Source organism: Podarcis tiliguerta (genome assembly GCF_965153285.1).
Source record: "Podarcis tiliguerta genome assembly, chromosome: 9".
Taxonomy (NCBI): domain Eukaryota; kingdom Metazoa; phylum Chordata; class Lepidosauria; order Squamata; family Lacertidae; genus Podarcis; species Podarcis tiliguerta.
This window is the reverse complement of record NC_139542.1, coordinates 56,281,606-56,424,953: the sequence shown is the minus strand read 5'-3', so window position 1 is coordinate 56,424,953 and position 143,348 is coordinate 56,281,606. Positions and strand designations below refer to the sequence as shown.

Genomic DNA, 143,348 nt, shown 5'->3' with positions numbered 1-143,348 from the left:
TGTGCCTGTGCAGGTAACAACAAAAGCACAGGGCAGGGCAGCCATCTCTCTCTCTCTTTGACTACATGCATCGAAGAAGCAACATCTGCTTAGCCAAAGTTGCTGTCTTCCGGCCAAGAGAGGACAGAGGGACTGTCTCCTTATGAGATAGTTTCCAGGTGTATGTTACTTTTCTAAGATAAGTCTGCTTCTGTGATCGAATTGTGAACAGAATGTGAGTAAACTCTTTTTATACTTTTATAGAAGACTGTGTCGTGTCTTATCTTTTATGAGGGAATAAGGGGGAAATACCAGAACAGTTATTATAGAGGCTTTAGCGAGCCTGAGCAAACGCATCCGCTGTGAGTTTAAAAAGGGGGATGTTACTCTGCTAAATTGTGAACTTGTTAACACAAGTTGGAAAGGCTATAATCAAACAATATATCCTCTCCTGCATCCCTGAACATTCCCAACACCATTATTATTATTGTTGTTGTTGTTGTTGTTGTTGTTGTTGTTTGTTGTTATACCCCACCCATCTGCCTGGGTTGCCCCAGCCACTCAGGGCAGCTTCCAACATATATAAAAACAGAATTAAACATTGAACATTAAAAAAGCTTCCCTACACAGGGCTGCCTTCAGAAGTCTTCTAAAGGTTGTATAGTTACTTATCTCCTGCGATTGGGAGTCGCATAGCTCCGTTACCCTTTCTCCAGTGAAGATAGGGACATCTGAAGTAAAAGCTGGACATTCTGGGATCAAATCAGAAACCGGGACAGCTTCTGTAAAACCAGGACTCTTCCTGGAAAATCGGGGCACTTGGAGAGTGCCTTAACTGCGTTTTAAGTTGGCCATGTACAGTGGTACCTCAGTTTACAGACGCTTCAGGTTACAGACTCCACTAACCCAGAAATAGTACCTCAGGTTAAGAACTTTGCTTCAGGATGAGAACAGAAATTGTGTGGCGGCAGCGGGAGGTCCCATTAGCTAAAGTGGTGCTTCAGGTTAAGAACAGTTTCAGGTTAAGAATGGACCTCCGGAACGAATTAAGTACTTAACCCGAGGTACCACTGTACAGGCCTTTTTTCCCCAGCCAGAGCTCACCAGAACTGAGTTCCGGCACCTCTCAGGTGGGTGCCATTGCCATTCTAAGAGAATGAGTGAGTTCGTGGTGAGTTCCGGCACCTCTTTTTGTAGAAAAAGAGCACTGGTCATGTGTTCTCAGCCTTAGTTGCACCCCACCATTGCCCAGTTGCTTCATTTTAATCCCCACCTGGATTTCTTAAAGAGCTTTCAGTGTAGAAATACCTGGGTGCTGTAGATACCTTACAATCCATGAGGGTATTTTTTTACTGCCCACGTCCTCCTGACTTTCCATTCAAAGCCTTATAGCCTTTTCCATTCAAAGAGAAGTTTAATCACTGCTAGGCAGGGGCTCATTGATTAAAAATGTCACAAGTGATGAGAATGTAAAAGATTGCTTCCACGCTTGATGAATTACACATGCAAGTTCGCATACGCTGCAAAATGAATAAAAAATGAAATGAATTAGAATCTTCTGATGAAATGAACAAGCCCATATTTGCATGCAAAATTTATTAGGTGGAGGAGATGTGCTTCCTTTTAGGAGAAACAGCATGTGCAAATCTTAGAATTTACTAAAACGACCTGCACTTATCGCTCATTAGAGCACACCGTCTGTACTGTTGATGTGTGCAAACAATTCCAACGTGTTTTGAGAAAATGAAACTGCTCTGGCAGCTTCAATGAGATATTAGTACATCTTTTAAATGCGTTGAGCTCACCTTTGCAGCATAGCTGGTAAAAAGGATTCTTTGGGGTAATTGAGTTATTAGCTCCTGCTCACAGCTCAAATATACATATGGGGTTCTGCAAGGATGCACACCAGGTCTCAAAAGTTTCAGGGAAGCAATAGGGTTCTTTCAGATTCTTATGGGGTGCGGAGGGCAATAGCTCAGTCAGCATTAGATCATACATTTTGCATGGAACACGTTCATACCATGAAATTCCAGAAAGCTGCTGTCCACCAGTGTAATGGTGTGGTCTGGCTTGGTTTGGCGGTGTTCTAAATTGGCTAGGGCACACTCTACACATGCTTTAGAAAAATACCCGCTCTCAACCAATCCCCCATGCTGCCATATGCAACGCTCCTGGGGCACCGTGGCTGCCACTTGGGTAGGACACCAAACTCTTACCCCTTTGTTCCAGCCTATTGGCAGGCAGTGCTAAGGATACTTGCCTTGCCCCGGGGCTGTGGCAACCCATGCTACACCACTGTGCTGTTGTGTACGTGTGTTTGAGGGTGTATAATATATGATGAACCCACATGGCTGCCTGAATTTTTGGCCTCTCCCTGGGAGTGTGGCTGTGGACTTTCTTTGGGGCATGGCCAGGGGTGGTGTTCAATGATGAGCTCCTGTCCTTCAAAATCTACTCCTACACCACTGCCAGGAAGAGCAGGTGGAAGAGAGGAAAATGCTAAGCCCTCCCTCATTCATGCTTCTCTCCCTGAAGCTGCTGCTTTTTCTTCTGATTAAGGTCCAATACTAGAAACGGCACACAGTAGGAAAAAGAAATGCAGCTGGAGAAAGTGTTCGGTGCTGCACAATAAGTTCCCCCACCCCTGATATTAAGAGTCCCGTGCTCTACCGACTGAGCTATGTTGTATAGGAAACCGGCACAGTTCACTTTCTGTCACTTGTGTTATGCCACGAAAATGTCTACCTTGCCCTAGAATAAAACTGCTTGATCTTGGGTTCAGTGAAACTTAAAAGCTATCTCACTGTTTTTAATGTGCAGTGGTATCTCGGGTTACATACGCTTCAGGTTACATACGCTTCAGGATACAGACTCCGCTAACCCAGAAATAGTACCTCGGGTTAAGAACTTTGCTTCAGGATGAGAACAGAAATCGTGCTCCGGCGGCGCGGCAGCAGTGGGAGGCCCCATTAGCTAAAGTGGTGCTTCAGGTTAAGAACAGTTTCAGGTTAAGTACAGACCTCCGGAATGAATTAAGTACTTAACCCGAGGTACCACTGTATTATAGCAGATTTCACCCATTCCGCAAACGGGCCAGCACAGCCGCCTGCTTTTTTGACAGCTTTCAAGTGGAATCTAATGGTGCCCTCTAGAGGAACAGAATTCGTATTGATTTCTTATTGACAATGAGAATAATGGCTATCACTTAATTTCTAATCTGAATTAGGAACATAAATCCTGTTTTGGCCGTTTGCTTTGCAACGAGTAATCCTCTTCTTCGTTCCCCGAAGCGCCTGTTCAAGAGCCAGAACGTTTTGTCTTCAGCGACATACCTGCTGTTTTGAAAACACCTTAGTTTCGAAAATTATCCTGCCCCTGTGATTGCTCTGCATGTTGAACAAATTGTGCTGGTGAGGACAATGTTTTTAATGTTCTTCACAAACTAAGGCATGAAGTAGAGTTGCCCGCTGGTTCTTGTTGCTTTTACTGCCAAATGTGCAAAATTACTTTTAACCTTTTTAAATAACAATGTCACTGTCTTTCAAACAGAACCATGGTGAGAAAATGCCCAAACCAAACACTCCCAAAGGAAAACATTGTAAAGCACTTCCCAGTACTTCAATAGGGCTTTGAAGTAAAAAAAGGTTGGGTGCTGTTTCCCCAGTGTTGTGCAGTGATTCATATACACCTATAATAGCAAGAGACAGCTGTCTCCTAACGCAAGCATAAAAACATCACATTGCCATCTTCAGTGGGACTGGAGGCAGAATGCCCCAGAATTAGATAAAGGATGTAGCTGACCAGGTGTGTCAATATTGGGGGGGGGGGGGAGTAAGCCATTTGAATGGCAATACCATTCAACTTTGGAAGCCCTCTCAAATATTTTATTTAGGGGGACCAGGTTACCCCCATCGTTCAGCCCGGACACTGAGATCCAGCGCCGAGGGCCTTCTGGCAGTTCCCTCATTGCGAGAAGTGAGGCTACAGGGAACCAGACAGAGGGCCTTCTCGGTAGTGGCACCCACCCTTCAGATGTGAAGGAAATAAGTAGCGATCTTATCTTTAAAAGACATCTGAAGGCAGCCCTGTTTAGGGAACTTTTTAATATTTAATGCTGTATTGCTTTTAACACTCGATTGGAAGCCGCCCAGAGTGGCTGAGGAAACTGTTGTTGGCGTCCATCTGTCTCAGGAGACAATGGAAGAGTATGCCTTTGGGGGGTGAAGTCAAACTGTTGGAAGGTTGCAGCGCCTGCTGTGGCTGTAGAGACCGATATGGGAGAGACATGTTTTTCTGCAGCTGGGGCAAGTGAAGGTGTCCAGTTGTGCTGGTGCATGTGTCCCAGCAATCATTCCTCCTCCGGTCACTGCTATGGATGCACAACCCGACTGTCACTGCAGTCATCTACAAGGGATTCTCACAGGGCAAGGTCAATGTTGTCAGCCTTCATGTCCCTTTGCATATATCTTTGTAGCAGAGTTGGTCTGCCAACGGGCCTGGTGCTTGAAGACAGTTCCCCATAACAGCATATCCTTGGGGACCCTGCCATCTTCCATTCTACTGGCATGACTGAGCCAGGGCATAGACGTCGCTGAGACAGGAGTGCAAACATGCTAGGACTGTGGGCTTGGGAGAGCACATCTTTGTTCGAAACTCCATCCTCCTATGTGGTACCCAAAATCTTCCCTGCAGATAGCTGCCAAAGAAACAAGAGGCAAACTATCCTAGGGAAAGTGGCCCTCTCTGTCCGACCATTTTGAAAATATAATAGGCATTTGTCTTTTTTTGTTTAATTCATGATATTTGTTCAGAATTCTCCGATGCTTTTGCTAACAATATCAATTTTCTTTTCCCCAAAACCACCCACAACTTAATTTTCCTTGGTTATCTTCCTTTTGTCTGTATTTACTTCCTGTGCTCATTGCCATATTTAATTCGCAATCTTCTCTTGTGTGTTTACTTTTCTTTAATAGTTTTATACAGTTTTAAGAATACAGGCCTATGAATAGATGGCAGAAAGCGATGCAGGGAAGGGGAGACAAATCTGCAACCATAATGCAATCTAAATAAATGCTGTATCCTGCAATAAGGAAGTATATTATTAATAAGCATGCAAAGGAGACCCAGCCCCTCAAGCAATTAGCATTTGTATTGCATCCAGGAGGTTTACCATTTTAAAAAAAAATAGATAATTGCTCTTCTGGTTTTAATTCTGCCACGTACTCCAATCCAGACATTGTTAAATACTTGGTATAAGCTGCCAATCAAAAAGTTGGTTCGTAGGCAGGCAGGTTCCTCTGTAGAAAGTTGCTCATATCAAGGGAGACCAGTGTGAAAATCAGTCACTCACACAGATCATCACTTGGAATAGAAGGATTTAGAAAACAGAATTTGGGACCCCGGTTTCGTTAGATGGATTCCAGTTCTCTTTTCCCTCACATAAAAAGGAGCTTTGTAGCTACAAATGAAGAAAATGCAGAGGGCAGGGGAAGTACCAATAATAAAAAAAAAGGTTGCCTTTATCCATCCATCCCTTCTCCAGTGCTTTCCTGAAAAATCTCTTCAGAACTTCATGAGCTTTAATATGATATGGAACATGATGGACACAGCAGCATATAAAACAAACCGCATAGAATCCCCGGCTAGCATTTCATCTATTGCAATCACCTATCCTTAAAATGGGACATGGGTGGCGCTATGGGTTAAACCACAGAGCCTAGGACTTGCCAATCAGAAGGTCGGCAGTTCGAATCCCCGCGACGGGGTGAGCTCCCGTTGCTCGGTCCCAGCTCCTGCCAACCTAGCAGTTCCAAAGCATGTCAAAGTGCAAGTAGATAAATAGGGACCGCTCCGGTGGGAAGGTAAACGGCGTTTCCGTGCACTGCTCTGGTTCGCCAGAAGCGGCTTAGTCATGCTGGCCACATGACCCGGAAGCTGTATGCCGGCTCCCTTGGCCAATAAAGCGAGATGAGCGCCGCAACCCCAGAGTCGGCCATGACTGGACCTAATGGTCAGGGGTCCCTTTACCTTATCCTTAAAATACTCCCCAACTTTCTACTTTCTATTCTGAGTGAAACCCTTCTCTTCTAAACACGTTATTTAACAGAGTTGGCCTTTGTGAGCGTTGACAAAGGGTGCATCCAAAAGACAATGCATGGTTTTTAATTCGACTGCAACCTGCCACAGAATGTTCCAGCATGCAATGCCCTTGTTCAGTGTTGCTGCCAATCAGCCATGCCTTCCTCTTCCGGAATACTCCATTCCACAAGCACCCCAACTGTCAATCAACATTCCGTGACCATGGAAACATGCTCATTCCTCATTGGAGTATTTGAGGGGAGAAGAGGTTCTCTTCATTCCGCTCACCCAAGATTTTTGGTACTTCTGCAAATTTAATATTCCCCTGAGCATGTTGATGCGTCCCTCATGTCCATAGGCAGTCCAATTTTGTCTACGTAAGAATAGGTGCTCAGGGAATGCACCCACTATTTATACATAGCATGATTTTGTCTCTAGGAGGGGGGGAAAGTGTGCTGTATCAACATTCATGTGTCATTCTTTGCAGGAGTGTGGCAAGGTAGTCTGAAGGTTAAAAAGAAAAAAATCTGCAAAAACCTGATTTTCTAATGAATCCAGAATCTTGGGTGCACAGTGAGTACAGAGTCCCTTTGAAAATCAATCTTTAAGAGACCAAAAGGGGGGGAAAGGTTTCCTAGCCAAACATTTGTGGAGTTAGAAATGTCTCCTTTTGCAGAAAGCCAGAGTCAGATGTGTAGCTCGATGGCAAGGAGAAGGGGCATATTAGGCGATCTTCTTTCATGTATTTGTATAGGCTGCTTTTCAGAAATCCTGTTTTGATTAAAGCAAATACAGATGAGTTGTCATAGAATATACTTTTAATAGAACAAATAAGGAGGTGAGAATCAACAGCATTTACCCACATAAAAATACTCTGCAAACGTTTCCCGTTCGCCGCAAGCATCGCCTATGCATAGAAATTTGATTTGTAATAGAATTGCTTAAATTAAGCCTTGATTTCAAGCAGACAGCATAAGAGGAAAGAGACTAGTCCGAGCTGCTCAAAAAAAAGTGGTGTCTGTTTAAATTTTAGCGATTTCACACTGTCTTGGGAGAAATCAAACGATATTGACTTTTTCTCTCTTGCATGTTGCACAGAGACTCACTATGCACAGGCATATATTAGCCTCTTCAGGGTTTATTCATGTATGATATGCAGACAGTGTGCCCTGAATAACTGAGACTGTTAGCAGCATGGCTACACTACAGCCTTTCAGCATTTTAACAGTCGTGTCCTCTCCCCGTGAAATCTTCCTATTGTAGTTCTTCTTTGAGGGACGTCAGACAGTTCCAGGCACTGTCTGCAAGATTATTTGGGGGAAGCAAAGACACAAAACTGATAGGGGTTCATAGCTGAGATATGATCTAGCGATGCTTTCACAAAAACAGGTTTGTGGATAATCAGAGTGCCAATTACTCCCCCCCCCCCCATAAGGACCCAACCATATGATATTGTTGCACACCAGCCCAGTCTCCACAGGGGTTCCTGGCATGCTTTGCCCTGGGTTTGTATTTCCTTTTACAAAATGAGGCACAGCGGAGACTGTAGTGTCTTTATGATCATAGAATTGTAGAGTCAAGGGTCAACGAGTCCGATGCTCTCCAATGCAGGAATCTCAGCTAAAGCATCCATGACAGATGGCCATCCAACCTCTACTTAAAAACCTCCAGAGAAGGAGAGTCCGCAACCTCCTGAGGGAGACTGTTCCACTGTCGATCAGGTCTTACTTTCTGATGTTTAGTCAGAATCTCTTTTCTTGAAGTCTGAAGCCATCTTCCATGTGATAGCCCTTTGGGCATCATTCTGCAGCACCCAATGGGCCTTTAAAAGAAAAAGAAAAAGCAGCTCGGAGGCTCTGTTCAAGTACATACAGTGGTACCTCGGGTTACATACGTTTCAGGTTACTGACGCTTCAGGTTACAGACTCCGCTAACCCAGAAATAGTACCTCAGGTTAAGAACTTAGCTTCAGGATGAGAACAGAAATTGCACGGTGGCAGCAGGAGGCCCCATTAGCTAAAGTGGTGCTTCAGGTTAAGAACGGTTTCAGGTTAAGAACAGGCCTCCGGAGCGAATTAAGTACTTAACCCGTATTGCCAGTCCAGACAGGATCTGCACCAATTTCCTTCTGAAAATTGTCCCTGCTGCAATTTCTCCCCAAATTTGCTGACCATCAACAGCACCCCCAGGGACAAGAGTCGGGGGGTGCTCCTCAACAGGAAATTGGTGCAAGGCCTCAACCTAGACAAGGAGCATGTTTCTGGATTGGGATCCTGCAGTTGCTTTTTCTTAAGAATAAATGGAGCCAGTTAAGACAGTTTTTTAATAAACATCAATCATGCAACATGCAGTTTGCCCCTAAGACATTAAAGAAAAGCCAGAAGATTGTTAAGAAAGGGAAACCACAATCTCCTTGTGGTGGCTTGCCTGTGGTTCCTGGGACATCTGCTCCTGAAATGTCATTAGCCCCATGATTTGGCAAGGCTGTCAAATTCTTCATACTTGGTGTGGGACAGGTTTCCCCTCATAAAACTTAGCTCTCTGGTCTAACCACTTGGTTCAGAAGTAGCCAACATGTTGCTCTCCAGGTCTGCAGGACCATAACTCCCATGAGCCCCATCTAGCATACCCAATGGGCAGGGAAGATGGGATTAGTAGTTCAGCAATGACTAAGTTGCGCCTGATGTAGTTCAGCCTCTGGCCTGACCGTTCATGCTTTGTTGTAAGATTACTGTAAACTGCTTTGAGAGGTAGCCTACATCTGAATAAAAAGGTAAAGGTACCCCTGCCCGTACGGGCCAGTCTTGCCAGACTCTAGGGTTGTGCGCTCATCTCACTCTATAGGCCGGGAGCCAGTGCTGTCCGCAGACACTTCCGGGTCACGCGGCCGGCGTGACAAGCTGCATCTGGCGAGCCAGCGCAGCACACGGAACGCCGTTTACCTTCCCGCTGGTAAGCCGTCCCTATTTATCTACTTGCACCCGGGGGTGCTTTCGAACTGCTAGTTTGGCAGGCGCTGGGACCAAACGACGGGAGCGCACCCCGCCGCGGGGATTTGAACCGCCGACCATGCAATCGGCAAGTCCTAGGCGCTGAGGTTTTACCCACAGCGCCACCCGCATCCGAAGATGTATTCAGATTACAACTGAATAGTAATATATAAATGTTTGCTTGCTTGCCTTCCAATAGCTGCTTGTCAATACGGGTGATCAGAATCAGCACAGGAAACATACCAAAATTTGTGACAGTAACTCTAAATTCCTGCAACAAGAAATACATCTTTAATTGGAATGGGGTCCTTAGTATGTTCCTAAGCTGCCACTTGATGTTCTCTGGGTTCCTATCTACTGGTGAATTTTTACTGTTTCCACATTTGGCATCATGCATTTTATATCAGAGAGTGTCTGTCAGGTTTTGTTTTGTTTCAATAGAAAAAGTACATTCTCTAAGGCTGTTAAAAACCTGTGCAAGAAAATATTATTCTGCACATCCCCGATAGCAAAATCGCCATTGCCTAGTCTTCGTACTAAGAATTCAGTGAGACGCAGTAAGAAATCAATAAAAACACAAATTGCTCCATCAATACGTGCATTCATTTATACTCTTCAAGGTTATCTTTGCAATGTTGGTGCAGAGACGCATTCTCTCTGTCATGCATATTAAACCAGGCAAAGAGTTATGGAAAGGGAACCCAATCTATCAGAACAAATCTAGTCTAGCATACACAATAGATAGGTGCGGTGGGTTTCGTTTCTCACCCCCTCCTCCCTACCCTTTTTAGCTGGATGTAGCTAATATTTTGAAATGTGCAAGGACCGTTTTATCAGTACAGTACTTCTAAGCCACTTTCATCTACATTTATAATCAATATGTCCCCAAGGTTGACGTGCTATTAGCAGGCAATGGGTCCATATTCATTTTAACCACTTACCATGCCAATTGCCACAGAATTTACTCTCCCGATGTGAATGAATTCCCCCCAGCAGCTCACTCTTGCGCAAGGGTTTTCCCTATGCACAAAATAAAAGGGGAATCAGGTGACCCTTATCTCTGAGCATTCACCTTGGCCGAAAGAGAGTGACTGGAAATCTACTCTCTCACCAAAGAAAACACCGCATTACGGGAGGAGAAAAGGCAGCCGCATCCATTGTTGGGAGGAGTGATGCAAAAATAACCTCTTCTCATCTCTAGCCGTCAAATTTTGAAGGGAGGAAAATGACAAGTATTCACACATTCATACTAATTTCAGCCTAGAGCCTGCTAGACATTGGAATTGGGGCTGGTTCGTGTACCCAGTAGCTTCCACACTACTGTCCCCAATATTATTCCAGGTCACCAGAGTCACAGCTGGTAGGAACCGATGCCCCCATTGTGGCCACTGAGATTTGCAGAAATATGGTGGCTTAGAAAAAGGAGCATCATGGCAGATACATGGGTGCTCCCAACTTGGAGGCTCATTAAATGGGAGGCACAGTTCATTAAACTGATACTTGTGTATGCAGTGGTCCAGTTAGATTTTGTTAAACCCTGGATTTAGGAAGATAGTAAGGTGCCTTATACCAAGTCAGACCCATGGGTCCACCTAATTATTATTATTGTTGTTGTTGTTGTTGTTGTTGTTGTTGTTGTTGTTGTTGTTATTTATTATTTATACCCCGCCCATCTGGCTGGGCGGCTTCCAACAGAATATTAAAATACAATAGCCTTTTAAACATTAAAAACTTCCCTAAACCGGGCTGCCTTCAGATGTCTTCTAAAAGTCTGGTAGTTGTTCTTCTCTTTGACATCTGGTGGGAGGGTGTTCCACAGGGCGGGTGCCACTACCGAAAAGGCCCTGTAACTTGGCTTCTTGCAGCGAGGGAACCATCAGAAGGCCCCTGGCACTAGACCTCAGTGTCCGGGCAGAACGATGGGGGTGGAGACACTCCTTCAGGTATACTGGGCCGAAGCCTAGTATTGTCAGTGCTGATAGGCCATAGTTTTCCAGGATTTCAGACAGGAAGCCTCTCCCAGCCCTAACTGGAAATGACTCTGAGACCTTTTGCATGCAAAGCACAGAGCTGTGGCCCTTCCTATAGCAGTGTCTCTCAGCCTTGGGTCGCCATCTGTTGTTGGACGATAGCTCCCATCATCGCTGACCACTGTCCCTGCCAGCTAGGGATAATGGGACTTGTCGTCCAACAACAGCTAGAGACCCAAGATTGAGAAACAGTACTATCAGACTCAATGGTCTTATGGGGGGGGCACTTCTTTAGATAGCATCGCTTTGCATAGCTCAAAATGTAATGTTAGGCTGCTGGTTAAAATTGCACTGCTCATCCCCCTGTGTGGGACCCTACCCTTTCCCCCCAAAGTCCTGCCCTGCTAGCATCTCTGGCTGTGTGCCCAACCACAAGCCAAGGAATAGCCCCATAGATTCCAGCCAGTGATAGCTTGATAGCTGCATAGGCAAACCAGATAACTGACATAAACAGCTAAAAATTTCCCAGTAGCCTGGTTTTCTGGGGTTAGATGTTCTCAGCATTTAGTTCATATGCAGGCAACTCCCCATTTACACAGGGGTTATGTTCTGAGGCACCGTGCGCATCAGTGAAATTGCGTATATTTGAAATGCCATTGAAAAAGCTTCTGCCCTGCCCCATTCCACCAATTTTTGTGATGTTTTTAGGTCACTTCCGGGTCAGCGTCGCGCGCATGACATCATAAGCACGCGCCATCGCCCTCCTCATGTTAGGCAGATCTTGGCGCTTCTGGTCTGAATGACACACTCAGAACTCTGCCTGGCCTGTGATCTTGTATCCAGTGGGGGTTAGAAACTAGTACCAGGGTGCCCAAACTTGTTTCAAAGAAGGCCAGATTTGATGAAGTGAACATGTGTGAGGGCCAACCAAAGTTGTTGAGCTTTTTCTAGGTTTAACTTGCTGAGCTTTTTTTTAGGATTCTACCCCAGGACTTATACTGCCACGGGGCCCGGATTAAATCAGATTAGGCCCCTGAAACAGACTTTGGACATGCCTGATCTAGTAGAAGAGGATACTGAATGACAAGTTTCTTTGTAAGTCAATGGCCTTAGCTGGCCACTTAAGCGCTCTCATCAGCAGCTCAACGGATGAGCTAGGCTGCAATAGCTACAAGAACAACAAGCCAAAGCGAGGCTGGAAGCTGGAGACGCAATGACATGTTTGCTCTGTGCTGGACTTTTTGGGCTCCCCTGGAAACCTAAAGAGGAAGGAAGATCTGTGAGAGGGTCAGTCTCATGAGCTCCTCCATCCAATGCTCATGTTGTATATATGTGTAAATAAAGCAATATATCCTAAAAGCACTACGGTCTCTGCTGACCTTCATTCCAAGGAAACCAAACCCGAGGTAAGCACTTGAAACCCATACAGCAGGCATGTCCAAACTCGGACCTCCAGATGTTTTCGGACTACAATTCCCATCATCCCTGACCACTGGTCCTGTTAGCTAGGGATGATGGGAGTTGTAGTCCCAAAACATCTGGAGGGCCAAGTTTGGCCATGCCTGCCATAGAGTCTCTCACCATGCAGAGATTGGGGTGGTATTTAACAGTATCTGCAGTTCTGTCGGGACGCGGGTGGCGCTGTGGGTTAAACCACAGAGCCTAGGACTTGCCGATCAGAAGGTCAGCGATTCGAATCCCCGCGACGGGGTGAGCTCCCATTGCTCGGTCCCTGCTCCTGCCAACCTAGCAGTTCAAAAGCGCGTCAAAGTGCAAGTAGATAAACCGTACCGCTCCGGTGGGAAGGTAAACGGCGTTTCCGTGCGCTGCTCTGGTTTGCCAGAAGTGGCTTAGTCCACTTAGTGACCACATGACCCAGAAGCTGTACGCTGGCTCCCTCGGCCAATAAAGCGAGATGAGAGCCGCAACCCCAGAGTCGGCCACGACTGGACCTAATGGTCAGGGGTCCCTTTACCTTTACAGTTCTGTCTGAGAAATAACTGGAGCCAATGATGCCATACGTTTCCAGAAGCCCAACCTTATGAATAATGAACTTGTGATCCATGCTGAAAACAGTATTATATTATAGCTAGAGTCACACAGATACTTGGGCCACAAGACATGTTTCAGTATCAGGCGGGGAGAGTGATTTTCTTGTTTGTTTCTGTGTACCGACTGCAGAATTTGGAGGTGTTTCATCCCATTCGAGGGTACCTTCATCATGTAACTGGTTTTGTTGTTTTGGGGCATTCAGTATGGAAATGGCCTTGTTGCAATTACTATAATGATCTAGCAACCTCTCCCTTGTATTTCGAGTTTTGAGCCAGCAGAGGAACCATAAAGCAATGTGATTAACTCTGATTGTAAAACGCCCTCCACATAACAAAGATATAAATTATTGGCTCTCTTAACAACTGCAAATCACTCTTATCTAGCAGCATTACAATGTATTTGCCTGCAGTTTGACTTTTGTGGGCTATTATCCGCCTGACCTTGTGTGTGCAACACCAGTGCTATGTTCCTTCTTCTAGCGCTCAAAAAACATGCGTTCTTCCATTGCTAGTCGGATCATGAATGCTTTTGCCTGCTAACTGCCTGCTCCTGAGAATCTTGATCAGTCAACAGGTGTTAAAATAAGTTACATGCTCGTAATGGAACAGAGGAAACTACTTTGAGTAACAAGGTTTTTGCTGAAACAGGCCCCATTGCTATAAGGTGGGCCAATATTTTTATACCCATATTACAGATAGAAAACTGAGGTTGTCAAAGGGCACCTACACCCACTTATCCACTTGCCTTCAGCAGGACTTACATTTGAATAGACTTGCATAGGGGTGCACTGCTACCCTATTGGCTGCTAGACTGCATTCCTGTATACACTCACTTGGGAGAAAGTCATATTTAAGGCAATGGGGCTTCCCTCTGAGCTAGCATGTAGAGCAGTGGTGGCCAAACTCAGCCCTCCAGATATTTCATAGAATCATAGAATCATAGAGTTGGAAGAGACCACAAGTGCCATCGAGTCCAACCCCCTGCCAAGCAGGAAACACCATCAGAGCACTCCTGACATATGGTTGTCAAGCCTCTGCTTAAAGACCTCCAAAGAAGGAGACTCCACCACACTCCTTGGCAGCAAATTCCACTGTCGAACAGCTCTTACTGTCAGGAAGTTCTTCCTAATGTTTAGGTGGAATCTTCTTTCTTGTAGTTTGGATCCATTGCTCTGTGTCCGCTTCTCTGGAGCAGCAGAAAACAACCTTTCTCCCTCCTCTATATGACATCCTTTTATATATTTGAACATGGCTATCATATCACCCCTTCACCTCCTCTTCTCCAGGCTAAACATGCCCAGCTCCCTTAGCCGTTCCTCATAAGGCATCGTTTCCAGGCCTTTGACCATTTTGGTTGCCCTCCTCTGGACACGTTCCAGTTTGTCAGTGTCCTTCTTGAACTGTGGTGCCCAGAACTGGACACAGTACTCCAGGTGAGGTCTGACCAGAGCAGAATACAGTGGCACTATTACTTCCCTTGATATTTTGGGACTACAATTCCCATCATCCCTGACCACTGGTTCTGTTAGCTAGGGGTGATGGGAGTTGTAATCTCAAAACATCTGGAGTTTGGCCACCACTGATGTAGAGGATTGCCCTGGCAGCTGACATTTTAAACCTTGTTAATGGTCATGACCACAGTAAGACTTGCTCCCAAGTAAAAATGAACAGGACCAAGGTGTTGGTTAACCTGTGACAGTGGCAAGTTTCAAAGAAAAGGTACTTTCTCAGTGTCTTAAAGGGCAATCCTTTGCCTGTCTACTTAGAAGTACCATATACAATTGAGTATAAGCCAACCCGAATATAAGCTGAGGCACCTAATTTTACCACAAAAAAAACTGGGAAAACTTATTGACTCAAGTATAAGCCGGTTCACCACACCACAAATGGCAGCGGCGGAGGAAGAACAAACAGTCCGAAAGGGCTGCTTTTGGGTTGCTCGTTCCTCCGACGACAACAACATCAGCGGCAAAGGAGGAAGGAGCAGCCCAAAAGGACCCTCACTCAAGTATAAGCCAAGGGGGGCTTTTTCAGCATAAAAAAGGTGCTGAAAAAGTCGGCTTATACTCGAGTCTATACGGTAAATGCCACTATGTTCTTTGGGACTTACTCCCGTGTAAGCATGCATAGGATTGCAGCCTTAGCCAATATGCTACACCAGGCCTCAATATAATACAAGAGAAAGTCAAAGCAACGTTGAGGCTGGCACGGGGTATAATATCAAGCATAAAGACCGTATTACAGTGGTAAGTAGTGAATCTTGAAACTCTTATTGGCTTTTTATGGCTATCACTTATGTGGTCTGCAGCTTAGAATTATTTTTCTGCTGCGCTTTAACAAAGTGATTTGTATGATGAAGGGCTTTTACATCAGTGGAGGAGGAGAAATGACTGAACTCTTAACTGGGATAGGGTTATATTCAGCTGGAAGCTTACCAGCTGCACTGAGAGTACAGTAGAAATTAAGACCATCTCAGAGCTAAGATTATGTAGTTTATGTTCATGCAAACTTACTCTTGCACACCAGCCCAATCTCCAGGTGGTACAAGATTCCAGACATGCTTACCCAGAGTTCGTGATTCCTTTTGGAAATGAGGCACAGCAGGGAGTGTGGCGTCTTTATGATATATGGTTTATTTACACATATAGACAGCCTGAGCCTACAATGGAGGGGTTCACAGCATTAAACACCCCCAAGAGAGTCTTGCTTCTCCCACAGCTGCAGTCCTGGATCTCAGCAAATATCAGGCATGGCTCTGACTCTCTCCCTTCCCAGCTTGCTACTTTTGCATCCAGCTTCTAGCCACATAACTCAATTCTGGTCTTTTGTCTTTCTAAGTAACAGACCATTGAGGAGGGAAGGCTTACCCATTGGCCCTCTGGCACACCGCCACTCCTTTTGTTCCCTTAACGACCCATATTTAGAGGCCATTACCAGGCTGACTTGGCTATTCCAGAAATTGAATCTGTGCTGGAACTAGGAATTAGAAGTAGTGCTCAGGAATACAGCCTACCTCCCCCCAAAAACTCATAACACTATTAACAGTGCAGTCTGAAGCACATCTGCTCAGAAATAAATCCCAGTGGCTTTAACAGCCAAGCAAGTCTGCCTAGGATTGCAGCCTCATTTAATGCCCTGTATTCTTCCTGGCGTGGGTGGCGCTGTGGGTTAAACCACAGAGCCTAGGACTTGCCAATCAGAAGGTTGGCAGTTCGAATCACCCGACGGGGTGAGCTCCCGTTGCTCGGTCCCTGCTCCTGCCAACCTAGCAGTTCGAAAGCACGTCAAAGTGCAAGTAGATAAATAGGTACCGCACCGGTGGGAAGGTAAACGGCGTTTCCGTGCGCTGCTCTGGTTCGCCAGAAGCAGCTTAGTCATGCTGGCCACATGACCCGGAAACTGTACACCGGCTCCCTCGGCCAATAAAGAGAGATGAGTGCCACAACCCCAGAATCAGCCACGACTGGACCTAATGGTCAGGGGTCCCTTTACCTTTACCTTTATTCTTCCTGGCACTCAGACCGTGTCCCTTAATTCCTTCATTCCCTGGGCTGCATTCTACAGGCAATTGTGCAAGGTACAGGGCTTTTGCAAGCATGAGAGAGGAAGCTTACACTAGGTATCCTCATCAGTATGAGTTAAACTTTAAAAGGAAGATTCAGGTAGGTAGCCGTGTTGGTCTGATCTGACGCAGTCAAAATATATCAAACAAATAAAAAGAATTGTCCAGTAGCACCTTAGAGACCAACTAAGTTTGTTCTTGGTATAAGCTTTCGTGTGCATGCACACTTCTTCTGAAGAACTTAGTTGATCTCTAAGGTGCTACTGGACAATTTTTTTATTTTTTGAAAAGGAAGAGTTCACCATTGGTTTTGAAAAACAACTAAACTAAGTTCTTGTTCCCAGGGGATGGTTGTGCTTCAATTTGCTCCAGCCAGAGAGCTGGCCAGTCTCCATGGGATGGATGTCTTCTCCTGCCTCCTCTAACAGCCGTCTGTGTTTGTTATTTTCCTTTGGCTTCTTTGGGAACCTACTACAGAGGACACAAAGCTGTGTGTCCATTGCTTTATTCACCTCGATGGAGGCGAGAGATCAGTACACTAATCTGATCATGAATATTAGAGGATGAACCTCACGGACGTCGCCGGCAGACTCTCATCAATTTTAGTGGCTGCAAATTGCATCCAGAGGGAATATTTACGGTATGTTATTTAATTATACTTATATCCTTATAATTATACTTATACGTGGAAGAGCAGGGAGCCAGTGTGGTGTAGTGGTTAAGAGCGGTGGACTCGTAATCTGGTGAACCGGGTTCGCTTCCCCGCTCCTCCACATGCAGCTGTTGGGTGACCTTGGGCCAGTCACACTTCTTTGAAGTCTCTCAGCCCCACACACCTCACAGAGTGTTTGTTGTGGGGGAGGAAGGGAAAGGAGAATGTTGGCCACTTTGGGACTCCTTCAGGTAGTGATAAAGCGGGATATCAAATCCAAACTCTTCTCTTCTTCTTCTTCCTGCCTTTTAGATAATTTTGATACATCCAAGGAAGTCTAGGAATTGAAGTCTGTTGAGGGAGCCACGTTCCCTAGTCTCCCACCCATGCTACAGTTCCAGGATGTCTTGTGGAGAGAGAATAGCTGCTAAACCATGCTTAGTCCAATGCTGTCACAAACATGGTGCCCATGTTTGCGCATGAGCCCATAGAAACATTCCCTGTCACTTATTGGGTCCATACCAGAAAGAAGCAACCTAATATAATAGGTTGTGGTGTGTGCTTGGTTACAGACAGTGTAGGCCGGCTCCTTTGATTGCCCCACCAACCTTAGTTTGCTCTCCGATTAACCCCCCCACCTGCTGCTTTCTTACTTATAAGCAGTCAGGGGGTGGTTCTGCCTGTCATTGTTTCTGGCTTAATCTACTGTTGGCCTGCCTGGCTTCTGACCTACCAGCAGCAGCCACCATTTGTGTAGCACCCAAAACAATTTCTCCCCTTTGCACACATGCCCAGTGGCCCAAAAAGGTTGGCAACCCTGCACTGGATCCACAGGAAAGGAAACGTGGGTGACAAACAGATGCAGCTTCGACTCTTAACAGGCATAGCTAAAATGTGGCTCCATGAGAGCAACGGGTGGTATGCCAACGAATTTTCACTCAGAGTAGATAAAATTGAAATGAATGGAGCTAGGTTAGTCATGTTCATTCATTTCTGTGGATCTTTTCTGAGCAGGACTACCCTGTGTTAGCCTTTCTTCTAACGCATACCATGCCAAACTTCATCCTAGCCGGCATTTTAAAAAACCCAACATTTCAGAGGCAATGAATGACCCAGTAGATCCATTTTCAAGGACGTTTCCCGACTATCAATTTTCCCCCCACCTTGGTATCGCATCAGAAATGCCAAAGAAATAGAATTGCTGATGATCAAGCCAGACAGCAGCAATCAATCTCCATACACTGGTTTGCATAGCATTTTCAGATATTTTCAAACTGAGCCGTCTGGTTTAAATCCTTGGCAAAGTCGCAATAAGAAGAGTACTTAGTGTTTGTATAGCACATTTCAAATGCTGCAAGTGCTTTACTCACATTATCTAAGTAATCCTGACAGCAGTCCTGTAAGGTAGGCTACTGTTGTTGCTATCTCTGTTAGGTAACTGGGGGATAGGGAAGGACAGGAGACGTCTACAGCGTTGTCAGTTGTGCAGGATGGTCATTTCACAACATGCATGCATGTAAACGGCATTTCCATGTGCTGCTCTGGTTCGCCAGAAGCGGCTTAGTCATGCTGGCCACATGACCCGGAAGCTGTACGCCGGCTCCCTCGGCCAGTAAATCAAGATGAGCGCCGCAACCCTAGAGTCGGCCACGACTGGACCTAATGGTCAGGGGTCCCTTTACCTTTAATCATCATGTATATATTGAGGAGGAGGCTTCCCAAGGGGGTTCTCTGGCTAGATTCCCCCCCCCCCCTCATCCAGCCAGTCCCTGACATACATAAAAACCACATCTTCTAGACAACATGCTGACCTGCATTCCAAGTTCTTGGATCCTTCAACCGATCACCAATTAAACAAGCACTTCATCATCATAACCGTGCTTCACTGTTAAAACCAAAGTTATAATGAGAACCATGAACCTTAGATTATGAAGAGGTAACCATTCCCACCATAAACTGCAATGGTACATCTTCAGCATTTGGACAGCAGCTGGAAGTCAAAGGTAAAAACCAAGAGCAAAGTGCTAAAACCAAACAGATGCAATAATGTCCCAGTGTCTCGTGAAAATATTGTCGGAATAAACTCGTTCGGAATGAAGCAGCCATTTCCCCAAAACTGGGAAGGGCCAGCTTAACTTTCCTCCACTCCTGTTGCAAGGATAAGTCGCAACTTAACAGCTGCCCTGTGGTGATCTCCCTTAATCTCCAAGAGAAGCCGTGAGAGCCAAGACGTTGAATAAATATATAGATGATCTATGATTCGCTCTCCATTCAGTAAAGCCAGTCAAGTTAATTAGGAGTAGGGGAAGGATTGATTAATGGCCGTCACATAACATCAAGTTGGCCTTTCCTGCATAAATGCTGCATTGCATTTAAGCAGCGGGTCCACTTTTGACGTTTAAAATGGGGAAAGCGCAGTGCTGTAGTAGCTGTGGTGGAGAACAGGCCAACCTTCTGTGATCTGGTAGCTGCCATGTTTGCCCAGCAGTGTATAAATACTGCAAGTGACCTCCAGCCTTAGCTGTGCTCAGAGCAGACCCACTGTCCATTAATTTCAGCAGGTCTACTCAGCATATTTTGCAGCCTTTAGTCAATGGTGAGTATGACTTAATTTAGTGAGTATGACTTAGTTGGGAATCACCCATAATCACTTCTGAATCCCATTTTGGGGCACTCGGCCAGGTCTGGGGCATAGCAAGCACCTGCAGCAGACAACCACAAAGTCTGGAGATGCAGAGGGTGAAAATGGTGGCGTCCTGCAGTGACAAGTGAGTTAATAGCAAGCCGTGGCAGATTATTGGCTCCTGGCTGTCACCTGATCATAGCTGTCAACTTTCAGATTTGAAAGTAAGGGATCAGCAGCCTCACCTGTCCCGGGGACAGTCTACAGGATATCTAACAATCTGGGATAGCAGCGGGAAGCAGCAGGAAACGGTGCTGGAATAAAGGAATTTCCTGCAAAAAAAGGGGTGGTTGACAGCTATGCACCTGATTCTGAAATCCAGGAGGATTCTGTTGCATGGGATGCTTCCATCCTACTATTATTATGATTTTGTAATGTATGAAGCCCAAATGTGGATCACTATGTGTGATGAGCACATTGGTTTGTACATCTGGTGCAATGGCCAACTGCAACTTCTCTCCATAGTGTGAAAGATACTATGTGCTGGTATTGAAATAAATGCAGGTTTTCTGTGCAGGAAAGACATGTCAGGTGTGAGGCACCCTGAGCTGGGAGGGCACTTGGCGCCAAATGCAACTGCACTCTGCAGACTGTATCCTATTAAAAATATTGCATTTAGTGGGGTGCGGTAAATATTTATTTGTAACTTTCAGAGAACATTAAGCTGGGAGTAAACATTTTGTTGATGGCTACACTCTGCTTTTATTGGTAATTTTCACATAAATCAACTTATATATATGGAAAATGTATTCATAATCTGAGTTTTCTCTATAGTGATAAAATGTTTCTGCTTCTGGGGTAGAAAATAGCTTATTATGCAAACAACATTGCCTGTCTTACATTATGCATGGAATTCACCTGGCGAACATCAGAAAGCTTCAACCCAAATGTGTGTGTGTGAAGAAAAATAGTGAGTTGCTTTTACTGAACCACTTGGCAGTTATAATTAGTAGAAAATGAGTTGATAGCTCTATTTTGAAATGTATTTCATATTTGCCTTAGTAAAGTCACAGGAAAAACAAAAATGAAAACAGATATCACAATGCATGGCTATGGATTTTGAAAAGATAGCCTACAGAATGTCATTCCCAAATAAAACAAAGTAAAATGCAGGTGACACAGTTTTAATTGCTTTTAGTAATTTTTACTTACAGAGTGGCTCATGGCTATGATTGTGTTCACTCATTATTGCATTATCTTCTCTGTTGCTCACTTGATTTAATTAAGGGATTTGTGCTTGTATTCTGGATTATCGGTAAAAAGAATAGCGTTGTTAAGGAAGGTGACCAGTTCTAAATAAACCAGACATATGGTACTGGTACAGATATGAAACAGTGGTCCTCAAAGGGTCAGTGCCCACAACTGAGTAAACTTCAACACATCTCAGTGTGGATGTAATCAGGCCTGGCAAAAGACGATGAATAACTCATGAAGTGATGTTCAGCTGATGTGTCTCAGTGGCCATAAATGAGATATTTTATTCAGAGTTTCTTTGACAAGTTATCCAACACCCCCTTTCTGTCTTGGCTATGCAAATGGCCAACAAACAGAACGAAAACTGCAGTCCCTGGGAACACAAACAATGTCAACACACAGCTGTCCTGCAAGCTCTGCCTCACACTTGCTCAAAGTCTCAAGATGCAAAATGCCATTGCATCCTCCAGAACAACATGCACACCATTGCGCGATGCAAAGGCACTTTTTATATTTTTGCAAGGAACTTGCTGCTGAGACATCGCTCCCTGTCCTTTGATCTTCTTGCAGGGAATCTTGCGGAAGAAGGAGCTCCAATTGCACTTTCCCCTCCACTGCATCCTGCAGTCTGCCTTGCACCTTAAGGAATCCTAAGGAGGAAATAGGGAATCAGAAAGGTTTGGAGGTCCATAGACAGCCCTTCAGCAGGGACATAGGAAAGGAGGGCGGGAGGGTGGACCGCCCTGGGTGCCCTCACTGAGTGGGGTGACATTCGGCACGCTGCCCACCTGTGACTCCCAAGCCTACCCCAAGCCGTTGGGGCAGCAGCTGCGCCGCTTTGCTGGCGGCATTCCTCCCTTCCCCCTTCGTTTTGACAGCCTGGGGGAGGCTTGGGAGTTGCGGGTGGGCAGGGCATCAAATGTCCACCATGGGCGCTTGCTCCACCCCGTGGGTAGCTCGCTCCACTCCCAGCTGCAGGGTGCACGCGCCACTCCAGGCACCCAAGCGCCTATCCCGTGCCTGGGAGGGCAGTGTGATGGTCTGGGATTCGGACTTGGATGCTGAACCTGAGGGCTCCCAGCCTACACAGGATTCCCCGCCTCCAGAACCAGCTGAGCCGGGGCTGGGGCCTGAGCCTAAAGGGTCCTCACCTGTGCTGGATCCTCAAGTGCAGGCATCAGCTGAGCCTGCTCTGGCTCCTGAGGTGATGGAGGACCCATTGCCTGCAGGTGCTCCACTCTCAGTAAACGGAAACACCGTTTACCTTTCCACTGGAGCGGTACCTATTTACCTGCTTGCACTTTGACGTGCTTTCAAACTGCTAGGTTGGCAGGAGCAGGAACCGAGCAATGGGAGCTCACCCCGTCACGGGGATTCGAACCGCCAACCTTCTGATCGGGAAGTCCTAGGCTCTGTGGTTTAACCCACAGCGCCACCCACGTCCCTTACATGATGATTAGGGCTCTGGAATTTATAAAAATGCCCCAAACCCACTTTTGCTCCCATACCAGCTAATATCTATGCAAGGTAGTGATGATGATGATGATGTGATGATGATGATGAATGCTTTTTTCTGGGGGTACTCAAGGGTGCTGGCACCTTTTTTTCTAGAAGAAAAACACTTATAATTATTATTAATTTAATTAATATATTGCGCTATACCCGCAGGTCTCGGTATACACAGTGGTACCTCGGGTTACATATGCTTCAGGTTACATACACTTCAGGTTACAGACTCCGCTAACCCAGAAATAGTGCTTCAGGTTAAGAACTTTGCTTCAGGATGAGAACAGAAATCGTGCTCTGGCGGCGCGGCAGCAGCAGGAGGCTCCATTAGCTAAAGTGGTGCTTCAGGTTAAGAACAGTTTCAAGTTAAGTACAGACCTCCGGAACGAATTAAGTACTTAACCTGAGGTACCACTGTATCTGCTTACAATGTTCAAAATTATCCTGTTTGGTAGTGTGTTTAGCAGCTCCAAGAAAAAAATCACTCTGATATTCCAGTCTATTCTATTTTAAAAACAAGCGTAGAATAACCTGTGGCCCTCCAGATGTTTCTAGACTCCAGCACCTATTGTCACAGACCACTGGCCAGGCCTGCTGAGGCAGAGGAGGGGCATGAGAGCCCCAACATCTGGAGGGTCACAGCTTTCCTATCCTCTTTTGAAAAATCTTTAAATATATGCCAAGATTAAGTGTGCCCGACTTCCAGGCCTACCATATCATTGCTAGTTACTGGGAGCATACAGTGCAAAGATATGTAATATACTGTGGATGAAATAATGTGAATCAAATGATTTAAACTCCATACATCATGCAAATTGTTCGTTTCTGCATATATTACAGCACAAAGCCTGAATCTATTATCATATATAATACTGACCTGCATGAACGATAACAGGATGTAACCATATTCTATTGGGAGCGTTTGTTTCCTTATCCACCCTGTCTACTTCCAGACTGCATTTCTTTAATTTTGCTGTACAAATTCCTGTGATTCCAACCCCGCCCCCGCCCCTGTTAAAATGCTGAAGCTAGCATTAAAAGATGTTGTCATAAATAAGCTCAAAACGGTGAGATTCAGAGTGATCCATCATGTGTCAGAAAGGGATGCATTGCATGTAGTCCCTTCTGAGCTGCCGCCACAGCCACATTTTTGTGGAGAGAGCTGGGTGGCTTAGCTAGTGGGCGTTGTAGTACTTTGCACACATGCCAGTTGAAGGGGCAGAGGCAAAAAAATATGGGACGTTTGCATTTTTTGGAAGTCCAGCAGTCCAAATAATCAGTGGGGAAAGCCTGTAGCTTGATGGTAGAGCATCTGTTTTGCATGCAAAAGGTGCTGTAACTATGAGCTGATTCATTGGTTAATTAATCAATTTAAAATCATTTGATGAATTAGAAAAGTCTTTCCAATGTATCATTTCATGATTCTTTTAAATAACATAAGTACTCACAAAAGCCAGAGGTTAAGCGCCATCCACTGGGGTAGGAATTATTATTATTAAGAAGAAGAAGAAGAGTTTGGATTTGATATCCTGCCTTTTACTCCCCTTCAGGAGTCTCAAAGCAGCTAACATTCTCCTTTCCCTTCCTCTCCCACAACAAACACTCTGTGAGGTGAGTGGGGCTTAGAGACTTCAAAGAAGTGTGACTAGCCCAAGGTCACCCAGCAGCTGCATGTGGAGGAGCGGAGACGCGAACCCGGTTCCCCAGATTACGAGACTACCGCTCTTAACCACTACACCACACTGGCTCTCCTTCTTCTTCTTCTTCTTCTTCTTCTTCTTCTTCTTCTTCTTCTTCTTGAAAAGGCATTTTCCCACCACCTTTTCTAAGATACAGTAGAGAATTCCATTCCCTAAGTTAGTGTCTACTGAGTTATATGTTGGCAGCAAAAGAGCATGCTTTTTCCTTCAAAATTACTTCTTATTCACGTACAATATCATGCAGATTTATTCAATTACTCACCTAAAACCAGTCTAATTCATCGGTGAAGGATATACAGTGTTATGTAGGCTAATGTGGAAATATATCCCATTGAACCAAGTAAGCATGAGAAGGCCCAAGAGGCATAGTTTCTTTCCTTGGGTGACGCAAAATATTTGGAACACAAAGTCCAAAACAACCTGTTGTCACTATTTGGTGCATTGTCTCGTAGCAATTCATAGGTCTGTAAGCTCAGAGAAATCGAAGGCCGATTTTCACATGGTTAAATTTCCAGCATGACTGAATTAATTACTTTAAGTCTATTTTGCAGTTAAACATATAATCAGTAAACAACATCAGGCAAAATCCACAAAGAAGAAGAAGAAGAAGAAGAAGAAGAAGAAGAAGAAGAAGAAGAAGAAGACCCCACCCATTTGGCTGGGTTTCCCCAGCCACTCTGGGTGGCTTACAACATATATAAAAACATAATAAAACATCAAACATTAATTAAGATTTGTATGTAAGCCCCATTGAAGCTTCCTATTCATGATGGATTGTGCCCATTAGCCCCTGTGGTTCTGGGGCCTTTCCAAGGCCAAAGCCTGGGTCTTGAATAATAAATTAAAATGTAAATCACTTAACATTTTAAATTTCAGGAACATCAAAACCTCACTTTGCATGCCTTTTCCTTTGCAGAATTTGTCACCAATTCCTTGAGGTCACGTGCTGATGCCCTGGGCATGTTCAGTTGATAATAGTTACCAAGTCAACGAATCTCTTTTGCAACTTAGTAGAGCACATGTAAGTTTGTGCTTTGAGAAACTAGTTCACCACTTGCCACTGAAAGTGTGAGAAGGATCCTTAGAGCAACAGAAACATTTAGGCACATTATCCAGGAGTTTTTGCTGTCGGTACAAAGAGACTGAGGCAAGGAAGAAGGGCTACCCCTATGCTATCCATATAATCAGTTATCAGTAATCAATATATTCATATATGCTCACACATAATCAGGGCTTACAGTATTTTATAATCCATTTTGAATCAAACGGAAGCTGTGCCTTAGCTAACTGCATACTGCTTGAAACAGCAAAATTAGGAGCCGACCTTTCCCCTACAAACATCTGTGTACCCTGGACAGGGGGAGACGTGAATCAGAGATTCTGGTACAAAATCCCCTCAGATACAGGCTAAATTAATCCACAGAACAGGAAGAGCAAAACCACAAAATCTCCAAACTCCCTGTCCTGTCCTAACTAGGGGAGAGGTTAGACAGAGCATCACTGCAAGCAACGGAAAGCAGAACTAGAACTCTGTGCTTGACCAGGAGCTGGAAGCACAGCAAGAAGCTTGCTAATTGGCTAATTTTGCTGGCGATATCGTGACTGCCTCATGGTTGTCTCATGATCTATGATTTGCTGTGATCTGCTCAGGTATAAAGACCTCTGGATTTCTGTCAATTGGGGTCCCAGTTCCTTTCGGAAGAGATTCCAAACTGGGTCCTTATTCCCTGGCAATAAACTTCACCTGCTAATTCTCCATTTGCTGAGTCTGCCTGATCCTTATTGACGCCAAGAGGGTACCTGCTTACGTTCATTGCTTCAAGACCTGACCTTTGTGGCAGCATAGACTTTGGAAGTCTTTGAGATGTTGCTATAAATTCACAGCACAGTTCTTCTGCATCAATATATTTATTTCCATTGTGCATCAATGATTTTTTCCAAATTCCTGCAGGTACATCTTCAGTAGATTTTTGTTGTTGATGATGCTATAGATATCATAAGGATGCAAATAGGGAATTAGATTGTTGTAGCTGCTGAAATCTTTCTTCAGCAGATTGGATGGCCTTGTCTAAGCAGAGCAGAAACTTGCATTGATTTTCTGCTATGGATCTTGAAGTGCCTCTTCTTAGGCCTCGTACACAAGCTGCCATTTCTTTCTTTCCCCCCTAACTTATCCTGTCTCAAAGGTTTGTGGTATTTCTAGCTCCTTTGCAATCTCAGTAACATCTATCAAAACTTGTCGAAAACCCTCATCACACCTGCAGTTCACAAGGTAATTCCTGGTCACTTGCAATTGGCTTCTAGCTGAATTTAAATCAGAGTCCTTATTTTGTAGTAGCTTGCTTGTAAGACTGACTTCCAAACGGATGTTGTACAAACTGCCAAGGGATGTCACAAGCTTGAACTTACTAATAGCTTCAATCTGGGAAATATTTCCATATAAACCTTTTAGGCTTGCATCATCGAAGATTTCCATTAAAGCACCATATATACTACCAAGATGATACCTCAGTGATTCCAAAGAATAGCTGACTAGAATTTGGCTGAGTTTGCATGCCCTAAATTTTTCTGCTTTATAGCACCTGCTAGAAGCTGTATAAGCTCATTGTGGGTATCTTTTCCTAAGTAGTGAACCATTGCTTCTTGATCTTTAACTCTGTACAAATGTTCATTTATGATAGGATTAATGCCAACGATTGCATGCCAAGAAGTCTGACCAAAGCGATAAAGCATTCCAAGATTTGTCACCAATGTTGTTCTTCTTGCCTAATTTTCTGTTGGTTAAGATCATCTATTGACCCCCCTCCTTTAGATAAGCACAATTCAAGTTATCCCCGGGTCTGATAGTTTTCTCAATGGTCATTATTCCTTTCATGTGAAGACAGAATTGCTCCAATGTTCTTCCAGTCTTTTGAACCTATTTCTTTTTGAGTTGATGCACCTTTTCTTTTTTGCTGAACAACTTTCAGCAGAAAAACAAAAAACAAACCAAAAACACCTCCACAACTTTTGAGGATGAATCTAGCAACCATTGGCGGCACACTTATTCACCATTTGCTAGTCTCCTCTTGTAGCACCTAGGAGACTGCTTTTTGAGTCTTTGGGGAAATAATGCGATACAGCCTGTTGTGGTCCATGTTGTATTGCAAATTATCGCTGCAATGGTTAGGCCAATTAGCAGGGTCACTGTAATTCAAGTCAGGCACAATTCTTTTGCAGACTTTGCAGCACTCTCACTTTTCTTGATACCTTCTTTTTCCTCTGGGTTGTTTTCCAGAATTATCTCCAATATGTGAAACTTCCATCTTAGAGTTTATCTCAGTTGTCGTAGCAGCAGCAGCAGCAGCAGCACCACATTTAACTCCCTCGGTACTAGTTTCAACAAGAGTATGGCCATAGTCTTGTTCTTCAATTGCTTTCTGTGTACAAAGGCATTTCAGGAAGAACCCCTCTTGCATAGCTTGCTCTTCAGCTTTTTCTGCCTTACGTTTGCAGTACTGAGCTCCAGATGGTTGTTGTTTCATCAGCCGTTGCTCACTAGAAAAATGAAGACGTTTTCTAAATAAGATTAAGATGCGACTGTAAGATTTAAAATTAAGTGCATTTTTCCATATGTACATAAAGAAACCATTCTAATGCATGAATTACTTCAAAAACGATAAAATTATTCAAAATATAAAGTAGAAGTAAAAGCTAATCTGTATAAAACTGTGCCCTTCTGAGGTCTGTGCCATAGATGGCTGCCTAGTAGCCTAATGATAGTTCCACTCCTCCAATCCCTTTGTGGACCTTGGAGGTCTATATAGGGTCAAAACCATAACTGCTTCATCACAGCCCAGACACAAATGGGTTCTTCTTCTTCTTCTTTGGCAATCACTCATAGCCAAGTAAGATAGTCTTCCATAAACACACTTTTAACAGTGAGTACATAAGTGACTGTGGAGGCCAATTCTGGATCCACACAGTGCAGACATAGGTTTCCGGACGGGAGTTGATCATAGTGAGGGTTTCTCCCTTTCATCCTGAGTTCAAGCGTCTTCAAAGCCCATGACACCTTTGGTAAAGGCTGTTCTCCAATTGGAGCACTCACAGGCCAGTGTTTCCCAGTTGTCTACATTTTTTTAGATTTGCCTTGAGGGAGTCTTTAAACCTCTTTTGTTGACTGCCAGCATTACGATTTCCATTTTTAAGCTCGGAATAGAGTAGTTGCTTTGGAAGACGACCATCAGACATCCGCACAACATGACCAGTCCAACAGAGTTGATGTTGAAGAATCATTGCTTCGACACTGGTGATCTTTGCTTCTTCCAGTACACTGGCATTAATTCACCTGTCTTCCCAAGTGATGTGTAAAAATTTCCGGAGATTCTATTGATGGAATCTTTCAAGGAGTTGGAGATTTATGTATATTGTCCATCTTGCCCAACATTTGTCAACTCTTACATGGCAAATGCTCTCCAAATGCAGAGGTGGTTTGGGGGCAGTGTGACCGGTTCCCTCGCACTGGGCACCGAGTGAAGAGGGCGCACAGTAAGCACTTGCCTGGCTACAGGAAGAAGGCATGAGGGCTCTGGCAGGGTCCTTGTGCTGGTCTTGAGGGTTACCACGCGGCGAGGTCTGAGTCCAGTCCGAGGTTGAGGGTGTGGTATGGAGGCTGTCTGTCAAAGCTGAAGCGGGGTCCAAGGCAGGGTGTCGGGTGAGGTCAGGAACTCTGGCAGAAGAGCAGGACAGGGTGCAGGCAGGAACAGGCTACCAACAATGTTGCTCCCGCAACCTGGGGCTGGCTGGCTTTTATCTGCTCCAAGGCATAGGGCGGCCCCAGTCCACAGGTGACTCGCCTCTCCTGGCCTGGAGGCAAGCACTCCTCCTGTGGGAACTTAGTTCCCTCTGCCTCTCTGCCCTGAGCCTCTGCAGCTCAGGAGAGGCTGGAGGGTTACCGGACCTAGAGGCCACCTCACCTTCTCCTGACGGGGCTGAGAGTGGAGCACCTGCAGGCAATGGGTCCTCCATCACCTCAGGAGCCAGAGCAGACTCAGCTGGTGCCTGCACCTGAGGATCCAGCACAGGTGAGGACCCTTCAGGCTCAAGCCCCAGCCCCGGCTCAGCTGGTTCTGGAGGCAGGGAATCCTGTACAGGCTGGGATTCCTCAGGTTCAGCTTCCGAGTCCAAATCCCAGGCCATCACAGTCCTAGAGTCTTCCAACCTCCTTTCCCAAGAAATGTTGGTGCTTTCCCAGCTTTGGGAAGGTCGTAGGGCTCAGGGACCCTGCCAGAGCCCTCCCATCTCCTTCCCAAGGCCCAAATTTTGGGCTAGCTCAGGGCCCCATAATACCAATGTCCTCCCCTGGTCTCAGGCACCTGCTACCAGATCCTCTTTAGCTGGAGATGCCAGACATTGAACCTGGGCTCTTATGCAGGCAAAGTTTGTGCTCTACTACTGAGCCACAGTCATCTGCTATAATAATAATAATAATAATAATAATAATAATAATAATAATAATAATTTTTATTTATACCCCGCCCTCCCCTGCCAAGGCCGGGCTCAAGGCGGCTAACAAGCAATAATAAAAACAAGTTGAATGGATACAACTTAAAAACAAAATTAAAATACAACATTAAAATATTGAAACATTAAAATATTAAAATGTAGCCTCATCGCAGGAGGAGAAAGGAAAAGAAAAAAGAAAGAGAGAGAGGGAATCAAATTGGCTCCAAGCCAAAGGCCAGGCGGAACAACTCTGTCTTACAGGCCCTGTGGAAAGAAGTCAGATCCCGCAGGGCCCTGGTCTCATGAGGCAGAGCGTTCCACCAGGCCGGAGCCAGAGTTGAAAAGGCCCTGGCTCTGGTTGAAGATAATCTAACTTCCTTAGGGCCCGGGACCACTAGGGTGTTGCTATTTATGGACCTTGAGGCTCTCCGTGGGGCATACCGGGATTTATATGTGTTTGGGTGCAGTGTTTACGGAGGCAAGAACTCTATCTGCCTTTTTCGTGATGTTTTGACTGGCCGGCAGCTTTATTAAGGAACATTAGAAGCTGTCTTATTCTGAGTCAGACCATGGGACCAATACTGCCTACAACGACTGGTAGGGGCTCTCTAGGGTTTCGGGAGTAAAATATTTCCCAGCCCTACCTGGAGTTGCCGGGGATTAAACCCAGATGCTCTGCCACTGAACTACAGCCCTTTCCCGAAAGGACCCAATGGAAGCCTCCTCACCCCAAGTTTTCAGAAAGGGCAGGAGCTCCAGAGTCTTTGCCACCCATGAATCCCTTGCCTTCCCTCTGTTCTACCCAAAACACCACACAGTGGTACATTAGAACAGTGTCAAATTTATTTAATTTTTGCCCTTACTGTCCAAGTATGCAGCGTCTGCCCTGGAGCCTGGCATGAACCGTCCTCAGCCACCACTTTGTTTCATTTAGCCGAGTCAGGTTCTCCAGATTCCAAGCTGCATTTTATTTGCTGTCTTTCAATACAATGAGCTTTCCCATATGTTCACAATTGGATCCCTTAAAATATTCATCTCCCCCCCCCCGCCCCCACATCTGGTGTCAGAGCCATTACTTCTTCCCTGCATACCCTTTTGACTATTTTTAAATAATTCATTCATCCATTCGTCGGTTCTCAGGGGAGCACGCTCCTCTTTTCCTCAGACAACATGATCTTTACAAACACACAGTCTCGCCTTCTCCTTCCATTATTCTCCTCTGCTTTTGTTTACTCCGTCCAAGTATTCAATTTGCTACAGTTTCAGGAAGAAGAAGAAGAAGAAACAACAACGAAAAAACACACTCATGCATTTAAGGCCAGATTGAGTTACATTAATTTACCAGTATGTGATGGCTTCTTGTCAACTGAGAACCCCGCTGGAATTAAAAATATCCCCCCAATAAAGGTTACATTAATCAAAGCCACAGAGGTATATGTGGCAAAGAACTAATAGAACTACCCCCAAATGCTGGCCTTAACACCTTGAGCAGGAGCCAGGATTCTGGCTCTAACCAAGATGACAAGGGAGCACCAGAGATATGCAAGATCAGTCAGAGCACCAGAGGCGGAGGTGCTGGATTAAAATGCCAGACCCTAACATCATGACAGTCTGAACACGAGCCTATCCATTCTTTCTGCCATGAATGCCAGAATTGGGGTCTGCAGAGTCAGAAACAAAAGAGAATGTGTCTCAAGGTTGTGCTTAAAGGTAAAGGTAAAGGGACCCCTGACCATTAGGTCCAGTCGTGACCGACTCTGGGGTTGCGGCACTCATCTTGCTTTATTGGCCAAGGGAGCCGGCATACAGCTTCTGGGTCATGTGGCCAGCATGAGTAAGCCACTTCTGGCGAACCAGAGCAGCGCACAGAAACGCCGTTTACCTTCCCGCCAGAGCAGTAACTGTTTATCCACTTGCACCTTGATGTGCTTTTGAACTGCTAGGTTCGCAGGAGCAGGGACTGAGCAATGGGAGCTCATCCCGTCGTGGGGATTCGAACCGTCGACCTTCTGATCGGCAAGTCCTAGGCTCTGTGGTTTAACCCACAGCGCCACCCGTGTCCCTTTTAGGTTGTGCTTATTCAGAAGTTAAACTGAAAAACAACCTGCAGAGATGTCTGTTAGGTAGTTCTCCCATATACATTAACTGATTTCCAATGTCAGCAGCCTCTTAGGGCCAGCTCTACAATTAGGCAGTGTGAAGCGGCTGCCTCAGGCAACAGATTTGGAGTACAGTCGTACCTTGGTTTCCGAACAGCTTAGTTCTTGAACGTTTTGGCTCACAAACGCCGCAAACCTGGAAGTGACTGTTCTGGTTTGCAAGCTGTTTTTGGAAGCTGAACTCCAACAGGGCTTCTTATTGGCTGCAGGAGCTTCCTGCAGCCAGTCAGAAGCAGCGCTTTGGTTTCCAAACATTTTGGAAGTCAAACGGACTTCCGGAATGGATTCCGTTTGACTTCCAAGGTACGACCGTATAACAAAAGGATATCAAATGGTTAATTGCTTAATTTGTCAATTAATTAATCAATGTCAATCCACTGGATGACATTCTGGAAGAACATTGCCTCAGGAGAGTGAGGAAAATTCTCAGGGATGGTTCACACCCTGGCCGGCACTTTCTTGATCTCCTGCCCTCGGGCAGAAGATATAGAAGCATGATTAGTCGCACCAACAGGGTAAAGAACAGCTTCTATCCGTGGGCTGTTAGGCTGCTGAATGAAAAGATAACAACAGGGCAACTGACTTTCGGGTTTGGTGGGTGTGCGTCAGTAAACGAGGGGAATTAAGACTAAGAGAGCTGAGTGGGGGGTGCTTGTGTAATCTCACCGTATATAAGTTGTACAAGTGACAATAAAGTATTTCAATTTCAATCAATTAATTTGACGCTGCTGCTGCTGATGATGATGTTGTATTTTTACTCCAAAGGAGAGGCACTTGTGGAATTTTCTTCCTCAGTTACCAGAATAACTTGACTAACCTTGGTTTTTCGTTTGTTTACACCTTGACTTAGATATGGGGAGGAAAACTCCTGAGAAACCCCTTCTCCACACCGTCAATGTAGCCTAGAGGTAATCAACAAACGAGGGAAGTGTTACTGGGCTGCTGGTCAGAGGAGTGCTTTTTTAAGTCATTCCACTCTTCAGAAGAGGTCAGGAGGCTGTGAGAGGGTGATTTGGCCCTGGCAGAATATAAAGTTTATCTTCCTTTCCAGACCCCTCACTTGGAGCTCTCCAAGGTTCTGCAGCTGCCCTTCCTGGTTGCCTTGTCATGTCCTGTGGGCTTCTGGTCCAGGAGAGGAGAGATAGGCCCTTTTTTCTTCTTGCTTGGAGGGATGCACTGAGAGTGCAGGAGGTTAACCCTTGTTGGAAGATGGCAAGAACGGAACTGATCCACTCCTGTTCCTCCCGCCATTCCTCTGCATCCAACCAGTCTATGACAATTCTCTACATCAATGCTGGAGATTGAACCCGCATGCAGAGCAGGTGCTCTACCACTAAGCTATGGCCATTTCTCCTTGAAGCTACAGTTTCCGGACTGTCTTCCAGGGCAGCCCCACCAAGAGCAGATTGCAGCAATCAAGCCAGAAACAACTTGGACATATATAACAATGGCAAGACCCCAATTCTTGCATAGGATGCGATTAGTGTGACTAACGCTTAACTCCATTCCCCATCTCTTTTCTCCCAGAATGTGCTGGCAAACAACGCAACTGGGCAGAAGGTAGCAATCCCAAATGGAAACCTGTATAAAATATTGAAAGGGGGATAATGCTTAGTTCAGGTGCATAACCCTCTGGGCTTCACAGTTACCTGATTGATCCAATCTCCAGTGTTGCCTCATAGCTTAGAATCGCCAATGAGGTTAAAAACAGAAACAAACACTGAATAATCTGTAACCACAGGGGATTTAGCGGGGGGGGGGAGGAATAGAATTGCTGCATCAATCTCATTTCCTTGTTAGGCTCATTATCATAATTGAAGGCCTATGGTTTGGAATGCTGCTCTTTGATACCATTTTATTTCTATCAAGAGCTGCTGAAATAGTGGATTCTGCAGTTCATTTTCTTTTTGATCCTCCCGACTATTTTTGTTTTGTGATTAATAAACAGGAGCAACTGGGCTAGGCTTCAATTAGCTAGCGAAAGTTAAATGCTTCAGGAAGGGAAAGCCGGCTAGTCTGCTCAAAATCCATCTAGATTACAAACTAGGATGGGGGGGCTGGAAGCAGCTGCCGATTGCAGCGTCCATCACACTTGCTAAATGCAGCCCGTAACAGTGACGTGTTGGGGGTGGGGGGCAAATCATATTTGCCCTCTGTACTCCATCAGCAGTTGAGGATGGCATAAAAGGAGAGAGGTTTACCCACTGCTACGAAGGTAGAGATAAATGCCTTTTGTTCTTTGAGTACTTGCTTTGTTCTTTGAATACTGCACCTCCAGACACTGACACATTTCATGATTGATAGCCCATGTCTAGACTGGGTCTTTTTCGATCTACTACAAACATGTACTACTTCATAATATTTCCTAGAAAGATGAAAGCATATAAAGCAACGTGGCTGACTTTCCAGGTCCCTTTTTAAAAATAAAAATCTATTATTCTGTTGTTTTATTTCATTTAATAACAGGAAACAGTTAAAATTCCACTCGTTTTTAAAAACCTTGAATCCATAGGATGTAAGGGTAGGTGTGAGGTCATTTGTTTCTCCTATTTATTTATTTAAGATTTTATTGGTTTTTTACAGTTTTGTATTCAATCAAATAACACAATATAACATTTGTCGTATAAAAGAAAAAGACACACCCCCCCGTGACTTCCCTCAACTTCCCCTTCTGGTTCTTTAAATATTTACTACTTCTGCTTAATTATTATCTTATTTTTATAATCTTACACTTTAATACTCTTATTTTCTTATCAGTTTTATACCAAATTTTCCTTCATGATTACATCTTACAGTCCATTTCATTCCATGTTGTCCTTACTTAACCTTTGATCTTATTTTCTTGTGTTTAATCAAACCCTGCTAGTGAGTCCATATCTTTGCAACATTTCTGTAAATACAACATAAAAGGTTCCCAGTCTTTTTTAAATTCTTCATTATCATTGTCTCTGATTCTTTCCATAAGTTTTGCCATTTCTGCATATTCTATAAGCTTTACTTGCTATTCTTCCTCCTTTGGTATCTTGCCGTCCTTCCATTTTGGGGCTAGTAAAATCCAAGCCGCCGTTGGAGCATACATAAACAACTTCTTCCGCTCTTTTGGTAGTTCCTGTCCTATTATACCCAACAGAAAAGCTTCTGGTTTTTTAACAAAGGTTATTTTAAACACCTTCTTCAGTTCATTATATATCATTTCCCAATAACTTTTAATTACTTTACAATTCCACCGCATGCGGTAAAACGTACCTTCTTTCTCTTTACCCTTCCAGCACTTATTAGCACTTGTTCTATACATTTTTGCCAGTTTGACAGGAGTTAAATACCATCTGTACATCATTTTCATATAATTCTCGTTCAGAGTTGTACATGCGGTGAATTTTAAATCAACTTTCCATAATTTCCCCCAGTCTATTTATGGCTGATTCTTACATCATAAGATGTAAATCCTGCTCCCAATTCTTCTTAAATCGTTTAGCTCTCCTGGCTTCCCAATCAAAGGAAGTTCCAGGAGAAGTTTATTACACAGTTTCCCTGTGAATAGAGTATTAGGGTAGGGTGCTTTTGTAAGCTGAGCATTGGGGGGGGGGGGGACAGAAAAAGACTCAGTCAGTCATTGCTAAGTCACTTCCAGATTACCTTTTTATTAATGATTCATACTTATTTGTTTGCACAAAGTTTTCAGGCATGTTAGAACACTCAACTGATTTGTTGGCAGGGATGTTGATTCACGGAAGTTGTTATCCCACGCTTTCCAGAGCGTTCCACATCACTTTCCCTATTGCAAGAAGTTATTATTTAAAGGGATAGCAGGGTTGTGGTGCAACTTTTTAATTGTGCAGCTTGAATTTTCTAGTGTGTGATTGACTTCCACCTTTAAAACCGTGACAGTCTAGGTGTTCACTTGCTTTGCAAAAAGCCACATCAGTTCCCCTCAAAGTAAACAGCATGTCTTTGGTACACCAAGGCATATTCTTGCAATCCATTGCTGAGCTTCTAAGTCCCTTCCCACCCTGCCCCCTTCTTTCTCTAGTCCTACTGCCAAACTATTTCACTCCAGCGTCTATCCAAGCAAGTGTAGTGTGCCTAGAAAATGGTAGCTACTGGCCACCAAAACCCCTGAATGGTCATATAAGCAAGTATCATCCAGCTGTCAAGGTTCACTGAAGCATCTTTAGCTTTAGGCTAAAAGAAAAACAAACAAAAAAAAAAGCCTAGATGGAAAGATTGTCATCTCACTTGTCAGCTGTAACAATATACAGTGGTGCCTCGCAAGACGAAATTAATTCGTTCTGCGAGTTTTTTCGTTATGCGAGTTTTTTCGTCTTGCGAAGCACCACTGCATTTAAACACTGACAGAGGCAGGGAGGGGCGGGGAGAAGCAGGACAGCTGCCGCAGCCGGTACCTCAGACTCACCCGCGCATTGTGGCCACCGTGCGATGTGGCTGCTGGAGGGCGGCAGGGCTCAGGAGCGCGACTCCAGGGAGAGAGAGGCGCTGGCGGCAACGGCTCTTTGAGGGGAGCGCGCGAGGGGGGTGGGCAGCAGCGCGAGGCACTAACCGTCAGCGGGAAGGTGGGAGGGAGCCGGAGGAGCCGTCAGCGGGAAGGTGGGAGGGAGCCGGAGGAGCGAGGAAGCGAGCGTGCGTGCATGCAGTGACCGTCGCCATGACACGAGAGGCAGGGCCGTTTCGTCTAGCGAAGCAAGCCCTTAGGGAAATCCGTCTTGCGAAGCACCTCAGAAAACGAAAAACTCTTTCGTCTTGCGAGTTTTTCGTCTTCCAAGGCATTCGTCTTGCGGGGTACCAGTGTAGTACTTAAGGCATGCACATTCTTCAGTGTTTTCCACACCAACAGGTTTGCTGGTCATTTGGACACTGGTTCCCCATGAGTGCCCGCCGGGATTTTTCTGCCCATGTGGCACCATCCCTGCAAGCAGCTCCTTCGCTGGCAAGGCCCCGGTTTACACTGCTGTAGAGACTGAACTTGCTGGGAAACTGTGGTTGAAATGTAAGTGCCTTTACTTTACTGTTGAGTATTGTCACTGAGCCCTTATTGCCTGGCTATGCAGTTTTGAATGGCCAGGAATTCATTACACCTCCCCCCCCCCAGTGCCCACCCCCCAAAAACACATATTTTGTTTCTCTCTGTGTGTAACAAGGATAGTTGAATAAATGGGGTTAGGGTTGCAGCCTTAAGCACCTCCTTTGCTTTCCCTAGATGTCAGTGGAACTAAAATTAGCTGGGTCCTACCTAAATGAGCCAACCTAGCAGTTTGAAAGCACGTCAAAGTGCAAGTAGATAAATAGGTACCACTCCGGTGGGAAGGTAAACGGCGTTTCCGTGCGCTGCTCTGGTTCGCCAGAAGTGGCTTAGTCATGCTGGCCACATGACCCGGAAGCTGTACCTTGGCCAATAAAGCGAGATGAGTGCCGTAATTCTAGAGTCGGCCACGACTGGATCTAATGGTCAGGGGTCCCTTTACCTTTACCTAAATGAGCAGAATCAATTCTTCCATAAGACCTAGAGGAATCGGAATTAGATGAACCCAAGAGAAGGGGCACAGCTCAGGATAGAATCAATTGTTCCATTCGATCCAATCATAGAATTGGATGGGACCAACCTCCTACAATGCAAGAATCTCAGCATGCGGCTCCCCCATCCAATTTGAAACCACACCAGTCCCTGCTTAGTTTTGCAAATGTGCTAGCATTGCTGCACCACTAGAATTAGCTGAACTAAGAGAAGGACCACAGCTCATTGTTAGAGCATCCCCGTTGAATGCAGAATGCCCCAGTCATCTCCAGGTGGGGCTGGAAGAGATCCCTCCCCTCTGAAAGCTTAGAGTCTCCACCATACAATAGTGAGACAGACAGACCAACAGTCTGACTCCGTGTGAGGCCACTTTCTACATTCCTATTGAGATTCCACCACAGAAGTAGGTTAGCAAACTCCATGGGGCAACACCTGGAACAACACAAGGAGTTGGGCAGCCTGTGGTTTGACTTTCAAAAGCCAAGGGGCTAATTGTGAACCTGATAAATGAAAGCAGTGAAATAAAGGTGGGGGGGATGTTGGAGTGTGTAAGTGTAGAGCATAGGAGCCAACTACTAGGGGCCGATGGGTCTCTTTGGGCCCCCTAATAAAATATTTGGGGGGGCCATCACCTCCCCCAGTTGATGGCCATTGCCATTCAAATGGTGTGTGTGCACTGTGACATGTGATCGATTATGCAAGCCCCTGGCCCCCCAATATTTTATTCAAGTTCTAACCCCCCGTGCAGAGACAGGAAATGATAATGCAGACCATGCACATGAGACTGCATGGCTGAAAATTGGGAGAGCCAGCGTTTGGGTCCGGCTCCTTTTCGTCCCTGGGCCGTCTCTCCCCAGGCTGTAGCTGCTATGTTGTTGTTGTTTAGTTGTGTCCGACTCTTCGTGACCCCACGGACCAGAGCACACCAGGCACTCCTGTCTTCCACTGCCTCCCGCAGTTTGGTCAAACTCATGTTGGTAGCTTCGAGAACACTGTCCAACCATCTCGTCCTCTGTCATCCCCTTCTCCTTGTGCCCTCCATCTTTCCCAACATCAGGGTCTTTTCCAGGGAGTCTTCTCTTCTTATGAGGTGGCCAAAGTATTGGAGCCTCAGCTTCAGGATCTGGCCCTCCAGTGAGCACTCAGGGCTGATATCCTTCAGGATGGAGAGGTTTGATCTTCTTGCAGTCCATGGGACTCTCAAGAGTCTCCTCCAGCACCATAATTCAAAAGCATCAATTCTTCGGTGATCAGCCTTCTTTATGGTCCAGCTCTCACTTCCATACATCACTACTGGGAAAACCATAGCTTTAACTATACGGACCTTTGTTGGCAAGGTGATGTCTCTGCTTTTTAAGATGCTTTTTAAGATGCTGTCTAGGTTTGTCATTGTCACTGCCTTGCCGTGGCGAAGGGGCTTGAATAACTCAGAGAAGCTATGAGCTATGCCATGCAGGGCACCCAAGATGGACAGGTCATAGTGAAGACTTTTGACCAAACGTGATCCACCTGGAGCAGGAACCTGCAAGCCCCTCCAGTATCCCTGCCAAGAAAACTCCCTGGACAAAGACAACAGGCATATAAAGAGATCTCAGTTATTCTTCAGCAAACAAATCCGGAGAGCCGATGCTGCTTCTTCTTCTTCTCGGGTCTTGGGAGTTCGGCCTGATCCGGGCGGGGGGTCCAGGCAGCCACGTGTCCCGCCCAGTCGAAAGAGTTTCGGAAGAAAGAAAAGACCAAATCCAAAGCCGCCTCGCCTGGCCAGGCCAAGGAAGACGAGCGCGCTTTCTCCTCTCCCTCCTCCTGCTCCTTTTGTGCAAATCACGTCGAGCGACGTGATTAATCTCTCGGATTCCTGGAAATCTGACATGCTTGAGTTACAGCCCCGCCGCCTCTCCGATTTCGCCAGGAAACGGCTCGGGCATAATGAGAAACAAAATGTCCTCTGCGCCGCGCTCTCGGCGGCCCTGGCGGTTCCCTTGGACCCCCCGAATACTTTTATCTCTCGGCGGCCTCCATCCCATCGCTAACATGGGGGCCGAGGGGCGCGAAATCGAGGCGGGGGGGGGGAGGCTGGAAAGAAGAGGGAGACGCGAGAGGCTCCGGGGTGAATGGCAAGTAGGTCGTCGGGAAGATGCCTGCGTGATCCCGGTCCCGTGAGGGGGAAACGAGACCCGTGTACACCCTCCACACCACCGAAACACGCGTTCATAAGGGGCGGCAGCTCGAGGAGTCAAACTTCCTTTCCCGCTAGAACGCGGTGAAGTTGCGCGCGTTCTTCAGGATTCCTCTGCGCCCTTCAACTCAGCCCGCCCCTCCCCCCCCCCGCGCGACATCTCTGAGGAAACGTGCCTGCCTGGAGCGCGGGAAAGTTCCCGCGCTGCGCCAGCCCAGGCGCGCTTTGACGCGGGAGTCCCGCGGAGTTGCCTCAGGAGGCGCCGGCGGCGGCGCCCTGACTCCAGGGGGAACGGAGCGGGTTCGTCGTGGCCCGCCCGACGAGCGCCCCCGCGGGCTTCTTGGGCTAAGCAGTCGCCGCCGCCTGAGGCGCAGCCAGCAGCGCCGCGCGCCGCGCTCCCTGAGGCGCTCCCGCCTCCCCACCCCGGGCCGTTCCCATTAGCGGGCGGGGCGGGGTGGGGGCTCCCTCGCTTGCTCCTCGCCGCCCTTCTCCCTCCAGGCATTGGCGAGGCCGCCTGTCAATCAGCCGCCAACTCCCCCCGCCCGCCCGCCCGCGTCTCCCCCAGCGCCGCACGACGGGGCTCCGGAGCGCGAAGGCGGCGGCGGCGGCAGCAGACGGGGCTCTGGAGAGCGCGAGCGAGCGGGCGCTGCCGATGGAGGAGGCGATGCAGGCGGTGGCGGAGGAGGGCCCCAGCGTGGCCAAGATCTACAAGCAGCAGCGCAGCCCTTACAGCGCCCTCAAGACCTTCCCCAGCAGCCGGAGACCGGCGCTGAGCAAGCGCTACGAGAGACCCACCATGGTGGAGATCCCTCAGGTCAGGGCGGGCGTCGGGCAGCAGCAGCAGCAGCACTTCCAGCCGCTGCCCGCCGTCGGCTCGTCGTCGTCGTCGTCCCTCAGCGAGCACCCGCTGCCTTACCAGGCGCACGGCTCCTACCCCGGCGCCAGAGCCTCGCAGGGCCACCCGCCCCGGACGCCGGCTCCGCAGCTGGGACACCAGGCAGCGGCTCCTGCCGCCGCCGCTTCGTCGTCGTCCTCGTCGGCCAGGTACGGCCACGGCCACCAGGGGGCAGCAAGCAGCAGCAGCAGCGGCAGCAGCAGCAGCAACGAGGGAAGCGGCAGCCTGGAGCTCAGCGCAGGTACCAACTTTGGCCGAGGGGGCTGGCCAGGGTCGTTGGCGTGTGGTGCCTCATCTGGCACGCCTTCGCGGGGAGAGAAGTTCAGCTTCCTCTCTCTAACACACACACACACACGCCCAAGCTTATTCTGAAGGGCGCTGTGCAGTGGCGTAGCGTGGGTTGTCAACACCCCGGGCAAGGCAAGTAATTTGCGCCCCCTAACCCGTGGATTTGCGCCCCCTAACCCTAACCCCAAGATGTTGCGCCCGGTGCGGCCGGCCCCCCCTGCACCCCCCCATGCTACGCCACTGGCGCTGTGCAAAGTAGCAAGGGTGCCTCTGGGCATGTGCAGAGCACACGATAACCCGGGAGGAGCGCGTTTGCAGTGCTCAGAGTGATGGGTAGCCATCATTTTAACGACCAGGGGTGCCAACTTGAAGGAAATAATCAATCACATGATGCGCATAATCAATCACACGATGTGGTGCAGGCACACCATTTGAATATCAATGCCCATCAACTCGGAAGGGGGTCTGGCCACCTCAGATATTTTATTGAAGGGTGTTGAAGGCACTTTGGCCCCTAGGCATTGACTCCTGCGCTTGCAACAGTATAGGCTGGTCCAAGGGTCCCTGTACAGTACTGCAGATCAAAGAGGGAATTGAGAACGAGAGGAATAATTCATTGTTCAGGTGAGATGGGAACTGGAAGTCCCCTAGCTAATGCTCTTGACAACTGCCCTACACCAGTCCTTATGAGGAACTGGTGCCATTGGTTCACACACCAAGGAGGTCACCTCTGCGTTTAGGCGTCATGTCGCTGCTGAGTTGCATGTTGATGGACATCCCTTGCAAACGGCCTTGCAGCTGACAAAGCTTTAGGCAAGCTGACTATGATCCATCTTGGCTATTGGGCTTTGAGTTGCTTGTCCTGCTATTAAAAGCTGTAGGGTTCTTTGGATATAGCTGCATCCCCACAGCTGGAGAGGGGAGAAGTGTTTATAATTTGACAGAAGGTGCGCAAAAGAGAGATCAGTGAAGCTGAAGGTTCAAAACTGTGGTTGGAGGTAAGTCTGAGTATCCCACATAGGTGGGTTCTTAAAATATTAGAGGGAAGGTCTTCCTCTCCCTCCCCAACTTCATCTCAAACCCACAACCCTTCAGAAGCTTTTCACATTTGCTCACCCTCTGAACTGGTTTAAAATTTCCAGTGCCGGAAGGCAAACATTGATAATATATAGCAGAATGGAAAAAGAGTCTCTGCCCATGCACAAAGCACCTTAAGCCTGCTAATGAATGACCACAGCCTGCATCCTACCCACCCTCTCCAAGAATTTGTTTTACGAGCCAGAGAGTCTAGACTCTCTTCCTTTAGAAATGAATAAATTGGGAAAAGCTAGGGAGTCGCCTCTGGGGGGTGCAAGTTACCTGTCGGCCAGCCTTCTGTTGCGAGGGAGTGTGCAAAACACCCTACAGATTGTGGGGTGCTTTAGATCCTAATTGTGGGGAACATTTCCTGGTGTTGGGATCCGCATCTGGATTCAGTCTGCTGTCTTCAGTATCACCATTTTTCCTCTCGTCGCACAGCTGCTAGGCCAGAGGGAAGAAGGGCCTGGAGGGGGACTGTAGCAGCAGGACTTAATCTAGAGGTGAAAAAACTCAGGCCAAAGGGTCAAAATGCAGTCCTCCCTGCCTCTCTGTCTATGCCACAGGACCCTCTCCATGCCACACCTTCTCTTCCAAAGCCATGCCCGTCACAGACCCTGCTTTGCCCTCTTCTCTGGCCGAAATGCCTCCTGAACTCTGACAGTGCCTTTTGCTCACCTGTGTGGTGAAGGATAGAAAGGGGTGTGTTTTGAAACTAGCCCACTTGTTGCTCCACCTGCTTTACCCCCTGGGCATGTGGCCTTAGGAAGGTTGCTGCCCAGGATGGCCATCAGCAGGCATTTTTCAGAGAGAGTTAAAACACTCAAGGTGAGCAGCAGATTTGTTGTTGTTGTTTAGTCGTTTGGTCGTGTCCGACTCTTCGTGACCCCCTGGACCAGAGCACGCCAGGCACTCCTGTCTTCCACTGCCTCCCGCAGTTTGGTCAAACTGATGCTGGTAGCTTCGAGAACACTGTCCAACCATCTCGTCCTCTGTCATCCCCTTCTCCTTGTGCCCTCCATCTTTCCCAACATCCAGGGAGTCTTCTCTTCTCATGAGGTGGCCAAAGTATTGGAGCCTCAGCTTCAGGATCTCTCCTTCCTCAGGGCTGATTTCCTTAAGAATGGATAGATTTGATCTGCAGCAGATTAGTTTCTCACAAAAAAAAAATTGAGAATGCTGTGTGCACATTTTGTCTCCTACCTAAAATATTACAAATGCTGGAAACTTTTTCTCTTTTTTTAATGGAAGCTGAGACCTGGGGGATTATGGTTTACCAGTGGAAGGTAGGGACTGTGGGTGCCTATATTCTCCAATAGGGAGTGTGCCCCCTCAGTTCCTTACCCCTGGTCTCCTCTGACCAGTCCTTGCTGCCATCCGCAATACTCCCTTCCACGATACTAATTGCTGAGCAGGATTCTGGACCATTTTCACTGAGCTTTCTCGACCGTGTGCCCAAACCCAACTATTTGTCAGATAAGTGTACCAAATCTTTGCAAAACAAGTGGTTGTAAGAATTTGTGGCTTGGGGGCACTCCACGTTAGAAGTGGACTAGGTGGCTGCTACAGGCTGCCATCTGCACTATACACATAAAGCAGCACCAGAACACTTTAAACAGTCATGTCTCCTGGGAACTGTAGTTTGTTACAGGTGCTGAGAGTTCTTAGGAGACCCCCTCTTGCCCTCACATAGCTACCATTCTCAGAGTTCCCTGGGAAGAGGGATTGATACTTAAACCACTGTGACAGTTGTAGGGGGGACTCCTAACAACTCCTAACAGCACCCTTGTCAAACTACAGTTCCCAGGATTCTTTGGAGGAAGCCATGGCTGTTTAAAGTGGTATAATACTGCCTTAAACATATAGTATGCAAGATGGGCCTCCGATTCCCTCCAAAAACCAGCCTGGAAAGGAGGCAGGAGAGGAAGAAGGAAGCCAGAAGTCCTCAGCTGATGCCTGCTCATCTCTGCTACTTCCCATGGTTAGCAAAGCAGTCTGGGCAGTAGCAAGAAAAGTCTCTCTGTTGGCTGTGTGACTTCCTCCTTCCATGTCCCCCTGTGTGCCCCCCCCAAAAAAAAACCATTTGCACCTGCCTTCTAGGAGTCTTGGACCTTCTCCACATCCCCAAGAGGACCCACCCACATTTTCAGAAGCTCTGCCATAGAGAGCCAACCAGCGATTCCCAAGTGTCATCTAATCCAACCCCTTGCATTTCAAAAATCTCAACATGGCCTAAGTGTACAGTACAGGCTCATACGATAGGCTTCTTATATTACTTTTTGTCTCCATCATACACATATGACTTCTGCCCTCAAAGGGGACTTTTTCTTCATTTTGTAATAACTGTTGTAGATACTCTTTTAAAAAAAACCTAGGACACCCTCTAAACAAAGTTTTTCATGCCCTGCCGAAACCTTTCTGCAGAAAATGGGTTAGCGTTTGGTAGAATTTTCTTATTGCTGCTGCTTTGTGATCAAGATTATTGCTTTTTTGTGACCTGATCTTTTGGATGAGAGCGGCACACTGCTTCTCCAATGAGGTGAGAAAAAACACAGGACGCAAATGACCATTGGAGTGACAGCTCAACTCTTCTGTGACTTGCTTTCTGTAAAATGTACAGACTCTAGATACAGCCCATTAGCAGAAAACAAACTGTTAAAAAAAATCCCCCCAATAGATGTGTGCATGTAGATTTTGATTTTTTAAAATATATACATATATATAAATAAATTTATTGAGCCTAGGCGTGGGGGTGTTTAACTGAGATGTAGATCAAAATATTTTCTCTCTCTCAAGGTATAACCTACTAAGATGTTAAATGCATTTCTCCCTCTCTCTATCCCTCTCTCTGTTCTCCTTTTCCTACTGATGGCTTGGTGTTAGAGCTCACGTAGTTCTTGATATGCAGCCTAAATTTGGCACCAGGAAATGGGAAATTGCATCTTTAAGCAGACTACAATCAAAAATGAATTACAATAAATCCTATATAATTGCATAGGTCATTCTCTTTAATGAGATTTTATTAACCTGACTGTCAAGCTTTTGAGTCAGGCAGATATTTTATCTTCTTCAACTGATAAAAGTGTCAGCTATAAACCACCGTATAAATATTCATAAATCTACACATCTGTGGCAGCCTATCAGCATCATTCTTTTGGACATTAAAAGCATTCTAATTACTTTCTGTCTAGCAGAGCTGAAAGGCTGACTGTTATAGTATGTGCTTGGCAGGCATGATTGCTTTTGTTTGCCATCACAAATAACAGCATCCCCGTTTTATATACTGAGGGTCCAAGAAAATAGTCAGGGTTTGACTGAGGAGGCTGAATACTGGGAGGCAACCATCTGGTTTTGATAGCAATGGGCATCTCAACTCATCTGTTCATTTTGACACAGCCTTTGCTTATTTATTTATATAGGAGAATGCAGTGGAGTGGGGGTGGGGGTGGATGAAAGCCTGGTTTGGTCGCTTTGATGGCTGCTTGCCTTTTTTTCCAGCAAATGCAATGGTTTTTCATTTTGTTTTTTTAAAGGGCTGCTTCCTTCAAATTCATTGCATCTATCAGATGCCCCTCCCTTAGTGTGCAAGCTGTATCTGCTGTGAGCGGCCTCCTTTGCTTGCCCCTGGGGAGTTTGTGTGAAGGAACTAACCATTTTGGTGGGGCTAATAATATGGAGGAGTTTTTCACTGCCTGACTGGAAGGGAGGTTGACAATAAGCAGTCCTGTGATTTGCCTGCCCATGTGCATGCACAAAATGGCCTGTGATGTGAGACTGCTCTGTGAGGGGGACCATCTCTCTTCTACACAGGTGTACCCCAAACCCTTCCCATCCAAACTTCCAAGGAAGGAGAGGCCACCACCACTCATGAGAGTCTGTTCCACTGCCAAACAGCTCTTACCGTCAGAAATGATGTGCTTCATGTGAATGCAGCATGTGTGTGTCGTGAAGGACACCCTAGATCGCTCAGGGTGTTCTACACATGGTAGGACCAAGACATGCAATTCAAAGAGCTGTGTCACATCACATCATCACATTCCAGAGATCTGTGTGTAACCCATTCTGTTGCTTACAGTCCTATCAATTTCTTCTCTTGTTCTCGCAGGGAGTATCTACACCCAGTGGCGTAGCGTGGGTTGTCAGCACCCGGGGCAAGGCAAGTAATTTGCACCCCCTAACCCATGGATTTTAGCAGGGGGCAGAGAGCTGCAAGTGCAAGCGCGCCCCCCCACATGTTGCGCCCGGTGCGGCCGCCCCCCCTGCACCCCCCACACTACGCCACTGTCTACAGCACAGATACAAACTGGTGTAATAGTCGTTCTTTCCCAACAGAATCACAGTTCAAGGGTGATTGGCAAGTGTTCTTTGCACTTTCATCATGCTACAGTTCCCAATCATTTTTGTAAAGAGCTGCAAACATTTTCAACCGTTCTGAAGTTCATATAGCTCATTGCTTTCTTCAGTTCCTGCAGATCCCATGAAGATCTCTTTGATCTGCAGAATGGAAGAAGTAAATGATTAAAAATGTGATTATTCTTTCTGCCCTGCCAATAAAGCTTTCTGAATATCCGCATTCGCTGTCACATCTTCTGTGTAGATCCCCCTCATGTACATTAAATAAACAGGTCTTCTCAACTTGTAAATTATTTCTGTTCTGCTTTTCATGTCCTCGAGGGAGTTCAGATTGACTGGGTCGAAAGGAGGGATCAGAATATTGTTTCATTATCAAAACACCAGTGCTGTCTTTGCAGAATTGGAATGCCCTTCAGAAGGCATTTAACTGTCTGGTAAATATGATTGGATACAGAATGTCATTGCATTATTAGTCTAAGAGAAGGGAAGGTACGCTTAGGTAAGAGATATGCAGAGCTGCTGTGGAAAGTAGCAGCAAAACAGCAGCACACCAGCTGAATATTGAAGCTGCTGTTACGATTTTTCACTTTTGTACAACTGCTGTTAAAAATTTTCAGTGTGTGTGTGTGTCTGAAGGGACACAGATGTTTCAGCATTGCAGGATTGTTTTTCAAGGAAGAATGACTTGTATACAAAACGAGGCTTGTTAACAATGCAAACATTTTAGTCACTTCAGGCAGAGAGTTACCTAACTATATAAAAACATTGCTGGCACCAGAAAATCAACCCACAGGGAGAGTTGTTACGCAAACCCGAAGAATAGGGAGAGCTTGATTTTGGAGCAGGGATACCTTGTGATTTTTTTCAGGTGAAGGATTAGCATGCGTTTCAGAAGTTGCTCTCCCCTACCTTCCTTGCACGCATGGTGAGAGGCAGAGATTGCCCCTTCTGTCATTCCCACTTTTGTCCTATCTTCAGCACCTCCAGAACAGCCCATGTCACTGTGATGTTTGCACAGGGTCAGCCTGAACAAGATCCAATGCACGTAAGGCCAAATCACAAGGTAGTTTCAAAAATATTTTTGAAGGGAGGAGGGAAGAGAACTGATGGCACGATTTGGACCTGTGCATGTTAGTTTTTAGGGTGTGTGCACCCGCAGAGTTGTTGCACAAAATATGGTTTGACGTTACAGGCCTGTCTTACCGAATGACACTAAGCCACCCCATCACCCACTGACTTTTATTCCCAGCTTGTTCATCTTGCATTATAGCTGGGTTGTGTGTTTTACTTTATATGCTGTTTGCTGTACTATTTGTTTCCTGTCTTTCCAGTAGCTAATGGCCAAAAGCTCGTATGAGATGCTGAGTCAATTTCAAAAGTGGCCCCTATAGGCGTAGATCAGCCCTCCTGATAACTGCCTTGCTGCTGCTTACCTAGAAGTGGGCAGGGCAGGGAGGGCAGTGGCAAAGGTACTTGTTTCATATGCCAAAGGTCGCAGCTTCAATCCCTGGAATCTCCCAACGAGAGACTGCCACATGGAATTCTAGAGGGGCATTGCTAGAAGTGTACACCTCATGAGCTATATAAACCCAATGCAGCCTCTTGAAAGACAATCCCTGTGACTGTAGTCATCTCATGTTTCCTTTTGTGGGGTGCCAGGTTGGATTGGGACCAGGAGATTGGGGTTCTAGTTCGAATCCCCCTGCCTGTTTGCAATATGGTGCCAATGGGAACTTTCCTCTCATTGCAAATTGCAAGCATGCAAGGTAATTCCAGTTGAGACACTGGGTTAAAGCCTTTCTCTCTCCGTGGTCCTGATCTGGCTTGATCTCTCCTACCCGGCCTCTTTCTGGCTATTTGTTAAACCACAAAAATGGCAAACCACATGACAAATATCGCCTCTGCCTCAACCCTAAGTTAGTACCGTTACCATACCAGAATGTTCATTGGGCACATTGTTTTATCACACCATCTGTCTTTTATGACAGCTTCTGCAGTTGCCTAGTTAACAGGGCTGTAGTGTCATCTGAGGTCAGATCCACAACTTTGCCACCAACTAACGCCATGTAAAATAAGCATGTATGTTGAAAAAGCTAAGAGTAGCTGCACTTCTCCCTATTGCTAGTTAGCCAGGTGTCAAGTCTGAGATGTTGGGACACGGGTGGCATTGTGGGTTAAACCACAGCACGTCAAAGTGCAAGTAGATAAATAGGTACGGCTCTGGTGGAAAGGTAAAGGGCGTTTCCATGCACTGCTCTGGTTCGCCAGAAGCGGCTTAGTCATGCTGGCCACATGACCTGGAAGCTCCCTCAACCAATAAAGTGAGATGAGTGCCACAACCCCAGAGTCGGTCACGACTGGACCTAATGGTCAGGGGTCCCTTTACCTTTAAAGTCTGAGATCAGCTCTGCATGTTAATAGAATAAAAAGATCAGACCACAGCCCCATCTAGTCCAGCATCTTGTTCTCACAGTGGCAACCAGATGCCTATAGAAAGCCCGCAAACAGGACCTGAGCACAACCACACTCTTGCCCCTTGTTATTCCTAGCAGCTGGTGCACAGAGGCATACTGCTTCCAGTACTTCAGAACACTTAGGTCAAATAAGAGGGAGGGAGAATGATTTCGCCTTTCCTCCTTACCCCCTCTGCTGAACTCATACATACTGTACCTTCATGCTTTGTCATTGGGGCTGAGATACTTCATCAGCTGGGGTCTCCTCTTGCTCAGTGCAAGACTGCCTTTTGTTCTTCTGAAGCAACATATGGAGGGGAATACATACACATTCTTTTCTGTAAGCTCTGTGAGTTGTCTCCATATCTTGAGCACTGTACTACATGAGAAACTCACAAGTTCACCATTTGCACATGACCCCTGAGGCTCAAAAGGAGAAAGTGTGAATCACCGGCTTGCTTTGCCTTCACATGCAAAGCCACCTTGAGCTTATCTGTTTTATGACATCAGTAAGAGACGTGGGTGGCGCTGTGGGTTAAACCACAGAGCCTAGGACTTGCTGATCAGAAGGTCAGCGTTTCGGATCCCCACAACGGGGTGAGCTCCCATTGCCCGGTCCCTGCTCCTGCCAACCTAGCAGTTCGAAAGCATGTCAAGGTGCAAGTAAATAAATAGGTACCGCTCCGGCGGGAAGGTAAACGGTGTTTCCGTGCGCTGCTCTGGTTCACCAGAAACGGCTTAGTCATGCTAGCCACATGACCCGGAAGCTGTACACCGGCTCCCTCGGCCAGTAAAGCGAGATGAGCACCACAACCCCAGAGTCGGTCACGACTGGACCTAATGGTCAGGAGTCCCTTTACCTTTAAGAGGCTATTTTCATGAGGTGTTGAGTTGAGCTGTAGGACTTCAGACCACGATCAAGGCAAGGTTTGCCTCTTTGAAAGTCCCCCAGGGTTCAAAAACTAAATGCTACTTTCCTGCACATGGAATGCTAGTGAGTTGGGTGAAAGGGTTTTAGCCTTGCTGGATGAATTAACTTCCTATGTGCAAGTAGTTTTTCTTTGATTTGTTGAAGTTTGCAGTTCAAGAAGGAATGTGCCTTTTTTCTGCACGTTTTGAGCAGGGTTGCAAAATGCCTCTTCGGTAAGTGAAAGGCTAACTCTCACACCTTCTGCCCTGTAGGTTTCTCCTACATGAACATTCAGTCTTCAGTTTACAGCTTTAGTTTTGGCAAGATAATCCTTTTGAATCAGAACAGTGCACCCAAGCACGTAAATAAACACCATGCCTCTTTATGTTCTTTTTGTGAACTTTTACACCCACACAGTTGTTAATAGCACTGGATTTGGAACTGTTATCCAGCATCCAGTTGAGGCTAAGATCTGAGGGATTTTGGTATGTAAAATGTTGCTAAATCTACCCAAGACTGTTTTAAGTTCCGCCTTGTTTCCTTCATTGTACCAGCTGGTGCCATTCCTACAGTAGGACAAAAAGGTTCTACACCACAAGCTGTAATTTTGTTTGGGCACCTGCAGTTTTCAGAGAAGATGCACTGGTACATGATTTAAGAGTCTTGCTATAAAGAATATCACCCCAGGACCTGTGAGGATATGACACTTAGGGAAATGTTCTGGGTTCCTTTGGTCAATTTTCTTCAAATAAAATCTCTTACTAGCCCTCTTACAAAAGAAAACATGCAGGTATTCCACTCGGTTGCTTCATAAGAAATAAACATGCATTGTCTGGCTAATCAAGCTGCATATAAATATATGTGTGTGTGCGTGCTCATGCTTGCTCTTTTACCGTGATGTATGCCCATTAGGTCCATCTACCACTGCAAAATGTATAGCTAGAGATGCACATGGGTTTTAAGATTTGCAACAATTGGAGCTGGGGCAGCCAACATGCTTACTTCCAGATGTTGCTGGATCTCACCTCCCATCATCCCCAGTCATTTACCATGATGAGTGGAGCTGGTGAGAGTTGGGTTCTTCCAGATGCCCTGTTTATTGCACATCCACCCTGGTGACTATGCAGAAAGGTTTGACAGCGTTGCTTATTTCATGAGCATTTATTCTGATTCGTTTGTCTGGAGGTTAGATGGTCTTGGGTCAAAACAAGTGCTAGCAACACTGTTCAGTGTGTTTTACCATCATTTCCTTATCAAAGAAAGCCGGATCTTACGGGGAAACATGTTGTTTTGCAGAACCTCCAGTCAACTATAATGGCGCAGCTTGAATTTGCCAAAATGTGACTGAATCCCAGCTGAAAATAGGAAGAAACGGGAAACACCCTTGTAGCCCAACAGTGTCTAGAGAGTGCCATGTTGGGTTTAAGTTATTGGTTGGAACATACCCAGCATAGTCTGATACTATAAGTGGTATCGTTTTTTTCAATATGTAAAAAATAAAAGAGACTCAGGACAGCTACAGCTTCCTTACTCATTTGGTGTTATATCTCCCCGGAAATCTGTCTGTGGACAAACGCCGGCTCTGCACTTCATAGTTGCCTTTGACTGGACTTAACCTTCCAGGGGTCATTTACCTTTTACCATATCTATAAATTTACCTTTTCCTGATTTTAAAATGTGATAAGTCATTTACATTTAAATTTGCGGCATCAAAAGTGGATCATGCCTACAATCTAGGGGAAATCATAATATTTAACGCAGCATATATAATGTAATTTGAAGTCTCCATTCATATGTTTCTTCTTCTTCTGTGGATGGAGGAGGTGCAGGGGAGATACAAAAGGCAGAGAACTTCTGAGAACTTGGGATCATCCTGATTAAAATGCGCACAGTAAATACAGCTTCAGGTCTAGAATCTGATTATAGGATTAAAACGGATGAAAAACTGCTGTGTATTTGAATTACAAAGTTCCAATCAATATCTTCCTTTGATATTTTTCAAAAGAGAAATGGAGTGAGTGAATAATGAGGGAAGGCAACCTTATATTGAGGCTGATACTGATATTTACATTTTCATTATTCTTTTATCATCCGATCATGATGTTAGCAGGAGTCTCTCGTTAGTTTTTTGTTTCCTGTTTTCTCATTCTCTAGAGCTGTGTGACTCCTGTGGAAGCTTCCTTCCACCAAATGTTTCCAGGGTGGGTTTAGAGTTGTCTGTTGTCAGGTGGGCTTTGGTTTAGGGTTGGCCTTGAGGGAAAGCAGGGTTCTTCTGCCTTTCACAATGGTGTGGCAGGCAGAAATTCAACAGGCTGAGCTTGGAAAGTTTCATTTGTTCACATTCTGTCTGTCATACATTTTATTATGCGTGAAACCACTTATTTTATTTTTGGGTCCTCCACACCACCTGCAAAAGAAGGACACACATTTGCATATGACACAGAGCAAATGTGAATGTTATGCAAATCTGTGTCCTCTTTGGTGAGTGGGTTAGAGAGTCTAAGCTACATACAATGTACTGGACTCTTAAAATCTGTTGGCACCCCTGGACATATTCCAGAGTCTAAAATGACAGCATGCTGGGTGGTGGCCTTAGAGATTTAGAATCCATCAGGGCAAGAATAAGGAATGGTTTCTGCAGTTCCTGGGCGCTCTCCATGGTCCTGCAGTGTCTTACGTCTGGATGGGTACCTGGGCCAAAGTAGACATTACATTCACATGGGGTGGGGTTGGTTATGAAGGAAAGGCAGCTTGGAGGAATGACTGGTTGTAAGGGGGACAAACTAGCCATTAGCCATATAGTTTTCATCAGATGTCTGTAGACTAGACTGCTGCGGATGTGTGACATCTACAGAGTTCTGCATCCAAGTGCAAGACTGACAACACTTACATCCATTTGTTCAGTAAAATGGAATTGAAAATGGCATTTTTGCGGTTTGATATCCTCCACCTTTGGTCCCCTGGTCCCTCTGAACAAGTGCTGGTGTGAGCCAAAATTGACCATCACCACACTGGTTGTCAGCAAGGGGATCAGGGCATGCATGAAATGTGTTGAATGTTCATGCAGGGCTGCCACTTGGGTAGCAAAGGGGACAATTCTCTCTCTCATATGCTTCTGTCTACTGCATCTGTGTCCTGTCCTTTTTCTTTATACAGGGTATGCATAACCTTCTTTTGCTTGTGATCGTTGCGGCAAACAAGTTAATGAGGTTGAGTCATAGAAGCTTGCCCAAGGCCACCTGTTGAGCTTCATGGCCAAAGCAGGGATTTGAACCCAAGTCTTCCCAGCCCAAAGCCATCATGTTGTGCAACACATCACTCTGGCTCTCTGGAATGCTCTTTAGATACTTTCCCCCAGCCAAGTGAGAACTGTTTATCCAAAAGAACTATGTGATCAGCCCTACTTGTGTGGCTGACTTATTTAAGAGTCTTCTCTGCCGCACAGGACCTTGTCTTGGAGAAGCAGCTTCCACATGGGCTGAGATAATGTCTTTAAAGTTCCATTATTCCTCTCCAACATGCTGATGATGCAATACACCAGTCATCTGGATGTTCTGCACACACATGTCCCTTCCCTACTGAAAGTTAAGATTGTCCTCCTGCACCAAAGCATTGCAGATGGCATGTGTCCCCGCTCTCCCACCCCATAAGAGACCTGCTTGGCTTTTTTCCTACCTTTAGAAAGCAGGCTTCAGACCTCTCCTCATCAAGTATTTGGGGAGTGAGGGATGCCAAGAACACATCCATGCATATAAAAGGCAGGTATAACTGAAAGGGGCCACAAATATCTAAAATGCATCAAATTAAGGGCCAGTTTCCTGGTTAGAGAAAAATGTGTTTGTTTAGCACCTGAAAGTAGATAGTGATGGCGCCAAGCATAGCTCCCTGGGGAGAGCACTCCATAAGTGGGGAGGCACCACTAAAAAGGCCTGTTCTCAGTTGCCATCATCTGCACCTCCTTCAGAAAGGGCACAAATAGGAGGGCCTTGGGTGCCAAACACAGGGCCTGGGTTGGTTCATGTGCAGAGAGGCAGTAATGATCATGATGTTGATAATGATGATGATGATGCAGGACTGTGGTGAATTTAATGTGTTTGTGTGATGTTGCCTTGCTGTTTTCATCCATAATGTATTCTGGATTTTTACTGTAATCTACTTCCTCATTCTATCTAGCTAGCCAACTAGACTGTCTCCACTTTGGGTTTCTGTGATTTGTCTCCTCTTCTGTTTCAGAGAGCCGTATGATTCTGGATGCCTTTGCCCAGCAGTGCAGCCGGGTTCTTAGTCTTTTAAACTGTGGTGGGAAACTTCTGGACAACAGCCGCACTCAGTCTTTGGTTTCCTGTGTTAAGCAGGAGAGCCTCAGCTTTAGTGAAAGACCAGAGCAGTGCCAGATTGGGAAAATGGTCCATAGCCAAGCGTCAGACAACTTGGACCTAGAGCTGCAGTACATGCACAAGAAGCAGCAAACCTCTGCTTTTCTGAGAGTCTTTACTGATTCCCTTCAAAACTATTTGCTTTCTGGAAGCTTTCCATCTCAGAATGCTTCCTCATTGAGTGATTTTGGCCATTTGGCCGACGTGGATCCACTTTCAACCTCTCCAGTGCACACGTTGGGTGGATGGACATCCCCAGCAACCTCCGAGTCTCATGGCCACCCATCCTCTTCCACGCTTCCAGAGGAGGAAGAGGAAGAAGAGGAAGGCTACTGTCCTCGTTGCCAAGAGCTGGAGCAGGAGGTAATTTCATTGCAACAAGAAAACGAGGAACTCCGACGGAAGCTGGAGAGCATTCCAGGTAATCCTAACCGAACCATTTCAGACATCTAGTGCTGTAGATATATAAGGTGCAAGGCCCAATGGCTACCATCTATAAATCCTGTTAACATCAGTTTGTGCTGTTTGGTTTAAGGGTCAAGGCCACCATGGATGTTTGATGTACCAGAATGCAGAGGCATAGTTCCAAATAAACACGTTTCGTGTCAGGATATTGTTACCAACATAAAGTGTTCCATCCTTAAAACATCATCCTTCATGATTAAATAAATGGGTTAGCATACTATCAGTACTATTGTTCAACAGAAAGGTTAGCTAGGAATATCTATTTTTTCCAAGTCCAGAGGGCTGTTCCTTCCTTCTCAAATTGGATGGCAGGGCCTCTTTGAGTGTAGCACCCACCCTTTGGAAACCTTTACTTAGCTAGTTTCCTTTAGCCTCCTACAAATTCCAGTGAGACAGGCGTAAGCATACTCCAGCACATTTCTTTGGTGTAACCTGTGTCCTCAGATGACTTAACATAGACCAAGGGTGGTGGTGTCAGACTCCCAACCCCCATCATCCCTGGTTGCATTGGCCATCCCAGTATAGACGATGCTCAGATAACTCTCATCCTTTAGAATCAGCATCTCAAGACCCCTATTTACTGAGAAAAGGCGTCAGTGGCCAGGTAGCATTTTGTAGCCTGCTGCCCTCTCTCACTCTCCCACCATTGTTCTAGAAGACCCTTGCCTGAAGCCCTGGAGAGCCACTGCCAACCAGTCTATTGAGCTAGACTGAGCAATGGACTGACCCTGCTAAATTGGACATGCAGTGATGTAACTCTATCCACCCCGCTTGCCATTCACATTTCCCCCCTGCTTCTCCGTACTCCTGCCTCAAACTTCGTCTTACATCGTTAGAGTTCCTACTGGTTTATTCATTGTCCGTTCCCTTTCTTGCTCGCCGTGTTTGGGTACTCCTGCTGACAGCTGGCATGAATAGCCTGCCCTGAACTGCTCACTCAGTGCTATTTGGCATGGGCTTTCCTCACCCACCTGTACTTAGTGACATGCCCATCTACTAAATTGCATGTAGCTTGAAGGGTCTCGCTAGGTGTAACTGCTCTGCCCACATCCACCTCAAATGATGGAAATTAAGAGTCATGCTTCATGCTGGCGATCTAAGGGCTGCTGTGAGAAGTGGGGGAGGTGGCCTTATGATTGACACGTGGGTGAGCCCATCAAAATCATGCACAGTATGGCTGACTGCAAGCCAACTTCCCCATGCTTGATCCACATTTTCTGCCACCACATCTCTGACTCTCTCTTTTTAAGGATCTCTGTATTCTCTTCTCCCTTCTCGCCCTTCCTGTATTTTACATTTCTGTCCAATATTTACCCCACCTTTCTTCCAAAGGAGGCATTTCTTTAGTCTTGCAACAATCCCGGGAGGGGTTGGTGAGGGCTGTCCTGCTGAGGGCTTCTTCGCACATCACAAAGGAGCAAACCTCATGAAGGAAGAGTAAACAAAACTGTTCTGGGGATTTTCTGAAATGGTGTTTGACTCGCTGATATGTTTGCCTTTTTAATAATAAGCAGCTGATGTACACTCACTTCTGCTGTTTTTCCTACAGTGCCCTGCCAGACTGTTTTAGATTACTTGAAGGCTGTTCTTCAGCATCACAATCAGCTTATGATTCCTCAGCCAGCAGAGCAGCCAGCAGAGGTACTGTACAGGGGTGATAAGAAGTGCCTGGAGCCCGGCTACTTCAGTGGGCAAGTGTGCACCGGGAAATAATTCAATGCTGAATGAATATGCCTTTCACTTAAAAAAAAAAAAAAAAAAAGTGTAACAGGAAAACTCTCGTTTATCTTCTGCAGTGCATTACTACATTTACAAGACACTGAGAATCATTCACTCTCAGCCTAGGTACATTGATAATACACACCCTGTTGCAAGATTTGCCATTTACATGTCCTTCCCCCACCAGGCCTATAATAATAATAATAATAATAATAATAATAATAATAATAATAATAATAATAATATGTATACCCTGCCCATCTGGCTGGGTTTCTCAACAGAATTAAAAGCACAATAAAACATCAAACATTATAAACTTTAACACGAATGATAACATCTCTTTGTGGACATTATTGTGTAATAGGCCCCAACTGATGTTAAAGGTTATACATACAGTGGACAAGCGTTAGAAACTTGAGACTTACTCCCTGTTACAGTGGAACCTCGGTTTTCAAACGCAATCCGTTCCGGAAGTCCGTTTGACTTCTGAAACCGAGGATCAAAGGCCTGGCTGCACAGTCAATGGGGGGGAAATGAAAAACGCGCCTTGGAAGCCGTTCACTCCTGGGTTTTCGGCATTCGGCTTCCAAAAGTTTCGGCAGCTGAGATGTTTGGAAACCGAAGTTTGACTGTACCTGTAAAACTTACATGCCCAGTCCATGTGTGAACTACAAGTTTGATGTGACCATTTCAGCTGTCATCTGGACTTCTCTCCACATAGGATTAGCTGATGATGTGCTTCTGCCATTGGCTGAATTCATCATTTGAGATGGTCCTACAGAAATGAGCCCTTTTCACTGCAGCTATGGGAGACATCTAGCATGTCAGCATTAGCTAAACATCTTCCATTGCTGTGTTGTGGTGAACAGTTGCAGCCTTTGGTCCATGCCCTCTCTACAGGCTAATTTAACAGTGATTCCCTCTTTGTAGGGAATTGTAATTAGGTGAGGTGTTTCTTGGGGATCTGCAACAGCAAACACTCAACATTAACCAAACTTCAGTTCACATGATTTTTTAGAGGAAGCTGTGACAGTTGCCAAAATATATAAGCACTGTAAATTGACAGTGTAGGTGAGGCCTCTCTGAAGCGGGACGCAAGGCACATAACTGAACATTGCCTTTTTTCACATATTTCCACATAACATTGTGTTAGAAGGTTTTTTCATTCTGTTTTGTAAGTCTCTGTCTGGCTCTATGGATAGATAGCATCATACGCTGGTACAGAGGTTAAAACGTGCTTTGTTCAGTTGGTTAACTACATCACATGAATTTCTGCCAAAACACAGCATACTTTTCACAAAGGGTTATTGTGTCCAGAAACACACCACTTACAGAAATCAGTGCCATTAAGTCTAGAGTGCTGTGCAGCAAGTTGTAATTAGATCACTGTGCGCACACTCAACAATAATTGAGGGGTGGGAATGTTAAAAGAGGGAGATATTTGAGTAGCGCCATTTGTAATTAGGTCAACTTTAATATCCTCTCCGAGAAAAAAATGCGGCGAGATCTGAACACCCCTCCCCCAAAAGCCATATGGACATAGGGTTTTACATTACATGTTGAGGCTTAAATGTCCACAGGCGAAGTGACCTAAATCTTGTGCTGACCAGGAGGGCAATTTGCTGCATACTCATGACATGAAAAAGTTAAGCAAACATCAATGTTTCACACACTTTCCCCTTCCCAAATCGTGAAATATAAAGTGACAATTCTAGACATCTTGCTTACCTAGGAGCAAGTCCCCTTCAACTTTGTGGATATTGCTACCAATCAAGCATCCTTAGGATCAGACTACATGTTTGCCACAGGAGATGGTATTGGTTTCCTCTTTACAAATATATAGGTTGAGCAGGTTTGTATGGGAGTGTAGGAAGAAATGCGCAGGTGATAAGAGATCCACAGTAACATAATCTTAGTGCCTCCAACTCCAATGCCCAAAGCCCAACTATTCATCACTTGCTTTGTACAGGAAACAAAACACCTGACAAGACTTGAAATGGCACCCAATGCAGCTCCCTTGAGATGAGTGGAACTTTGTTCCAGGTGCTTGGAATATCCTGCTCTCCCTTCAGTGTCCCTCACCTACAGTTAGACCCACACCAGAGCTTCAAGAGATAACTATTTCTCCACAGCCGCATGGTCCACTTGCAGTTAAGCGTTACCCTGAATCATTAGTGTGTGTCAGGATTTACAGTACCTTGTTGTGTTTGAGAAAGGGAGGCCAAGGTCCAGGGTAGTTCTTGGGGGCCCAGCACCCCCTGGTTTTGTATATTCACTTCCTACATGGAACCTTGACTTGTCTGCTGAGGAACTAGTTAGCATCCAGCATGGAACCTGAACCTGCTGCTGAGGATTCTGGGCTGCGTTCTGAGTCACACAGCCTGTTTGAGCCAGGCCTGGTGGACCTCACAGCTGCTTCTCTTCAACTGTTCACTAAGAGTGTGTCCAATAACATATTCATAGCACATCCTTGTAACTGTGGGTTGCAGGAAAAGATTTGGCGGTTGAGTGCAAGCCATTGTACCGATCGTCTCATAGAGGAACCCCACCTGAAACTTCCACAGAAAGCCAGATGTTTCTATCAGGGTGAATGCCTGCTTATGGGCTTCCTTAGCTGGGCATTCTAAGCAAAACGGAAACCAAGAGATTTTGTGGGGGAAATTGTCCACCCCACAAAGCTGTCATCTGCCTTTACGTAGAATTCATTAATAGTCATGCTCCTCTGGGAACTGAGGGTTTGCAACTTTTGTTTATTTGCTTTAGAGTTTCCCCTGCAACTTAACTGCTGTCAGGTTCTAAGGGTGTTAAACAAAAGGTAATACGTTAATTATGTAAATGGAATTATTATAAAAAGTAGCGTCTGAAGTAGCTATCCATCAGCTGCCACTGAAAGGCCTGTTTGATCACACTCTTCAAAAGACATTTTTGCACATTCTAATAGATGAAGAAAGAAAATTATATTTAAATAGCTTTCCCAATCACTGGATCTTGACACTTTTTAACCTACCTGCGAAAGTACATTATAAATAGCTTCTTTCCTCTCAAGGTGTTCATTATACCTCACTGGTTCTTGTTATAGAAAATGCAAATGATTTCTTATTTTTTTTAATGCTCATTCTCAGTATGAGCAAGTCCTTGTTCCCGTCAGCCTATGTTTTCACTGTCAGCATTTCACAGCTGCCTAATTTCTGTTTTATTTTATTTGGCAACTGACTTCATCTTCTCTGCCTGTTAGCCTGCTGAAAAACCAGGAAACTGTTCTGCTCTCTCTCTCTCTCTTATTTTTTTAGGGGAGCAAACAGTTGCTTAACAACTATCCCGTCTACATCACTAGCAAACAGTGGGACGAGGCAGTGAACTCCTCAAAGAAAGATGGGCGGAGGCTCCTTCGATACCTCATCCGATTTGTCTTCACCACCGATGAGCTTAAGTACTCGTGCGGCCTTGGGAAAAGGAAAAGGTCAGTGCAGTCAGGAGACACTGGTCCTGAAAGACGCCCTCTGGATCCAGTAAAAGTAACATGTCTCAGAGGTACTACATCTTCTCACTCGGTGTCCACCATATGCAATCTCCATTTCACCGCATTGGCTTTGGGCTTTTAGGCAAGAAGGCTTAGCTTCCTGTTCTCAAATGCTTTGGACAACAACTGCATCAGCCCCAGCCAGGATACCTGTTTTGGTTGGAATGATTGGAGTTGTAGTCCAAAACCCCTGGGGAGCACGAGGTTGGAGATGTCTGGTCTAGAAGGAACAGGGAGCTTCCTGTAAACATGGGGTTCATGGGGCTTAGGTTCCGCCATCAATCGATGGGAGATGGGTTGACTGATCACTTACCTGTCTAGTCAGTTTATCCAGCAGTTTTCAGACTGTGCTCTGGGGAACTCGAGGGTTCTTCACTAAAACTATTAGCACAGGTTGGTAAGTGTCTCTAGAAGACTGCCTCCTCCTACTCCTCCGCTCCTCCTCACCACCACCCATTTTCCCCTGCAGTGCACGGATGTGAGGATGTTTTCAAGGAAGCGCTCTCAGTTGTTGCTAGGTGACAATGAGGTCCCAACTGGCCTCATGTGAACAGAGCATGTGCCCTAGACAAGAATATGCCCCAGAATTTACTGTAGCCTGCTAAAGGGTTCCTCAGTAGACAATGCAAAGTGTTCGTAAATATAGAAAGTTTGAGCAGCATTGAGAAGCATTCTTCCCCCTCTCCCGCCGCCAAAACCTCAAAAGAGGTCCTCTTTTGGAGATAATTAGCATTTCCTTCACTAATTTACTATGTAATAAGCCCAAGCAGCTGCTCATTAGATGACAAGGCCATCTTTAATATTTTCTTTTTCTTTCTCCAACATAGTAGGAAGCCAAAATTAAAACAGCCTCCATAGCAAAAAGGGTGTTCTTACCCAAGCCCCTCTCATCAAAATGCAATCCAGTTGCTTATAATTGACCCAGCCTATTCAAATAAACTAAAACTTTAATCAGACTTTAAATTAAACTTGATTATAAAATAGATTCAGGTTGATTAATCTACACATCTAAATCTAATTACTTGGATTCACTGTTTGAAAAAAAATCAGGTGGCTTTTCTTGTCCCGATTAATCCTTGATTGAATGAAATGTGGTTCTTCGTTGAAATCAATACACTGTCTTCACAATAAGAGATAGAATTGTTTCCGAAGTCCATTTTTAATGAGATATGGAAACCATCTGTAATGGAATGGAACAGATGATATCCTGGTCTTATGGCCACAGTCTAGCCGTGGCTGCATACAACTCATTGTACACAACAGCTTGCACAGTCCAGTTGCAAAAGATGCAACCAGCAAAACCAGGGAGAGATGGATGACTGGCATAGATGACGCCCTTGCAGAGGTTTCTCTGCAGCAATTGCTCATGTGTCAATGTGCTTCCACCCATAGATCTCTCTTGACAGGTCAGGACGTACTGTATTTACTCGAGTCTAATGCGCACCTCAATATTCAGAACCTTGAAACAACAACAAAAAGTATTTGCTGGCGGATGTAATGCGCTTCCTCTGCAAGGATCTTGCATGTGTTCTTGCTAGCTTTTAAACTGCTCCATTGAGGCCTGCAGCTGCTCACCGCTCAATGGAGACATGGGACACAACCTGCACCTCACTGCCGGCTAGCACGAGCTCGCAGTGAGGTACGTATTTACTTGAGGCTAATGCGCCATTGAATCTAATGCACACCCAATTTTTCGCAGCTTAATTGGGCAAAAAAGAGAAAGATGCGCATTAGACTCGAGTAAATATGGTAATGGGTTTTATTACCTTCAAAGAGCAACGGTGAGATTATTTCAGTGTTGTTTTCGTGTCACGCTATAGCCATGAGAAGCAGCAGATCATTTCGGAAGAGAGAAAATTCTTTCTCTTCCACCTCCCCTTTATGACATCTAAATGTAGATGCACCGGAATGGAACTTTTCAAATGCCAAACACACTGGCTCCAGTCGAGCGCTAAGGACTAGTGGCTTTGGCAGGCCTACTATTAGCACGAGGCATTTGACTGGCATTTGCAGGACCCAGGTATCCCTTGCAGGGCTGACACCTTGTGCGCCCTCCCTCAGGTGACTGCTGTCACCTCGGTTGGTTGCCTGACAGACGCACTTGCTGCAGCTGTCAAGCTCCTGCTTGCTTGAGAGCTGGCTTGCCCTGAAGCAGCACTGTTAACAGCTCAGGAAGATTAGCACCTGCTGAGCTGCATGAGTTATTGCAGCAGAATCGTCCCTCAGAGGCTTGAGGAGCAGCAGATGTGAGTGCGGTGGCAGCTTGGGCTCCGAATGGGATGCACTTTGAAAGATGCATCCATCTGCTTCAGTGGGGCCCGGTTTGTGATGCAGATGTGGATCTGTATCTAGGTGCACAACTGGCTGCACACAGGCACGGGAGTGTGCTTCTGCATGCTGGTAACCATCCCTTGCTGGATCGAGACCGTCCTTAAATGTCAGCACTGGGGTGCTCAATTGCACACTAAAAAAAAAAATGCAGGTGGCAAGCCTTTTTGCACGTAAATTGCATATATACCTCACCAGTCAAAGCATGCAAGTATTAAGTGGGAGAATTAGGCAAAACGTAACTTAGAGTTTTGAACACATCTCTGTTGGTTTGGTGGCTACCCAGCATTTGACACTGCTGAAGGGAGCTTCCACACAGTCCCCGATAGTAGACTTGGTATGGCTTCTGCATACAATTTCCCCCCCTTTTTCCGCAGCGTCTGCACAACATTGTCTCATCAAAATGCCACCCCATATTCCCCACCCCACCCTCTGTCCCATTTAATCTGGATTTACTCTTTCTGCGAGTTTTATTTTTACATCTCAGATTTTCCCTGGAAACAATAATCCACATTAAATGGGAAGGTGATGTATTAAATGGGCAGCGTTTTGCTGAGGGCATTGCATGGACACTGGGCAAATCTCGCTCAGCACAAACCCCACAGGAGGGTGCTGTGTGGAAGCACCCAACATTTGAAGTGGATGTCTACTGGCATTATACCTATTGCTCTGAATGGCTCACTGAGGCTTTTTGTTATGTTGGAGGAGGTTTAATTTTAATGGGGCCCAAGCTGTTAGCCATAGATTATATTTCTAGAACACGAAGTAATCCTACAGGGAAGGGAGAGGGAGAAAGCTACCTTTTCCTAAGACCTGCCAGTTTGTGCAGGCAGAGTAGAAGGCTGCGTCTCTGTGTGGCTTTCCCCCCTTTTACAGCTCTTGTTAATTTCATTCTTTATAACTCAATTCCTGGACAACATATTATTTAAAGAAAACATCTTGAAGCATTTCACAGTAAGAGTCGCTCAAAATTCTGAAAACTTCATTAAACTGCAGTTGCGTATGTACAATGGCTATGAGTAACAGCTGGAAAAAAAAAATCCAAAGGAGCATAAAATTAAAATGGCAAAGAAAGCACTCTGTCTTGGGAGTCCTGCATAACTCCATCCCACATGCCCTATCAGCAGCAAAACAAGGATCGCAGAATTGTGGAGTTGGAAAGGGACCGCAAGGGCCCAACCCTCTGCAATGCAGGAATCTTCTGCCCAACATTGTTCAGAATAGCTTGACTTGGTGAATAAGTTGTGCAAAATAAGAAAAGTTGTGCCAGTGTGTTCTCCCTGTGTTAATTTTACAGAATCGAAATGTCCACTTTTCTGTGCAGTATTTTAATTTATTTAGTATGAAATCAGCACTGTCCTGGTCAGTAGATGGTTTGTTTCCAATGCAGATGTTTTCTACCCCTTTTTCCTGTGTTCCTGCTGCTGTTCCTTAACATCCCACGCATCCCATCACTCCCTTTCCCTCCCAAACACCTCAACTGCTAACCCAGAAATGCTTTTGGAAACCCGCACTTTGCAGCCGTCCAGTACAAACTGTGTTAATTCTCACGGTGTGTTGAAGCCCCTGATGGGAGCTGGAGAAAGGACCACATGTTGTGGGAGTTAAAGCTATGGGGTTGGCTCTCTTAGCATTGCCTCCAGGAATATATACTCGGCGTATGAATGCGATGCATCCGCATGCCACTGCCCAGCTTGCGAGAGGGCTAATGGTGCCGGTGGGCCGCTCTTGCTAACTCCACGTTTTCCTGCAGAATTCATTAGGATGCACTGCACGTCCAACCCTGATTGGTGGATGCCTTCTGAGGAACAGATAAACAAGGTGTTCAGTGATGCCGTGGGACATGCACGGCAAGGTCGTGCGGTGGGGACGTTCCTCCATAACGGCAACTCGTACTACGAAGGGATTGAGCAACATAGTTCGCAAGACGACCTCTTCAACAGGGGCATCCACGATGGATCTGGAGACTGATGGCAAAGGGGAGGAAACACACACACGTGTATTGGGGCAGTGAAAGAGACTGTGTGTTTGATGTGCTGTTTGACGTGACTTAAGAACCCAAAGCATGTTCAGAGTCTTGTTTCATCCAAGGCCTTCCTGTGAAACCCCATAGTGTCTAAGCCCAGACTTCTCAAACACAATATAAGGACGCAAACCTACTTCTGAGTGGGTGGGGAGCAGAATTCTCCTCCACACAAAATAATAATAATAATAATAATAATAATAATAATAATAATAATAATAACCCCGCCACACACACCTTGAAAGTTGGCACGTCAGGAAACAGGCCAGGCTAGGAAGCGTCTGCCTTACATGTTAGTTTTTTTATGTGAAGGATTTCCTCTCCTGTATTTTCCGTATTCGAGTCTCCACCTGCCATCTTAACGCACAAAACTCAGATGCGGTTTTATCTTCCCACCTCACGTGTGGCAATGAAAACCAGCCTCACAGCTCTATATATCTTCACAGTGGTCAAATGAAGTCGCACCCCCCACTGACACACAACTTTACACTTCTGAGTTCATGTGCAATTTTAGGGATTAGGAACGTGTAGTGACATTTCATTAAATCTGGAAGGCATCTAAATCAGGGAGAGTTTTGACAGGTTGCATTTTATTTTGGAAGTTTTCCTATCTTTTGGGGGGGCAGGGGCGGGAACGTCACCTAAAGATGCTGGAACTAGTCTATAGTGCTAATAGATTAATAAATGTTCCAAGAGATAACTTGTTACTTTTCAAGCTTTCTCTGTTGCTTTAAATGTTTTCTGTATAGCCTTGCTTTTGCTTGTGCCACACAGTTTTGTGTACAATCACTAATTCAGGAATACAGTCCTGCTCTCTGTCAGGTGTGCAGTGGCCCTTACATCCCTAGGTGGCATAACGTTAACATTTCATATTTTAAGCTGAAGAAGTGTCACAGACTCAGTCCCACAGGCCAAGACCAAACAAAAGTCTCTCTCTGAGTGTCCTGCACTCTGGGAGCCCCCTGCTTATTCCCCTCAGCCATTTGCTTGTCAGTGGAAGGGCCCGAGGTGCGAAAAAGCAGCTGCTCCCCCCCAAAAAAAAGAGTTAAGACCCGCATGGTGGTGACTTGAAACAGTTCAGAGCTGCTCTGTGTGAAATAAAAGAGCATAGTCTAAAAATACGTAAGATCTTGCAATATCAAGTTTGGGAGCTGCTGCTTGGGAGTCTTAAAAGAATAATCTGTAAATGTATAACACTTCTAGAAATAGCTTTTTTGGTTATTATTTTGGGGTTTTGTTGTTTCAAGTTCTTCCTCGGAAGTGTATTTGCCTCACAAGGCGCTCAGCAGGAGAAGAAACACACTCTTCGCAGGCAAGGTTGACACCACCACCCTCGATTTGTGTCAAATATCTCTCCCTCTTCTTGCAGCCGCCCTTGCCACATGACACCCAAGACCATTCCAGAGGGTCTCCGAACCCTCATAGCATCATAGTGTTGGAAGGGACCCTGAGAATTTTCTAGTCCAATCTCCTGCAATGCAGGTATCTCGACTAAAGCATCCATGGCTGATGGCCATCCAACCTCTGCTTTAAAACCTTCAAGGAAGAAGATTCCAGAACCTCCCGAGGGAGTCCGTTCCACTGCCATAAAGTTGTTCTTGATGTTGAATCAGAATCTCCTTTCTTGTAAATCGAAGCCATTGGTTTGGGTCCTGGTAGGCTTGGGCAGGCTTCTTCCTGGCAGGGTTGGTTGGCCAATCAGCGCCAGAGGGCCTGTTCCCAATGGCAGGGAATAAATTGAAGCCTGACTTGGAGGTCATTCCTTCTGCCTGCCTTTGCTGGATTGCTGCAGGGTTACGGGGTCTTGGCATGCGAATGCTAAGCGCTTTTAAACCTCATGGGTGTCAAGTACAGTGGTACCTCGGGTTAAGTACTTAATTCGTTCCAGGGGCCCATTCTTAACCTGAAACTTAACCTGAAGCACCACTTTAGCTAATGGGGCTTAACCTGAAGCACCACTTTAGCTAATGGGGCTTAACCTGAAGCACCACTTTAGCTAATGGGGCCTCCTGCTGCCGCCGCGCCGCCGGAGCACAATTTGTGTTCTCATCCTAAAACAAAGTTCTTAACCTGAAGTACTATTTCTAGGTTAGTGGAGTCTGTAACCTGAAGCGTATGTAACCTGAGGTATCACTGTACACACACGGCTCTCTTCCACTGGAACCTGTAAGACTTTAAAAACTGAGCTTAGCCTTAGCTGGCTCACATCCTTCCTTTATATATTTTATTTGGCTACGATGCCATCTCTGCCTATTAACATACAATCAACATTTCAGTGCCGTCCGTTTCTGAGACAAATCTGTTGTAAATCAGCAGGACACCAGGTGGCCTGATGAGAAGAGAAACACTCCCATCCTTCAAAAGTTACAGCATTTCTGCCCCGTTTGTATAGTGTTGTACGTAACACATCCGCTGCCACAATGCTAACATAGTGCAGGCCTTGGTGTATGTTTCCTGTGGTGACACTTGCTGATCTTTTTGGTGGAAAAAAAGAAGTCAGATGGAATGCATGAGTCCACGTTTGTCTACAGTATAATCTCATGATAGTGTATTTTTGTAATAAGCAGTGTGAAATCCAATATTTGTGTATGAATCCAAGTAAAAGTGTTTTGTTCGAATTATGCACACCAGAGTCACATAACAGACCTCACTGAAGCAATACCATTTGGGGTTTGCTAAGGCAACGGGTAAGCCTGGCTATTTTAATGGGAAGGGTAATCTGCAGTTTTCTACTTGGGCCCCACTCGTACATTGTGAAGTGCCACACAGAAGTTGCTTCCCTGTAGCCTAACTGGGGGTGGGAGAGGAATTGGTTTGAGCTGCTTTTTGCTGCCAGATTTGAGATCCCCAAACTTCCTGACAGCTGGGAATGCAACCTATCGGTAAGATTATGCACTGCTCTGAATTTTGTGTTGCAGCTTTGGTCCCAAAAGTACAAAAATATGCATCTTCAGCAACGACGAAAAGAGAGGATACAAAATGCATATTTTAGGAGGAAATACATTTAAAGAGTTGTGGTGCAATGAAAAAAAATTGCACATTTGATGGAAAGAGTGCATGCGATTTACATGCAGGTATTTTTTTGTGCCGTCTTTGCAATATCCATAAAAATGAGAGGGAGCAGACCTTGGCCTAGTGTTAGTCTAACCGACACAAAACTGACATAAGGTTGATCATCCATCCATCCCTAGCCTCATAGTAACATCTATAAAGAGGAACCATTTGGGTCAAGTCAAGTCTATATGATCCATGTGAATACTCTCAACTCTATATGATCCATGTGAATATTCTCAACAGGCATTACTTTTGTGGGCAAGGCTAGAGCAGCTGCTACATTCTACACAGTAAGATCTAAAGCATCCTTTAAGTGTTACTTTAGCAGTGTGTGCTCCTCCCACAAGGCTCCAGTAATGTCAGCAGAACTAGGCCACGTAAATGGGGTCAAAGATGCAGCTCCTTTCCATCCCTTCTTGGGAACTGGGGCCATGGTGTGATGTTGGCAGGTTGTCACTGAATGAGCCCATGCTATTCCAGCCTCCACACCATTGAGGCAGTGCAGGAAAGCACCATTCGCTTGGACAGTAACCATGCACTCCCGCTTCCAGTATTGCAGAAAATTGTAGCGATAAAACCTACTGCCTGCTTCCCAAAGCCTCACTGCAGCAATGCTAGCCACTCCGTTCAAAATCTTTTGAAGGTAGAATGCCTACGATATTTAAATTGGCAGCAGGCCAGTGTTTAATCCAGCTGAAGGATTCACTGTTGTGAAAGTTTGAAAATTCAGGGCAAGTGATAGACCTCAGTAGGAGAGCAGTTTCAAAAGTTTTACTGTCAAAATTGGCCATGAAATCTACTTCTCTCTCATTTAAGGTGCTCCACCCTTTAAACAGTTTGTCTGAACATTGACACTCCTTTAGCTGTCTTGGCTCTGCTCTTTTAACATTAGTGTAAACATGCACACACTCAGACACTAGAAAATACTCTTTTGGAGCTCATCTTGTACAAAACGACTCTTGCCTCCTTATTCTAACCACAGAATATATTCTCATTCACTGTTAAGGCCTTGCACTGAGAACGCAATCCCGATGCCTCAGAGCCCGCAAATAGTACAGTGGTACCTCGGGTTGATACAGGGGACACAGGTGGCGCTGTGGGTTAAAGCCTCAGTGCCTAGGGCTTGCCGATCGAAAGGTCGGCAGTTCGAATCCCCGCAGCGGGGTGCGCTCCCGCTGTTCGGTCCCAGCGCCTGCCAACCTAGCAGTTCGAAAGCACCCCTGGGTGCAAGTAGATAAATAGGGACCACTTACTAGCGGGAAGGTAAACGGCGTTTCCGTGTGCGGCTCTGGCTCGCCAGAGCAGCGATGTCACACTGGCTACGTGACCCGGAAGTGTCTTCGGACAGCGCTGGCCCTTGGCCTCTTTTGAGTGAGATGGGCGCACAACCCTAGAGTCTGTCAAGACTGGCCCGTACGGGCAGGGGTACCTTTACCTTTACCTTACCTCGGGTTACGTACTTAATTCGTTCCGGAGGTCCGTTCTTAACCTGAAACTGTTCTTAACCTGAAGCACCACTTTAGCTAATGGGGCCTCCCGCTGCCGCCAGAGCACATTTCTGTTCTCATCCTGAAGCAAAGTTCTTAACCCGAGGGAATATTTCTGGGTTAGCAGAATCTGTAACCTGAAGTGTATGTAACCTGAAGCATATGTAACCCGAGGTACCACTGTAATAGGATAACTATGGAGCCGATCATTTGCTGTCACCAGTGACGTAGCATGAGTTGCCAGTGCCCAGGGCACCACTTCCCAATAGGCTGGAAAGAAGGGCAAAAGCTTGGCAACCTACTCTAGTGGCAGCCCCGTGAGCATTAAGCACGGCGGGACGGGGGATTGCTTGGGAGCAGGTATCTTTCTAAAGCCTTTGCAGAGGATGCCCTAGCAACTGGCCCTCTCCTCAGTCATATGTGCATTTGCAATATGGAGGAAACCATGGAAGTCCCCCACCTACAACCTGAAATGATACCATCCAAGATCAGTTTTACCACTTACATACTACTTGACAAAGTCAGAACAACTTACAGTGTTGAGCTGCTGTCCCACGCCCCCCCCCCCATTCTGCAGCAATATTACCTCAGTTAAACCACATTTAGCCTTCTGTTTTACGGCACCACATCTGGTTTGGGCTTCCTCACTAGAATAGGGATAGCCGGCATATTGTGGACTACAACTCCCATCAGCCTCAGCCAGTAGCTAAGGATGAGGTGAGTTGTAGTCCTCAACAGAGCAAGATGGCTGCCTCTGCTCTAGGACCTCTACGATTATCAACACACACACACACACACACACACATATATATATATATATATATTTTCTTCCCAGTACAATTGACTGATTGCCATACCCTTTCATGGCAGCCTCTACTGTACATACAAGTGACATCAATTCCTGGGTTTGAATTCCATAGCAATTCCAATGGCCTCTGGGGAAATATGTCATTTGCCTTATTCTTTCTGAATCTTCCTCCCATTTCTGTAGCAGCTTTTGAAGCTTGTGTATCGCTTCTGCACGGACCCCAGTGCCGACATGCCTTTGCTCTGTTTTCTATGACAAAATATTTGTGGCCATACTGTGACCAAGAACTCATTACTCCTAATATTCCTCTCGTTCTCGTGTCGTCAATTCTATTAACAATTTGTCCTGTGTCAAGTAAATGAGACCTAGGGATAGACAAATTCCTGATGCTGTACAAAGTGAATAGTGTAATATAGGCTAGTATGTTTTGGTGAGGATTTCTATAGGATGTGTGAATTGTTTTCTATGTGACATCAGGCTACACCTTTCTTTTAAGGAAGTAAGTGCATAAAAGTTTAGACAACTTTTTAAAAACAGTGAATATTTTTTGATTATAAAGAGACATTTGTTACTAGAGTTTACTATTTCAAGTGTTAACTCTTATTTAAATATTGGGTTTTTATTACTACATGCCTCCATTTGTTCTGTTGCATAAGAGTGCACAATAATAATAATAAAAATAAAAACAGCCTCTGCCTTGTGTTTGGTGTGCATAATGTTTATCAAGCATTCCACAAATGGGGAGACACCGCGGAAATGGCCCGTTCTCTTGCTGCCACCTTCCGGACCTCACTTGGAGGAGCCACACAAAGGAAAGCCTTAGATGATGATCACAGGGTTTGGGTCGGTTCACATGGGGAGAGGCAGCCCTTGAGGTATTGCAGTCCTGAACCATTTAGGCTTTATAGGCCAAAGGCAGCACTCTGAATTGGGCCTGGAAACTACTGTATTTTTTGCTCTATAAGACTCACTTTTTCCTTCCTAAAAAGTAAGGGGAAATGTGTGTGCATCTTATGGAGCGAATGCAGACTGCGCAGCTATCCCAGAAGCCAGAACAGCAAGAGGGATTGCTGCTTTCACTGCACAGCGATCCCTCTTGCTGTTCTGGCTTCTGAGATTCAGATTTATTTTTTTCTTGTTTCCTCCTCAAAAAACTAAGTGCGTCTTGTGGTCTGGTGCGTCTTATAGAGTGAAAAATACGGTAATTCGCAGCCAGTGAAGTTGGGGCAGGATTGGTGCAATATGCTCAAACCATCTTGCCCCAACCTGGTCTTCGAATTGAGGTTTTCGAACCGTCTTCATCAGAGGCAGCCCAACGTTGTCCAATTCACCCGAAAGCGGTGGCAAACACCTGCAATTGGTCCCCTGCAAGGTTTGGCGGTGCAAAAATCTAATCTAGAAGTTACCAGAACATAGATAACAGAAGTTAGGCTATCCCTGTCCAGATAGGGGCGTAGCTGGGCCACCAGCCGAAGTTGATGGAAGGCACTCTGGGCCATTGAGGCCAACTGAGCCTCAAGCGACAGCAAAGGGTCCAGGAGGACCCCCAAGCTATGAACCTGCTCCTTCAGAGGAAGTGCAACCCCATCAAGAGCAGGCGATCTCCCACCCATCTGGTCTAGGGAACCACCCACTAACAGTGCCTTATCTGGACTGAGCTTCAGTTTGTTGATTCTCATTCTATCAATTACCGAGGCAAGACTGCTGGGAGTAAACACAATATCACAGTCTAAAAGTGTTTTTTGAAGGTACAGACCCCAAAATCTCCTTATGGGGGTGTCTGAATATGGCCTAAGTACCACATACTAATTTTGCTATTCAGTTCAATATATAATTTAAGGGGATTTCCTCAGTAAGCAAGTTTTTGCAGAAAGAGGGAGGTATCTGAGCTCAGGTGGGCTCAGGCTATTCACTGAAGCCCAAACAGAGGCTGCCACAACACGAGCATATCAGTTGTCGGAAATGCTATTTCATTACTCAAGCATGAGTTATGCATGTGCATTGGACTCTGACTAAACCCATGGTAAAGTGGGGTGCTTCAGAGATATATAGGGCTTAACAAAGGCCAAGTGGGATCCCTCCAAGGTCACACAAGTCAAAATGGGGAACCCTGAGTTGTTCATAGCACAGAGGCAATCCAGACATAGGAAGAAAATGGTGCAGAAAAGACTCAGCTGGAAGCAAAAGCAAGCTTAACATAATGCCATTTGAAAGATACCAGGGAGGGACAGGTCAAGAGAGTGATCCGAGGGGACTTATTTGATCCAGAAAGTTAACCCCTTAGTTATTCCCAGGTCTGCATAAAATGTGTACATGCTAATTTTTATCTGTATAGGTGCAAATCTAGGTTTCCCCCAAATTCAGCTCAGAAGTACAATGCTGTCCAAACTCACTGTCACAAGTACGGCACAACTACACTCAATGCAACCCCTTGGAAAGTGAACGGGAGTGCTGTAAATGCACATCAGACTTCATCAGCGGTCGATTTTACAACATTAAAAATATATCTGCAGATTCACCATTTTATTCCATGTCTTCAGTACACCAAATGAAGCTTGTTTGGCTAAAAAACATAAATACATATCCTGAAATTTGGTCTGGCTGCCATGATTGGTACACAGATGGGAGAAAAAGAAAAATCAAGGTGTGTCTTCATAAAATACTTTTGCATAGAAACCACATCAAATGCATTCATGAAAGCAAACCAAAAATGTGTGAAGTGGACTAGAGTCCATGAAATGGTAAGCCATTATAATAATGTGTTTTAAAGTGCCACAGGACTCTCTGTTGTTGTTTTCAAACCAAAAGCACAAAAACTTGCCAATCTAGTTAACTATACTAACTACAATACCGCACGAAAACCGGCGTTAACGGTTTTCACAGACGGTTCGGAAATATCTTGTTAAAATATTATACCCAGGAAAGATAAATTACGCTGTGACGTGCAGTATCAAAAATTTCAGGTATCATCCATCCAAAATCTCCAGAACTGCTCACAAGGTGTCATTCAAAAACTCATGGCATTGAGCCAGTATTTATGCTGTTTAGCTGCGTTTGATCATGGCCTTCAGGATTCCAATTCTCAGGTTCCGCCATTACTCCACTTGACATTCTGCTGCCTAACCCAAGGCTCTTCAGGCTTCTATAACAGAGATGTGGAATGTGTGGTTCTCCAGATGTTGTTGGATTACAGCCCCCTTCATCCCTTACTATTGGCCACGCCGGCAGGGGATGGTGCGTGTTGGCATTCCGCGACATCTTAGAGGACCACAGGTTAGCCTTGCTTGCTCTACAACATCAGAACCATCCATGGCATCAATAAAAAGGTAGGCAAAACGGACCACACCTTAACAGCTCAAAGAGCTAAGACCACAAAGCACAAGACAAACATACGAGTACCAAATACAGCCCTAGTTCTGCATACAGTCTATTAAAAAATATTCTGTAGATCTTGGGCCAGTGCTCATTGTGCATCATAAAGAACGACAACTCAAGAGAATCCCGATTAAACATTCTTTCAATTATTATGCCGGCACACAATTAATTCCATGAAAAGTGGATTGCCAGTATCAAGACTGCTCAGCATTTGCAAAAAAAAATATATGTGCAAACTTCTATTTCACAGTGATTTGGACATGAGACGCATGACCATCAGAAGATTGCTGTTCACAAATATCAGAGGGTTCCCCCCCCCCCTTATTGTTTGTTTCATTCAGATGTCAGTACAGTGGTGCCCCGCAAGACAAATGTCTCGCAAGACGGAAAACCCGCTAGAAGAAAGGGTTTTCCGTTTTCAGAGGTGCTTCGCAGGACGACTTTCTCTATGGGCTTGCTTCGCAAGACGAAAATGTCTTGCGATTCTTGAGGGTTTTTTTCGCTCCCCACCCCCTTTTTCTAAGGCGCTAAGCTGCTAATAGCCTTTTAGCAGCTAATCCGCTAATCCCTTAAGCCTTTAATAGCCGCTAAACCGCTAATAGCGCTAATCCGCTAATAGGGTTGCTTCGCAAGACGAAAAAACCGCTAGACAAAGAGACTCACGGAACGGATTAATTTCATCTTGCGAGGCTCCACTGTACTACATCAACAATCTCTTCCACGGTGAGGCATGTGCAGATACCTAAATGCAGTTGTGTGCAACTTTTTACTGCAAGCAAGGATTTGTGGAGTGGAATCTTTACCCAACAGATTAGAATAGGGATAGAATGAGCAGGGACACTTCTACCCAAGCAGACTCTCTTCTTCCCAAGGCAGGTTGAGATGTTGAGACAAGAGAGGAGCATTTATCCCATAATCCCAATGAGAGTCAAGGGTGGCCCTCATTTCAACAGCTATTCAGCCCACTCTTGGCCTATGCAAGGAGGACACTCTAGCTCAGGGGTTTCCCAAACTTGGGTCTCCAGCTGGTTTTGGACTACAACTCCCATCAACCCTATCTAGCACAACCAGTGGTCAGGGATAATGGGAACCGTAGTCCAAAAACAGTTGCAGACCCAAATTTGGGAAACCCTGCTCTAACTGCTTCCCAATCCTATCCCCTCCCAGGCACGTTTTACACCCTTGCTCAGGCATATCACTAAGAACGACCCGCCCCACACTTGGAGAACTGCTGAAGAACCAACCTTTACAGATCAGAACATGCTGTGCTGTGCTGGAGCCAACGCAGTTCAAAATATCTAGAGGGCACCAGGTTCACAAGCTCAGGAGAAGACCACTCGCCAGCAGGAGATCAAAGGCCACTACTGATGAGATCAAAGTGCACTACAAATGAGAATTCGCTGCCTATTAAAGTTTATACAGATATTTACACCTTACCTTTAAACAGAGCACTAAGTTACATTTTCAACAAACGCATTTGTAACTGTATTATTAATCTAGTATGAAGTCTAAAGCCAGCCTTGCAAGTAAGTCTGCAAAGGGTAGAAGCCCAGACAATTCATCCTGGTCTGCCTCCATTTACTTGGAACCCAAAACAAACCACTTCTTTTAAGTTTCCCTGCCCATTTGCCTGGAGGAGATTCCTACTTGCCATGTGTAACCAACTGAGTGACCATTTGCAAACCCACTGGAAGCACACTTTGCAAGGAGACAAAGCTCCCCTTGAAATTAATGTCCCTATACTTCTCTTGATCCATAAGATGCTCTCAGCAGACAGAACCATGCAATAGATGTGCATACGTAACGGAATGTTACATCTCTGTTTTAATGTGCATACCTCTTTAACCTTTGCTTCTTCTACCAGAGGTGTGTGCAGAGAAGCTCCCTGTATGCTGGAAGATGCCTGTTTGAAGTGCAAATGATTGAAAAATTGCCCATAATATAGTTTGGGGGTGAGGAGGACCCTCAGCTGCAATTAAGCATTTACTAAGAAATTGCCCTTGAGAAATCAAGATTTTAAAAAACCAAAGAGCGCCTTTACTTCTAAATTTATGTAATAAAGTTATCATTACGTACTAATTACAATATGTACATTTCTGAAACCTAAAATCCAAAACAGTACCATAAAAATGCATGCTGTTGTTAATTTTCATGTTGTCAAGAGGCCTGCTAGTTCAAAGTTACATTTACTTTTGTTACTGGCCTTTATTGGCATAAGTTACGTTTACTTTAAAATGCGACATTTTAAATTTAGAAATGAAGCCAATGCTGATCCATTTTAGTCTCCAGCACAGTTGTTTTTAAAATTATTATTATCCATATATCTTGCTTTGCACAGCAGGTTTATGTGTCGTTGTTCCACGGCACTATCAAGGCCACTGAATCTGGGGATTCAAACTTCGGGCCAAAGTCATTCCAATAAGCAACTCCTTATTTTTTAAAAGTACCTCCCTTACAACGCAACTTTACCACTGAAGTTTCGCTGGCTGGCACATGTGTGCACATCACATTTGCAGACATCAAATGGTGACACATTTCTATAAAAGTCATCACAGATCCAGGACTAAAGACGGATAAAATTGCATGACATTACCTAGCAACAACGTCAGCTTACACACCGAGTGCGGAGTGATGCATATATGTCTGTGTGAACCAGCCCCAAACCTGCATGATTCATGTTCAGTTTTAGCCTCTGCTAACGATAAAGGTTACAGTCCTCTTATACCACTTACCTGCAGAGTACATTTCCTCTGACTTTTACAAAATTCGTCCAAGTTAAATAGTGCCAGGATTGTCATCCAGCCTCAAGAGCTTACAATCTGGATTCCTGCTTCTTCCTGGCTCCCACTGCAAACAATATTCAAAGCCCCAGTACTGAACTTTCTACGTTTAAGTGAGCTGTCACTGTTTTATTCCCCATAGACGAGAAGTTTCATGTTATAAACCATAGCCTGCCATTCAGAGCGACATAAGCAGTGCAAGTTATAAATAAATATTCTGGCTGGAATCCAAATGGTTGCTTCCAATTCTGCTTCGTGCTGTTCTAGAGGGATTTTGGACTGTCTCTTCTTCTTCTTCAAAAAGCAGAGGCATTAAATTATTGTGGAGCTGTTTTTTATATATATACATAAACTACCCTCTGTTTTGAAAACAGTTTGCTGTTTAAGAAACACAAGTCTAAAGTCATCCTAGGTGTATGGAATTGGTTGCACAGTTGTTTGGATTATGGAGCCTCTTTATAAATAGCCTCAATGCATTTTAGAGCATGCTAAATGTTCCATTTCAGATGGATAATAAAACAATACCACCCTAAGATTCTGAATAGAAGGTGATGCCACCCTACAATTGCCCCCCCCCCAACCATTCCAAGTGAAACCTGCAACTTTCATCCAGGGGATTAGACTGAACTATTAGGGAGAGGCAACACAGCAGTTGGCTACAAAACAATGCCATTTCCCCCCGATTTCACGGGTAGAATATTTGCAGGCTTTGCTGGGAGCAACTATTGGACCACAACGCTAATGTAAGGAAGGAGCCATATGACAAGTTTCTATTTACTCACACACTCTCTGCACGTTTGCTCTAGAACGACGAATTGGATCACTCAAGTGGGTCTGATCAAATTGTCAAGAACCATCAAAACACTACAAGGAGGAAGGTTACCAGCTCATGATACTGGGAGAAAGGACAGAATTCTCATTACGTTCATAACATGAAAAGCCAGAGAAGGCTACAGAATTGGAACACAGCCATTTGACTCAAGGAGGGGCGAAGCCTTTAAAATTGGGCATAGAACTCTAATATACGCTTAAGAATAGCAGCTGCATCAGAGCTAGTGTGCAAATGAGATACAGAACCTTGGTCTAGGGCAGCAAATATATAGTGTGCATTTTCAGAAACTGACATTTCAATAACTTATTTAAATTAAAAGTTTCTAGTCCCAAATATTCCTCCCCGCTACGCTTTCACGCGGCAACCAGCTGTCCTGGAAAACCAGTTCAAAGGAAGCCGTTCACTCCAGGAGGAAAACCAGCACCGAGAGAATCGGAAAGCTTAAATGTGACGACATCTTTTGAGATCCCGGCAGTTTCGGATGCTGCTCCGTTTCCTCAGCTCGGCCGATCCGGAAGACTTTAAAAGCTGCTTCCGTGAAGACTACAATATTTCCAGATCCACGTGGCGCACCTCAGGATTCAATTTCTGAAACGAAAACCATAATGCTTTTAAACAAGCACGTGGGAAGAATGTCCACACTGCACCATGGATCAAATCTTGGATTGGAGTTGAGGCAAGGACCCGAGTTCAGAGCTCTGCTCAGAGGCTCTCTTGGCAGCCTGGAGTGATTCACCTCCCCAGGCTGAGGAGAGGATAAAAAGGGAGAATCCCGTGTACACGGTCCCGAGCTCCCTGGAAGAAGCGTGTGATCAGTACTGAACACATGCAAAATAAATCATTCGGATTTAACATTTTATTATTCCATCCTGTCTCTGAGGAGCTCAGGGTGCTTTCCATGGTCTTCTTGGACACTCACATTACCATGAAAAACTTTACAGAAATATTGCAAAATTAATGAATGTTAGAAGGATACTGGAATGATGTTATATGGTTTTAGCAGAAAGGTGATAAAGAATTAAGCAAAAACTGATTGTTAATGGGCTAAATTGGAAAATTTAAAAGTTAGATTAGGTGAAGACAAATCATAGAACAAAAAATTGAGAAAGAGGGAAGGGATTTGCTGAATTAGTTAATTTGAACTAGAATACAAAAAAGGGAGGTGTGAGGAAGTCGAGGAAATAAGTAAATGAAAGATTATGATAAGGAATCGGGATGTGTTTTTTTCTTCTTTTTATTAGGCTATTTTGATGTATTGTTCTTTTTTCTTTTTCCTTTCTTACTTTTGATGTATTGTTTGTAAAAACTTTTCATTGTGTCTGTTTTTCTTTACACTTTTTTTTTCTGTAACCAAAAAACTTTTAATAAATATCTTTTTAAAAAATAATAATGAAAAACTGCCTGCGAAGTGAAGAGATAACGACTGACCAGAGGCCATATAACACGTTCCACAACTGAGCAGGGACCTGAATCCAGGTCTTCTCCTTCCAAATTCAACACTCAACTCACTGCTCCACTTTTGTCCTCGTGGACTTGCTGATTACGTTTCTGGGCAAGTAGAATCATAGAAGAGTTGGAAGGGAATCTAAACTAAAGCCCTCATGAACGTGAACAACCAATTCTTGATGTAGGCATCCTCAGCTACTTCTTCTGAAGCGTTCCCTTCCATCGCAGTGGGGCTTCTTCAGGAGGCTGTTCCCAAAATGAGGTGGCCAGAGAAGCCAAGACAAGAGCCTTGAGGCCAGTCATGGGGAACCTCCAGCCTGTGGGCTTCTCTCATTCTGTACCTTAGGGCTCTTCCCAGGCCACACACCATCTCTGTACAGTGGTGCCTCGCAAGATGAAATTAATTCGTTCTGCGAGTCTCTTCGTCTAGCGGTTTTTTCGTCTTGCGAAGCAACCCTATTAGCGGCTTAGCGCTATTAGCGGTTTAGCGGTTATTAAAGGCTTAGCGGATTAGCTGCTAAAAGGCTATTAGCGGTTTAGCGGCTTAGAAAAAGGGGGTGGGGAGTGAAAAAAAATCTCAAGACTCGCAAGACATTTTCGTCTTGCAAAGCAAGCCCATAGGGAAATTCGTCCTGCGAAGCGCATCAAAAAACGGAAAACCCTTTCGTCTAGTGGGTTTTCCGTCTTGCGAGGCATTCGTCTTGCGGGGCACCACTGTACTCTCTGCCTGGCTGGAAGGTGTCCCTGAACTTTGATCAAGCATCTTTCTTTGCCTGGCTTTTGGAGGTAGGGCAACTACTGTATTTATCGCTCCATAAGACGCACTTTTTTCCTCTTAAAATCTAAGGGGAAATGTCTGTGCGTCTTATGGAGCAAATGTGTGGTCCTTTGGACTGGGGGGCGGGGGAGAACCCGGGCTTCCCCCGCCAGCCCCGACAAGCTCCTGAGCAGCTCTGGGGTAGCCCGTGAAGCCTCCGCAGGGCAGCGGGGAGCCTTCATCCCACTGCCCTGGGGAGGCTTCGCGCGGCTATCCCTGGCTTTTGCGGGATGTGGGGGAAGGGACAGAGCAAGGCTCTCTCACTTCCCCCACCTCCCGCAAGAGCCCCAAAGAGCCACGCTCCCTTTAAAGAGCTGCGCGGAGTGTGTGTGTGTGGCTCTTGGGGGCTTTTCCCCGAGGAGGGCTGCCCTTTTCCCTCCACGGGGAAAAGCCCGCAAGCGCCGCACACACGCTCCACGCGGCTCATGAAAGGGAGCGCTGAGCAGAGCCTGGGATGCATACAGGCTCTGCTCAGCGCTCCCTTTAAGTAATTCCCCCCCTTTGAATTCCCCCCCCCTAAAAAAAAGTAGGTGCGCCTTATGGTCAGGTGCACCTTATGGAGCGAAAAATACGGTAGCTTGCTTTTGCATCTGGCCCACCACCGATGTGCGGCCCCCAGAATGTTGTCCATAAGGGAATGTTAGCCCCTGGACAGAAACAGGGTTCCCATCCCTGCTCTGGGTCTTTGTTTACAACGTATTAACCACCCGTGAACCTGAAATGGGTGTATTAGCCTAACAGAGCCTCCATTACAGAAGGAGAGCATTTCCCACCAAGGCTGGTTTGGCAAAGAAGTACTTCTCCTTCTCCCTTCTCACCAGCCAAACTCTTACCTTCAGCTCCTTCTCAAGCCGGTCGACTTCTGCCCCTAGCGTGTCAATTATATTTTCGCCATGTTTCAGCATGAAATTCTCTAATTCTTCAGGAGTCGTCACCTGCTGGATTTCCTGCCGTGAAGTTAAGCAAGCGAGCTTTAAAAAGTGGCAAGGGGGAAAGAACAAATATGCTTTCCGATCTTGTAAACGCAAAGACTTTTTCATGTAACGGGTCATGCCATGCCTCAAAAAATGGGAGCATGAACCTATTTTCACTAACTGCTTAAACTCAGTGTTGGCGCAGAACTGGACTGTCAGCAGGCAGTGATATCTATTAACTGGCTATATTCATGTTATGTGTATTCCAAGTTTGTGAGCGGGTGCAGAAAATCCACAGAGCTAAGGACCCTTGAGAATCTCAGGCTTTTATTTTTTTTTTAAAAAAAGCAGGTTTCTAATGCTTACAGGTGCAAGGTTAAGCTTCAAAGTCTACAGGCCGCCTGGTGAAATCTCCAAAGCCAGAATTTTATTTGAACTTTTGGTAGGGAGATGATAAAGCATGGGCAGCTTGAAGTCCTTCTCCAGAAATGCAGAAACATGCTTACAACCACTAAGAAGAGGAACACAAACTTGCTTAAACTGCACTACTCACTCAGGCTGCAGAATCCTCTCTGCAGAATATGAATTAGCTTAGCATAGCTTTCTGTTTAACTAGATGTTACAAGTAGACCCCATTATTATACACCGTTTACAATATCCTTCATTTTTAAGAACACACTTCTTAGAAGTTAACAAGGCTTCCTTTTAAAAACACACACACACACAAAAGGATAAGTTTTATGGTGATGAAAACCATACCATGTTAAAAACTGAATTATCAGAGCATAACTAAATACAAAGGACACGATCCAGGCAAAAGTTAGCCTTTTACATTCCATTTGTTTTAACTTTCCTAGAGCTGAATGTCTGTGAACATTCTAAGGCATCACATCAGCTCAGCCAAAAAATAATACCCTTCTTATTAACGTAGGATTAAACAATTCCTCATTTATGTTGTTGTGAGCTGTGAAGTAAAGCTACATTGTAAATAATTCCCTGTTGTATTTACAGTGGAACCTCAGTTGTCAAACGTCTCTGTTGACAAACGTTTCGGCTTTCGAACGCCAAAAACCCAGAAGTAACTGCTTCAGTTTTTGAACGATTTTAGGAAGCTGAACATGCCACGCGGCTTCCGTTTTGAGTTTCCCTATTTGTACTGAGGCTTCCGCTTTCAGTTTTTGAATGTTTTGGAAGTCGAACGGTCTTGTGGAACAGATTACATTCAAAAACCGAGGTTCCACTGTACTTGTCAAAAGAGTTCTGCGCCAGGTTTCCACATGAAAGCCCATAAGGCAGATTTGTATACAGCCTATAAACTTTATAGAGGAATTGTGTATAAATACAAAGTACATATACCACTGATTTCGGGTTTTTTAAGTGCACTTAAGAAAAACTACTGAAAACAACCACGCGTATTTATGCATACCTGTAGCAGCTGTTCAATGTCTTGTTTCTCCAGGTAAGACCGAGTAACAACCCGTCCATCAAAGTCGACTTCTGCTTTGAATCTCACTTTACTCATTCCCATATCTGTGGCTTTAACATCATGAATGGCTCTGAGATAAATATTTTGTAGGATGTGGTGGGACAAAGCAAAAACAATTAGGCGTTTCGAGCTGCCCAAGCAAACGGCCACATGACCCAAAACTGGCTTTCTTCCCATAAAAATAAATAAATTCCAAAGTTAACTTGAAAGAAGAACTCATCATTCCACCCATTACATGCTCTGTCTTTATTGTTGATGGGCTTTGCCATCAAAGAGGTCCTTCCCCACCCAACTCTCTTACCTTACAGCAGGATCACTTTCCAGTAACTCTGTAAGTTTCTGTAGATGGTCAGGTTGGATGGATCTTCCCAGCAGAGCTTCAGTGTTGGTGTAAATAAGGAAGGCAGATACAGCTCCCAGCAGTGTCCCCACACCAAGGGACCCCAGGCTGTCGTAGTATGGGTTACCTGAAAGGATACACACAGACACAAATTCATTTCTCAAAAAGGAATGCTGTTTTGTGCCTTCTCCATTTCTCTTGGTGGAGATGATCACTTAGGATGAAGCTAGCCACGCTATGCTGCGCTCACACTTTTCGCTACGTAACCTGATGTCGTGGATTGGTTGCATAGCTGTCAACCATCCCTTATTTGGCGGGAAAGTCCCTTATCCCAGCGCTGTGTCCCGCTGCTGTCCCTTATTGATGATGTCCCTTAAATTTCCCGGGTTTCAAAGGAAGCAGCTTCTCTCCCTCCCTCCCTGTCGGCCAGGGAGGAGGGAGGCTCCAGCTGTGTTGCTTGGCTGCGTTGCTCACCCAATAAGGAGCCTGAGAATGACTGGGAGGTGGAGCTTGCATGCCTTGTGCCGATCACATCGGCCGCATTGCCTGGGGACTCGCCTTTGCTCAGCGCTTCCCAGCGGAGAGGAAACGGTGGTTTTCCTTGTTGCATCCCCTTTGCCGGGTTGCTGCGCTGTGGGAACCACCACTTGAGGCTTCGTTTGGCTGCTGTCTGGGCTTTCTGCCTTTGGCTTGGAGGAGCTCAGAAGTTGAACATACCTGTGCTTGGAAAATCCCTTATTTTTGAGGCTGCTGGCTCCTTATTTTCAAATCTATAAGTTGACAGCTATGATTGGTTGGGTGCAGAGGAATGATGGGAAGAACTAGCTGGGGAAACACCAAGGCAAGAAGGCTTAGAGCATAGCTGTCAACTTTTCCCTTTTCTTGTGAGGAATCCTATTCGAAATAAGGGAATTTCCCTTTAAAAAAGGGAAACGTTGACAGCTATGGCTCAGAGCCCGGGGACTGGTGGCGGGAGAACGATGAGTGGGCAGAGGGAAAAGACTGGGGAGGGAAGAGGTACTGGAAGCTGAAGAGGCAACAGGGCTTAGTGAGCTGGGAGAGTATGTGGCAGAGAGGAGCCTAGAACCAGAGGCAGAAGCTGAAGCAGAGGAGGAGGGAGGCCAAGAGGCAGAGGGGAGTCTGACTGGTGAAGACTCACAGGTGTCTGCAACAAGCTCCCCTCCCCGCTTATCTCCCAGGACCAGAAGATTCATGAAACGGGTGGAGGAGAGGTTGGCTTCATACAGGCACAGTCTCCAATTGCTTGGAGGAAACCCTGGAGAGGAGGGAACTTAGATGGCTGTGTGGAGGTGGGGACTTTCACTCTCAGCAACTGATCCTACTAGCCCAGTAGGGGCTAGACCTACTGGGGATGAGCTTCCACGGTCATTAGACCTGACACCCCAACAAGTCTGTGCAGACTGCATTCTTGCTAAAAAAAAGTTAACTCCAACTTGTACAGTGTGATTTACTGCTGGCTTGCTCCCAACACCACGTAATGGATGGGACAAGAGCGACGAATGTAAGTTACAGTATTATGTAATTCACACATATAGAAGTCATCACTAACCAGAAGAGTGAGGAGGGAGTTAAGGTAGGTAGAAGCAGAAATGGCCAATTAAGGTCTCCATTTAATTAAAATTGCTCTAACCCGCTCTTTGGAGCATCTCCACCCCCATCGTTCTGCCTGGACACTGAGGTCCAGCACCGAGGGCCTTCTGGCAGTTCCCTCACTGCAAGAAGCCAAGTTACAGGGAACCAGGCAGAGGGCCTTTTTGGTAGTGGCACCCGCCCTGTGGAACACCCTCCCACCAGATGTCAAAGAGAACAACAACTACCAAACATTTAGAAGACATCTGAAGGCAGCCCTGTTTAGGGAAGCATTTAATGTTTGATGTATTACTGTATTTTAATATTTGGTTGGAAGCCGCCCAGAGTGGCTGGGGAAGCCCAGCCAGATGGGCGGGGTATAAATAAATTATTATTATTATTATGGAGAAAAAGTTGTATTAATCATGATCAATAATCATGCTTAAAAAAACACACACAGCCAAGATAGCCCCTGCCCACAGACTTACAGTCTAAAAGTCATGACAAAAAAGGAAAAATGCATGAGAATGGAAGAGCAAAACTAGCATGCTGTTAGAAGATTGCACAAGACCAGTGGGGTTCTAGACTAGCCTTGACCCCCAACGTACAATTTTTCTATGTGCAAGGGTTTTACAGAAGCAGGATTCAAATCTCCAACCTGCAGCACTCCAGTCCAAGAAAGTTTTGTCTACTTATCCTCAGTTTGTTTTAAGCACTTGACTATTACTGGGGGGTTTTTTTGCCAATTGCCTTAGAAGAAGATTAGCTTCTTCTAACTTGCCCACATGGGACGCGGGTGGCGCTGTGGGTTAAAGCCTCAGTGCCTAGGGCTTGCCGATCGAAAGGTCGGCGGTTCGAATCCCCGCGGCAGGGTGCGCTCCCGTTGTTCGGTCCCAGCGCCCGCCAACCTAGCAGTTCGAAAGCACTCTCGGGTGCAAGTAGATAAATAGGGACCGCTTACTAGCGGGAAGGTAAACGGCGTTTCTGTGTGCGGCTCTGGCTCGCCAGAGCAGCGATGTCACGCTGGCCACGTGACCCGGAAGTGTCTCCGGACAGCGCTGGCCCTTGGCCTCTTTGAGTGAGATGGGTGCACAACCCTAGAGTCTGTCAAGACTGGCCCGTACGGGCAGGGGTACCTTTACCTTTACCTTTAACTTGCCCTACTTGCAAGTAAGAAGAAAATTCTGCCAGGACTCACTCATAGAAAGGCTTACCTGTAAGAGAAGTCAGACCCATACAAGTAGCAGCTAACGTCACACCCAGAACTGCTGCGGTATCTTCTAACAACACAACATTTGTGCTGGGATCACGAGCCTGCATGACTGAAGATTGAACATGGGTGCAACAGTGAGGTACTGATGTAGCCACACAAGAGTTAAACAAATGAAAACTTGCCAAAGCTTTTAATAAAGTGTTTGCTGCAAAGTAGAGTTAAATGTTGATAATGTTTTAAAATATGATTCTACGTACATCTCAGAGTTCAGTAGTTATTATTTCCTTGGTAGCAACAAATTTCAGGAAGCACTAATGAACGAAAAGGCTTTTCTTCCCATTTATGAACAATACAGGAGACATTAAGCTGTACAAATTCAAAATAAGTAAAAACGAAACCATAACAGCTTCTTGCTATGTTTTACAAAATGAGTAAATTCATCTCATGTTACGTACCATATTGGTAGAAGGATACATCTCTGGCCCGAGCGCTCCTTCGAATTTCATTTATAGCTACAAGAAGAGTAGCTGGAATAAAAGCAGTGAAATAATTGTTTCAGTAAGAGAAAGAACACAAGGGAAACATTTCAACTCCTGATGAAAAGACAATGATATCGGGTAAAACAGCAAAGGAAATACAATATAAGAAATAAAAGAAGCAAGGGAAACATGAGTAAAAATCATACAGCATACAGTGCACTGCAATTGCTACAACAGGCAAATAATAATAATAAAGTGGTCCACTATCAGCAAACTTTCAAATGAGGGGGGAGTTGGGGAACCACTGCTCTAGACTAAGTGAGTTAAGATATCCAGTTCAGATTGGCTTAACTGCCTGCAACTAAGGTTCTATATCCAATTCTTGCTTGTGACTTGAAGGCCGACTTGAGATGAGCCTAAGAATTTTGGAGCCGAGCCTAAGAAACCACCCTCTGAATTGCAGATTTCCATGCCAATATCAGAGACTTGCTTTTTTCATCTGGTCTCTTTCAAAAGATGTTTGCTGTGCAATCCGAGAAGCCCATCGACAAAAATCCCCTCTCATAGCACCAGCTGTGCATTTCTTTGCATCAAGTTCTTTAACTTAAGTGATTTGATCAGCACACCTAGATGCCAAATCACAAGTTTTATTTATAGATTTAAAAAACGCCCTCCGTGTCAGAAGTTAGGTGGGTGAGGCAAGCAGGAGTTTCATCCCGTAGGACACACACACACACACACACACAGCACTTTAGATTTGCATGCTAAAGAGTTAAACTATAATAGCTTGAAATGTTATATGCTTAATTTTGTATGCTCACTTAGGAGCAAGTTCAAGCCTTTAAAAAAACTATTAATGCATCAGCAAAGTAATGGCAAAGTAATAATTCACTGGAATACATACCTCCTTCAGACACCAGTGATCCTGCTAAAATACAATAAGCCTAGAAGTAATAGGGGAGAATGTAGTTATACAGTAGAATGCCTTGGGGGGAAACAGTAGTTTGGTTTTTTTTTTCAGAAATAAAAAACAACTTCCTATATTGTGAGACAAGACTGAAGCAGAAGAGCCAAAATATTAAAATTGTAGTAATCTCAAGAAGCACTCTAGTCTCCTGACTCATAGGCTAAGGGCCAGGACTGTGTTTTGCCAAACTGGTCAGACTATGACAATGGTGATACTCTGTAGCAGTAGTGACTTCCTGGTTTTGAAGCACACGTAACTCAGGCATACCATAATATGCAACACTACTGACATCTTGCATCCAAAATCAAAATTTTATTGCATAAAAAAAAAGAGGAGACCTAGCAGTAAGGCATGGTCTCTGTCTTTACAGCCTGAAAACATGCCCTACTTCTTACCTCAAGATCAAGATGGATTGCTTTTTCTGCAGCCCAAATGCTGCCAGGTTACCCCTTCCCCTGCCTTCCCCCCCAAAATAAAAGAAGTTATCAAACACAGCAAGGCGAGCTCCACAAATACTACCCGCTGTCTGTGTCCAACGCTGCTGTTCTGCTAGCACAGCGGGCTAACGATATTAAACTTCACTAAAGCACTGTAAACTTTCAAAAGACAATGACAACTCACCCAAAGAAGAGATTCTATGGGCTGAGGATTCATCAGACCTATGATGCCGTGATACCATGAAAGCCCTGCGCCCATCATGAAAATGCCAACGCCACTGATGAGGGATGCAATGTAGCGCATGTTGGTGAAGCCATATCTGGATGGAGATTTGGGAGCGGGAGGAGAGAGAGAGAGAGAGTGTGCAATATTTGCATACAAAACTCCTTTGTATGGAGTCAGACCATTGGTCCACCTAAGTCTGGACTGTATCTATACTGAAAAGCAGCCAGCTCTCTAGGGCATGGCTAGGCAAACAAAGGCCCAGGGGCCGGATCCAGCCCAGTCGCCTTTTAATTCCGGCCGGCGGACGGTCCGGGAATCAGTGTGTTTTTACATGAGTATAATGTGCCCTTTTATTTAAAATGCACCATTCCTCCTCTGCCCAGTCCCGGACACCAACGCACCCAAAACCACTATCTCTGTGATGCCATTCTCAGTAATCTTGGCTGCATCACAGTCGCTGTGGAGGCTAAAGAGTGTGTCTGTGCAAGAAAGGGGGAGAGCGAGTTTGTGTGTACATGCACAGGAGAGGAAGGTGTGTGCCTGTGTGCGCATTTCTGCAGTGGCGTAGCGTGGGGGGTGCAGGGGGGGCCGGCCGCACCGGGCGCAACATCGGGGGGGGGGGGCGCGCTCGCACTCGCAGCTCTCTGCCCCTACCTGGCTCACTCACTCTCTCTCACTGCAGTGCTGGCTGTGCGAATCCGATCCGAGCCGCCGGGTCGCCGCCCACTGTGGAGGGGAGGGTACCAGGCGTGCGGTGCGATGCGGTGCGGAGAGAGAGCGAGGGACTATCTGGGGGAGGGACAGTGCAGCAGAGGGGGGCGCAAATTACTTGCCTTGCCCCGGGTGCTGACAACCCACGCTACGCCACTGCATTTCTGTGTTAAAACGTGTATGTAAATAGATATGCGATGGACTCCAGCGAAGGACTTGCCCACTGCTGGGTCTGGCTTGCCCTGCGGTATGGGACCCCCTGATTACCTGCTGTCATATATCAGCCTTGAAAGCAACGTGGCTGTCTGTCCCTGTCATACAAGAAAAAGCAGAAACCTGATGTCTCCCCATGTTTTGGAGCCTGCTGGGTAGCTAAAAATCGTATCGGCTCTCATGTATTTTGAGGGTGTTTAAAAAAACAAAAACAAAGCCCTAATTAAGTGGGGTGTGGGGGATTCCCTGGTCCTGAATGGGGTAACTGTGCCCCTGAAGAACCAGGTGCGCAGCCTGGGAGTCATTTTGGACTCACAGCTGTCCATGGAGGTGCAGGTTAATTCTGTGTCCAGGGCGGCTGTCTACCAGTTCCACCTGGTATGCAGGCTAAGACCCTACATGCCCGCCGACTGTCTTGCCAGAGTGATGCATGCTCTAGTTATCTCCCGCTTGGACTACTGCAATGCGCTCTAAGTGGGGCTACCTTTGAAGGTGACCCAGAAACTGCAATTAATCCAGAATTAGAATTAATCCAGAATTAATCCACGAGCTAAACTGGTGACTGGGAGTGGCCGCTGGGACCACATAACACCGGTCCTGAGAGATTTGCATTGGCTCCCAGTACGTTTCCTAGCACAATTCAAAGTGTTGGTGCTGACCTTTAAGGCCCTAAACGGCCTCGGTCCTGTATACCTGAAGGAGCGTCTCCACCCCCATCATTCAGCCACTGAGGTCCAGCACCGAGGGCCTTCTAGCGGTTCCCTCATTGCAAGAAGTGAGGTGACACGGAACCAGACAGAGGGCCTTCTCGGTAGTGGCGCCCACCCTGTGGAACGCCCTCCCTTCAGATGTGAAGGAAATAAGCAGCTATCCTATCTTTAAAAGACATCCGAAGGCAGCCCTGTTTAGGGAAGTTTTTAATATTTAATGCTGTATTGTTTTTAATACTTGATTGGGAGCCGCCCAGAGTGGCTGAGGAAACTCAGCCAGATGGGCGGGGTATAAATAATAAATTATTTATTATTATTATTATTATTATTATTATTATTATTATACAAAAGCTAACACAACCTAAATGGAAAACCTCAAAGACTGCAGTCCATCATTGAAACACAATACATTAGAACTTGTCATTTGCCACAAATCGCTTTCCAGTATTGGCAGGTGCCAAAGAAAGGAGTACATGGACAAAACTGACCTTACATGTTAAAAGCCCAAACTACCAGCTGTTTTCATCAGAACTGGAACCTGAACGTACACAGCGATACGTCGCAACGTTAAGTTGGAAACATTGAAAAGGTGTCCGATTTGGGCTTCGAAAGACATTCTAAACTACTTTAGAAGTTAGGGATTTTTAAAAATAAAAAGGCAAAAAGATAACATACGGATGACTGGGATCTGGCGTCCTCACCGACTGACTGATTCCCAATGCTAGTAAAGCCTGGATATGAAAAGAAAGCAGAATTGGACAATTTCAAAATCATCAAAAGTTTTTGAAAAAGATTAAACAGAGAATGCCACTCTATACACCGAAATGGCAAATATGACCGTGAGGATCAGGCAGTAAGATGACAAGAAATTCAGTCAAGAGTGGAAAAAGTTTATAGACTATCTTAAAGACCACTGTATATAATTACAAACATTAGCAGGATTGTTGTGACACTTATAATGTAATATGAATTAAGGTCAAAAAGGAGATTATTGTTAATAATAATGAAAAATTGGAAACCGGGGGGGGGGGGGGGTGTGAATCCAAGGGATCTGAGTAATCCCAGAAATGTAGAAATTGAAAAGGATGTGAATGTATAAGAATATTGTCTTAAAAACACAAAAAAATAAAATATTTTTAAAAGAGAGAGAGAGAATGCCACTCTAGTAACTCAGATTTACTGCAGAAAAATAATACCAATTTTAATGTTTGGGGAAGAAATCAGGAAATTTTAGTTGAAACAGAACCTGGCAAAAACCCACCAGGAAAATGCTCGTAGGAAGTATTTCAGATCTTCATTGTGAACCACTGTGGTTTCAAGGCATCGAGGAACAACATTGGTGGCACACTACTTTGTCACTACGTAAAGAAGACATCCATCTCATTCAGAAGAGCAGGCACAGGTGGCCTGCACCACATGCTTGCCAGAGGCCCCACACAGCCCACCAGATGCTTCAACAAACCTCATTTCTACCTGCGCTCAAGGCAGAACGTCTCAGCAAAAGCAAAAAACTCAGCATGCATGTGCAACGCCATAGAAATGTCTCTCCAGTACACATGCTCTTTAAAACAGCAATCCATCACACCAGCAATTGGGACGTGAAGGGGCTTTGCCCAAGAGTATTTTGCTCCCTGCAGCTTGGCAGATAGTGCCAGCACCAGTCACTGCTGGAAAGCTGGGCGGCTCACTAGAATACGTCTGATGATGCCAAATGAACCGGCCTTATAATTTTACAGCCTAAGGAGGCTATTCTTTTTTAATAGAAAGCACAATGTTTCAAACAAAAAATGTTAAGCCACCCTGGCGGGTGTGCAAATGTCTCCGTTCCAGTAAATAGCAGATTAGCTGCGAAAGAAAGTGTGCTTGAAATCCTGAAGGAAACCGTTCGTAGATTCGCAAAAAGGCTTCAACCTCGGCCAGGCTGCTGCCAACCCAAACACCTCACTACTTCAAGGGCCAAACCCATATAGAGAATTAAACCAAAACGTTGTGAAGACAAACTCAAATTCTCAATTGTTTGAAAGAATGACATTGCAGCCTTAAAGCTTTAGGTGTTGGGGTTGTTTTTCATTATTTAAAACTGTAGGGATGTTCTTATCTAAATTTGCAAGCCAACCCGCCTTGACTAACATATATGAAAAGGCAAGGCAGTGATTTGTGTTTTCCCTGCTATCTTCAGTTACCCTTTCCTATTCGTTCTATCCCTATTTCGGGCATAAGGGAGTGACAGGAGGAGTCGTGTTCTTGGCCCCGCCCCCAGTGTCTCATCTTTTTCTTTCAGCAACCAAAATATATTAAAAAATTGTTCAGTAGCACCTTAGAGACCAACTAAGTTTGTTCTTGGTATAAGCTTTCGTGTGCAGCAGCCACACGTTGAATGCAGTTGTGGGAGAAGAATGAAATGGTTTTAGAATACCGTATTTTTCGCTCTATAAGACGCACCAGACCACAAGACGCACCTAGTTTTTGGAGGAGGAAAACAAGAAAAAAAATATTCTGAATCTCAGAAGCCAGAACAGCAAGAGGGATCGCTGCGTGGTGAAAGCAGCAATCCCTCTTGCTGTTCTGGCTTCTGGGATAGCTGCGCAGCCTGCATTCGCTCCATAAGACGCACACACATTTCCCCTTACTTTTTAAGAGGGAAAAAGTGAGTCTTGTAGAGCAAAAAATACGGTAGTTGTTTTACTATGATTCACTGTAAACACTCTGTTTTGCCATACACCTTGGAAGATATTTCTGTTTTGAAAAGTGGCCTGGACAGAAAATTATATTAAATACTTGACAAAGCAAGCGTAGTCGCTGCATATAGACCACCGTTCATAGCAAGGAATACAAAATACTGCGAAACAGAGACAAAAATGCAATGGACAGGCTCCAGCAACCCGCGGCCCGTTTGCACTTCCTGGCAAGTCTCCCGGCCACTTTATAAATACACATTTCCGCTTCACACTTCGCGGCACTTATAGTGGGAAGCGCAGCTGATGATCAAAAGGGTCAACATATAAGTCCGACACAGAAACGGCCAACGAAATAGAGAATACTCACTTGATTGCAAGTGTCTGCTAAAGAATGGATGGCTTCGGAGAACATGCTTGCAGAACCCGTGTAAACCCAAGCAAGGAGCTTAAAAAAGAAATTCAAGCCATTTCTGGGGATAGAGAAAGGGGGGGGGGGAATCCTTATTGATAATGTGTTGACAGTTTTCTAAGCACCATATCAAGATTAAAATGCTATAATCGCTGCCTTTATCTTATGAGAAAGAAGGGAATGAATAAACAGTCCAAATTAGAAGAAGAAGAAGAAGAGTTTGGATTTGATATCCTGCCTTTCACTCCCTTTAAGGAGTCTCAAAGCGGCTAACATTCTCCTTTCCCTTCCTCCCCCACAACAAACACTCTGTGGGGTGAGTGGGGCTGAGAGACTTCAAAGAAGTGTGACTGGCCCAAGGTCACCCAGCAGCTGCATGTGGAGGAGCGGAGACACAAACCCGGTTCCCCAGATTAGGAGTCTACCGCTCTTAACCACTACACCACACTGGCTCCTGGTGTTAGTTAGTTACCAGGCTATTGGTGTTAGTTTGAGGTTGGGGGAGCCGATACAGGGAACAGTACATCAGAACTGGATGTACGGGACTGGGAGCATGTTGCAAGCTCCCTCTCCCTTTCATGTGTTGCTTTCGTCATGGTATAGCACTATGTCTGCATCAACATTAACCACAAATGGTATTTACAAGATTTCCCCATCATAGAATCATAGAGTTGGAAGAGACCACAAGGGCCATCGAGTCCAACCCCCTGCCAAGCAGGAAACATCATCAAGCTTAGAATAGCTAGTTATGGGTCTGAGGTGGTGTGGGGGGAGAGAGGGGGGGAACTTGTTGGCAGACACCAATGCTAAACCCTGGAAAGATCCAATCTGTGTTGGAGAGGGAAGGATGAAGGGCACATCTACAGCACACATCCCTGATGTCCAAGCGGAAAGTTACAGCCAGAATGGATCAAGGTAACTTTGCAGTCATGAAGTAGAAATTGACTGGAGACCACAAATTTTAAAATGTACGTCTAAGCTGGGCATACTACTAGCAAATATGCTAACTGATCTCTCCTTATAAAAGTGAAATTCTGCTTTCCAGGATATGACTGCACAACCCACAACTGAAACAAAGAAACCACCACCACCAATTAACCTTAATCTGCATGCCGGAACCTAGAAACATGTATGCCTAAAAATTAAATAAAAACTTACATGCAAATAGCAACCATGACAACTTTTCCTGGTCCACTCAGAAACATAGTTGATGTGCTGGAACGTGGCTAAATTAAACACAAGTACACCGTTTAAAATTCATTGACTGCATTATGGAAAACCATATATGTAGAATGCTAAGTTCTACCTCTGTATAATAGCTAGTCCTACAAGATATAAACCAGGTTAAATAAATTTTAAGCAAGTTTATGTGTGAGTTGCAATTAATTATGGCTATTCAATTAAGTCTCAATGTATCTCCAACTGAATTTATTTTATATCCCACCCATGCTTTATTTACAGATTCACTTTATTTTTAGATGAGTCACAGGATCATAGAGCTGGAAGGGACCCAAGGGTCATCTAGTCCAACCCGCTGCAATACAGAAATCTCTAGCCCAACGTGGGGCTCGAACCCACAACCTGAGATTAAGAGTCTCATGCTCATGAAGGAACATAGCATTTTAGAAGTGACATTCCTTCCTACAAAGAAAGAGAAAGGAGGAATGCTCTTTCTAAGGAGGTGCCTGTCACCTCAGTTTTTGGGGAGTACTTGTGTTTTGTAAAATAAACCTGGTGCCTAATCACAGCTCAAGGCCACATTGCAGTGAGGCAAAAGCACTCGAGGAGGGGGTGGAGCAAGATTTGCTGATCAGAAGGTTGGCGGTTCGAATCCCTGCGACGGGGTGAGCTCCCGTTGCTCGGTCCCTGCTCCTGCCAACCTAGCAGTTTGAAAGCACATCAAAATGCAAGTAGATAAACAGGTACCGCTCCAGCGGGAAGGTAAACAGCGTTTCCGTGCGCTGCTCTGGTTCGCCAGAAGCGGTTTAGTCATGAAGGCCCCATGACCCGGAAGCTGTACACCGGCTCCCTCGGCCAATAAAGCGAGATGAGCGCCGCAACCCCAGAGTCGGTCACGACTGGACCTAATGGTCAGGGGTCCCTTTACCTTTACCTTCACCCTCATCCTAAACCAACTTATCCCTGCTCGGCAGGCTATTGTGTGTTTTTCTGTACTCTTGCAAAATCACAAGATGCACAAAACTGCAGCTTCTGCCTATAAAGGAACAGCAAAGATGGAAAACATTATTCACCCACCTTAGTTTCTCCTAGGAAATCTTTGTATTCCTTTAACAACCTCTGGTTTCTAAACAAATCTGAAAAGATACATAATTATGAAGCGGGCAGTGTGAGCGGAGAGAGCAGCAGAATATAGACCCTTTTTTTTCTGGCACAATACACAAAACTATGCAGCGTCCCAAGGCATCTGCATCAGGGCAAGCCACACTCCTCAGCCCACTTCTTCCTCTGCAACCTGTATGGCCTGGATAATTTCTGCAGAGTTTTGCACTATGTTCTATAAACCCTGGCTTGTTGTTATGTACAAAATAGGCACCATGGCTTAAAAGAAACCCTGGTAAATTTCAAGCCACGCCAGCTTCAAATTATGGGTTTTGAAGCTGGCTCGCTAAGCCAACCAGTTTGTTGCTGGTATGGCATGGCAAGTCCATCCCAATAGTCATCTTCCCAGCAACAATGCAGCTCATGAATCTGAGGCTCATGCTGGCTCCTTCCTGCTTTTGACCATTCACACCCTGGACCATCTTTTTGGAGCCTTGTATGCCAGCAACAGGGACGCAGGTGGCGCTGTGGGTTAAACCACAGAGCCTAGGGTTTGCTGATCAGAAGGTCGGCAGTTCGAATCCCCGCAACAGGGTGAGCTCCCGTTGCTCGGTCCCTGCTCCTGCCAACCTAGCAGTTCAAAAGCACATAAAGAGCAAGTAGATAAATAGGTACCACTGTGGTGGGAAGGTAAACGGCGTTTCTGTGCGCTGCTCTGGTTTGCCAGAAGCGGCTTAGTCATGCTGGCCACATGACCCGGAAGCTGTACGCTGGCTCCCTCGGCCAGTAAAGCGAGATGAGCACCACAACCCCAGAGTCGGTCACGACTGGACCTAATGGTCAGGGGTCCCTTTACCTTTACCAGCAACAGGTTGTCTACCACTCCACGCTTGCACACACAAGGCAATCTGCATAGATCACCTGAGGAGGAAGTTGCTATTGCCCCTCAAAGGAGCCACTTGATAGCTGGGAGGGAACAATTGACATCCCCATCAGGGTGTGCTGGGCTGGGCAGACACATTAAAATCTCCCTGCCTGCTGCTGCGCTCGGTCTACATCGCCACTGCCTCTTTCGAGGTGTAGCTGTGAAACATTTCACAAGTACATGTAAAAATATAACATGTGATAAACAGGTACAGTGATACCTTGGTATCACTGATACAGGTACAGTGCTACCTCAAATGCCGAAAATCCGGAAGCAAGTGTTCCAGTTTTCAAACTTTTTCGGAAGCTGAACATCCGATGCAGCTGTCAGCTGTTGTTTCCGGGGCGCCTGCACCAATCAGAAGCTGCACCTTGGTTTTTGAACATTTCGGAAGTTGAACCGATTTCCGGAATGGATTAAGCTTGGCGCTTTTGTTTTTGCTATTTATGTTGCGTTTTTGTTTTTGAGGCTTTTTCGGTTAATTTGTTTTTGTGACTGTGTGGAACCCAGTTCAGCTACTGATTGATTGACTGTGTGACTGTGGAAATGGATAAAAGCCCCCCATCCAAACAATGACTATCATCAGTGCAGGTAAGAAAAAAGATTAATTTACATTTTATCAACTACAATACTGTCTTATTTGCTTTATAGTACAGTACATTGATTATCGCTTTCATTTTGTGAATCAATGGTCTCAATAGATAGTAAAAGTCATGTTAAATTGCTGTTTTAGGGGCTGTTTTTAAAAATCTGGAATGGATTAATCTGTTTTGCATTATTTTCTATGGGAAAGTGCGCCTTGGTTTTCAAACGCTTTGGTTTTGGAACAGACTTCCAGAACGGATTAAGTTGGAGAACCAAGGCACCACTGTACATGAGGTACGGCATGGAGACTGGCTGCTGGGCTCTGTCAAATGTAGACTCGGGGGGAGGAATGCATTGCAAAACTTTCCACAAATAGTTCACAGCCAAACTGAAACCTGAGCTGAAAATAAAAATGTTCAAGACTTTGTCCACCCCCATTATTCGTGATGACAACACCACACAAGCCCAGAGGTGACATTACAGAACATGCATTGATCAAATATACTATATAGGAGTCAGAACTGTTACACTAATTTTATTTTATTTTTGGTAGTATTCCACACTTACTCTCTCTGTATTCTATTTCTGCTTCTTTACGCCTTTTTCTTTCACGTGCAAGAGCTTCCGGGCTCCCCCAAACTTCTAAAGACCTGTACCAGGAGGAAGGAAGAGAGAAAGTGATAGGAAGTGGAGAAAAACTTCATTTAACTTGCATGATGATGATGATAATATGTTGTTGTTGTTCTTATATTTATACCCCGCCCATCTGGCTGGGTTTTCCCCAGTCCCTCTGGGTGGGTTCCAGCACATATAAAAGATCCTTTATGAAATAATACACTTTGTTTTCTATTGTTTTTGACCCCAACCTGTAGTTTGGAACTGCAACTATCATCAGCTCCAGCCAGTAAACCAGACCAAACCATCTGCCCCAAGTCAGGGAAGCCAGCTTTTGACTATGGCAAAAAATGAAACAGCAAAGAATTTGCATTTTCTGCCTCTTGCAATTTTAAACGCAGGTCGGTGTGGAAGTATGACACCACCCCAAGCTGAACTGAAGAGAGAGGCTTTGCTGATTCTGAAAGTTCTTGGTGAAATTAATTTTCTCACAGTAATATGGCATGACGTCTTAATCATCTAAGCCCAGGTACTCTAGCAACAGAGGGAATGGTAAAGGCCCTACCACCGACTGTAATATATATCTATATGGGAAAGTGTTAGAAGTTAAATACAGTCGTACTGTGTAAGTCGAACAGAATCCGTTCTGGAAGCCCATTCAACTTCCAACACGTTCGGAAACCAAAGCACAGCTTCCGATTGGCTGCAGGAAGCTCTTGTAGCCAATCAGAAGCCCCGGAAGCCCCGTCAGACGTTCAGGTTCCAAAAGAACATTCGCAAACCGGAACACTCACTTCAGGGTTTGCGGCGTTCAGGAGCCCAAACGTCCAAGTACCAAGGCGTTTGGGAACCAAGGTACGACTGTATATATTTAGGATAGCCAAACCCGGGAAATGTTGTCAGACTCGCTCTTACTTTGCCTCCACGTCCGTCCTCAAAAACACAGTGAAAGCCTCGGTGTCGTCATGGGGGCTTCGCCGCCTGATTTTCCTGAGCTGATCTAGGTCACTGTTGGGAAAACAGAAACAGTTTCGTGGAGAGGGAGGCAGTATTACCACCAGGCATTAATCTACTTACTGAAAAGTAAAGCGGTCGTCACAATATGCAATTTCTGGCTTACAACCTCCCCTGGTTCAACGTACAGCTTGCTCTCGTATTAAAAGTCAGAAAGAGATACAGACCAATTCTTTTCATTCCCCGTACCAATCTGCCAGCTGCCTACGATCTGGCAAAGAGGCTCTTCTCTGCTTTGGCTCGGTTGACAGGGAAGAGAGAAAAGGCGTTCTCTGTAGCCACATGGCCAGTGGTCAGGGATGATGCGGGTTGTATTCCAGCGAAATCTGGAGGGCTACAGATTTCACAGCCCTGCTATCGAGTAGTGCTGTTTACATGTTGCTCATATTCAGGGCACAGCCCTATCCAAGAGAGGCAATGCGGTGTAGTAATTAGCGTTGGACTAAGAACTGAGAGATCAGGATTCGAATCTGCACTAAATCATAGAATCATAGAATCATAGAGTTGGAAGAGACCACAAGGGCCATCGAGTCCAACCCCCTGCCAAGCAGGAAACACCATCAGAGCACTCCTGACATATGGTTGTCAAGCCTCTGCTTAAAGACCTCCAAAGAAGGAGACTCCACCACACTCCTTGGCAGCAAATTCCACTGTCGAACAGCTCTTACTGTCAGGAAGTTCTTCCTAATGTTTAGGTGGAATCTTCTTTCTTGTAGTTTGGATCCATTGCTCCATGTCCGCTTCTCTGGAGCAGCAGAAAACAACCTTTCTCCCTCCTCTATATGACATCCTTTTATATATTTGAACATGGCTATCATATCACCCCTTAACCTCCTCTTCTCATGACACTCCCTGGGTTATCTTACCTGTCTCACAGGGTTGTTGTGAAAATAAAACGGAGGTGGTGGAAGAGCCATGTTGAGCTCAGGCGAGGGAATAAATGTAATTTTTGAAAATATGGCGGCAGAGCAGGGCCACACTTTTCCTCCCTGCCACTAAGTCTTTTTTTTTCTGCAACAAGTGAAATTCAAATGTCAGCACCTACTCGTGTGTAGGGGCTCAATGCAATGAGTCATTGTGCCACCGGGTATCCCAGAAACCATGCACACCACAGAAATACAGACACGGAGCGCTAAACCATGGTTTGCTCAAACCATGGTGAATTCTTCATTATAGTTAGCACAAGCCATTGTCTGGCATGATAGCTGAACTGAGCCTCTCTCCTAGAACGTCAACATAATGTGGAACTGCGCTCACAGTACCCATTAACATTGAAGTCCCTAGGTGGTGCCAACTTTATTATGAAGCTGACCACTCTTAACCCTGGTGAAAAGTATGTGGTAACCAAGAGAACAGAGCTGTCCCCCCAACCCAAAATGTTACCCATGACCTCTGGTATCATGATCCTCCTCACATTCCACTGGCTACTTCATATCTCACCGGTTAGCTTTGACACACCGCAACAATTCTTACAGAATTTCAGTCCAATTTTTAAAGAAAGAAATGATCATACCTGGACTTAAGGCAGAACTCATTTATTGCTCTGACGCCAGTGATGAAGTTATTCTTCATGTATTTTGGTCCATATTCTCTCTTTTTAAGTACAGCTTTCACTTTAAGAGGGAGGAAAAGGGCGAGACTCAGTTACGAGCGCCACCAAAGGACCTCTCTACTGCGGAGAAGCCAGTATGCATGAAAATATACAGGCGTTCACCTATTCATCTCACCTCAATTGAAATCTGGTAACGGACACCAAACATGACAAAATCATTGCAGAGACAAAGCAAATGGTACGCTCAAGAAGTGAATGGCAAGCTGGATACATACACATAGTATCTGGAGATGTGGGAATTATAGATAATTACCAGTTAAAGCAGCAGCTTATAGTGTGAACATTAAATCATTTATAAAACAGACTTATTTGAGAATATTTCTCTCTATGAATGCACTACATGATCTGATCACACAGAGTAAAACAATGGGAGGTATTCCATGCTAGGTTAATGGACATGATTAACTTAGGTTTACTGATTTCAATGGGCCTACTCTGTTTAGAAAGGAAGTACAGTGGTGCCCCGCAAGACGAATGCCTCGCAAGACGGAAAACCCGCTAGACGAAAGGGTTTTCCGTTTTGGAGGTGCTTCGCAAAACGAATTTGCTATGGGCTTGCTTCGCAAGACGAAAGTGTCTTGCGAGTTCTGCAGGGGTTTTTTCCCTCCCCCCCTTTTCCCCCAGCCCCTAAGCTGCTTAACAGCTGTTCGCTAAGCCGCTTAACAGCTGATGCTAAGCCGCTTAACAGCTGATCTAAGCCGCTTATCAGCTGATCCACTACGGCGCTAATAGCCTTTTAGCAGCTAATCCGCTAATCCCTTAATAGCCGCTAATCCCTTAATAGCCGCTAATAGCCGCTAAACCGCTAATAGCACTAATAGCGCTAATCCGCTAATGGGCTTGCTTCGCAAGACGAAAAAAACCGCAAGACAAAGAGACTCGTGGAATGGATTCTTTTCGTCTTGCGAGGCACCACTGTATTTTGGAACAAGGAGGACCCCACAGCAATGTCTCAAAGACACTGCTCTTCCTCACTGCCCAATGGTCTTGCAGCTCTGGCTTCTCCCGCCTCCATCGCCTGCTCAGCCAGTCACACTGCTCTCAGAGTAATACTTAGTTGCCTACAACCCAATGACTCTAGATGCTGGCATGAGAGCGGCTGATCCAAACAGGTGTCTGTCTTCAGCAACTGCTCCACGGAAGCTGCAGCAACCTCTGTACACACCCCCACACCCCAGTGCAAAGCTATGTCATAATAATTACCTTTCACTTGAATCGGAGTTTGCGGCAAAGGTGGCGTTTGACTGCTAGCTGTTAAAAAACAACAATTAATTATTAGTCAGACTTAATCCTACTTAGTGCTTTCCAAGACAAAGACAGAAAGCCAGGGGCGGGGAGTACATATTTGAAATTGCCATTGTTGCTTAAGGGGGGGGGGGGAGAATACATGTGTTAGCCCACTACTTATATTTGGCCTTTTGCAACATTTGATTTATTTATTTTTAAATATTTTTTATTGAATGGTTTTATGTTACAAAAAACAATACAACCATACTACCACTAAATACAGTGGTGCCTCGCAAGACGAAATTAATTTGTTCTGCGAGTTTTTTTGTTCTACGAGTTTTTTCATCTTGCAAAGCACCAATGTGTATCGACGGTTTCCCATAGGAATGCATTGGCGGTTTAAAAAAAAAAGGTGCAAGACGTTTCGTCTTGCGAAGCAAGCCCATAGGGAAATCCGTCTTGCGAGTTTTTCGTCTTCTGAGGCATTCGTCTTGCGGGGCACCACTGTATAATTAAGAAATAAAAATTACATACATCAATATTTAGTTTATTTGTTATTTACCGTCTTATTTCCTCCCAAACATTCTATACAAAAACACACATATGTGCAGACACCCACACCCGCACACAAAAGGATAATAATGAAAGTAAATATTTTTCCCGTTTTCTCTTCCAAAATCTTTTCTTCATGGTGGAGACGGCTCAATTGACTAGTAAACTCAGAGGAAACTCAAAGCAAAAATTTGCGGAAAAATGGGATGGCTATAGAAGGTATGTTCAAAAATACGATAACAGTTTTGACTCCGTGCTAGCATTCGAGTGATAAAGGAACTATAAGGAGGTGGATAACAATTAAGGATTTATTATGTTTTCAGAATGTATTGGAAAATTTATATAGAAAGGTTTATTTTTTTGTGTACATTCGATTGTAAGATAAAATATATGCAAAGGGACTCGACAGGAAGTCAAAGTTGTTGTTGCTTTTGCGACATTTGAAATAATTTAAAGCAGACACCTAACTTCTGGTTTTCAAAAAGTGTTATAAATCCAAGCACATTTAAGCTAAAGATTTTATTTAGGAGGATTTACATCCTGCCTTCCCTACAAGGCATTCAAAGCAGTTCAAAGTGGGTTTCCACTTAGAACTTAGAGCCAGTGTGGTGTAGTGGTTGAGAGCGGTAGTCTCGTAATCTGGGGAACCGGGTTCGCGTCTCCGCTCTTCCACATGCCGCTGCTGGGTGACCTTGAGCCAGTCACACTTCCTTGAAGTCTCTCAGCCCCACTCACCTCACAGAGTGTTTGTTGTGGGGGAGGAAGGGAAAGGAGAATGTTAGCCGCTTTGAGACTCCTTAAAGGGAGTGAAAGGCGGGATATCAAATCCAAACTCTTCTTCTTCTTCTTCCCCCACCTCCATTTAATCTCACAACAGCCTTGCGAGGTGGGTGAGACTGAGAGATAGCCCTAGGTGTACCCCACTAGGAACAGAATCTGCCTTCCCTGCAGACAGTCCCGTGCACATCTCTGTCTTAATTAAGCATATCAACGGAATTAAGTTCTTATGACTTCAATAACAACAGCCAATATACTGAAGCTTTATTCTCTGGCGCTTGGATGCTCGCCAGACATCCGCTACCAGTAAAAGAGAAGCTAATTTTACTGAAACTGAAGACATTAGGATTAGCCTTCCGAACCTGACAACGCTACAAAGGGAGCTGTGTTTTTATATAGAGAAGGCTTGGCAAGTGGCTTGAATTATTCAAAAGTTAAGTATTATTAAAGCACTCATGGTCTATGCAACTTTTTTTTTTTAAAGAATCAAACAATTAGTTCTTCCTGCCTTAATTTACAAAAACGGGGGGGGGGGGGGGGATAAAGTAAATTGCTTCCTTAAGAGAAGGAAACTCTGGGTAATGGCTTTCCATTTATAATGTATACAGAGAAGGCCTAAATGAATACACAGCAGCAACTTCTTTTTTTGATACACTTAAAAACAGACTCCAGCAAAAGCTGTTTCAAAGTTACGCCTGTCTGCCCCCTTCCTCCTTATCTTCAGAGCCCTGGGCTGGCAGGCTGTATTTATACTGATATACCTTGGCAAGGTCACAGTTTCTCCAAGGTTTGCCGAAAGTAGCTGCCTGTAGCAATGATTCCTCCTTTCCCCTCCCGTTGTAAAATGGATACAATGACATTATTTAAGAAAAAGGTTAAGTCGTAAACTTTGATCAGGGGGAAATAATCACATCTCAAATGTCAAGATTTACTACTGAAGATTCAGGCAGCGTTATGTGCCCTTTAAAATATATATACACTGGGTAACAGTGGCCAGGGGGTCTGACGAAAACACGGTGCTTGGAATTAAGCAGAAACTGACCTATTCCCTCTTCTGTGGGTCAAGATGATACTGTTTAAAGCCTTGAGCAAATTATTCTGTAGAATATGGATATACCACGGCGGGGGGTGGCGGACAAGCCATAGTTCAGTGGTGGTATTATTATTAAATTTATGAATCACGCTTCCTACAAAGCCTCTCAAATGACTTCACAATACAATAGAGACATACAGTGGTACCTCGGGTTAAGTACTTAATTCGTTCCGGAGGTCCGTTCTTAACCTGAAACTGTTCTTAACCTGAAGCACCACTTTAGCTAATGGGGCCTCCTGTTGCCGCCGCGCCGCCGGAGCACGATTTCTGTTCTCATCCTGAAGCAAAATGCTTAACCTGAAGCACTATTTCTGGGTTAGGGGAGTCTGTGACCTGAAGCGTATGTAACCCGAGGTACTACTGTATATAAAATAAATGCATATATAAAAGCAATTTCAACGGCAAACCAGCTGACATGCCGTGGGCCACCTGAATGAAGCTTGTGGCCGACAGGTCAGAGTTTGGGGAGATCTGCTCTAAAACACACTCAGCTCTTCCTTGAGGTTATATCAAGGAAGGGCTTAATACAGTGGCGTAGCGTGGGTTGTCAGCACCCGGGGCAAGGCAAGTAATTTGCGCCCCCTAACCAGGGGCAAGGCAAGTAATTTGCGCCCCCCCCCTGCACTGTCCCTCCCCCAGATAGTCCCTCGCTCTCTCTCCGCACCGCACCGCACGCCTGGCACCCTCCCCTCCACAGTGGGCGGCGACCCGGCGGCTCGGATCGGATTCGCACAGCCAGCACTGCAGTGAGAGAGAGTGAGCGAGCCAGGTAGGGGCAGAGAGCTGCGAGTGCGAGCACGCGCCCCCACCCCAGATGTTGCGCCCGGTGCGGCCGGCCCCCCCTGCACCCCCCACGCTACGCCACTGGCTTGATATATAACAGAAGGGAAAGTAGGGAATCATGGGGAAGTTGGGATTCATGCCCAAGACTCCTGATCTTTTCCTCTCCTTGAGGAATTCTGAAAAGCTTTAGAGCAGGGATGGGGGAACTGGTGCCAGAGAGAGGCCGCTGGACTCCAACTCCCATCAGCCCTCAGCTGGTGTGGGACCTGGGGCTGATGAGAACTGGGAGTCCAACAGCTGGAGCTGGGCAATATATTGCCAAATTGCCCGAAACTGGTATGGGGTTTGGATCGCAATACCAGTTTCAGACAAGACATCATGCCAGCTCGAATTGCCTGCAGGTGGCAAAGGCGCAGGCAGGCGGAGCCTGAGAAGGTTCTGGATGAGGACCTTATTGGGCTCCGTCTGCTTGCTTGCCTGCCTGCGCCTTTGAGGAAGCCCCCTGCCCCCTGCCCAAGCTCATGCAAGCCAGAGAGATATGGGGGCCCGCTCAGCTGAGGGGTAGGAGGCGTCCCAGCCCCCAGCCGAGCTGTTTAACAAAGCCCCAGTGCCTCTGCGGCTCATGTGAGCCAGAGAGGCGTTGGGGCTTGGACTGAGCGATGTATCTGGGCTGCTGCTTCTTCCTCTAAGGGGGCGAGGAAAAACCAGCCAAGATACATTCTAGACATCATGCTAAATCAGCATATTGCGGTATTCATCTGACTTTTAGAAGACACCTGAGGGCAGCCCTGTTTAGGGAAGTTTTTAATGTTTGATGTTTTATCGTGTTTTTACTATTCTGGTGGGAGCCGCCCAGAGTGGCTGAGGAAACCCAGCCAGATAGGCGGGTATAATCATCATCATCAACAACATCTGTTGATATAACACAATGTTGAAAACCAGATATTGCCCAGCTCTACCAACAAAATTGGGGGCCATAGGTTGTCAATTCCTGCTTCAGACCTGTCTTTTATTTATGCTTGTTTATTTCTCTTCTGTTTCTAAGTCACTTTGAGAAGCAACTACAGTGGTACCTCGGGTTACAGACGCCTTGGGTTACAGACGCCACTAACCTGGAAGTAGTACTTTGGGTTAAGAACTTTACCTCAGGATGAGAACAGAAATCATGCGGGGGCAGCACAGCGGCAGCAGGAGGCCCCGTTAGCTAAAGTGGTACCTCAGGTTAAGAACAGTTTCAGGTTAAGAACAGACCTCCGGAACGAATTAAGTTCTTAACCAGAGGTACCACTGTAATAAGGTAAAGGTAAAGGGACCCCTGACCATTAGGTCCCGCGTGGCCAACTCTGGGGTTGCGGCGCTCATCTCGCTTTACTGGCCGCGGGAGCCGGTGTACAGCTTCCAGGTCATGTGGCCAGCATGACTAAGCCACTTCTGGCGAACCAGAGCAGCACACGGAAACGCCGTTTACCTTCCCGCCAGAGCGGTACCTTTTTATCTACTTGCACTGGCATGCTTTTGAACTGCTAGGTTGGCAGGAGCAGGGACCAAACAATGGGAGCTCACCCCGTCACGGGGATTCGAACCGCCGACCTTCTGATCGGCAAGCCCTAGGCTCTGTGGTTTAACCCACAGCACCACCCGCATCCCCATCACTGTAATAAATACTACTACAAATAGAACTGCATGTTTCCGTGGATTACATCTCAACTAGTCTTTTATTTGTGTTTGTGTCCATCAAGTGTACATAAAGAAGGGCCTCAGATGACGATCGTAGGGTCCAGGTCAGTTCATGCTGAAGAATCTTGGCACACTGCAGAGGATTCTGGGACATGTTCTAAAGCAGCCTTCTCCAAGCTGGTATCCTCTAGGTCTTTTGGATTATAGCTGTCCTGGCTAGGACAGAGGAGAATGGTAGCAATTGTTGCTGGACCTTGGAAACAGAGTACAGCCAAGATGTTGCAGTCCAACAACTTCTGGGGACTCAAGCTTGAAGAATACTGCTCCGGAGGGTGCACCCAATTTATGTGGGAATTGGGCAAGAGCTCCTTATGGAAGCCATTTCCTTAATCTGCCATTTTACCTTCAGAAACAGCTGCCTTGCAAGAACCAATTTAAACCAGGGCCAGAAAAAAACGAAACCGACAGGCTTTAATTCCAAGCAAGCACATTTAGAATCTGAACATTTAGAATAATGGGGGATTCTGGAACACCCATTTCAAGCCAATCGACAACATAACAATACTTAAGCAGCAGCTTTAGAAGCTTTTGTTCTCACTTGGCAATCATCTTCACATCAAGCTGTGGTTCAGCAACAGACCGTGGCTGTTGCAGATGTGCAAGGTTATTACAAACTGTCTCTACAGTCATTAGGTTATTTTGATCTGGTTTTTTTAAGACACTCGGAAATATAACCAGAAATATTGCCACTGCATGCACAAATTAATTAGAGGTGCACACAGAAAGGGGAAAAATGCTTTGGAACACTTTGGTAATTCAGACAGGACGTCAACTCACCCCAAACTTCTTTGGGAACAACCACTCTCCAAGATTTACTTCAGTAAGGCCCAGTAAGCAGGCTGCTTTGAAGCGAGATTCATCCCTCGCAAATTTACCCACTGGCCACACCCCCAATTAATATCTACAAGCCATTAAAATACCGTATTTTTTGCTCTATAAGACTCACTTTTTCCCTCCTAAAAAGTAAGGGGAAATGTGTGTGCGTCTTATGGAGCGAATGCAGGCTGCGCAGCTATCCCAGAAGCCACAACAGCAAGAGGGATTGCTGTAATGGCTTCTGAAATTCAGAATTTTTTTTTCCGTGTTTTCCTCCTCCAAAAACTAGGTGTGTCTTGTGGTCTGGTGCGTTTTATAGAGCAAAAAATATGGTAGCTCTAGTACACTATCCCGCAGGAGAATTAAAGGTTGAAACCAATGCAAACTCAGGGCTGAAAGCTGGCAACTCTGCTAATTTCTGCAAGAAGAAATGTTAAGCCACGGTGGTGCCTACCTGTTGCTGTTTTCTGCGCACTGCCTTCAGCAGCTGAGGAGCTTGCATCTTGTGCCCCACTGTGGTCCTTCTGACCATCAGAGGTATAAACTCTTACTTGGCTTGAATGAACCGGCAGACGACTCCCTGGCAGCACAGGCAAGAGACTGCCAAATTTAAGGGGCACTTGCCACCCTGAAGGAAATAGGAAAGAAAACAGCTTGGGTACTTTAAGATAGCAGCAACAGCAGCAACAAAAAGCACCAAGGAAAAAGCACAGAGAGCAGCCAGATAATGGTTTCCAAACTGTTCAGGACACATATAACTCAAATATTCCGCTGAAAAACGAAAATATTCCTCAAGTAGATCCCTTAGACTGGTATCCAACGAAGTTTTAGAACATCCACTGAAATTACTGGACATGACTCAGTCAGGTCCACTATTTTCAATAGGTCTACTCTGAGTAAGACTCAGCTGAACACCAACCATAGAACATAAAATTCCATACAACATAGATTACTTTATTATACTCTTACTAAGAGGCTGCTTTGAGATTAGCGGCTGCCACAGTAAGCCCTGCTGGAAGGAATTATAGGTTTGTAAATAGCCACTTGGCAGGTAAGATGTACCTATACACAAACAGGATCAGATGTTTTTAATTAGCTGAAATAAGGTTGGTCCTTTTATCTTCCAGGCCGCTGATGAGCCCCCAATGCCTAGCATTGGTATGAATTGCCCAGGCAGGCTAGTACAAATTGATGTGCACTAATAATGTCTTTGGACTTCCTTGCAAGGCTGGAGTATTGTCATGAACTTAAGGGGAATATATACAACATGAGGTTAATTGGGATGCTGGATTTGACTCAAAGCAGCTGGACTGCCTCTGCAAAATTTCAGGACTTCATGGCAAAACAGAGCAGTCAAATGACCCTTCTATATATCGTTCTTGACAGAAATTTAGAACTTGAAATAAGAACACCGCCAGCAGCCTAGCAAAGGACTGCTAAAAGCCAGGCCTTTGGTTGATCTGACTGACATCCTATGCCTTTTTAAAATGTGGCTCTTTAGGAGGGTATTTGGTTGTTGTTTTTATTTTGATTATATATATTGTGGTTTTTATGTTGATATTTTCTGTGAACTGCCCTGAGACCTCCAGGTATAGGGTGGTATATAAATTCTAACAAAACAACAACAACAACAAGGAAGCTCATGAAGGACCAGAAAGCAATTCTACACATGACACAATGTAAGCCATAGGATGTGGCCCAAAAATAGGGTAAAGGGAAATATTAGCAAGTAGTGTAAGTATTAGGCTCTTCAGGAATGCAAGCTAACTGAGATGCAACAGAGAAAGCAGTATCATACCAAGTCAGAGCAGTGGTCCAACTAGCTCAATATCATATAGACTGACTGGCAATGGTTAGATTTCAGGCAGGGGTCTCTCTCAGCCCGACCTGGAGATGCTGGTGATAATAATAATAATAATAATTTTATTATTTATACCCCGCCCACCTGGGACCTTCCACATGCAAAGCAGATGCATAAGGTAAAGGTAAAGGTACCCCTGCCCGTACGGGCCAGTCTTGACAGACTCTAGGGTTGTGCGCCCATCTCACTCAAAGAGGCCAAGGGCCAGCGCTGTCCGAAGACACTTCCGGGTCACGTGGCCAGCGTGACATCGCTGCTCTGGCGAGCCAGAGCCGCACACGGAAACACCGTTTACCTTCCCGCTAGTAAGCGGTCCCTATTTATCTACTTGCACCCAGGGGTGCTTTCGAACTGCTAGGTTAGCAGGCGCTGGGACCGAACAACGGGAGCGCACCCCGCCGTGGGGATTCGAACCGCCGACCTTTCGATCGGCAAGCCCTAAGCACTGAGGCTTTAACCCACAGCGCCACCCGCGTCCCTCAAAGCAGATGCATACATAACATTAAATTTTTAAACTCAGCTACATTTAGAGGGCACTGGGTCACAGGGTCTCTGAAATAGCAAAGCAAGGCCATTTACTCAGATGCAAAGGGCAAAATGCAAGACACCTGAGGCATCCACAGGCAAAAGCCCCTAACAGGGAGGACTGGCCAATGCGTCAGGAGGAATAGCTAGGGGGCTTCTCCCCAGCATCAGCTGCCCGAGGTGAATGCCTCACTCAGCCCAACAACGGGGACATCCCTGTCTATGTGCGGCTGCCACCTGCCCAGACTTCTAAACTGGGATTATAAACTGCTGTCGAAACTCAACCTCAGGGATAAGTAGCTACCACCTCTAAAGACACACAGACATTTACCTATTTATTTATATTAGAATTTGGATTCTTCTCCCCTTCTGCTGTTTACACACCTATCATGGTAAAAGGTAAAGGTAAAGGGACCCCAGACCATTAGGTCCAGTCGCGACCGACTCTGGGGTTGCGGCGCTCATCTCGCTTTACAGGCCGAGGGAGCTGGCGTACAGCTTCCGGGTCATGTCGCAAGCATGACTAAGCCGCTTCTGGTGAATCAGAGCAGCACACGGAAACGCCGTTTACCTTCCCGCCGGAGCAGTACCTATTTATCTACTTGCACTTTGGCGTGCTTTTGAACTGCTAGGTTGGCAGGAGCAGGGACCGAGCAATGGGAGCTCACCCCGTTGCGGGGATTCGAACCGCGGACCTTCTGATTGGCAAGTCCTAGGCTCTGTGGTTTAACCCACAGCGCCACCCGCATCCCTATCATGGTAGCTAGCAATAATTTAAAGCAACCATAATGCACAGTTATTGTTTGTTTTGTTTTTAAAGAAAAACCAGTGCTGAGATCAAAGCAAAAGTATTGGATAAAAATGTATGCATCCAATAAAACAAACACTATAGAGATGGAAGACAGAGAAGGGCCTCTCTGTCAGACCGTAGGGTGGGGGCAGGCTGGCATGCAAGACAGCAGTCCCAGGCCACTCAGAGCTTTAAAACATCATCGCCAATGCTTTTAATTGTGCCCCAAAACAAACAGGTAGAATAAACAGATTGCTTGTGTACTGTGTACTACATATGAAACTTAATGTACCACTGGGCAAATTACTATAGTTATTTATTCTTCTTGTATTTACATGAAAACCAATAAAAAATATTTGGACCAAAGAAAAAGATCAGGGTTCTAGCTTGTTAACAAGCCATGTTCACTGTCTGCTACCCTTTTACTCTCAAGGGCACATATGTAGCTGCACTTACTCAATGAGGTTAAATAGGTCCATACTGAGAGGGACTTCCACATCAATTATAGGTTGCACTAGTGAATTTTGGGGCTTGACAGACCTGCTGAATCTGAACTCAAATTGAACCCGCTGGAAAAATGTAAAGTGACATGCCATGATGGGTGCAGAGCAATCTCAAGCGGCTGAGGGTAGGGTAACAACAGTAGATCAGACTAGCGAAAGAGATGTAACAGATGTAGGGAAAAAGAAACACTGATTTATTGCAGCCTAATAGTAGAACTATTAGGCGGCAATAAATGTATTAGGGACGCGGGTGGAGCTGTGGGTTAAACCACAGAGCCTAGGACTTGCCGGTCAGAAGGTCGGCGGTTCGAATCCCCGCAACGGGGTGAGCTCCCATTGCTCGGTCCCTGCTCCTGCCAACCTAGCAGTTAACAAGCACGTCAAAGTGCAAGTAGATAAATAGGTACCGCTCTGGCGGGAAGGTAAACGGTGTTTCCGTGTGCTGCTCTGGTTCACCAGAAGCGGCTTAGTCATGCTGGCCACATGACCGGGAAGCTGTATGCCGGCTCCCTTGGCCAATAAAGCGAGATGAGCACCGCAACCCCAGAGTCCGTCACGACTGTACCTAATGGTCAGGGGTCCCCTTTACCCCTTTAATAGTATAACAGCCTTACATACAAAAGCCAGCCCCCCACATTCCTTCACACTCTCGCATGCTCAAGAAAGTGGATCCAGGATACAGCTGCACAGATGAAGAAGCAGGACTAGGCAGGCAGGAGCAGAATCCACCCACTAGGGCTGGAGCGACCAAGCAGTGGGTCAAGGTTCAGCCCCCTACAATCATAGAAGGGACCCCTGAGGGTCATCTATACCAACCTCCTGCAATGCAAGGGGTTCACCACTTCACTATCCTATGTGAAAATAAAAGGCTGCTATCCACCAGTGGAAAGCACTGCACATGGGGAGAAGCACCATGTCACAGTCCTCTGTGCCTCCAGCCCAAACACTGGATGGCCTGGTCCTTTGCTGACAGCGACCCCAAAAGTCCTCCCTCTGCCCACCCCACCTTGTGCACCTTGTTAATGAGTGACAATGATGCTATATCCCCCTCACACAAAAAAATACATTTAAACCACCTCATATAACTTAAGCTCAGTAATCATCACAACGACTCTGCATTGTAGGCCTGCACTGCTCACAGCATTAACAGATTCAGGACTGGCAGTGCTGATAACAATAACATGCCACCATTGCAGCCTGTTAAATGCTGAGGGCGGCCAACAAGCCCCAGGGCCATAGCTGTCAACGTTTCCCTTTTTTAAGGGAAATTCCCTTATTCCGAATAGGATTCCTCGCAAGAAAAGGGAAAAGTTGACAGCTATGCCCAGGACATGAGCAGCTGATGTAGGTTCTTTCTCTCTCCACACACACACACACCAGGGGGTTGGGCTAGATGACCCTGGCGGTCCATTCCAATTCTATGTGGTACCTCAAACAGACTTTTTTAAAACGGCTATCGTGGCCCTGGAGCAGCAGCCTAAAAACCCAGGGTCGTGGGTTCGAGTCCCACGGTGGGCAAAAATTCCTAAGTTGAAGGGGGCTGGACTAGATGACCCTGGGAGTCAGTTCCAATTCTATGTGGCACCTCAAACAGACTTTTAAAAACTGGCTATCGCAGCCCTAGAGCAGCAGCCTCTTCATCCCAGGGTCGTGGGTTCGAGTCCTACGTTGGGCAAAAATTCCTGCGCTGAAGGGGGTTGGGCTAGATGACCCTCGGGGTCCATTCCAATTCTATGTGGCATCTCAAACAGACTTTTTTAAAACGGCTATCGCGGCCCTGGAGCAGCAGCCTCTTCATCCCAGGGTCGTGGGTTCGAGTCCCGCGTTGGGCAGAAGAACCTGCGTTTTAAAGGGGACTGGAATGGGTGACCCTCGGGGTCCCTCGCAACCCTTCGAGCCTACTCACCGCGGCAGCCTGCCCGGGCGAGCGGTCCCCCCGCCTGGCCTCGGCCCCTCCGCCGCAGCAGGTGGAGCTGGTAGAAGCAACCCCAGCCCCTCCGCTGGGCGGCCAGGGCCGGCAGCATCCTCCGCGGGGTCCTCCTCCTCCGGGCGCAGCGAGAGGCGCGAGGCGACAGGGAAAGAGCGGCCGCGCCGAGCTCCTCATTCACGCGCCCGGCCCCCGCCGGACACCGGCTCCGGAGCCGACTCCATCGGCCCAGGCTCTGAGCGGCAGGATCCGGATGCGGAACAGGGCCGCTCTGTAGCCTCGTCGCGCGCCTCTATGGTCCGTCCTCGGCCGACGGGCACCAGGACGCATGCGCTCCGGGATAAAGCGGAGAAGCGGAATGGGGGGGGGACTCAAAAGATCCACCGCGCACGCGTAACCTCCACGTGGGAAAAAGGGGGCAGGAGGAGGGAGGGAGTCCCCGCCTTGCGCTGCAGTGAACGTGGGAACGTGTTCGGGACAGTGTGGAAGAGGGCGGCCCGTTCTTCCTCCTCTATTGCAATTAGCTGTATGTTTTGAATAGCGGTTTTTTTGGGGTGTGTATTTATTTCATAAAATTTATACACCGCTTGATTGTGTAAAAAAACAAGAGGCTTACGAAACAAAGCAGTAAATCAAGAAAAAATTATAATCCTACTTTAGAACAGAAAAGTTAAAATACTAAAAGAGATTCAAATTATTTCTGCATACGGTATATTTTTACATTATTGGTGTTTATTTCATAAAACTTATACACCGCTTGATTGTGTAAAAAACGAGGCTTACGAAACACAAAGCAGTAAATCAAGAAAAAATTATAATCCTACTTTAGAACAGAAAAGTTAAAATACTAAAAGAGATTCAAATTATTTCTGCATACGGTATATTTTTACATTATTGGTGTTTATTTCATAAAATTTATACACCGCTTGATTGTGTAAAAAACGAGGCTTACGAAACACAAAGCAGTAAATCAAGAAAGAAAAAATAATCCTACTTTAGAACAGAAAAGTTAACATACTAAAAGAGATTCAAATTACTTCTACATACATATATTTTTTACATTATTGGAGTTTTTTAATTAATTATTGGGGTGTTTGAGGTGTTAGCAGAGGGGTGATACCTCTGGAGGGGGAGACATCATCTTCCTTCTAGGGTAAGTTCTGCACCTTTGGTCCCCACTCTGCTCTCACCTGTGGCTCCTAGAAGCTGTCAGTATGCAACTGCAGCCACCACCCCACCAGGAATGGCCTTGGCCAGCAAAAGTAGGTGAGGGTAGCCTATGGGTCTCAGACCCTCTGTAAGTTAGGGACTTCCCCTGGATGCGAAGACAGGTTCTGGCAGATTGAGAAGACAAGACCAATGGTGTGTTTCTGCACATGTAGTGGAAGGAATGAGAGGCAGGTGGGGCTTATCAACCTGAGAAGGAAACCTCTGACCCCAAACATTTTAAAAAATGTTTTATTATGTTTTTACATATGTTGGAAGCTGCCCAGAGTGGCTGGGGCAACGCAGAAAGATGTGTGGGGTATAAATAGTAAAATTATCATTATGGAATAGGACGTCCCTTTTTTCATTGGGACGCCTGCTTCTTGGGAGAAAAGCAATGACAAACCTAGACAGCATCTTAAAAAGCAGAGACATCACCTTGCCAACAAAGGTCCATATAGTTAAAGCTATGGTTTTCCCAGTAGTGATGTATGGAAGTGAGAGCTGGACTGATTGCCGAAGAATTGATGCTTTTGAATGATGCTGCTGGAGGAGACTCTTGAGAGTCCCATGGACTGCAAGAAGATCAAACCTATCCATTCTGAAGGAAATCAGCCCTGAGTGCTCACTGGAAGGACAGATCCTGAAGCTGAGACTCCAAGACTTTGGCCACCTCATGAGAAGAGAAGACTCCCTGGAAAAGACCCTGATGCTGGGAAAGATGGAGGGCACAAGGAGAAGGGGACGACAGAGGACGAGATGGTTGGACAGTGTTCTCGAAGCTACAAACATGAGTTTAACCAAACTGCTGGAGGCAGTGGAAGACAGGAGTGCCTGGCGTGCTCTGGTCCAGGGGGTCACGGAGAGCCGGACACGACTGAACGACAACATTTTCATTGGAGAAATGTTGGAGGGTATGTAGGACACATGATACTGCTTTCACACTGTGGTTGTAAAAGGTAAGTATTTTAAGAGGAGGTATCAGCAGGTTTGATAATAATATTTTGTTTTATAATTTTTAAGGGATCAGCAGGTTTGGGGGAGCCCCAAGGTTTCCAGAAGCACGCGCGCACACACACACACACACACACACAAATATAAATGGAGAAAAATCCCTAAAGTGGGAGACCGGGCAAAACAACTCAATGAACATGCTCAATGGGAATGCAGTACTGACTGTCAAAGCAGGAGGAGCGGGAGGAAAACTAGGGTAATGGGATGGAGTGGAGTAGCTGAAATCCTGAACAGCTGCAGGATTGTTCTGTTCCTACTTGAAATAACATGAATACCTGCAGCGCTATAAACCAACTATTGTGATTCTGATAACTTCTTAACTAGCCTATTCAAAATACAATAGGGTCACTGTGGCATTTTGCGAAATGCCTTAATAAATTCAGACTGGGTGCAGCTAAGTTGCTCCTTACAGAGTTTCACTTCCTGTTCCCCTCCATCAGAGCAGCCTGGTGGCATACCAAATTCCTATTCAGAAATAGACAGGTGGGAGAAAAGTGCTCATCCATGCCCTCCAAACACAGCTGTTTTTCGCTTAGTTGGGATTATGGACAATAGTAGTTAGAAGGGACCCCAAGAGTCATCTAGTTCAACCAACTGCAATGCAGGAATCTCAACAGATGGTTCCCCATCCAACTGGAAACCATACTAGACCCTGCTTAGCTTTGCAAACGTGTTAGCAGTTTTATTTCTGCACCACTAGGGAGAAAAACAATTGAGGAGGGACAGTCGGGGGGGCAAGGAGAGACAGAGGAATGCACAGGCAAATGAAAGGTTAAGCACCTCTGTCCTTCCCACTCCTAATATATTTCATATAATTCACCACTCACTGAATAGGGATTCTCCGGGAGCAACCCAGTTCTTACGCCAGGGTCTGCCACCATTGGATCCAAGTGTGCCACACACCCTGCTCTGTGAAAATGCTTCAGGGCTGTTTCGTAACTTAATTATTTCAAAGTGCTTTCCACGGACAGATAATCCTCAATAATGTTACCAATTCGAAAGTCGAAGGAGAAGAACAGTCCTTTGCAATATGACTAGGGAAAGCAGAGATACATGTGATAATGTACCACCAGAGGGCAGCCTTTGGGAGAAGATAATGATTAATATAAGTTTTCTCAAAACATGCAACCCCTACTCTATATGAAAGCATTGCTTAGAATTGCAGGTAGGGTAGCCAAAATTGCCCAAAAAAGAGGAGATGCAACCTCAAAACTGTAGGGCAAAAGAAGGCAAAAAGAAGAAGAATGTGTGAGTACAGGTGCAAATTTAGAAATAACCAGCTATGATTTAAATAGAAATACATTTCACTATAGTAGGGAAGATTGTGACCTGGACAGCAGACTGAGCTGTCCAGTTCTTTAAGACACACATATTTCTCTGTCTTGGTCTCCATCTCGGTCTCTGTCTGACTTGGACTGGGCAGCCCTTCAAAAGAAAAGCCCTCCTACAGCACTCCAATTAGAGCACTGTCCGTGGGGGGGGCGGGCCATACAACCCCCACCAAAAAAAATACAGGTTTCTGAGAAGGCATAACCTAAAACAAGCTTGTTCCTTGGCTCAATTGTCACCAAATGCAGGTGGCATTTCAGCAGAGGCAGACTTCCATCCAAGGTAGATCAGGTTCACACAGGTAGTTAATTGCAGCAATGCTGCAACATCAGACCACATAAGGGGCCTAACTATGCCCCTTCTTCAAATATATAGACTATTTACCCAGGTGTAAACAAAACTCTGAGCAGACACAGAGTTCCTTTCCCCACCACCACTTCCACTTGTATTGTAATTCAGGTGCAGGCCTAAGCCATGACACCTTTGCGGCAATTAAGCACAACTTTGGCAATTAAGCACAACTCCCAGCTTCTTGAAAGCATTCTAGCAGCACCATCCAAGAATGCTTGTTAATATTTAGAGTGCTTAGCAGCATTCTCCTGCCGCCACTAAACCTTAGGCCAGTACTTTGTACCTGACCACATCCCCTCATTTTCACAACCTCTGTAGAGATAATGGGAAATGCAGAGGCGGCTTGTTTGGAGGAGAATGTGCCAAAGCTCATTGAATTGTGTCCAGAATGTAGTAAGAAAGAAGGCAGTTTAGGATATGTGTATCAATGTGCATCAGTGCACTTACATCAGCTGTGAATCTAGTATTATGCCCTTATCCTGATTCACTGTCCTTTTACTTCCCACTTCTACAAGACTGTTCCAAAAAACCATCACAATGATTCCGGCGTCTTGCATCATCCAAGCAGCAAAGGGAAACCAAGCTCTAATAACAGATGCTCCTTTGCAATCTAAACCGGTGTGACTATGACTGCTTACAGTTTGGGGGTGAGGAGCGTATGGGGGAACACAATTTGATTTTGACAACATCAATAAAACCAGAGATGTGACAACATAGGAGGGTGCAATTTAATTTGCGTTGAAATAAATATTAGGCATACAGAGCGTCGTGAATGAAAGAGGGTCACAATAAATTACGAGCGGAGACATTTTGCACAATCATTCCAGAAAGCCCTTGGTATTTCCAATTTCAGACCATCGAATTTATCATTTTTGCTGATTTAAGCAGAACTCCAAATAAATATGGATCTCAGCGCTTACTTTCACAGGTACTGGCATGGATAATTTACGGTTGTGATCCAATTTGTAAATCAGCAGGGGCCACTAAATTGCAGCATAAAAAAGAAAGAGCGAATGAGGTCCTTTTTCCTTTGTGTCAGCAGGCTGCGATGATTATGTTTATTAGATTTCCTTGAAAGGGTTTCACATTTTCTCAAATATGCAGGAGAACTATTTCCCCTCTGAGGCCGGCATTAGCATTTTGTGCCTCAGTCCTCGAAGACAGGGAAAGTGATGAATTTTTCAATTGGTTTTTTGAAATGTATGCTCAGCCCCTGCCAGCCAGGGTACAGCAGCAATCTGCCACCTAAAAATGGCGCCGTTACCAAGGAAGGAGCAGGTCTTCTGCATGGAAATATACGGAATGTACTATGTGAACAGACCGGTATAACTTGATTCAGCTAAGGGCTGTGTGCGTCTGTTCTCAGGTGGGCCCAATCTGACATATGGGGCTGGGCAGGAAGCTAAAATCCTTCTAAAACAGCTGCTTGAACTGGATTCAATACCAGTGCAGCCCCTTTCCCTGCCCAATAGCTGACAAAGGACTTTTTTAGCACCCATCTGTTTCCCGCACCAGCTAAGGCCTAGATGATGCTCTGCACATGTTCTCTTGGATCTGGTCCGTAGTATAAACAGGGTCACCCATTTTGCAGTGCTGGCAGGTCAGGCCCCCATAACCAATACCAGAGTTATGAAAAACAGCCAACATGTTCGAGTTACTTGAGAAATTATGCAAATATACTTCATTTGCATATGTTTCAGAGGACCTCACATGTGTTGTTTGGGATGCAAATTTCTACTTTTAGCAGACAGTATACACAGCTCTGGGCACAGGGTAAGAAGGAAGGTTTTTCATTCTCCAAAGGCCTTTGACTAAGATTCAATCACCACAAAAAAACTTCTAGGAGCCCAGGGGAGGGGCTATAGAAGGTTAGCTCTGCCCCTCAACTGCTGCCCCCCTGCTGCTCAGTACACCTCTTTTAAACTGGAGGGGACTTTTAGAAGCTGTTTGTAACAGACCTGCAAGACCCTTGGCTGGAACCTAAACAGATCTTTGCACCCCAACTTTTATATAGAAGGCTATAAAATATAGAACACTAATGGAATTGAGTTAGCTGTAAATCCTGACGTTTAAAATCATATTCAGGAACCAGTTGTCTTGATTAAGTAATAGTTCTGGGAGGGGTGTAATCCTGAAGGCTCTGAAAAACAGTCTTCCAAGAGATCCAGAGATAGATAGATAGATAGATGATAGATAGATAGATAGATAGATAGATAGATAGATAGATAGATATGGCATACAAACACTGTCTTTGCAAGAGTGATCACTGAGCATTGTGGGTGAGGACTGGATGCAGCAGCCCATTGGCAAAGCTATGTTTATTGAGATTCATAAGAATGCAGATGTACATTCCTGGGTGACCAGTTATGTGTGTTTTGTTGCCTGCAGTTGCAGCTGGATTGGGGTGAGGACTCTGTTGTGTTTCTTTTCCTCTAATGGAATTATACTCCAAGCCTCGGGATTCAACATACAACTACAAATAACGTTAAAATAGGTTCAGACATTTCATTCCAGGCTAAGACCACAACAGTCACTTTATTGCTGTAGAAATTTTTATAAAATCCTCAAAGCAAGAGAGCCTAGATGAAAAAACGCATGAAGCATTCCTGCACACTAGTGTGCGCCTTCCCTATAAGTAGATGTTTATGAGCCAAAAAGCTAAAAGGAGTGCAATCAACCAGCCGTACCAGCCATTTTTAAAGCTGCATTTGTCCATACCCGGAGGTTTAGCAAGCAATGCACAGGGTGGGCTATCGACAAGCTAATGAATGGGTTCAATCTAAATGACATTCATATTTAATCAAAAAGAAATAAGGTAGTTACAAGGAAACATAGTTTTAAAAACAGCGGCAACGTTCCAAATTATTTAAATGTATCATTCGGTTCATGCGGTTGTTAAGACACTAAATCATGAAGTGGCTTAGAAGAATCAATGAGTAAGTATAGTGGCTGGGCAAATTCCTCAATTCTAAAATGCAGGCACTCCATGGGAAAAAAATAATGTAATCTTCATAAATAGCAACAAGCTGACAGCGCAGTGCCTTCCATTTAAGGAGAAGATGCACACACACAAACACACAAGTTTACATCTCCCCAGTTCCGCATCAGATATCATAGAAGACTATGGCTGTAACGTACATACTTCCTGGCCCTTTTTAGGTTGCCTAGATCTTACTATCCCCGGCTCAAGGAGGGCTGAACAGATTTGAGAGTAAGCCTGGAACACTTAGTGGGGATTTATCTCAAGGAAATACCCAGACTGGGTTGCGTGTTTAGGACATATGTTCGCTAAACCATCAGCTATCATTATGCAAAACCTCTCCCGAGTATTTCTCAGGAACAGGTTGTATTCTGAGTGGTCCAAGTAATATTACGTGATTCGGACCAAGTATACACAAACAGCTCGGCTGGGAAATATCACACAACTGAATACTCCTGCATAGTTAGGAACTGCGAGAGGGGGGGAAGGAGAGCAATGAAAAACAGCAACCTGCCTACACCAACCCCCAACCTCAAGTCCAGGAAGAATTTTAATAAACACCAAGGTGTTTGGTTAGACACAGATTGATAGCCCTCCACCCCCCAAACCCCAACTTTTTCTGGCTCCCCAAAACACACCCACACTCATATTTTTTTCTGGGGGGTGACATAAAAAATCTAAACCAAAAAAAAAAAGTAGTCACAGCACTGGGGTGATCAGAAAGGCTTAAATTTCTCTGCCCAGACTCTTGGTGGATATGAAAATAACCCTTCCCCAGTTACCATTTCAGAAGCAGAGAGCCCTTTTCTCAGCAGATCTGCAAGGATCAACTGAAAAGGGATGGGCTATGTACCTGTATATACGAGTGTGTTCAGCCGCAGGTGGGTTGACTCCAAGAATGTAACCCTCAGACCAAAACTTTTAAAAAGTTGGTCAGCTCTGCTTCAAAAAGAAGGCGGCAAGTTATGTACGTGTGAAGCAACTCAGTTTAAAATGCTCTTCAGCCCTCAGGACGTTCAATAACCGGCTTATCATGGGAATCAAAACTATTAGGTTGCTGAATCTGTTAAGTGAACCAGTTTGTGCAGTTTTTTTCCCTTCTTGGTATGTTGAAATAGCAAATGACCAGATTTCCAATTACCTCTGCTTTGTAAGACAACAGCCCCACTTCTACTGAAATAAGGCTACAATTACTGGAAGAGCACTTCTTCTCCAGGGAAGAAGTACTGCAATATTATTTTATTCCTGTAGTGGGAAACTTGTGACCCTCCAGGTCCTAGACTAGCAATCCCATCATCCCTGACCTCTGGCCATGCTGGCTGAGGAAGATGCGAGCTGGAGAGCAACATCATCTGGAGGGCCAGAGTTTCCACACTTCTGCTTTACAAAATAGTTCCTCTAGTTTGAGCAGGATGGGCAGGATGCTTCCCTGTGCAGGTGCAGCACCCACAGAGACAGAAGTCTTATGAGGTCGCAACAGAGCTGTGTTCCTGACCATGTGTACATGAGAAAGGGATGGGGCAGGAGACACATGCCCACGCCACATTATGGTCTGACACATCTGCAGTTGTGCCCATGCATATAAACTGAAGGTGGAGGAAGAGAGAAGATTCATGCTCATAACTTGAAAGGCAGACCTATGTCATTATGTAATTTACAGCTACTGCCATGTTTAGCGTTGCACCACGAATATGCAATGGTGTTTGGAACTAGCCTAACTGCATGAACTTTAAAAATTACCTCACAAGGGCAACACTTCCAACGTATATTGAAAATTAATGTAACATCCATCTTTATTATTCAGACTTTTCAAAGACTGGCATTTTAAGAAGCCTGCTTTTCGGAAGACAGGGAAAAATAGGGCATTCAGATGATCTAGAGAAATATTTACTTTACAAAGAAATAAAGTGCTTAGGGAAGGGCAGAGAGCTTTCCATTTCAAAAGCATTAAATAAATCAGAACAATGAAATTCAACGCTTCGTTCTACTGTTCACATTTGAAGTAGGTGCCAATTGATTTGTATTGACCACAATGATTTACTCAATTGACTAAGCCTGTCTCATTTACTGAATGGAAGGAATACTGACTCAAATGTACCGCATGGGTAGAGATTTCAATAGGTACCCCTAAGAGGCTACTAGTTATGTTGCAGCCACAGCTTGTAGCTTGTTAGACACAATCCAGCAAGTATTGCCTGGACATTATTATTTTTTTTGAATAAGTATTTTCATTCAGTATCGAAGAGGACATACATGACAGCACAAAAGCCATATTGTACAATGCAGGGTTGTCGCCACTGTTTTGCATTGGAAAGTATTCTGTCTAAGATGGCAAGCGTTCATCTTCCACAAAGCACGGAAACATCTTGGAAAACAAGACTTTTTAAACATATAGGATACAATTCACAGAACAGGCTCTTGGAAGAAAACATGTTTCCATACAACCTTGACTTGAGATCCAGAATTTATAAATCACCAGCAGAAATACCAGCTGCTTAGAAAGTTCATCAGACAAACATACGCATGTTTCCAGTGTTGACTATGCAACTGTTGGTGCCAGTCTGCTTATAAAAGAAATGCTGCTGACACAGAGCCTTCGTACAAACGCCGGGCACGACGGTTTCATGATGACATGCTCAACGACAATCCGAAGTTCCGTGAAGAGGGTTCTGAAAATAACAGACACTTTTTACAGAAATATCTTTGCAACAGTAGCTCCTACATCTCACTCAAACCTAAACCTTCATCAAAATCAATAATAACGAGGAGGAGGAGGAAGAGGACAACAACAACAACAACAACAACTTATAACCTGCCCATCTGGCTGGGTTTCCCCAGCCACTCTGGGCGGCTTCCAAGAAGAGATTAAAAATACATTAAAACAGCAGTCATTAAAAACTTCCCCAAACAGAGCTGCCTTCATTACCATAGCCATATTACCATAGCCAGAGAGATTCTGAGGTTTGCAGAAGTACAAAAACATTTAAACACACAACATTACGGGACGAAACCATTCCCATACCAGAGAGGGCATTCTGTAATTTGATTACCAATGTTTCTAAAATTAAGACAATGGGCAACAGAGGACATCCCTGTTTTGTTCTATGACTAAACATTTGGGGGGGGGGAGCAATCAGAATTATTTATTCTAATTGTGGCCTGCTATCTATATCTATATCTATATCTATATCTATATCTATATCTGCCTTCGAAAGCTTTTACAATTTTTTTGGCCAAAATCACATTTCTTAACTATTTCCATTAGATAATTTGGTTCTGGACAATCAAATAGTTTTAAAATATCAAGTGAGAGGCTTGTTAAAGGTTATGATTTTTTTCTAATGAAATAAAAATGTTCAATAATTTCCTTATTGGATCAGTAACTCTTCACCCTGGAACAAACCCAGATTGGTCTGTCTGTATACAGCTGCCAACAAATGTTTTTAATCTATTGACCAGATTGGCCGTAAAGATTTTATAACCTAGATTTAATAAAGAGATTGCTTGGTATGATATTGGTGGAGTCCTTGTGAGGTTTGAGAATAACTATGATTCTTGAATGCTTCCAAGTTGCAGGAAGTAGGTTACCGGCTAAAATATCATGGTATAGCCTGGCCATTTGTGGAAGTGTTTGTTCCTTAAATGTTTTGTAAAAGGATGCTGGGAATCCATCAGAGCCAGGTGATTTTCCCATTTTCATGTTTTTAATTACTTCCTTTAACTCCTCTTTTTAGTCCATGATATGGCAACACCAAGGAGCCAACTGTTTAAGCACTGTATTTACAGATGACAACAACAACAACAACTTTAAATCGTAATTGGTTTCTTACCGGCAATATGGATTTCGGCGGGAGGAATAACGGAGTGTAAGAAATCTGTAGTAAATAAATGGCTGCAGCAAGCTTCCCTGCCCACTGAAAAGAACAGAAGAAAAAAGGCGGGGTGGTGGAGGGGTAGATTTATTTAAAAGGATACAGTGTAGGATTTGCAATAAGACACCACCTTATGTTTTTCTTCACACATAGTAACTGCTTTGACCTGCAAAAGACCCTTACAACTAAACAAATGTTTTCACACAGTATTTGACATGCACACACTGTGACGAATGATGATCATTAAATGTGTCAAGATGTCTGAAACATTAAAACCTTATAAAGGAAGTAGTGTTGCACCTCCAGCAATGAAATTATGTAACATTAGTGTATGTTTACTCAGAAGCAAGTCCACTGTGTTCAGTAGACTTTTCTCTTGGGCAAGCATACACTGGAAGGAGCTGCCTTATGGCAGAATTCTGTGCATATTTACCATACTTAGAAATAAATTACACTGAATTCAATGGGACCTGGAAGTTTGCAGTGGCTCCCCGTCTGTGGAATGCTCTCCCCAGGGAAGTTTGCCTGGCACCTTCATTATACACCTTTAGGTGCCTTTGGTTGATTGACATCCTTTGCCCTTTTAAAATGTGTTTTTTTTGGGGGGGGGGTGTTTTTATTTTATTGTTTTATATATTTTGTGGTTTTGTATTTTGATTTTGTTCTGTGAACACCCCTGAGACCTCTGGGTATAGGGAGGTATATAAATTCAATAAATAAATAAGAAATTATAAGAAATTAACAGTATATGCCATTCTTCCATCAGTGGTCTGCAAGGTGGCTTAGATACAAAGGATGGCATTTAAATAAATAACTGTGCAAGGGGAATGAGTTTCGCTTGCACAACAGGACTTCACCCCTCTTCTCCTCCTCCTGTGCACACCCTGTTCCACCCCCAAATCTGCTCTAGAGGGTTTGGGGAACTCCAGAACAGAATTAGGGGGTGCACGGTGGGAGGAGAGGGGCAGAACATTCTGTTGAACAAAGAGAAATTATTTCACTGATAGAACATTTTCCTTAATGCTACTTTGAATACAACCCTAAATTAAAACACAATACTACAAAATAACGGGCACTTAAAATGCAGTTATTATCTTTTTGGCATCTGAATCAGAGCTTTCTTCATGCACATGAAAGTAAAATTTCTCCAAAGGAACAAAAACAGACTATGCTGCTCTTTGCCTTAAGGATCAAGAAACCATCCTTACTTTAGTCAGCAAGCAAACCCTGTGCATCTTAAAAATAGGGTTCTTAGTGCAGCACAGCCACAGGGTCAGGAGATGGCGAGAAAATCACAACCCAACCTTAGTTTTCACCCTGCAAAGACGGTCCCTTATAGGGACATTGCAATGATAAACAAGAAAGAGTCTGATTCTGTATTCCCAAGCAGCACCATTCGAATAAAAATAAAGGTTAATGTTTCATCTCATACCTGAAAAGCATAAACACAGTAGCCGGCATCAAGAAGATCTCATTGCAAGCTATAAATTTCAGGATGTTTTGCTGGTTAGCGTTTAACTTGTCCAAGAGATTTCTTAGGAAAAGAAGACTATTTGAACCTCGCGCCTTGAAAGAAGGGAGTAAAAAAGCAATGTCAGGAAACTTTGTGTTATGTATACAAAGTCAAACCTTGGGAATACTTTCAGCTATGCTATAATTGTTTTATAAACCTTGAAGGGCAGTCTAAATAATAAGCAGGAAAACTGAAGAATTTTGCAAACCTTGCTACAATGTTTATTATGCAGGAAACGGTCAACCTAATTTTCAGTTTCAGTTCCCCACTGTCCCCATTTAACCCAAACAACCCTGTGAGGGAGGTTACATTGAATAATGATCAAGGTCACCCAGCAAGCATCACAGCTGCATAGAGATTTGAACCCAAGTCTCCTCAGTCCTCATCAAACATTCTGGCTCTCCACGCGTATCCTTTTCTTTCCTACTTGCTAACCCTTTGATAGAAGCAGCAGAACTGGATGAGCTACACAAACTGTGGCAGAAAATAGCCAGATCCCCGTTTCCAGTTTACCCCTTAAAAAATCCATGTCTCATCTGAATCTTGCCCTCCTTACAAAGAGCAATGTGGCAAGTAAGGGGCACAAGATCATACACTAACAACATACTTACATCAAGAACCTTCTTTGTGTAGGTGGCAGCGTGAAGCAAGGAAAACAACAGAACTGGGAAAATACTCACTGAAGTGAAAGTTAAGGAGAATTACAACCTCACGCATGTTATTTCACATTATAGTCTGAATATTCAAGGACATTGTCCACTTGTGTCGGCATGCAAGCCTGCGATCTCTTGCTTTAAATTCAGAATCTTTGGTATGAGAAGAAGTTTGGACCTTAAGATTCAGGTGATTAAAGTTAGGTAGCTTTATTAAACACTTAGTGACACAGAACACAGTCCTAATCATGGAATGGAATTTGAAAATGGTGGTTAGCGGTATGCACTTGTAGAAGTATAGGCATCCAGCAGTTTGTGTGTACTTAACTTATGTAGGGCCAGAGTTAAAATCAGTAGATCAATGTTTTAGAGTGAAATCCTATACAGGTCTTCTCAGAAGAAGGTATAGGATTGCAGCCTTATTAAATAAATTGATGGGGCTAAGAAATATGAGCTCACTTGTTTATTTTGATTCAGATACTTTACATCAATAGGTAATAAATAAGAGTTAATAAAGGTGGTGCTTCTGTCTAGGGTGAGACTAGAGGTGATGAGGCCTTAATTTGTGTGACTGCCCTAGACATATATAAGGCAGGAATTGAGGTGGTAAAATCACTAACAACAAAAAGCACACATAAGGCAGGGGGTGGAGAGATAGAGTTCAGCTCCCCTCTCCCCTGAGCTTTACCTCATTGTAGTTGATTACTCCAGTCAGCGGCGGAGGAAGCAGCTCGGGTGCCTGGGGTTGCGTGCCCAGGAGAGAGGCAAGCCACCCATTGGGGCGGGGCGAGGGCAGGGCACACCGTGGGGCCTCCAGAGTCTGCCTGCCTCCTCCCACTTAGCCGCCCTACAGCTGGGGGGGGGGGAGGTAGCGGGTGGACCGTTTGGGCAGCGCGGAGCCTGTGTGCGCCCAAGCCACCGCGTCTCTCCCAGGATAGACATGTGGCTTGGGCGTGCTGCAGGCCCCATGGTGAGTGCCGCCTGGCATTTTGTCACCCTCCTCAGTGGTGACACCCAGGGTAGCCCACACCCACTGTACCCCTCCCTCCACCCCTGACTCCAGTCCAGTGGTTCTCTAAGTGGGCCACACTTTCAGAAAAAAATTTGCTCCCCCCACACCAACATTTTTATTTTATAAGAAGTACATTGGAAAACAATGTGGGGCTATCTTTGAAGGTGACCCGGAAACTACAACTAATCCAGAACGCATCAGCTAGACTGGTGACTGGGGGTGGCCGCTGAGACCACATAACACCTGTCACGAAAGACCTACACTGGCTCCCAGTGCGTTTCCAAGCAATTCAAAGTGTTGGTGCTTTCCTTTAAAGCCCTAAATGTCCTTGGCCCAGTATACTTGAAGGAGCGTCTCCACCTCCATCGTTCTGCCCGGACACTGAGGTCCAGCACCGAGGGCCTTCTGGCGGTTCCCTTACTGCAAGAAGTGGAGTTACAGGGAACCAGGCAGAGGGCCTTCTCAGTAGTGACACCCACCCTGTGGAACGCCCTCCCACCAGATGTCAAAGAGAAAAATAACTACCAAACTTTTAGAAGACATCCGAAGGCAGCCCTGTTTAGGAAAGCTTTTAACGTTTAATAGGTATTTTAGTGTTTTGGTGGAATCCGCCCAGAGTGGCTGGGGAAACCCAGCCAGATGGGTGGGGTATAAATAATGAATTATTATTATTATTAAAAGAAAGAACTCCTAGTGGTGCTTGATTTATAGCAAAGAACACAACTACTTAATATTATGATCATGGGACATCCTGAAAGTATAAAACAATGCAGCTAGGCAAGAACATGAATCTGGCCCATCATCACCCTTTAGGCTTTGTGGCTGAGCAAAGGTACAAGCTGGAGTAATCCCTGATTTAAGTCTAGCACTCTACGACAGCAAAAGCCCAATCAAACTATTACAGAATTGGAAGTATTACAAGACTTGTAGAAAGGATACTTGTAACAGGGTAGGAATTGACAAAGATGAGGGAATACAAAAGGTAGTGGCAGCTGTCCTCCAGCAAGGCTTGAGCCAGGAACGCCCTGCTTAGCTGAAAATGTGGTAGCCTTTGGTGAAGTCGAAGGGCGCTGGTGAGAGCATTTGCCAGCAAGGCACGTTGATAAAAGCTAGCTGCTTCATGCAACCTTGAGAATTATCAAAGGAGAGGTTACCATACAAACCAAGTTGCGGCTTCAAGTCTTCCTCCCAAGAGAATTGCATCATCATTTCAGTCTCTGAAGCCCGCCCTGCTAAGCTCTGCCAAGATGTAACTGTTACTCAGTCTGAGAAGCATTCCCGGTGCTTGGCACTGAACTCTACAGGTGTGCCAAGTTTGGGGGAGTGGGGGGAGGGGAGAATGTCATTTAAAAGTATTTTCAATGCAGTTATCTATTTGACGTTTCTTTGGAGAGAAAAATGGCAGATAAACAATAACGTAGTAACTGGAATCTAGTTAAATGACAATATCAAAACCTAAACAATAAATGACACTCACTTGAGCTGAAGGTGTATAATGTACAGATTACTGAACAGGTGTAAAGTTGGTTCTTAAACAGAACCAAATATCAAGCACTGATATTTGCAAAATATTGGTCAAAGTCCAACCAAAGTCAGTGATATAGGTTTCCTGGATTTTTTCCTATGCAAATTTAGGCTAATTTGCATTGGAAATCTTTCAGTCAGCATTTAAATGTTTTCTCATAGCCTAGAGAGTGATCTAATTTAGCATTCAGTAAGCAAAGCTACAAACTTTGAAATTGCTAAGCTTGCCCAATACTGTAGTTGACATGGGCATCCTTTTGTTGTCGCTAATGAACTTAACGAAAGTTAAAACTCCCACATAAAAATAAAGCACTGGAAAATCTTCTGCCCCATATCACTGACTGGTATTTCACATCTATACACTACACTGATTTCCAATGGACAGCTAAGAATATAGATTGATATCTCATATTAAAATGGATGGGAAGTAACAAAAGCTTAACCTTAGCTGGATTAGAACAACTGTATATGCATATAAAATGTGATACAGAGCTTTTAAGCATAATGTATGTTTTCTGTTTCATTCTGTCGCTAAAAAAAGCAGTGTCCTTTCTAAGGATATCAGGGGCACTACTGCTTTAAAGAACATTATTATACATACCCTAGAAGAGGCAGGACAAATAAAGCCGAACAGTAAACTGTGAATATACGGGAAAGCCACATTGCTGTATCCAACTTATTAGTAATCAGAAATTGCTGTAAAGAAAGGAAAAGTAGTTAGTGAACAAATATTTATTTATTGTTTTTATTTATTAAATTTCTATCACATCCACCCTCCCAAAGCAGCCCACTGTTTTACCCACTGTTAAAGAACAAATACCCACCAAACTGACCAGATCCAGAACCAACATAGATAACAGACAATATGAAGAATGCAAAACTTTGGCTTTCTCATAAAAGCAAGCGTATATAACAGATAAAAAAGCAATCTCCACACAGTCACTCTTGAATTTGGAAGACATAATTATGAGACTTCTAAAGACCTATGTTTCGTGATTGCATTTTTGTAACTGTAAATTTTAAAAACTGTTTTTAATGTCACAGTTTAAACTGTTGTAACCCACCCAGGGATCATAGGGTGACGGTCAGGCAATAAATTAAAATAACAATAATTAGAGGGTTTACTTTGAATATCTGCTCTTTGAGAACCACGAGGATAACTCAGCTGCTCTCTGCTAGCACCCATGGCAGTTAGTGGCTAGGAAGCAGTTCTGGTGAATTTCACCACCTTCTGGAATGGAACAGGACATCCCAAAACCAATCCCTACTCGGTCTAGGCTCCAAGGAAGCCCAGTATAGCCCTCCATTGCTCACAGAATGAAGATATCTACTTTGCCTCATGGCTAGGACAGGTGGTGACTAACTGAACTCGCAATCCCTCCCATCTCTGAGCAGTCAGAGCAACAGCAGTGGCTGCAGTCACCTATAAGAACTCTCAGGGTATTTTTAGTAGTGCAGGCATTTACCATATAAAATGCCCTGGGAGTAGTTCTGTGTAGAAAATGAAGTCACCACCATATTGTGGGACAGTCATCAAAAACAAAGAAAGTTTCTTCTGTTAAACTGCTGGCAAATAAAACTTTTAGGCTGTGTGTTTATGGAAGATAAGGAGGCTATCAGAACTCAGTGTTTCGTGTTTTCCCCAGAAGTCCATCTAGCATCAGCTATGATTCCTATCTAAAGGTCCAATTCAAAAATTTCCTACAAGAGGATAGAAGTAGCTATGACACAGCCTGATAATAGTTTCACCAATGCAATACAGTGGTACCTCGGGTTACATACGCTTCAGGTTACAGCCTCCGCTAACCCAGAAATAGTACCTCGGGTTAAGAACTTTGCTTCAGGATGAGAACAGAAATCGTGCTCCAGCGGCACGGCAGAGGGGGAGGCCCCATTAGCTAAAGTGGTGCTTTGGGTTAAGAACAGTTTCAGGTTACCACTGTACTGCAAAGTGTACTACAACCACATTCTATCAAGGCAAAACACCTGTTGAAGGGCCACATGTTGTGCAAACCTCTCAAGCCAAATGCAGCCCCATCAGCCAGAAACAGCAGCTCATAAAAAGCTTTTGTTGTTGGTTCCTGCTCAGGATTGCAAAAACAAATAGGCTGTCAAGTATTTTGTGGGTCCAAATACACAGCTGGTGGTCTGCATCTGGCTTAATGGATCACAAGTTAAGCAGGCCCAGCATGAACTACCACCGGTAGCATGAAACTGCTTGTGCATTTCACCATGACTAATATGGTGTTGCAAGTTGTTATGTGTATGTAGAAATATCAGCTAGCCTGAACATTTTGCCAGTGGCCCTGCCTGCCTATAAACTAAATGGGGAAAGGTAAATCTGGTTTCCAGGGAGGCAGTCACACCCATCCTACATAGACAAGAAATGAATCAAATTGCTCAGAACTTGACTGTTCCCAGTTCCCTTCCCTTTTCCAAAATATGCTTTTGGTTTGTTGGTTTGCAAATTTCCAAATGCATTCACATTCAGCCCATAAAAGAATATACTACATGGTTTTGGCATCCTATTGCCACTTTATTCCAACCTTTACATTTTTTTTCTTTTAGATCCAATGTGCATATACACTTGACAATTGAGGAAACAACTGATGTACTGGGCTCTAACCCACAATAGCTTGTGCTGTAGGTAACATTTTTTAGTCTCTTTACCTGTCAGTGTGGAAAGGGAGGGGAATCATTTTGGCCCAGTGAGTCAGATTTTTACCTCCTCATACACTGCAGACCACTTTTGACAGTGTGCTGGGCCACCCAGTTGTCAAGGTTTGCCCAGGGGAGAGGAGGGAGATAGTGACCCAGCAGGATTTAACTCCCTATATGTCAGCTGATGCTCAAGCCTGTTTTCTGCACCAAAAGCAAGCAGGATTAAACTGATGCACAGGGAGTTTATTCATGATTTCTAAAAGGATCCAACCACATTTCTACTTGCCCCACAGGTAAAGAACAACTGGACGATTAAGTCCAGTCAAAAGCAACTATGGGGTTGCAGTGCTCATCTCACTTCAGGCCTAGGGAGCCGGCGTTTGTCCACAAACAGCTTTTCATGTTATGTGGCCAACATGGCTTCTGGTACAATGGAACACTATGATGGAAACCAGAGAGCACAGAAAGGCCATTTACCTTCCCGTCGTTGTGGTACCTATTTATCTACTTGCACTTGGATGCTTTCAAACTTGCTAGGTTGGCAGAAGCTGGGACAGAGCAACAGAAGCTCACCCCGTCGCACGGATTCAAACTGTTGACCTTCCGATCAACAAGCCCAAGAGGCTGAATGGTTTAGACCACATCGCAACTCCTTCCCATATACCCAACATCACATATGTTGCTAGGCATGAGACAGGTGCCTGTTGTTTGGGGGAAATGGCTTGGCAAGCCAAATTTGGCTCACAAGCCAGGGGCTCCCCATCTGTGGTATAGGCAATACAGAGCTAAAGAAACCAATGGTCTTAGCATCAAGCAACTTCCTAAATATCTACGTACTAGTGCAGTAACCTAAACATCTGTTGCATAGCCCAGGTTTCAGAAAACAGCCAGAACAACTTGGGACGCTTGACACCTAGTCGGCTCCTCCAGCCTGTTCCACAAACCTTTGCCAAAGGCAGCAGTGGAAAGGAAAAGGCCAAGCCTGGAAGCTTTAGATTGAAAAAGTTAAGAGGAACTGAAACTTCTGAAGGGCAATTAAGAGGCAAGAGAGGGCAACTTCTAATGGAGATGTGAAACAGGGGACACTGTCACGGTGACAAAAGTGCCACTGCAGACATCCAAATTCCCTCCTCTACACAACTATCAGAGATTCAGAAGAAACCCTCAATGGAGGCGGGGGGGGGGGGGGGAGGCATGAGGTTGTGTTGATCTGCTCCTGCATGTGCCCATTGATACATGAACAGTTAAAGCGTTGGGACTATGACCCGGGAGGCCACAGTTCGAATCGCTGCTCAGCCATGAAGCTCACTGGGTGACCTTGGGCCAGCCACCATCTCTCAGCCTAACCTGCCTCACAGGGTTGCTGTGAAGGATGAAAATGTGGAGGACAACCACGTACACCACCTTAAGCCACTTGGAAGATAAAGGCGGTGTATAACTTAATCAATTAACACTGCCTCATTCGTAGCCCTGAAAACTGGGATGGGGGGGGGGGTGAGCTACGACACCCCCAATCTCAGAATTTGAGCAGATTTGCCCTGATACAAGAAGGAGGTACAATACTGGAGTCAACCCACAGATTTGAAACGACCTGAAATCAGAACTCTCCCTACAAAGAAAACCACATGGGAGCGCATTTATAGACTCACAGAAGGACAGAATTATTATCATTATTATTATTAATTGAATTTATATCCCGCCCTATACCCGGGGCCTCAGGGCGGTTCACAGAGTTGGAAGGGACCCCTCCGCAGGGTCATCTAGTCCAACCCCCTGTCACATGCAGAAATCCTTTTCATAGCTGTCAACGTTTCCTTTTTTTAAGGGAAATCCCTTTATTCCGAATAGGATTCCTCGCAAGGAAAGGTAAAAGTTGACAGCTATGCCTTTTGCCCGACGTGTGGAACTCGAACCCGCGACCCTGAGGTTAACAGTCCCCGGCTCTACCGACTGAGCTACCCCCGGGGGCTGAAGAGGCGTGAGCCGGCTTCGAATAAAATAAAAGAAAGCCCTCTCAGGCGGAGCGTCGGCACCGCCGTGGGTCGAAGCAGGGCCGCGAAGGCCGCGCTAGGCCGCCCCCGCCGGACTCAACTCACCACGGCTCCGCCGCCCGCCCCTCCCTGCATGGGCCCGTTCTGCGCCGTGTCCGCCATGGCCGCGCCGCCCACCGGCTCCGCTCGGGGCGCGAGGAAGGAGGAAAGGAGAGGCTCGGCGACGAGAGGGTTAAGCGGAGAGCGGGGCCTGCTCGTGCCGCGCGCGAGGGCCGTATCTGGCAGGCCGGAAGCGGGGAAGGAAGAGGCGGCGGTTGCCGGCGGCGGCGGCAGCAGGTGCGCGGAAGGAGGCGAGCGAACGAGGGACACTCCTCAAGGCAGCCCCGCCGCTGAGCAGCCCGCGTCGCGCAAGCGCAGAGGGGCGGCTTCCGGGTCGCTCGGGTAGGGGGGCGGTCATCCGGTGGAGCATGCTGGGTAATGTAGTCTTCGAGGCGCAGCCGCCTGATTTCGGGACAAGGTCGCTTTGATATTTAGTTTTGGAACCGGGCAGGGTGCTTTTCATGCATTTATTTTTCCCTCTCATTTATATATATAAATTAAATTATATATATAAATTATATATAATTAAATCTGATGTTTTACAATTTAGAATATTCATTGAAACAACCTTAAAATGCCAATGACTTCCCTTCTTCTCTTTCCGTGGTTCATTTTACATATCATAAATCCCTGCATATTTTACATAAACTAAGCCATTCAGTATTTTTACATCTATCAAACTTGTTTACACTGTTGAATTTATCTTAATGCTGCCAACGTTTTCAAGTGTACACAATTTTCCTCCATATATTCAATAAACATTTTCCAGTCTTCTTGAAACATATATTCTTCTTGTTCTCTTATTCTATATGTTAAATCCGCAAGCTGTGCTAATAATAATAATTATTATTTATTTATACCCCACCCATCTGGGTATTCTGATGTTCCATCAGTTTAAGTTTCCATTTTAAGGTAACAGCGGGCATACAATTTAAATAAACAACTCAGCGCCTGCAGCAGAAAAGCCTTTGACGCTCTGACGGGCTCTGCTCCGCTTGGCAGCGGCTGTCGGCTGGCCTGGCTCTTCAATCCCTGGACTCCAAATCTCAGCCCCAGATTCTTGGCCTGGTGGCCCTGAGAGCCCGGCGCCCGGGTGCCCCGCACCCCTAGCGCCTATGGCAGGGGTCTGCAACCTTTAAGACAAAAAGAGCCACTTGGACCCGTTTCCGAAGAAAAAAAAACTGGGAGCCGTAAAACTCATCATTATAAAAATAACTTTTTTGTCACTTTTTTATTATTTCTTTGTTTGACCCCTCAGAATTACTCCTCCTCATAAAAATAAATGTTAAATTAACAAGTTACCTTTTTGTGTGTGTGTGTTCTTCAGTGGCGTAGCGTGGGGGGTGCAGGGGGGGCCGGCCGCACCGGGCGCAACATCTGGGGGTTAGGGTTAGGGGGCGCAAATCCACGGGTTGGGGGGGGCAAATCCACGGGTTAGGGGGCGCAAATTACTTGCCTTGCCCCGGGTGCTGACAACCCACACTACGCCACTGGTGTTCTTCACTCCCCTTCAAAACAGTGACCAGCGTACATGCCCCCTTTCAATGCAGTGACCAGCATACATGCCCCTTACAATGTAGCGGGCGGGCGGGAAGGTGACGTCGGGACGGTGCGTGACTAACGCACGCACCGCCCCCATGCGACATCACAGCCAGTACAGCGCCCACCACAGTGGAGAGTGTTGGGGTGCACAATGCGCCTCCTCCCCTCGCTAGTATCCGTCCCAGAACCGCGGCAAAGGTGTAAAATAGCCACATGCGGCTCCGGAGCCAAGGGTTGCTGACCCCTGGCCTATGGGTAAGCCAGCCCTGAGGAGATGAGTCTGAAATGAGAAGTCACTTTGGCATACAAGTGGCCAAAGCGCATTAGTTTTAAAACAGATGCGAGTTAAAATCCAAGAATCTGTGGAGCAGTTGATCACAGTCAACCAACAGTGATCTTGCATAAACACAAAGATGTGGGTGAGAGAGAATGATATTCAACTTCATTCAATCATAGTGCACAGTGGTGTCGTCAGGCATTTTCAGATCCTCCAAGTGTCCTTATTTTCTAGGGACGTCTCTGATTTAGAGTAGCCGTCCTGGTTTCTGCTTTGATCCCGAAATGTCCCACTTTTCCTTAGGACGTCCCTATTTTCATTGCAGAAATGCTGGACTGTATGGAGTCTGAAGGCAACCCTGTATAGGGAAGGTTTTTTTTAAATGTTCTATTATGTTTTTATATATTTTGGAAGCTGCCCAGAGTGCTGAGGTAACCCCATAAGATGTGTGGGGTATAAATAGTAAAGTTATTATTATGGAATGGAAACGTCCCTATTTTCATCGGAGAAATGTTGGAGGGGAGGGTATGCATTTTTTTTTTTAAGACTTAATGGTCTTAACACAAACATTCAGACACACGGCGAGAGACTTTAGATGCTAATCAATGGCTTGCAGTCAGTGGACTCAGGGGACTAGGTTAATCTCCTAAATGTTCCTGGTAAATTAGAGTACAGTGGTACCTCTGGATGCGAATGGGATCTGTTCCAGAGCCATGTTCGCATCCTGAGTAGAATACAACCTGTGCATGAGCGGGTCACGTTTTGCCACTTCTGCGCATGCACGTGACGTCATTTTGAGCGTCTGCACATGCACAAGCAGCGAAACCCGGAAGTAACACGTTCCGTTACTTCCGGGTCACTGCGGAGCATAACCTGAAAACGCTCAGCCTGAAGCATATTTAACCTGAGCAATGACAATCCTAGACAGCATCTTAAAAAGCAGAGACATCACCTTGCCAACAAAGGTCCGTATAGTTAAAGCTATGGTTTTCCCAGTAGTGATATATGGAAGTGAGAGCTGGACCATAAAGAAGGCTGATCGCCGAAGAATTGATGCTTTTGAATTATGGTGCTGGAGGAGACTCTTGAGAGTCCCATGGACTGCAAGAAGATCAGACCTCTCCATTCTTAAGGAAATCAGCCCTGAGTGCTCACTGGAAGGACAGATCCTGAAGCTGAGACTCCAATACTTTGGCCACCTCATGAGAAGAGAAGACGCCCTGGAAAAGTCCCTGATATTGGGAAAGATGGAGGGCACAAGGAGAAGGGGACGACAGAGGACGAGATGGTTGGACAGTGTTCTCGAAGCTACAAACATGAGTTTGACCAAACTGCGGGAGGCAGTGGAAGACAGGAGTGCCTGGCGTGCTCCGTCCATGGGGTCACGAAGAGTTGGACACGACTATATGACTAAACAACAACAACATGACTGTATTAAAGTATGAAAGTCTTGCGCCTCCATCCCAAAGCCTGGAAAGCTTCTGCCCTCCTTAGGGAGGGAGGTGAGATGCTCATTCACGGCGTCAGGACATCACAATGTTGCCCCACCCCCACCCCATCGCCCTTTCAAGCTAGCATCTCTGGCCCTAACTGTTCCCCTCCCAAAAAATCCGCGCCTCTGATTTGATGTATGTTATTTCACCTCCCTCAAAACGTAGTGTGCCAATCCAGCTATGTTTGGGGGCTCTGCTACTTATTCTTCTGAGCTGAACCCTGGACAGCAGCCCCAAAGTTTTGCCTGATGGGACAACTGCACACGACAGAAAAGCACCGTTTTCATTCATAGTTGTATTGAAGAATGAATTTTGTCCTGTGCAACTTGTTGTGCCGCAGGGTAAGAAGAGCTGCACCTGGTGAAATTTGCACTTGCATCGCCACTCAAGTTAACAGGCCGCTGTTTTCCATGGCATCTGGTCTCCGTATTTATTCCCCTTGTTCCACCACGCCGGGTCAGGAACTTACATTTCTGCACTGCCGGCCTGCTCCGCAAATATTCCGATGTGGCTGTTTGAGGTTGCAAGGGAGACAAAAGGGATGGGGAAACAACCTCAAGAAAACGTTCAGATGTTAGTGTCAAACCCCTGACAGAAAAAGGCCAAGAAGACAAGCGAGGGGGGAAGTGTGAAGAAACGGACAAAGCTGCCTGTCAATTAGACTAGGTGAAGCTGAAGCTGATGTCTCCTCTGCCAGAAGAGATGAAACACCGAAAGAAAAGGGCCAGGAACAAGCAGCACAAAGGGGGCGGACGTTGATTTGTGCAGCTAAAGCTCTGGGCACATGCGGCCATCCCTTGATCTCAAACAGAGCCCATACAAAAAGCGGCCATTGCTATCCACCCTTGTGACGATGCAGCCATATCACACCTTTTCTCCAAGTATCTCAAGGGGGCTAACATGGCTCTCCTCTCTCTCCACTTTATCCTTTCAACAACCCTGCGAGGTAGGTTAGCCTGAGAGGGAGGGACTGGCTTCAGCATGCTTCGTGGCTGAGTGGGGATTTGAACCCTGGTCTGCTAAGTCCTGAAGGGGCACGGGTGGCACTGTGGTCTAAACCACAGAGCCTAGGACTTGCCGATCAGAAGGTCGGCGGTTCGAATCCCCACGACGGGGTGAGCTTCCGTTGCTCGGTCCCTGATCCTGCCAACCTAGCAGTTCGAAACCACGTCAACGTGCAAGTAGATAAATAGGTACCACTCTGGCAGGAAGGTAAATGGCGTTTCCATGCGCTGCTCCGGTTCACCAGAAGTGGCTTAGTCATGCTGGCCACATGACCCGGAAGATGTACGCTGGCTCCCTCTACCAATAAAGTGAGATGAGCGCCGCAACCCCAGAGTCATTCACGACTGGATCTAATGGTCAGGGGTCCCTTTACCTTTACCTTTATCTCCTAGGTCCTAGTCCAGGGGTCAGCAACCTGCGGTCCATGGGACACAAGCAGCCCACAGGGTCGTTTAAAAGGCCCACAAGCTGCCCCCCAACTGAGCCGCCCACTTGGTGAGTCCCCGCGCGCTGTGCTAAACCGGCACAGCGCGGAGCCGGGACTCGCTTCCGCAGCACCAGAAATCACATCTGCACAGACGCCAAAAATTGCATCTGCGTAGACGTGCTCCAACCCAGGGAGCAATCTCCGCTGGAGTGAACCGGCCCAGGCGAGGTAAACCTTGCCAACCCCTGTCCTAGTCCAACACCCAAATCACTGCACTACACGGGCACCTCCCCTGCTTCTCTACAACCTGGTGTAAGTCAGCTTCCAAGGTAAAGTGAGCAGCTCCCGGTTCCCTTGGCACATGCCGCTTCCCTTGGCAGTTGTAGATTTTCACCCTTCCTTGAAGGAAGGAAATGATTGATTAGATAAAGAATCCAGGATGGCTTTGCAGAGATATGAGCTCTAGAAGATAATTATAGCCTCGGGGTGAAATTGCATTAGAGGCAACCACCAGCATACCCTGGTCTCTCCCTCCCTCCCATTTAAAGATATGATTAATTAACAACAGACACTCCCAGTTCATGTTGTTTAGCAAAATAATGTCCTCATCTTAAAAAACACTTTACAATCGCAGTCAAAAACATAAGCTATTAAGACATTTTCCCCCATCCTGACCCCCCCACACCTTGGTTTTAACTGCATTATTATTATTATTATTATTATTATTATTGAAAGTGGTGAGGCTACATTTCTATGTACCCTTCCTCAGAAAGAAGTCCCATGGAGATGATTCAGATTCACTTTCAAGAAACGATGGTTTGGCGCATGGAAGAGAATGCCACAGAAGTACAGTGGTACCTCGGGATGCGAACAGGATCCGTTCCGCAGCCCCATTCGCATCCTGACTAGAGCGTAAGACGTGATGGCGCGTCTGCGCAGGTCGTGTTTTGCCGCTTCCGCGCATGACGTCATTTTGAGCGTCTGCGCATGCGCGAGCAGCAAAACCCAGAAGTAACACGCTCCATTACTTCCGGGTTGCCGCGGAGCACAACCTGAAAGCGCTCAACCTGAAGCACATTCAACCTGAGGTATGACCAAGGGACAGTGGGAGAGTCAGGACTCAGGAGAAGATATTCCTGGTAAAAATAATTGTTCTGTGTGCAGATTAGATGTGATGGAGGGCAGCTAAGGAGCAGATGTGATGGAAGGCAGCTAAGGAGCATCGCCACTTGAGAGGAGCAAGTAGAAGATGAAGGCAAGAGGCCTCTCTGCTTGAGGTCTTGGAGAGACCCTGTCAGATCGAGAAGACAGAGAAGCTCTCATATGCCTGAGGGTCATCCCGCTTATGCTGATGAGGAGTGGCCCCAAACTCTGTCTGGATGGTGTCTCTGATGACAATATTGAGCATGATGGACCACCAAGGGTCCTCCAGATGTTATGGATGACAACCTTGGACCCTCCAGATATTATTGGACTGCCATAGCCACCAACGGGTGTATGGGGTGTTAGGAAGGGGGTAGTGGGGGACCTGTCCTGCTCCTTCTGGGGTAGTTTGTCCACCTTTGGTCCCCACCCTGCACTCAGCACTCACCTGTGGCTCCTAGAAGCTGTCAGCATGCGACAGCGGCCACACGCCAGGAAACAGCTTTGACTGGTTGGCTCAATCTGGTGAGGGTAGGGTCTCAAGCCTTCAATGAGTTAGGGACTTCTGCAAGCAAATACAAAGTCCGAAGGACTGAGCAGATGAGACCAATAGTGGGTCCAATGGTTTGGAAGGCGGTTTCTGCACGTGCTGTAGAGGGGGCAGGAGATGGGGCTCATCAACCTTGGAAGGTAGCCCATCTAGGAGAAGAGAAGGGAAAGGTAAAGGTACCCCTGCCCGTTCGGGCCAGTCTTGCCAGACTCTAGGGTTGTGCGCTCATCTCACTCTATAGGCCAGGAGCCAGCGCTGTCCGCAGACACTTCCGGGTCACGTGGCCAGCGTGACAAAGCTGCACCTGGCGAGCCAGCACAGCACACGGAACGCCGTTTACCTTCCCGCTGGTAAACGGTCCCTATTTATCTACTTGCACCCAGAGGTGCTTTCGAACTGCTAGGTTGGCAGGCGCTGGGACCGAACGACGGGAGTGCACCCCGCCGCGGGGATTCGAACCGCCGACCATGCGATCGGCAAGTCCTAGGCGCTGAGGCTTTAACCCACAGCGCCACCCGCGTCAGAGAAACTCTGACCTTAAACCTCTGCTACCTTGTGGGATACATTTAGGAGAAGAAAAGGCTAAGGAGTACAGTGATAACTTGGGCTAAGTACTTAATTCGCTCCGGAGGTCTGTTCTTAACCTGAAGCACCACTTTAGCTAATGGGGCCTCCTGCTGCCGCCAGAGCGCGATTTCTTTTCTCATCCTGAAGCAAAGTTCTTAACCTGAGGTGCTATTTCTGGGTTAACGGAGTCTGTAACCTGAAGAGTGTGTAACTTGATGCATATGTAACCTGAGGTACCACTGTACATCCTACACAAATCTGGAATGAAGTCCCTAAGATGGTTGGACGATACTTTGTAGGCCTCCTTCCGGCAACTCCTGTGCCCGAGTTGGTGCCAAACGTATCGTTCTACTTTCCTTTGGACCACATCGGTGAGGCTGAGAGGGGGGTCTTGTCATCTGGGCAGCCCAGGACCTCCATACACACTGCCCAGGCTTGCACCCCGAGGGAGGTCACTTTAGTGCTGCTAATGTAGCCGTTTGATTTCACCCCCAGAAGCGCACTCCATTGTTTCTCGAGACACACGGATCTGGAGAGCCACAGGCTCCCAATTTCTGCTCCAGGGGCATGGTTTGAACCCCAACTCAGCTCACTGGGTGGGCTTAAACCAGTCACTGTCTCCCAGCCTAATCTACCCCACTGGGAAGGTAATATGGAGTGGGAAGAGAACCATTTTTGCCAGCTTGAGCTGCCTGGAAGAAATGTGACTTAGAAATGTTAGGTAAAGGTAAAGGGACCCCTGACCATTAGGTCCAGTTGTGGCCGACTCTGGGGTTGCGGCGCTCATCTCGCTTTATTGGCCAAGGGAGCCGGCGTACAGCTTCCGGGTCATGTGGCCAGCATGACTAAGCTGCTTCTGGCGAACCAGAGCAGCGCACGGAAACGCCGTTTACCTTCCCGCCGGAGTGGAACCTTTTTATCTACATGCTTTCGAACTGCTAGGTTGGCAGGAGCAGGAACTGAGCAACGGGAGCTCACGCCGTCGCAGGGATTCGAACCACCGACCTTCTGATCGGCAAGTCCTAGGCTCTGTGGTTTAACCCACAGCAGCACCCATGTCCCATTTATAAATTTTACAATACAGTGGTACCTTGGGTTAAGTACTTAATTAGTTCCAGAGGTCTGTACTTAACCTGAAACTGTTCTTAACCTGAAGCACCACTTTAGCTAATGGGGCCTCCCGGCAGCGCCGCCGTAGCACGATTTCTGTTCTCATCCTGAAGCAAAGTTCTTAAGCTGAAGCACTATTTCTGGGTTAGCGGAGTCTGTAACCTGAAGTGTATGTAACCCGTGGTACCACTGTAATAATAAAAAGCAAACACACAAGGCAGCTGGATTCCACCATTGGTATATGCTTTATTTGTGCTTCCATTGCAGTTCTTTAGTTCATTACTTTTTGGCAGAGAAAATAAAAGTGTGGACCTAATGCCCATTGAGCGTAGCCAGTGGTCCTCCATTTCTTGAAGAGGCATTTCCCAGCTTGGGAAATAAATGGCTCCTTAGTTAACCTTGCTTCTTGCTACAATCGCCATCGACAGAACAGAATAAATCTGGGGCTCAGCGCTGATTATAAATCGAATTTAAAACGCGCGCCTTTTGAATCTGCATCGCATCCAGGGAGGGTCCCGCGCTGATTAATCGATCCATTCCTTCATCCCACATAAACAGGGCGATGTGTTGTTGGGGATAGCGACTTCTTAAGGCGATCCGGGTCAGATCTCAAAGGAACAGCAAAAGACTTGAACAGGATTAATGCGCAGTTTGGACGAATGTCAGTAGGATTTGGTGTTTATACCAAAGCAGACGTCCGCCTTTTCTGAGAGGTGATATTGATCTACTCGCATGCCCGACGATTAAAGGAAATGATAAAACCCTATATCCTAATTTTCATCTCTTTCCATTTTCTCTGCAGATCAGAGAAATTATACCCTCACTTTGTGTATAGCTAGCTATAGAGCAAAATCGCGAGCAAATGAAAAGGTCGTATGTGCTTGCAGTCCTATACGCGCTGATGTGGGAATAAGAAGTCCCTTAGAAATCAACTGGGTTTACTTCGGAGTAAGCACACAATAGATTGGGCAGCAAGCTTACGAATGTAGTGTTTATTCAGATGAAAATCCCACAGCGGTCAATGGTACCTTATTCTCAGCTCAGGTTTACATCATATATACCTGAACGTAAATTTCCATGATTTCAATAGCTTCAACGGGCTTAAAAGTGGAGAGGGATAGAGACTAATCACCGAAGAGGTGAAAAAATGGCAATTTTATTAGTGGTTTCAAAGACGTTCGGTTGCTCTGGTTTTCTCCAGTATTTACATTTAGGCTGCATTCCTGCACAAAGTTCCCTGAGAGTAAATCCCGGTGAGCTCAGTGGGACTTACTTCTGAGTAGACCTTCAGAGGATCGCCTTATTAAATGCCATTTCTCCCAGATTTTCCTATAACTACCCACCCACCCGCTTGTGTGGGGCTTCCTTTCCCTTCCTATGAACCTCATAGATCCTCTCGACAACAATTGCCCATTTATTTAGCGGCGCCCCTGCATCAAATCAAAATGGAGGTGGTATTGTTATAGGATCCGATCTTGCATTAACCCCTGGGACCAGAGCCTCGCATTCTTATGGTATATTTCTATATTTATAGCGCATCTCGATTTTGAATAACAGTCAGGTCGTTCGAGTTTCCGATCGCTTTCCAACTCCTGCGCGCCGATAATCAGACTCACGTCCATTTTACATGTTATTTGCTTATGAACATTTTGCAGAGCGGATCCTGCTCCGGCAGGTTGCTGCATGTCTCCGCTCAGCCGCTAGAGGGCGCCGCTCGCCTCTCTTCCGGGCTGTGACTTGATCAAGGCAGAAGCCCCAGATAATTAGTTTTAGGTATAAAATATTCGATCATGGAAATATTCTTTGCCTTATCCTAGGATAGGGAGCCTGTAATATATGTTAAAACGGTTAATTTTTTTATTATCTCTCCGAATTGTTTTACCAGCCCTGGCCCCCCAAATTATTGTAGCATCCACTGAAAATGCAGGCAATGTAAGCAAATGTTAAATCTAATTTTTTCCTGTGCAAAACCTAATTAGCCATTAAAAAAAAAAAAAAAAGAGGAGAAGGTTAACGCCAGCGCCTGAGACGGTTTTTGTTTAATAATCCTATTACTGACGGCTCATCATGTATAAAATGGTGCTGTAGGATGCAAAAATTTTCCACTTGTTTGTGGGGAGAAATGTATAAGCGCAGGAGGCAGGCCCGGGCGCGGTGGAAGGCAGGCAGGCAGGCACACGCCTCAAATGTAAGTAGTCGTCTTCTCCTCCTCGCATCCTCTGCTCTTATCGCAGTCAAAATAGAAATGTTGTCTCTGCTCCGGGAGAAGTTATCTCCAGATATCCTGCCAGGAACCGCTGTTGGGTCTTTGGGTCGTTGTTGCTGTTTCCCTGCAGAGAGTAAAAGGCGATACCTTGGAGAATTAGAGCGGTTTCTCTTCGAGGTTGTTTTTCCCCCTGGAAAGGGGACTAAATGATGCGCATCTCCCTGCACCCCGCCCAGCGCCAAGGCTAGAATCCATTGCCCTCTCCTCTGATCGGCGCAAAGCTGCAGCGATCCACAGCTTTTAAGGCTGCGATCCTTTAGTTTCACAGGAGTCGGCGGGGCTTGCTAAAGAGTAAGCTTTGGGGAATTTAGCTTTTCAGTTCCCAGCGACTGGCAACAGCGAGCTTTCTTTTTTTTTAAGATAACAACAACAATATTTATTAAATATTTTCTGGGGTTACAAAAGTAGGCGCATGGTCTGTCTTTGCAGGTCGTAGAGTCTTCTCTACAGATCAGTTACATTCGATGAGAGAGGGAGCTTTTTAAAAACAAAAAAAAACACCCTATATCTTTTCAAGCCGCCTCAAGTCTATCCAACCTGATGAGTTCAGTACTTTAGTGAGGGGTCCCCCCCCCAAAAAAAAATTTAGATCTCTTTTAAAATTCCATAACCAAGATCCCGAGCAACCGGAAAGAGATTCGTTCCCCTTAAAAGCCCAGTAACGGATAGGCAGCCCGCTTGATATTTTGTAAAAAAATAATAATCTGGGGTGTGTGGGAGAATAGACGGGGACCTGGATAGTTAGTTACTTAGTTATTTTTGAAAGAGGGGTTTGCAAGGATAATTGAAGCGGGAGTTGGTCGCAGGTTTCGTTTTCCAGGGAAATTGCCCGGAGATCCATTGTACCTCCACCACTTTTTGCCCCGCGGAATGCGAGGTAGCGAAGGATAACCGAAGCGCGTTTGCAGCGGCCGGACTCCCGCCTCCTCCGCGGACAAAAGACAAAAGACATTCCATCCGATTGTTACGTCCGCAAACAAACGCGGCGTGATCATTAGGGAGGGAAATTCCTGACAGATCGCCCTGTGTTTCTCTCCCCCCCCTTGAAGTTGACCCGGCTCCGTGTTTAAGAAAATGGTTTTGGGTTGTTTTTTTTTAACAATGCAGACATACCGGCCTAGATTTTATTTTATTTTATTTTATTTTATTTTATTTTATTTTATTATTTTCGCCTTTCTGCGGCCCGATCCTAAGCGCATTATAGCGAAGCGCGCGCATGGCTTTATTCGTTTATTTTAAGCTCCCTGAAAAATCCCTTTGGCTGAATTTCTCTTCCGCGCATTCTCTCCTCACCTCCGACATATGGAAGAATTGGGCTTCGCTCTTTTAAAAACCTCTTTCCCCTTGAGAGGAAAGAGATCTGCATTTTCCACTCAAACTAGAGCAACTGCTTAGGAAACGCGGATCCCCGTGGATCCTACTTTCGTTTTCTCGCTTCCGGCCCCTTCGGAAACCGATTCCTCAGCGGGGACCCGGCATCTGAAGGAGAATTTTTGTTTTCACCACTTTTCTTTCTCTAAGGGACTGTGGAAAGGGAAACAAAAGGCTGCCATTCACACGAGACGTCAAAGGCGCTAAAGGAGGAATCCGGGTTCAAACGAGCGGGCGTGTGGGGCGGGCGTGTGAAATACATAACAGAACCTGATTTATTTTCGTCTTAAAAAAAAATGATGAAAACTCCTAAAACAAAGAAGTCGAAAAAAGAACAAGGGTTTTTTTTGTGTGTGCGCGTGTGGTGGTGAGAAAGGTGAATATAAAATAAAAGGGAGAAAGAAGATGTTTTAAAGGAAACGAACTGCAAGGCAATACGACCCGCAGCTTCCCGGGTCTTTTATAAAATCATAGAATTAGAGAGTTGGAAGGGACTAGAGAGTAATCTAGTCTAAACCTTTCTGGCAACGTGGGTTTCTCTTGAGAAGCTAGAACAGAACCCCTTGACGCAGTGGTTTGCCGATTAATAATAATAATAATAATAATAATAATAATAATGAATTAACTGGCCCGCATTTTAAAGTGGATCTGAGTACGTTTACATCCGTTTCATG

General features: G+C 45.5%; 3 protein-coding genes and 3 long non-coding RNA genes across 9 annotated transcripts; 1 reads left to right on the top strand and 5 right to left on the bottom strand.

The window, feature by feature from the left end:
• Window positions 1–40,292: 40,292 nt before the first annotated feature.
• Window positions 40,293–64,824, top strand: BEND4 (BEN domain containing 4). 2 transcript variants are annotated; one of them, XM_083458329.1, is made up of 5 exons: window positions 40,293–40,853; window positions 53,927–54,490; window positions 56,084–56,175; window positions 59,544–59,713; window positions 63,855–64,824. In XM_083458329.1, exons 1-5 carry the CDS (start codon window positions 40,370–40,372, stop codon window positions 63,862–63,864), a joined length of 1,320 nt encoding a protein of 439 aa, XP_083314455.1. In that variant the 5' UTR covers window positions 40,293–40,369; the 3' UTR covers window positions 63,865–64,824. The 2 variants fall into 2 exon arrangements, with proteins under 2 accessions (XP_083314455.1, XP_083314454.1); XM_083458328.1 differs by having other exon boundaries at window positions 40,299–40,853; window positions 59,544–59,784.
• On the bottom strand, window positions 55,848–62,457 carry LOC310657399. Of its 2 annotated transcripts, none has more exons than XR_014501743.1 (3): window positions 61,540–62,457; window positions 60,087–60,236; window positions 55,848–55,957 (listed from the first exon to the last, which is right to left on the bottom strand). It is a non-coding gene; the product is annotated as an uncharacterized lncRNA (long non-coding RNA). The 2 variants fall into 2 exon arrangements; XR_014501744.1 differs by lacking the exon at window positions 55,848–55,957 and adding an exon at window positions 58,633–59,187.
• A 1,510-nt stretch (window positions 64,825–66,334) lies between the features above and the next one.
• LOC310657425 lies at window positions 66,335–70,411 on the bottom strand. Its single transcript, XR_014501772.1, has 2 exons — window positions 68,625–70,411; window positions 66,335–68,242 (listed from the first exon to the last, which is right to left on the bottom strand). It is a non-coding gene; the product is annotated as an uncharacterized lncRNA (long non-coding RNA).
• A 4,451-nt stretch (window positions 70,412–74,862) lies between these two features.
• SLC30A9 (solute carrier family 30 member 9) lies at window positions 74,863–111,050 on the bottom strand. Its single transcript, XM_083458320.1, has 18 exons — window positions 110,698–111,050; window positions 105,567–105,740; window positions 99,331–99,378; window positions 98,029–98,128; window positions 96,417–96,509; window positions 95,454–95,536; window positions 93,353–93,411; window positions 92,255–92,322; window positions 91,055–91,157; window positions 88,685–88,740; window positions 86,334–86,469; window positions 85,650–85,689; window positions 84,722–84,793; window positions 84,268–84,375; window positions 81,425–81,590; window positions 81,064–81,193; window positions 79,557–79,670; window positions 74,863–77,048 (listed from the first exon to the last, which is right to left on the bottom strand). The coding sequence occupies exons 1-18, from the start codon at window positions 110,813–110,815 to the stop codon at window positions 77,004–77,006; spliced, it is 1,713 nt and encodes a 570-aa protein (XP_083314446.1). The 5' UTR covers window positions 110,816–111,050; the 3' UTR covers window positions 74,863–77,003.
• Window positions 111,051–115,324: 4,274 nt separating this feature from the next.
• TMEM33 (transmembrane protein 33) lies at window positions 115,325–131,261 on the bottom strand. 2 transcript variants are annotated; one of them, XM_083458488.1, is made up of 7 exons: window positions 130,930–131,261; window positions 126,774–126,868; window positions 125,588–125,775; window positions 123,595–123,662; window positions 122,903–123,036; window positions 121,429–121,512; window positions 115,325–120,267 (listed from the first exon to the last, which is right to left on the bottom strand). In XM_083458488.1, the coding sequence occupies exons 1-7, from the start codon at window positions 130,984–130,986 to the stop codon at window positions 120,138–120,140; spliced, it is 756 nt and encodes a 251-aa protein (XP_083314614.1). In that variant the 5' UTR covers window positions 130,987–131,261; the 3' UTR covers window positions 115,325–120,137. The 2 variants fall into 2 exon arrangements, with proteins under 2 accessions (XP_083314614.1, XP_083314615.1); XM_083458489.1 differs by lacking the exon at window positions 130,930–131,261 and adding an exon at window positions 127,298–127,387.
• Window positions 131,262–141,047: 9,786 nt separating this feature from the next.
• On the bottom strand, window positions 141,048–142,216 carry LOC310685113. Its single transcript, XR_014515078.1, has 2 exons — window positions 142,053–142,216; window positions 141,048–141,367 (listed from the first exon to the last, which is right to left on the bottom strand). It is a non-coding gene; the product is annotated as an uncharacterized lncRNA (long non-coding RNA).
• Window positions 142,217–143,348: the final 1,132 nt, after the last annotated feature.

Coding starts and splice junctions, on each gene's coding strand:
- BEND4 (XM_083458328.1), top strand. CDS start 40,370: ATGGAGGAGGCGATGCAGGCGGTGGCGGAGGAGGGCCCCAGCGTGGCC. Junction 54,491..56,083: donor GAAGCTGGAGAGCATTCCAG/GTAATCCTAACC, acceptor TTTTTCCTACAG/TGCCCTGCCAGACTGTTTTA. Junction 56,176..59,543: donor CAGCAGAGCAGCCAGCAGAG/GTACTGTACAGG, acceptor TTATTTTTTTAG/GGGAGCAAACAGTTGCTTAA.
- SLC30A9 (XM_083458320.1), bottom strand. CDS start 110,815: ATGCTGCCGGCCCTGGCCGCCCAGCGGAGGGGCTGGGGTTGCTTCTAC. Junction 86,470..88,684: donor ACGCCAGATCCCAGTCATCC/GTATGTTATCTT, acceptor ATCTCCATCCAG/ATATGGCTTCACCAACATGC. Junction 85,690..86,333: donor CCATAGAATCTCTTCTTTGG/GTGAGTTGTCAT, acceptor TATTACTTCTAG/GCTTATTGTATTTTAGCAGG.
- TMEM33 (XM_083458488.1), bottom strand. CDS start 130,986: ATGGCGGACACGGCGCAGAACGGGCCCATGCAGGGAGGGGCGGGCGGC. Junction 126,869..130,929: donor GGGCGGGCGGCGGAGCCGTG/GTGAGTTGAGTC, acceptor CTTTCTTTACAG/CAATTTCTGATTACTAATAA. Junction 123,663..125,587: donor CAATTCCTACCCTGTTACAA/GTATCCTTTCTA, acceptor CTTTCACTTCAG/TGAGTATTTTCCCAGTTCTG.